This window comes from Orcinus orca, chromosome 13 (genome assembly GCF_937001465.1).
Source record: "Orcinus orca chromosome 13, mOrcOrc1.1, whole genome shotgun sequence".
Lineage (NCBI taxonomy): Eukaryota > Metazoa > Chordata > Mammalia > Artiodactyla > Delphinidae > Orcinus > Orcinus orca.
Window position 1 is genome coordinate 24,396,465 of NC_064571.1, and position 144,179 is coordinate 24,540,643.

Genomic DNA, 144,179 nt, shown 5'->3' on the forward strand with positions numbered 1-144,179 from the left:
GGCCAGGCCAAAGTCTGAGCTGCCTCCATAGGTCCCACAGCAGGTCCAGGTGCACAGCTACTGCAGTCCTGGGACCTGACCTCAGTGGATCTGCACTGGTAGCCTGGTGAAAACAATACCTGAGAGTCACCAGGGCCAATTGCCGGCATACCCACTGTTAAGATGGGACCAAGAGCAGTGCCAGCACAGTGTATTTTGTGAGCCTGTACAGCAAGCAGAGGGGACACAACACAGAATATTCAGAGGTGCACAGCTCCAGAGGAGGAATACTCAATAGCTTCTCTCCCAGTAGGAATGCTCCAATCCCACCTACCTCACACCACAGATCAGAATCACAGCAAAGAAACAGATCTGGTGGCCTCTACTCCAACAACTCGGGAGCAGACTCCACCCCTGAGAGGGCAGTGACAACCACAGAACAAATGGGAGGCCCCACTCTATATCTACGGCAGGATCTGGTCACCACAACACCAATCAAACCCCCTATCAAGGGGATAAAGACACAAGCCTCTGGACCAACCTTGCTCACCAGGGTTCAGACACCAGCAGTAGTAGGAAAGGAGACCAGAAACACAGTAAGTTTGACGAAATGAGAAGACAAAGAAATATGTTGCAGATAAAGGAGCAAGATAAAAAACCTACAAGAACAACTAAGTGAAGAGGAGGTAGGCAATCTACCCCAAAAATAATTCAAAGTAATGATAGTTAAGATGATCCAAGATCTTGGAAAAAGAATGGTGGCATGGATAGAGAAGATACAAGAAATATTTAACAAAGACCTAGAAGAACTAAACAAGAAACAGGTAAGAAATACAATAGCTGAAATAAAAAATACACTAGAAGAAATCAATAGCAGGATAACTGAGGCAGAAAAATGAATAAGACCTGAAGGACAGAATGGTGGAAATCTCTGCCATGAAACAGAATAAAGAAAAAGAATGAAATGAAATGAGGACAGCCTCAGAGACCTCTGGGACAACATTAAATGCACCAACATTCAAAATATAGGGGTCCCAAAGAAGAAAACGAGAAACCGTCTGAGAAAATATTTGAAGAGATTATAGTCAAAAACTTACCTAACATGGGAAAGAAAATAGTTAATAAAGTCCAGGAATACAAAGAAAAAATATTAAAATCAACAAGGGAAAAGCAACAAGTAACAAAAAAGGGAACTCCATAAGGTTATCAGCTGATTTTTCAGCAGAAACTCTGCAGGCCAGAAGGGAGTGGCATGATATATCTAAAGTGATGAAAGGGAAAAACCTACAATGAAGAATACTCTACCCAGCAAGGCTTTCATTCAGATTCAACAGAGAAAGCAAAAGCTTTACAGAAAAGCAAAGGCTAAGAGAAATCAGCACCACCAAACCAGCTTACAACAAATGCTAAAGGAACTTCTCTAGGTGAGACACACAAGAGAAGAGAACAAAAGATGAAGGGAAGGAAATAGACCTACAAAAACAAACCCAAAACAAGAAAATGGCAATAGGAATATACATGTCAATAATTACCTTAAATGTAAATGGATTAAATGCTCCAACCAAAAGACATGGACTGGCTGAATGGATACAAAAACAGGACCCATATATATGCTGTCTACAAGACAACTCACTACAAGATGGAAAGTGAGGGGATGGAAAAAGATACTCCATGCAAGTGGAAATCAAAAGAACCCTGAAGTAGCAATACACATGTCAGAAAAAATAGACTTTAACATAAAGACTGTTAACAAGACACAAGGAAGGGCATGACATAATGATCAAAGACTAAATCCAAGAAGAAGACATAATAGTTGTAAATATATATGCACCCAACATAGGAGTACTACAATATATAAGGCAAATGCTAACGGCCATGAAAGAGGAAATCAACAGTAACACAATAATAGTGGGGGACTTTAACACCACACTTACACCAAAGGACAGATCATCAAGACAGAAAACCAATAAAGAAACACAAGTCTTGGGCTTCCCTGGTGGCGCAGTGGTTGAGAGTCCACCTGCCAATGCAGGGGACACGGGTTCGTGCCTTGGTCCGGGAAGATCCCACATGCTGCGGAGCGGCTGGGTCTGTGAGCCATGGCCGCTGAGCCTGCGCGTCCAGAGCCTGTGCTCCGCAACGGGAGAGGCCACAACAGTGAGAGGCCCGCATACCGCAAAAAAACAAAAAAACAAAAAAACAACAACAAAAAAAAAGAAACACAAGTCTTAAATGACACGTTAGACCAGATAGACTCAATTGATGTTTATAGGACATTCCATCTGAAAGCAGCAGAATACACTCTTGTCAAGTGCACATGGAACATTCTCCAAGATAGATCACATCCTGAGTCACAAATTAAGCCTTGGTAAATTTAAGAAAATTGAAATCATATCAAGCATCTTTTCTGAACACAACTCTATGAGATTAGAAATCAATTATAGGAAAAAAAACCACAAGCACATGGAGACTAAACAATATGTTACTAAACAGCCAGTGGATCACTGAAGAAATCAAAGAGGAAATCAAAAAATACCTAGAGACAAATAACAATGAAAACATAATGATCCAAAACATATGGGATGCAGCAAAAGGAGCTATGAGGGAAGTTTATAGCAATACAATCTTACCTCAAGAAACAAGAAAAATCTCAAATAAACAACCTAACCTTACACCAAAGGAACTAGAGAAAGAAAAACAAACAAAACCCTAAGTTAGTAGAAAGAAAGAAATCATAAAGATTAGAGCAGAAATAAATGAAATAGAGACAAAGAAAATAATAGCAAAGATCAATGAATATAAAAGCTGGTTCACTGAGAACACAAAACTGATAAACCTTTAGCCAGAATCATCAAGAAAAAAAAGGCAGAGAGCTCAAATCAATAAAATTAGAAAAGAAAAAGGAGAAGTTACAATGGACACCACAGAAATACAAAGGATCATAAGCGACTACTACAAGCAACTATGCGTTAATAAAATGGACAACCTAGAAGAAATGGACAAATTCTTAGAAAGGCACAAGCTTCCAAGACTGAAGTAGGAAGAAATAGAAAATATGAACAGACCAATCATAAGTACTGAAATTGAAACTGTGATAAAAAACTCTTCCAACAAACAAAAGTCCATGACCAGATGGATTCACAGGTGAATTATATCAAACATTTAGAGAAGAGTTAACACCTACCTTTCTGAAACTCTGCTAGAAAACTGCAGAGGAAAGAAGACACCCAAGCTCATTCTACGAGGCCACCATCATCCTGATACCAAAACTAGAAAAAGATATCACAAAAAAAAAATTATAGGCCAATGTCACTGATGAGCATAGACACAAAAATCCTCAACAAAATACTAGCAAACTGAATCCAAAAACACACTAAAAGGATCATACAATGTGATCAGGTGGGATTTAACCCAGGGATGCAGGGATTTTTCAATATCTGCAAATCAATCAACGTGATACACTACAACAACAAATTGAAGAATAAAAACCATATGATCATCTCAATAGATGCAAAAAAAGCTTTTGACAAAATTCAACACTGATTTATGATAAAAACTCTCCAGAAAGTGGGGCATAGAGAGAACCTACCTCAACATAATAAAGGCCATATATGACAAACCCACAGCAAACATCATTCTCAATGGTGAAGAACTGAAAACATTTCCTCTAAGATCAGGAAAAAGACAAGGATGTCCACTTGTGCCACTCTTATTCAACATAGTTTTGGAGGTTTTAGCCACAGAAATCAGAGAACAAAAAGAAATAAAAGGAATCCAAATCAGAAAAGAAGTAAAACTGTCACTGTTTGCTGATGACAAGATACTATACATAGAGAATCCTAAAGATGCTACCAGAAAGCTACTAGAGCTAATCAATGAATTTCGTAAAGTTGCAGGATACAAAATTAATGCACAGAAATCTCCTGCATTCCTACACACTAATGATGAAAGTCCTGAAAGAGAAATTAAGGAAACACTCCCATTTACCACTGCAACAAAAAGAATAAAATACCTAGGTATAAACCTACCTAAGGAGACAAAAGACCTGTATGCAGAAAACTATAAGACACTGATGAAAGAAATTAAAGATGATACAAACAGATGGAGAGATATACCATGTTCTTGGATAAGAAGAATCAACATTCTGAAAATGCCTCTACTACCCAAAGCAATCTACAGATTCAATGCAATCCCTATCAAACTACCAATTGCATTTTTCACAGAACTAGTACAAAAATTTTCACAATTTATATGGAAACACACAAGATGCCAAATAGCCAAGTCAATCTTGAGAAAGAAAGATCAGGCTCCCTGACTTCAGACTATACTACAAAGCTACATTAATCAAAACAGTATGGTACTGCCACAAAAACAGAAATATAGATCAGTGGAACAGGATAGAAAGCCCAGAGATAAACCCACACACATATGGTCACATAATCTATGACAGTGGAGGCAAGAATATACAATGGAGAAATGACAGTCTCTTCAATAAGTGGTGCTGGGAAAACTGGACAGTTACATGTAAAAGAATGAAATTAAAACACTCCCTAACACCATATATAAAAGTAAACTTAAAATGGATTAAAGACTTAAATGTAAGCCAGACACTATAAAACTCTTAGAGGAAAACATAGGCAGAACATTCTATGACATAAATCACTATTGGACCCACTTCCTAGAAAAATGGAAATAAAAACAAAAATAAACAAATGAGACCTAATGAAGTTTAAGAGTTTTGCATAGCAAAGGAAACTATAAACAAGACAAAAAGAAAACACTCAGAATGGGAGAAAATATTTTCCAATGAAGCAACTGACAAAGGATTAATCTCCAAAATATACAAGCAGCTCATGCAGCTCAATATCCAAAAAACAAACAACCCAATCCAGAAATGGGCAGAAGACCTAAATAGACAGTACTCCAAAGAAGAAATACAGATTGCCAATGAACACATGAAAGGATGCTCAACATCACTAATCATTAGAGAAATGCTAATCAAATCTACAATGAGGTATCACCTCACACTGGTAAGAATGACCACTATCAAAAACTCTACAAACAATAAATGCTGGAGAGGGTGTGGAGAAAAGGAAACCCTCTTGCACTGTTGGTGGGAATGTAAATTGATACAGCCACTATAGAGAACAGTACGGAGTTTCCTTAAAAAACTAAAAATAGAACTACTGTATGACCCAGCAATCCCACTACTGGGCATATACCCTGAAAAAAACATAATTCAAAAAGAGACATGTATCACAATGTTCATTGCAGCACTATTTACAATAGCCAGGACATTGAAGCAACCTAAATGTCCATCAACAGAGGAATGGATAAAGAAGATGTGGTACATATATACAATGGAATATTAGTCATAAAAAAGAATGAAATAATGCCATTTGCAGCAACGTGGATAAACCTAGAGATTGTCATACTGAGTGAAGTAAGTCAGACAAAGACAAATATGATATGATATCGCTTATAAGTGGAATCTAAAAAAATGTACAAGTGGACTTATCTACGAAACAGAAATAGAGTTACAGATATAGAAAACAAACTTATGGTTACAGGATGTAAGAGGGGGAAGGATAAATTGGAAGATTGGGACTGACATATAGACAGTACTATATGTAAAATAGATAACTAATAAAGGCCTACTGTATAGCACAGGGAACTCTACTCAATACTCTGCAATAGTCTATATGGGAAAAGTATATTAAAAAGAGTGGATATATGTATATGTATAACTGATTCACTTTGCTGTACACCTGAAACTACGACAACATTGTAAATCCACTATAGTTCAATAAAAAAAATTTAAAGTATTACCAACTGTAAGTGTGATAATTTTATTGTGACTATTTTTTTAATAATGTAGTCTTTATGTTTTAGTCATACCTGAAATATTTTGGATGAAACACCATGTGTGTGACATATTTTCAAATAATGTGTAAAAAGACTAGATGGGAGTAGAGATGAAACAAGTTGCCCATGAGTTGAAAATTATCAAAGCTGAATAATAAGAGTTCATTAAATTCTTCTGTGTACTTATTATATATGTTTGGAAATTTTCCATTATATAATTTTTAATTAAATTAGGTCAATTGGATAGCCATATAAAAATTAATTTGACTGTCATCTCACTCCATACCCAAAAAATATCAACTCCAGGTACATTATAGATCTATATCCATAATATACTATCAGAGACTATATTTTTGACCTTGGGGTATATAGAAAGATTTCTAAAATAAGACACAAAAAGCACAAAAGATAAAGGAAATGATAAATAAATTGCTTTACATTGACATTAAAAATTTAAGAATTTCTCTTCACACACACAAAAAACCAAAAACCATTAAGAGAGTGAAAAAGCCAAACACAAGGTGGTAGAACATATTTGCAATATGTGTAACAGTCAAAGGGCTCATATACATAAAACATAACAAATAGCTATGTGCCGTTAAGAAAAAAACAAGCAATAGAAAATGGATGAGACTTGAATAGGAAAGTCACAAAAGAGGAACTTTAGGTAGGATGTATGTGTGTGTGTGTATGTGTAATACATACATATATATTATATATATTATTTATATGTATATATGAATAAGGGCTCTTATTCATTAGTAATCAAGGAAATTCTAATTAAAGCCATTAGGACCCAGAGGACTAAAAGTAAGACAATTGACAATACCAAGTGTTAGCAAGGATAAAGAATCATGAAAACTTTTATACATGTAAATTTATGGAAGTATAAATTTAGGTGGCTACTACCTTGGAAAGCTGGCATTTTCCACTGAAATTAAAGATATGCATAATCCATGATCCCAATATTTCACTCATAGGACAATACTCAACAGAACTGTGTGAACATTACCCCAAGACAGGTATAAGTTTTAATGACTATATTATTTGCAATATGGCTGTGAGATGATAGATATATATATATTTCTATTATAGGTCCCTATGGAGCCTTCCCAGGAACAGATCCCCATGTCCCCTGCCTCTTGTTTTTAGGAGAGCTTTAGCCTCCTAAAACCTTCCCTGAATGCCAATGAGCAAATTTAATCAAAGAAATGCAGAAACTAAGGAAAACAGTCAAGCAAGAAACAATAATAGTAGTTTAGCCATAAGACAAAGTCAAGCACTTCTAGTTCCTTCTTAAAGGTTATAGATAATATCCTGAGCCATATCCTTGAGTTATTTTTCAGATACTAAAACCTCCAACAGGTGAAAGAAGTTAACTGCTGACCACCAGCATGTAGACCCCAGACCAGCTGGAACTAGAAGGTTGATGATGTTGACTCTGAAACACCACTCAGTTACCTCATCACCAACAAATCAGAATATCCATGAGCTGATCAAGCACCCTGAAACCCTCTTCCTCACCTTGCATTTTAAAACCTTTCCCTGAAAACCAACAGGGATTTTGGGTCTTCTGTGTATGTGCCTCCCATTCTCCTTTCTTGGCCCTGCAGTAAATGCTGTACTTTCCTTCACTACAACCCAGTGTTGGTAAATAGGCTTTGCTGGGTGTTGGGCGAGTGGACTCAAGTTTGGTTCAGTAACAGTCTCTGCTCCTGGTTCCTGGCACAGAGCTCCTGAAATCCTTGTACTTTCCTAAGTGATAAGAGCATGAGGAGCATCTTTTGTTCTAATATTTGGTCTTTGACCCCAGTTCCTGACACAGGGCTCTTGAAAACCTTGTAATTTCCTGGGTTATAGGAGTGTCTTTTGTTCTAGTGAGGTGACTCTGGATGGGCTGCTGGATCAGGGTCAGTCACAGGGAAGACCAAGCCATGATTAGAGGTTTGAAATTTTTAGCCCTGCTCTCCTCATTCTCTTGAGAAAGGAGAATGGCTGAAAATGGAGTTAATAATCCATTGTACCTATGTGATGAAGCCTCCATAAAAATCCCAATTATATGGGGTTGAGAGAGTTTCCAGGTTAGTGAACACATCCAAGTACCAGGAGAGAGACACACCCCAACTCCAAGGGGACAGAAGTTCCTGTACTCAAAACACTGCCAGACATTTCCCTACGTATCTCTTCATCTGGCTGTTAATCTGTATCCTTTATCATATCCTTTAGCAAACTGGTAAGTTTTTCCCTGTAAGCTGTTCTAGCAAATAATTGAATCCAATAGGGAGAAATCCATGAGAACCTTAGATCTTAAGCCAGGTCATACAGAAGTTGTGGGTAACCTGGAGACCTACTACTTGAGATTGGCATCTGAAGTGGGGGATAGTCTCACGGGACTGGGCCCTTAACCAGTGGATCTGATGCTATCCCCAGGTAAACAGTGTCACCATTTGGTTTAATTGTAGAATATCCAACTGGTATCACAAAATTGTTTGGTGGGAGAAACTCCCAAACACTTAGTGTCAGAGCATTTTAAGTGTGGTAGTAATGTGAGAGTAAAGGGAAATACAGGAGGATAACTGTGTTCTTCCTTACACAGGAGGGAAGGACTGGGCTCTTTTCCTTAAAACAGTGGTGAAAACCTAAAAACTACCAAGCATCAACATTATAATAGATAAACTGTGGTATGCTCATACAATGAAGTACTGCACAGCAATAAAAACCATTTTGGGTTTACAGTTACACAGAGAAATGTGGAAATATAATACAAACACTATTAAGCAAAAAAGAGAAAAAGTCCAGGCCCAAAACAATAAACACATGGTGATTCCATTTATGTAAAGTTCAAAAACACAGACAAAACTACACCATAGTGTTTAAAGACGCATGCTTAGGTGGTAAAACGTCTTTTAAGCAAGAAAGTGATTACTATAAAATCATAATAATGATTACTTTGAGAAGCAGTGAGAGGGAAATGGGGACTGAAAGGGGGGCATAAAAGAGATTGCTAGAGTGCTAGCAATGTTTTGTCTCTTTAATTTGATGGTGGTTACAGAGGGATTTGCTCTGCAATAAGTCCATGACCTGTACATTTTTGTTTTGTGTATTTTTATGGACGTATTTCACAGTTCATAGTAGGGAATAAAAACTCAATTTAAAAAAACTCCAGTTGAGGCACTGAAAAGAAGCTTGGACTTAGAAAACTGATTGTTGGAATAGAAGCAAAGTTCTAGAATTTTTTGTCTAGAATTAAGGGGCAAAAGATTCAAAATGAAGAAAGTCACTCATGATCACCCTTGACACTGTTCTTTGTTATATCTTTTCATCTTACTAAATTGCCATGTATATTGATCTTAAATTGATTGCAATGCATGAACAGGCTGTGGTCACCACAGCATGAGCTATTTCACATTGCTACATTTCCTTGAGGAAAGTTGCCCTTGTGATGTGTCATGTAGTAGTTGAAACAAAAGGCTTCAGATTATGCTGCCTGGATTTAAATCACTGTCCCATGACTTTCTAGCTAGTACTTTAACTTGGGAACTTTTCTTTTTTAATGTAAGTCTTTTATTGAGGTAACACTGGTTTGTAACACTACATAAGTTTCATGTGTACAACATTATATTTCAACTTCTGTATACACTACAGCATGCTCACCAAAAAAAGTTTTTCCATTCATCAGAATACAGTTGACCCCTTTACCAATTTCTCCTTCCTCCTACCTCTCTTGCCCCCTTGTAACTACTATTCTGTTCTCTGTATCTATATGGGGGGGGTTGTTTGTTTGTTTTGGTTTGTTCATTGATTTTCTTTTCTTTTTTTACAGTCCATATATGAGTGAAATCATATGGTATTTGTCTTTCTCTGTCTGACCTATTTCACTTAACATAATACCTTCAAGGTCCACACATGTTGCTGTGAATGGCAAGATTTCATCTTTTTATGGCTGAGTAGTATTTCACTGTCCATCCTTATCCACTGTCCATGGATGGGCACTTAGGTTATTTCTAAATAGCTATATTATATATGTTATATATTATATAAATATATATGATATTAACTCCTTACTGGTTATGTGATTTGCAAAATTTTCTCCCTTTTGGTAAGTTGCTTTTCATTTTGTTAATGGTTTCCTTTTCTGGGCGGAAGTTTCTCAGTTTGATGTAATCCCATGTGTTTATTTTTGCTTTTGTTTCCCTTTCCTAAGGAGACATATCTAGAAAGACATTGCTAAGACCAGTGTCAAAGAGTATACTGACCATGTTTTCTTCTAGGAGTTTTGTGGTTTCAGGTCTTACATTCAAGCCTTTAATCCATTTTGAATTGATGTTTGTGTATGCTGTAAGATAGTGATCTAGTTTCATTCTTTTTCACTCTGTCCAGTTTTCCCAATACCATTTGAAGAGACTATCCTTTTTCCATCGTATGTTCTTTACTCCTTTGTGCTAAATTCACTGAAAATATATGTATGAATTTATTTCTGGGCTTTCAATTCTCCATTAATATATGTATCTGTTTTTCTGCCAATACCATGCTGTGTTGATTACTATAGCTTTGTAGTATAATTTGAAATCAGGGAGTATGATACCCCCAACTTTGTTCTTTTTCTTTCAGATTGATTTCACTATTTAGGGTCTTTTACGGTTCCACATAGATTTTAGGATTTTTTGTTCTATTTCTGTGAAAAATGTCATTGGGATTTTGACAGGAATTGTATTGAATCTGTAGTTTGCTTTAGATAGTTATAGGCATTTTAACAATGTTAATTCTTTCAATCCATGTGCATGGAATATCTTTTCATTTCTTAGTGTTTTTTTTTCAATTTCTTTCAACAATGTTTTATAATTTTCAGTGTATGGATCTTTCACCTCCTTGGTCAAATTTATTCCTAGGTATTTTATTTTTTTATGTAGTTGAAAATGGGATTGTTTTGATTTCTTTTACTTTCAGTTTGTTGTTAATGTATAGAAATACAACATATTTTGTATATTGATTTTGTACCCTGTAATTTTACAGTATTTCTTTATTATTTCTAATGGTGTTTTGGTGGAGTTTTTAGGGTTTTCTACATATAAAACCATGTCATCCACAAATAGTGATAGTTTTACTTCTTCCTTTCTGATGTAGATGCCTTTTATTGCTGTTTCTTGCCTAACTGCTCTGATGAGGACTTCCAATAGTATGTTGAATAAGAGTGGTGAGAGTGGGCATCCTTGACTTGTTCCTGATTGTAGAGGGATAGCTTTCAGTTTCACCATTGAGTATGATGTAAGCTGTGGGCTTAACATATATGGCCTTTATTATGTTGGGGTACATTCCTTCTATACCCATCTTATTGAGAGTTTTTATCATAAATGTGTGTTGAATTTTGTCAATGCTTTTTATGCAACTATTAAGATAATCACGTGGTTTTTACCTTTCATTTTGTTAATGTGGTATATCATGTTGATTGATTTGCAGATGTTGAAATATCCTTGCATCCCTGGAATAAATCCCGCTTGCTCACAGTGTATGATCCTTTTAATGCATTGTTGTATTTGGTTTGCTAATATTTTATTGAGGATTTTTGCACCCATGTTCATTAGAGACGTTGGCCTGTAATTTTCTTTCTGTGTGTTGTCCTTGGTAGTTGTGGTATCAGGGGAGTGTTGGATTCATAAAATGAGTTAGAAAGCATTCCCTGTTCTTCAATTTTTTGGAAGAATTTGAGAAGGATAGACATTAAATCTTTGAATGTTTGGCATAATTTACCTGTGAAGCTGCCTGATCCTGAACTTTTGTTTTGTGGGTGGTTTTCGATTACTGTTTCAATCTGCTTACTTACTTACTTACTCTTACTAGTGATTGGTATATTCAAATTTGCTATTTCTTCATGATTTAGTCTTGGAAGGTTGTATGAATTTAGCTATTTCTTCTAGGTTGTCCAATTTGTTGTTGTGTAGCTATTCATAGTATTCTCTTATAACCATTTGTATTTCTGTAGTATCCATTGTAATTTCTCCTCTTTTGTTTCTGATTTTATCTGAAACTTCTCTCCTTTTTTCTTAGTGAGTGTAGCTAAAGGTTTGTCAATTTTGTTTACCTTTTCAAAGAACTAGCTCTTAGTTATATTGATCTTTTCTATTGTTTTTGTAGTGTCTATTTCATTTATTTTCACTCTGATCTTTATTATTACTTTCCTTCTGCTGACTTTGGGCTTCATTTGTTCTTCTTTTTCTAGTTCCTTTAGGTGTAAAATTAGATTATTTATTTGAGATTTTTCTTATTTCTTGAGGTAGGCCTTTATCACTATGAACTTCCCTCTTAGAACTGTTTTTGCTGCCTCCCACAGATTTTGGTATGTTGTATTTTCATTTTCATTTGTCTTCAGGTATTTTTCAATTTCTCCTTTGATATCTTCATTGACCCAATAGGCTGTTGTTTAGTCTTCACATATTTGTGATTCTCCCAGCTTTCTTTTTGTAGTTGATACGTAGTTTCCTACCATTGTGATTGGAAAAGATGCTGATATTATTTCAGTCTTCTTAAATTTATTGAGACTTGTTTTATGTCCTAACATATGGTCTCACCTTGATTCTCAAGGTTCCATTGAGAAGAATTTGTATTTGCTGTATTTAGATGGAATGTTCTAGATTTAAGGCCATTGTTTTCTTGTTGACTCTCTGTCTGGATGGTCTATCCATTGATGGAAGTGGGGTTTTAAAATCCCCTACTATTATTGTGTTGCTGTCATTTTCACCCTTTAAGTCTGTTAATAATTGCTTTATATATTATGGTGCTCCTGTGTTAGATGCATATATATTAACAACTGTTATGTCTTCTTGATGAATTGTCCCCTTTATCATAATATAATGTTTACCTTTGTCTCTCGCTACATTTTTTGGCTTGCAGTTTATTTTATCTGATATGAGTATGGCTACACTCACTTTCTTTTGGCTGCCATTTGCTTCGAGTATCATGTTTCATCCTTCTACTATGCACTTATGTTTGCTTTTAGAGCTGAGTCTCCTGGAGGCAGCACATAGTTGTTTTTTAATCCATCTATCAGCTCTGTGTCTCTTGATTAATGAATTCAACTCATTAGTATTTAGGGTGATTATTGATAAATGGGGACTTAGTACTGCCATTTTATCTTTTGTCTTCTGGTTACTCTATATCTCTGTTGTTTCTTTTTCCTTGTGTTTTTGTCTGCCATTTTGGTTTGGTGATATTTCTGTTTCCTCTCTTTTTATATTGCATGTCACTGCTTCAGATTTATGTTTTGTGATTACCATGAGGTTTGTATAAAATTTCTCATAGATAAAATAGTCATTTTTCTGCTGCTGGCATCTTATCTTCATTTGCCTTTACTGGTTCTGTCCTTTTCTTCTGCCTCTTTTATGTTTTTGTTGTTTCAAATTATCTCTTTTTATGTTGTGAGTTCATTACCAAATTGAAGTAGCTATAGTTATTTTTTCCTGCTTTCTCCCTTTATCCTATAATTGTTTAACAACCTATTTGGATACAGAGTTGCAAGTTTCTGACTCTGTCTATTTATCACCCTACTCAAAGTTTTGTGTACTTTTTTGCCTTTTCATTTCAGGTAGAAGAGCTCCTTTCAACATGTCATGCAAGGCAGATCTAGTTGTGATGAACTCCCTCAGCTTTTATTTGTCTGGGAAAGCCTTTATTTCTCTTTCATATCTGAAGGATAACATTGCTGGATAGAGTATTCTTGGCTAACAGTTTTTATCTCTCAATATTTTGAGTATGTCATTCCATTCTCCTAGCCTGTGGAGTTTCTGTTGAGAAATCTGCTGATAGCCTAATGAGGGTTCCTTTGTAGATTACCCCCACCCCACCCAGCTGCCTTTAAACTTCTTTCTTTGTCATTGACTTCTGACAGTTTGAATATGTGTCTTGGAGAAGGTATTTTTGCATTAAGGCAATTAAGTGTTCTTTTAGTTTCATTGACTTATATACCCATTTCCTTCCCCAGGTTTGGGAATTTTTCAGCTATTACTTCTTTAAATCAACTCACTGCTCCCTTCTCACTCTAATCTCCTTCTGAGATACCTATTATCATTATGTTGTCCTTCCTAATGGAGTCAGATAGTTATTGAAGAATTTCTTCATTTTTTTGATCTTAGCTCTCTCTCCTTTTCTACCTGTATCATTTCTAGATATCTATCTTTGTTCTTGCAAATTCTGTCTTCCATATGGTCTGTTTGATTTTCAGTGCTGTCTAATGCATTCTTAATCTCATTTTTTGAGTTCTTCATCTCCAGAATTTCTGTTTGGTTCTTTTTCAGAGTTTCAGTCTCTTTGATAAAGTATTCCTTTGTTCATTAATTTTATTCTTGAGCTCATTGAACTGCCTTTCTGAGTTTTCTTAGAGCTCATTGAGTTTCTTCATGTTATCAATTAGATCAGAATTCTGGAGAATTGTCATTTTCTTTTGCAATACTCTGTTATTGTGTTTTTTCATGGTGCTTGATGAGTTGTTCCTCTGCCAGAGCATTTGAAGTAGTGAACACTTTCCTTCTTTAGGTAAAGTATTTTCTACTGGATTCTAACAACTCAACAAGTTAGTAATTAGAGGTCTTTATTTTCCTTTTCAGTAAGTGGCACTAGAGCACAAGCTTTTGATATCTCTTACCTGAGCTGCCTCCGGCTATATTTGAGAATCCACCTTCTTTCTACCTTCCATCTCCTCTTCCAGAGGTGTTGCCAATGGCCTCATTGTCACTGTTTGTGTCTCCAGGGTCACTGGTGTCTTGCTGCTGCCAGTGTTGCTGCTGTCAATGGTATCACCACCTAGGGCACCGGGATGGCAGATGCCTCCATCACATCCAAGTTTGCCTGGGTCACACAGAGGGAGATGAAGCGTGGCAGGTAGAGCCATGGTCACAGGCACCTCTGCCATATCCAGGGTTTTTAGGTTTGGGGGCGCCAATGCTGTGGGCAGGGAGCCAGAATTTTGGGCACCTCCACAGCTGGAAGGACAAGGTCACAGGCCCCACTGCTGCTTTTTCTTGGTTCCCTGTGGCCACAGATGTCACTGTGGTCAGGATGCTGGAGTCACATATGCTACCTCCCCTGCTGCTACCAGGCTCCCTGGGGCTCAGTCTCCATGGCCAGAGGGCCAGGATTACAAGCAACACCTCTACTTTTCCCTGGTTCTGTCTCTTCTATGTGTTCCAGTCCAACCACCTTTAGATGTACAGATGTGTGGAACTCTCCAGCATCTTGGTGTGTTGGGCAAAGAAACATTTGTTGAGTCAGGGATGTTTTATTGTTGTATATTAAAGGGGGAAGATTAAAAGAGCATCTCACACCACCATGATGCTGACATCTGTCCTAGGGAGCTTTTCTTAATTTTTCTCTTTGTTACTCTGTTTCCTCATCCAAGAAAGCAGGGATAATGCTCCAACTAGTAAGAATGCTATAAGTATAAAATGAAATAATATATGTTAAGTGCTTGTCATAATACCTGACACATAGTAGTTGCTCAATAAATTTTGGCTGCTATTATTATTTTATTGCCTACCAAAAATTAGTGCTTTTAAGATCTCACTCTTATAAGAAGTGAAACTAAAATAATTCCCTACTGAGATCAAATAGGCTTTCTGGTCCCTAAGTTAAACAATTCTGAAAGAATTATATTTTCCTGTTTTTCATGCTAAATAATACTGGGCTGAACAAAGATATTTGTTACCAGAAGCACCTGCTCCTGGAAGTTAAGACTGTAAGCCAACTAAAAACAGCTTACTTGTCAAGATTAACAGCTGGCTCAAGAAGATTGAAATCATATAAAGTATCTTTTCTGGCCACAGTGGTATGAAACTAGAAATCAACAAGAGGAAAGCTGGAAAATTTATAAGTGGAAACTAAACAATACACTCCTAAACAACCAATAGTTCAAATAAATAAAAATTTTAAAAAATCTCAAAACAAATGGAAATGGAAATACAACACACCAAAACCTACAGCATGCTGCAAAAGCAGTTAATAGAGGAAATTTTATTGTTATAAACGAATATATTAAGAAAATAGAGAGATCCCAAATAAACTACATATCAAGGAACTAAAAAAAAAGAACAAACTAAACCCCAAAATAAGCAGAAGGAAGGAAATAACAAAAATCAGAGTAAATGAAATAGAGACAGGAAAAAATAGAAAATACTAACAAAACTAAGAGTTGTTTTTTTGAAAAGATAAACAAAATTGACAAACTTTTAGCTAGACTAACCACAGGGTGGGGGAAAGAAGACTCAAATAAATAAAATCAGAAATGAAAGAGGAGACATTACAAAAGGTACCACAAAAATACATAAGATCATAAAAGACTACTATGAACAATTATACACCAGCAAATTGGATAACCTAGAATAAATGGATAAATTCCTAGAAACATATACCTTACCAAGACTGAATCATGAAGAAATAGAAAATATGAACAGACCAATAATAAGTGAGGAGATTGAATCAGTAATCAAAAACCTTCCAACACAGAAGTGTCCAGGATGAGATGGTTTCATTAATGAATTCTATCAAACACTTAGAGACGAATTAAAGCCAATCCTTCTCAAACTATTTCAAAAAAAATGAAGAAGAGGGAACCATCCCAAACTCATTTTAAGAGGCCCTAATACCAAATCCAGCTAAGGTCACTACAAGAAAACTATAGACCAATATCCCTGATGGATATAGATACAAAAATTCTCAACAAAATATTAGCAAACTGAATTCAACAACATATTAAAGAGATCATGCACCATGATCAAGTGGGATTTATCCCCAGGATGCAAGGATGAGTCAACATATGCAAATCAAAAATGTGATACAACACATTAAATAGAATAAAAGGTGAAAACAATATGATCCTCTCAGTAGATGCAGAAAAAGCATTTGACAAAATACAACATCCTTTCATGATAAAAAAAGTCCTCAACAAATTAGGTATAGAAGGAACATACTTCAACATAATAAAGACCATGTACAACAAACCCACAGCTAACATCATACTCAATGGTGAAAGAGTGAAAGCTTTTTCTCTAAGATCACAAAGAAGACAGGTGCCCACTCTCACCTCTTATTCAACACAGTAGTGAAATTCCTAGTTAGAGCAATTAGACAAGATAAAGAAATAAAAGGTATCCAAATCAGAAAGGAAGAAGTAAAATTGTCATTATTTGACCTTATATATAGGAAACCCTAAAAACTATACATGCACACACATACAAACACACACAAATTATTAGAAAGAATACGTAAACTCAACAAAATTGCAGAATACAAAATCAACACACAAAAATCAGTTGCATTTATACACGCTAACAATGAACGATCAAAAATGGAAATTTGGAGAACAATCCCATTTACAATAGCATCAAACAGGAAAAAATACTTTGGAATAAATTCAACCAAGGAGGTAAAGACTTCTGCACTGAAAACTACAAAACATTGATGAAAGAAATTAAAGAAAATACCATAAAGGGAAAGACATCTTGTGTTTATGAATTGGAAGACAATATTGTTACAACGTCCATACTACCTCCAAAGAGTCTACATATTCAAAGCAATCCCTATTAAAATCTCAATTTTTACAGAAATAGGAAAAAAATCCTAAAATTCATCTGGAAGCACAAAACACCCTGAATAGCCAAAACAACTCTATGAAAGAAAACAAAGTTGAAGGCATCACATCTCCTGATTTTTAAACCTATTGCAAAACTACAACGATCAAAAGACTATGGTACTGGACGAGGGGAAGATGGCGGAAGAGTAAGACGCGGAGATCACCTTCCTCCCCACAGATACACCAGAAATACATCTACACGTGGAACAACTCCTACAGAACACCTACTGAACACTGGCAGAAGACCTCAGACCTCCCAAAAGGCAAGAAACTCCCCACGTACCTGGGTAGGGCAAAAGAAAAAAAGAAAAAACAGAGACAAAAGGATGGGGATGGCACCTGCACCAGTGGGAGGGAGCTGTGAAGGAGGAAAGGTTTCCACCCACTGGGAAGCCCCTGCGCGGGCGGAGACTGCAGGTGGCGGAGGGGGGGAGCTTCGGAGCCGCAGAGGAGAGTGCAGCCACAGGGATGCGGAGGGCAAAGTGGGAGATTCCCGCACAGAGAATCGGTGTCGACTGGCACCCACCAGCGCAAGAGGCTTGTCTGCTCACCCGCTGGGGCAGGCGGGGCTGCGAGCTGAGGCTCGGGCTTTGGTCGGAGCGCAGGGAGAGGACTGAGGCTGGCAGCGTGAACACAGCCTGAAGGGGGTTAGTGCGCCACGGCTAGACGGGAGGGAGTCCGGGGAAAAGTCTGCACCTGCCGAAGAGGCAAGAGACTTTTTCTTCCCTCTTTGTTTCCTGGTGCGCGAGGAGAGAGGATTAAGAGCGCTGCTTGGAGGAGCTCCAGAGACGGGCATGAGCCGTGGCTAAAAGCGCGGACCCAAGAGACAGGCAGGAGATGATAAGGCTGCTGCTGCCGCCACCAAGAAGCCTGTGTGCAAGCACAGGTCACTATCCACACCTCCCTTCCGGGGAGCCTATGCAGCCCGCCACTGCCAGGTTCCCGGGATCCAGGGACAACTTCCCCGGGAGAATGCACGGTGAGCCTCAGGCTGGTGCAACGTCACGCCGGCTTCTGCCGCCGTAGGCTCATCCCGCAATCCATGCCCCTGGCTCCCCCCGGCCTGAGTGAGCCAGAGCCCCCGAATCAGCGGCTCCTTTAATCCCATCCTGTCTGAGTGAAAAACAGACGCCCTCTGGCGACCTACACTCAGAGGCGGGGCCAAATCCAAAGCTGAGCCCCTGGGAGCTGTGAGAACAAAGAAGAGAAAGGGAAATCTCTCCCAGCAGCCTAAGAAGCAGCGGATTAAAGTTCCACAATCAACTTGATGTACCCTGCCTCTGTGGAATACATGAATAGACAACGAATCATCCCAAATTGAGGAGGTGGACTTTGAGAGCAAGATTTATGATTTTTTCCCCTTTTCCTCTTTTTGTGAGTGTGTATGTGTATGCTTCTGTGTGAGATTTTGTCTGTATAGCTTTGTTTCCACCATTTGGCCTAAGGTTCTATCCATCCATTGTTTTTTTAATTAATTTTTTCTTAATAATTATTTTTTTAATTTAATACCTTTATTATATTTTACTTTATTTTATTTTACTTTATCTTCTTTCTTTCTTTCTTTTTTCCTTCCTTCCCTACTTCCTTCCTTCCTTCCTTCCTCCCTCCTTCCCTCCCTCCCTCTCTCCTTTCTTTCTTTCTTTCCTTCTTTTCTCCTTCCTTCCTTCCTTCCTTCCTTTCTTTCTTTCTTCCTAATTCTACTAATTCTTTCTCTCTACTTTTGCTCCCTTTTTTTCTGAGCCGTGTGGATGAAAGGCACTTGGAACTGCAGGCAGGAGTCAGTGCTGTGCCTCTGAGGTGGGGGAGCCAACTTCAGGACACTGGTCCACAAGAGACCTCCCAGCTCCACATAATACCAAACAGCAAAAATCTCCCAGAGATATCCATCTCAACGCAAGCACCCAGCTTCACTCAACAACCAGCAAGCTACAGTGCTGGACACCCTATGCCAAAGAACTAGCAAAACAGGAACACAACCCCACCCATTAGCAGAGAGGCTGCCTAAAATCATAATAAGTCCACAGACACCCCAAAACACACAACCAGACGTGGACCTGCCCACCAGAAAGACAAGATCCAGCCTCATCCACCAGAACACAGGCACTAATCCCCTCCACCATAAGCCTACACAACCCACTGAACCAACCTTAGACACTGGGGACAGACACCAAAAACAATGGGAACTATGAACTTGCAGCCTTCAAAAAGGAGACCCCAAACACAGTAAGATAAGCAAAATGAGAAGTCAGAAAAACACACAGCAGATGAAAGAGCAAGACAAAAACCCACCAGGCCTAACAAATTAAGAGGAAATAGGCAGTCTACCTGAAAAAGAATTCAGAATAATGATAGTAAAGATGATCCAAAATCTTGGAAATAGAATAGACAAAATGCAAGAAATGTTTAACAAGGACCTAGAAGAACTAAAGATGAAACAAACAACGATGAACAACACAATAAATGAAATTAAGAATACTCTAGATGGGATCAATAGCAGAATAACTGAGGCAGAAGAACGGATAAGTGACCTGGAAGATAAAATAGTGGAAATAACTACTGCAGAGCAGAATAAAGAAAAAACAATGAAAAGAACTGAGGACAGTCTCAGAGACCTCTGGGACAACATTTAACACACCAACATTAGAATTATAGGGGTTCCAGAAAAAGAAGAGAAAAAGAAAGGGACTGAGAAAATATTTGAAAAGATTATAGTTGAAAACTTCCCTAATATGGGAAAGGAAATAGTTATTCAAGTCCAGGAAGCACAGAGAGTCCCATACAGGATAAATCCAAGGAGAGATATGACAAGACACATATAAATCAAACTGTCAAAAATTAGATACAAAGAAAGCATATTAAAAGCAGCAAGGGAAAAACAACAAATAACACACAAGGAAATCCCCACAAGGTTAACAGCTGAACTTTCAGCAGAAACTCTGCAAGCCAGAAGGGAGTGGCAGGACATATTTAAAGTGATGAAGAAGAAAAACCTGCAACCAAGATTACTCTACCCAGCAAGGATCTCATTCAGATTTGATGGAGAAATTAAAATCTTTACAGACAAGCAAAAGCTGACAGAGTTCAGCACCACCAAACGAGCTTTACCACAAATGCTAAAGGAAATTCTCTAGGCAAGAAACACAAGAGAAGGAAAAGACCTACAATAGCGAACCCAAAACAATTTAGAAAATGGGAATAGGAACATACATATGGATAATTATCTTAAATGTAAATGGACTAAATGCTCCCACCAAAAGACACAGATTGGCTGAATGGATACAAAAACAAGACCCATATATATGCTGTCTACAAGAGACCCACTTCAGACCTAGAGACACATACAGACTGAAAGTAAGGGGATGGAAAAGATATTTCATGCAAATGAAAACCAAAAGAAAGCTGGGGTAGCAATTCTCATATCAGACAAAATAGACATTAAAATAAAGACTATTCAAAGGGACAAAGAAGGACACTACATAATGATCAAGCGATCGATCCAAGAAGAAGATATAACAATTGTAAATATTTATGCACCCAACATAGGAGCACCTCAATACATAAGGCAAATACTAACAGCCATAAAAGGGGAAATCGACAGTAACACATTCACAGTAGGGGATGTTAACACCCTTCTTTCACCAATGGACAAATCATCCAAAATGAAAATAAATAAGGAAACACAAGCTTTAAACGATACATTAAACAAGATGGACTTAATTGATATTTATAGGACACTCCACCCAAAAACAACAGAATACACATTTTTCTCAAGTGCTCATGGAACATTCTCCAGGATAGATTATATCTTGGGTCACAAATCAAGCCTTGGTAAATTTAAGAAAATTGAAATTGTATTAAGTATCTTTTCCGACCACAACGCCATGAGACTAGATATCAATTACAGGGAAATATCTGTAAAAAATACAAACACATCGAGGCTAAATAATACACTACTTAATAACAAAGTGATCACTGAAGAAATCAAAGAGGAAATTAAAAAATACCTTGAAACAAATGACAATGGAGACACGACGACCCAAAACCTATGGGATGCAGCAAAACAGTTCTAAGAGGGAAGTGTATAGCAATACAAGCCCACCTTAAGAAACAGGAAACATCTCGAATAAACAACCTAACCTTGCACCTAAAGCAATTAGAGAAAGAAGAACAAAAAAAACCCAAAGTTAGCAGAAGGAAAGAAATCATAAAAATCAGATCAGAAATAAATGAAAAAGAAATGAAGGAAACGATAGCAATGATCAATAAAACTAAAAGCTGGCTCTTTGAGAAGATAAACAAAATTGATAAACCATTAGCCAGACTCATCAATAAAATAAGGTAGAAGACTCAAATCAATAGAATTAGAAACGAAAAAGGAGAAGTAACAACTGACACTGCAGAAATACTAAAGATCATGGGAGATTACTACAAGCAACTCTATGCCAATAAAATGGACAACCTGGAAGAAATGGACAAATTCTTAGAAATACACACCCTGCCAAGACTGAATCAGGAAGAAATAGAAAATATGAAGAGAACAATCACAAGCATTGAAATTGAAACTGTGATTAAAAATCTTCCAACAAACAAAAGCCCGGGACCAGATGGCTTCACAGGCGAATTCTATCAAACATTTAGAGAAGAGCTAACACCTATCCTTCTCAAACTCTTCCAAAATATAGCAGAGGGAGGAACACTCCCAAATTCATTCTATGAGGCCAGCATCACCTTGATACCAAAGCCAGACAAGGATGTCACAAACAAAGAAAACTACAGGCCAATATCACTGATGAACATAGATGCAAAAATCCTCAACAAAATACTAGCAAACAGAATCCAACAGCACATTAAAAGGATCATACACCATGATCAACTGGGGTTTATTCCAGGAATGCAAGGATTCTTCAATATACGCAAATCAATCAATGTGTTACACCATATTAACAAATTGAAGGAGAAAAACCGTATGATCATCTCAATAGATGCAGAGAAAGCTTTTGACAAAATTCAACACCCATTTATGATAAAAACACTACAGAAAGTAGGCATAGAGGGAACTTTCCTCAACATAATAAAGGCCATCTATGAAAAACCCACAGCCAACATCATCCTCAATGTTGAAAAACTGAAAGCACTTCCACTAAGATCAGGAACAAGACAAGGTTGCCCACTCTCACCACTCTTATTTAACATAGTTTTCGAAGTTTTAGCCACAGGAATCAGAGAAGCAAAGGAAATAAAAGGAATCCAAATCGGAAAAGAAGAAGTAAAGCTGTCACTGTTTGCAGATGACATGATACTATACATAGAGAATTCTAAAGATGCTACCAGAAAACTACTAGAGCTAATCAATGAATTTGGTAAAGTAGCAGGATACAAAATTAACGCACAGAAATCTCTGTCATTCCTATACACTAATGTTGAAAAATCTGAAAGTGAAATCAAGGAAACACTCCCATTTACCATTGCAACAAAAAGAATAAAATATCTAGGAATAAATCTACCTAAGGAGACAAAAGACCTGTATGCAGAAAATTATAAGACACTGATGAAAGAAATTAAAGATGATACAAATAGATGGAGAGATATACCATGTTCTTGGATTGGAAGAATCAACATTGTGAAAATGACTCTACTACCCAAAGCAATCTACAGATTCAATGCAATCCCTATCAAACTACCACTGGCATTTTTCACAGAACTAGAACAAAAAATTTCACAATTTGTATGGAGACACAAAAGACTCCGAAGCCAAAGCAATCTTGAGAACGAAAAACGGAGATGGAGGAATCAGGCTCCCTGACTTCAGACTATACTACAGAAGCTACAGTAATCAAGACAGTATGGTACTGGCACAAAAACAGAAAGATAGATCAATAGAACAGGTAGAAAGCCCAGAGATAAACCCACGCACATATGGTCATCTTATCTTTGATAAAGGAGGCAGGAATGTACAGTGGAGAAAGGAGAGCCTCTTCAATAAATGGTGCTGGGAAAACTGGTCAGGTACATGTAAAAGTATGGGATTAGATCACTCCCTAACACCATACACCAAAATAAGCTCAAAATGGATTAAAGACCTAAATGTAAGGGCAGAAACTATCAAACTCTTAGAGGAAAACATAGGCAGGACACTCTATGACATAAATCACAGCAAGATCCTTTTTGACCCACCTCCTAGAGAAATGAAAATAAAAACAAAAATAAACAAATGGGACCTAATGAAACTTCACAGCTTTTGCACAGCAAAGGAAACCATAAACAAGACCGAAAGACAACCCTCAGAATGGGAGAAAATATTTGCAAATGAAACAACTGACAAAGCATTACTCTCCAAAAGTTATAAGCAGCTCATGCAGCTCAATAACAAAAAAACAAACAACCCAATCCAAAAATGGGCAGAAGACCTAAATAGACATTTCTCCAAAGAAGATATACAGACTGCCAACAAACACATGAAAGAATGCTCAACATCACTAATCATTAGAGAAATGCAAATCAAAAGTACAGTGAGATATCATCCCACACCAGTCAGAATGGCCGTCATCAAAAAATCTAGAAACAATAAATGCTGGAGAGGGTGTGGAGAAAAGGGAACCCTCTTGCACTGCTGGTGGGAATGTGAATTGGTACAGCCACTATGGAGAACAGTATGGAGGTTCCTTAAAAAACTACAAATAGAACTACTATATGACCCAGTAATCCCACTACTGGGCATATACCCTGAGAAAACCATAATTCAAAAAGAGTCAGGTACCGAAATGTTCATTGCAGCTCTATTTACAATAGCCCGGAGATGGAAACAACCTAAGTGTCCATCATCGGATGAATGCATAAAGATGATGTGGCACATATATACAATGGAATATTACTCAGCCATAAAAAGAAACGAAATTGAGCTATTTGTAATGAGGTGGATAGACCTAGAGTCTGTCATACAGAGTGAAGTACGTCAGAAAGAGAAAGACAAATACCGTTTGCTAACACATATATATGGAATTTAAGAAAAAAAATGTCATGAGGAACCTAGGGGTAAGACAGGAATAAAGACACAGACCTACTATCGAACGGACTTGAGGATATGGGGAGGGGGAAGGGTGAGCTGTGACAAAGCGAGAGAGAGGCATGGACATATATACACTACCAAACGTAAGGTAGATAGCTAGTGGGAAGCAGCCGCATAGCACAGGGAGATCAGCTCAGTGCTTTGTGACCACCTGGAGGGGTGGGATAGGGAGGGTGGGAGGGAGGGAGACGCAAGAGGGAAGAGATATGGGAACATATGTATATGTATAACTGATTCACTTTGTTATAAAGCAGAAACTAACACACCATGTAAAGCAATTATACCCCAATAAAGATGTTAAAAAAAAATAAAAGAACACACAGAAGTTTCAAGTAAGATAAAAAAAAAAAAAAAGAGTATGGTACTGCCATAAAGACAGACATGTAGAACAATGATACAGAATAGAGAACCCAGAAATAAACACACACATATACGGTCAACTAATCTTTGACAGAAATACCAAGAACACACAATGGGAAAGAATAGTCTCTTCAACAGATGGTGTTGGGGAAACTGGATATCCACATGCAAAAGAACAAAATTGTATGCTTATCTTACACCATATACAAAAATCATTTCAAAATATATTAAACACTTAAACATAAAATCTTAAACTGTAAAATTCTTAAAAGAAAATTTAAGGGAAAATCTTCATGACATTGGTCTTGGCAATGATTTATTGGATATGATGCCAAAAGCACTGGCAACAGAATCAAAAATAGACAAGTAGGATTACATCAAACTAAAAAGCTTCTGCCCAGCAAAGGAAATGATCAACAGACTGAAAAGGCAAACTATGGAAAGGGAGAAAAATATTGACAAACCATATATATGATAAGAGATTAATATCCAAAATATATAAGGTAGTACTACATTCAATGACAAAACAAAACCAACAACAACAACAAAACCAAATAACCCAATTTTAAAATGGGCAAAGGATTTGAATAGACTTTCTCCAAAGAAGCCAACAGCTATGTGAAAGATGCTGAACATCACTAATCAGGGAAATGCCTATCAAAACCACAATGAGATATCACTTCACATCTGCTAGGATGGCCGGTATCAATCAGTCAATCAATCAATAGTCAACAAGTGTTGGCAAGGTTGTGGAGAAACTGGAATGTTTGCACACAGTTGGTGGGAATGTGAAATGTGCAGTTGTTATGGAAAACAGTAGGGAAGTTCCTCAAAAAATTAAAAATAAAACTACCATATGATCCAGCCATCCCACTTCTGGGTATTTATCCACAAGAATTGAAATCAGGATCTTGAAGACATATTTGCATTCCCACGTTTATTGCAACATTCTTCACAATAGCCAAGGTATGGAAACCACCTAAATGTCTATTGTCCAATGAATGGATAAAGAAAATGTGGTATATGGAGACAATGGAATATCATTCATCATTAAAAAGGAAGGAAATCCCACTATATGTGACAAAATGGATGAGCTTTGAGGACATTATGCTAAGTCACAGAAGGGTAAATACTGCATGATTCCACTTACATGAGGTACCTAAAATAGCCAAACTCATAGAAGCAAAAAGGAGAATGGTGATTGCCAGGGGCAGGGAGGAGGAGGAATGGGGAGTTAAAGTACAACAGGTAAAAAGCTTTGGTTAAAAGGAAAAAGTTCTAGAGATCTGCTGTACAACATTGTGTTTATAATTAACAATACTGTACTGTACACTTAAAAATTTGTTGAGAGTGTAGATCTTACATTAAGTATTTTGAGCATCATTTTTTTTTAAGTAATTTCCAACAAGCCAAACTGTAGGGATAATTTGGCTAATAGCACCTGACCACCGGGAGCATGACCCCCATGTATATCATGACCCTTTGGGCCCAGGACAAGAGACCGTCATAGTAAGTGCTCAAAAATAGATACTGAAAAAATGAAAACAAAATTAGGTCCATACTTTTGTGGATCTATTTCCACAATAAGTGTTTTTAATTCCCGAAGGAGAGAGTGATAACTTATTAATAAGACTTCTCAATATTTGTTCTCTGAGAAAATCTGATGTAGGTTTGGCTTAAAAATGAAAATATATCTATTACTTATAACAACAGAGAATGAAAAGTAGCTCTATTATGAGAAAGGAGGTAATTTCCAAGATTGACACAATCCTTCTGTAAGTAGCACATTTCTCACTAGAAGGAGCTCAGAACCCACTGATCAATGGCTAGAGAAGCAGAATAAAATGTCACTTCACTAGGGGATAAACGATTTCCAAAAGCTGGAAATATTTCATATGCCAATTTTCTTTCAATTATTAACCTCTGCAATTTTAAATTATATAAAATATGAATAATGCAAAGTTTCCTAATAACCAGTTGATTAATTTAATAAGCTAGTATTGTAAATTAGTATAGTGGGGGCAAATAAGATATATGGCATTATTCATGTCATCTTGGGGGAAGAAATTCCTCGTATTCATGAGAAAGAGCAAATAATATAAAGTAGTGATGATTATGGGTACCTAAAAAGGCTTCTTGCTCTCTTGTTGCTCTTTACCTGTTTCTAAAGGTAATTCTGTGGGGCTGTCCTTGTTATCTCTGTGCATCTTTTTAAATAACATCCCCATTTTTCAAATACATTTTTTTTTCTTATGGACCAACGTATTTAACCAGGTTCTACTGAAGCCTTGATACTTGGAAGCAATCATTTGATTTTTGCTTATTTGTGCACCTATCATTTATGTGCAGATTTTACTGTGTAGATTTTACTGTTTAGCTTTCAGAGACAATCTCAAACACACACACACCTGCGGTTTTTTTGCTTGGTTTTTTTTTTTTTTTTTTTTTTTTTTCTGTTTTAATTCTTGGTTGGAGAGAACTTCACTCTCTCCGGAAAGTAGAAGAGCAGATCCAGTCCCAGTCCAGGATGTGGGCATAACGCCTGATTCCCAGATAGGGTTTGCACAAGAGCCTGTGAGTGCAGCTTTCCGTGGAACTCACCTCCGGAAGTCAGCGAGATTCTCTGCGACCATCTGCACAATCTGGTCGTGCAAAGTAAAAACGCTCTACATGCCTCAGCCCTGGGAACCGAACTCGGTCGAACAGATCGAAGGGAACAAAGCACGCATGCGCATGGCGAAGCTGGAGTCGAAGACGCGCCGGTAGGGCGCACGCATGCGGCGGAAAGGCGGGAGGCGGGAGCGCGCGCCTGGGTGACTGTTGTAGGCCTGGGTTAGCCAGAGCAGGAAGTGAACCTGCTATGGCTCACAGGCCGAAAAGGACTTTCCGGCAGCGCCGAGCGGACTCTAGTGACAGCGACAGCACCCAGGAGCCGTTTGCTGAACCCGGCGCGCCGGGGGAGCAGGCAGACCTGGGCCCTGCGGAGGAAGGACTGCAGTCTGGAGGAGGCCGCGCGGAAGCGGCGGAACTACCCCGCCGGGCCCGGGGTCGGGGCCGGGGCCGGGGCCGGGGCCGCGGCCGGGTCTGGGCCAGTTCCCGGCACGCCGCGAGAGCGGCTTCGCGTTTGGACGGAGGCTCGGACGTCCCAGGTGACGCGGGGCAGCAGGATGGGTGCCTGGGGCAGCAGGGTGGATGCCCGGGGCGGGGTGTGGGGAGGATGGGGAAAGAGGCCGCGGGATTCTCTAGAGGTTTCTACAACCCTTTGCCAACCACGAACAACGATGATACCTGCCTGCGATCACTGGCCTGCTGCCTGTATCTCCGTATTGGGCCCCTTGGGGGAGTAGAAAGAATACTGCAAGGTTTGGGCTTGTCCGTGTTTGCACTGTCAGATAAACCCTCACTAATTATATATAGCTTTAGTGCTGCACTTTATGCTTATGAAGAACCTAAATCGTCACAGAAGAGTTTAAAAATTCCTAATACTCCTAGGTAGGTGAAGGTACTTTCTGTCCCCAATTCTTTTCCTCGAAAACAAGCAAAACGATACACTAGAAAAATTCAGGTGACAGGCTTTGGGACATTTTCTTTTGCGTTTTGTTTTTTAAGCGGTTATTTAAAGAAAAGATAAAAATAGCAATATATGCCACTAACAACAGATTGGTGACCCTGTAGAGTACCAATAATGGTGTTAAATACAGTGTAGTAATTTTGAAGTACCTTTGCGTTCTTAAAAATAGAATTCAAGCAGCATAAACTTGTTTACATAAGATGTGTTCTAGTTTGAATTGGAGTTTAATAATAATATAGTTAAAAATAAAACTATATAGTTAGGAAAAGTTAGAAATAAAAACACAGGAACAAGGACTTGGAACTTGTATAAATAGGGTCTTGAAGTTTAAATACATTAACTTCTGACTCAGACACACATAAAAATATTTGAGATTATGTTTCATTCTAAAAGGAACTTCTAAAAAAATTCAGTAGTGAAGCTCGTAGTAAAGGCCCTAAAAGCAACTAGCTTCTCCAGATAAATGGCACTTTTTACCTACTTTTGTCTGCAAACCATGTTTCTCCAGGATACCTAACACTCAGGTTTAATGAACTGAGGTAATCCCTGGCCTGTTGACATGAGTAGAATCTCCAGTTTGTCACCTGTGGATGATGCCACCAATAGAGTGATGATTCAGCATTTCTGGCTTGTCACAGGATGAAATAACCATGTAGAAAACAAACCTATGTTGCTAATGATATGTTATGTAATTTATTGTTATTTTCAAGACAGTATACATGGTATAATTTCAATAAATAAAAAAGTATCTGTAAAAAAATATATAGTTTTTGGTTAGTCTTGAGGTAAAAAAATTTTCTCCCACTTTTAGTCCAAGTGATTTTGGTGATTTCTTAGTCATTGTTATAATCACCTGTTTATCTGAAGTTCTGATGACTTTTAAAATATTTTTTGCTTTATGTAAGAGTCATCTGGTTAAACTTTAATGGGAGGGGGGGTCCCAGGAGTTGCCTCTTCTCTTGCCTTCTAAAACAGTGAAACAGTGGTTCTCAAACTTTTTGGTCTTAAGAGTACCCTTTTGGTCTTAAAGGTATACATACCCATTATACTTTTAAGAATAATTAAGGATCCCAAAGAGCTTTTGTTTCTGTGGATTATATCTATAATAATTCTGTGGATTATATCTATAATATTTACCATCTTAGGAATTAAGATAAACTTTTATTAATTCTTTTTTAAAATTAACTCATTATATGTACAGATAAACCTTTTTAATGAAAAATAACTGTTTTCTGAAAAATAGAGTGACGTTTTCAATTTGCAAATCTCTTTAATGTCTGGCTTAATGGAAGACAGCTGAATTCTCACAGATATTTCTGCATTCAGTCTATTGAAATATGTTGTTTTGTTTGAATGTATGAAGAAAACCACAGATAGATGATTAGGAGTACTTAAGAGCCTTTTTAGTTCATTGAAGGTGTTCTGCTTTAATATTACAATGAAGCTCAAAAAGTAATAGGTTCTTAAAGGTTAGTTTGCAATGTGTGTCGACTGAAGAAAATGCACAATGTGAAAGTTTGTGAGTTAAGTTTTATTTGGGGCAAAATGAGAACTATAGCCCAGGAGACAGCGTTTCAGGTAGCTTTGAGAAACTGCTCCACAGAGGTAGGGGAGAGGTCAGTATTACATATGATATTAGTGAAGAGGGGTTTGTGCGGTCAAACACACATTTTGGCAGGCTTGCTGCTAGTCATGAGGAGCAGACATCACCATTAATGATTTTAGTGCTTTTCCAGATATGAGGAGATGTAAGGATTGAGCTCATAAAATCTTCTGAAAATATCTGTCTGAAGGCCTGTTCTGCCAGTTTTTCCCAAAGCACAGAGTACCTCATTCCTCATCTCTGCCCTGAACTCCTTTCAGGGTGTATTGAAAATCAGCAGCTACAGTAGTTTGTGACTTAATCCTTGTAGATGCAGAAGGCAAGTGCCAATTTTTAGTTGGCACGAGGAAGCTGAAACCATATCAGTCAATTTTTTTGTACTCCACTAGATTAAAATCTGTCGGTGTGTTTTGCACTTTGAATGGCTCTTTTACCCATGCATGACTGGTAACATCATGCATTGACTCTTTGGAAAGTAGTAGTTCACCGAGTTGCAGTTCTTGCAAGTGTTGGTACAATTTATTACAATGTCAAAAGAAAAACTCTCTTAATGCTACTACTGACATCATCAGTCTTTAAGTATCGGAAAGCTATCAAGTTCACAGTAGAGGAAAGCTATCAAGTTCACAGTAGTATAATTCCCAAAATTATAGACTTCACTTGAAACTTCTAATTCTTGAAGTGATAGGCACAACTTTGCTCGTTTTTAAGAAAATGTTTGTCAGATACCCATGTCTGAATAACTAGAGTTTGTCTGTCATTCTTTCAAGTAGAAAGGTTTTCCTCCTCAAAGACAGTGGTTAAGTTCAACTTGCAGCTCATCACACAAGTGCTTTTCCTTGAGGCAACCATTGCATTTCATTATGAGCCAGAAGTGCTTTATGCATGCTTCTATTTTGATCCACAGAATATTAAAAAGATGTGTACTCAGGGCCAAAATTTAATCAAATTATTTTTTTATTGTTTCATTAAGGACAATAAGTGAAACTATTTTTCTTGCTAGTACAAGGTGGAAAAGAATACAGTGGATGCTTCTGCAGATTGGTATCACTGTTATGATTCATACTAAAAGATTTGCAGTTTTACCCACCAACGGAGTAGAAAGGGCAAGTAACAAGTTAATGTTGTGATGAAAGTAGTTTGGCTTTTCCCTCAGACCCGCTGAAAGGGTCTGAGGGACCTCCAAGCGTTGATGGATCATGCTCTGAGAACCACTGCTCTGGTGTAACTTTACTTCACTTTAAGAAGATGTAGGAGTTGTTATAAATAGCAGTAGCTAAGAAAGATGTAAGCTACAGCTATATTCCTTGTCTTTTACACTTGATCTTAGCCAAATGGCCAAGAAGCGATATATTACTTTGTCTTTTAATTCTTGATTTTACTCCAGCTTTTTTGAAATTTATATAGGTTTTCTAATTAAGGAACGTTCTTAATATAAGAGTACTTATTTATGTAATCTTAAATCTTAAGGTTATTCACAACTATTACAAAATATTTGTGAACTAACAAGTCCTTTTTTGTCAATAATACCATAAATTCCTTTACACTTTGCTCATTCGATTCTCACAATACCTCTGTGGGTGTTCTCTCTTAATGCTGTCTTTGTTTAATAGATTAATTGACTATGTCCTTTCCAGAATCACACAATGGAAATAGATCCATGATTTGGTTTGAGGCTACAGTACTCATTATAGTACTTCTTACCACCAGCCATTGAAATGTAACTTAGTATTTATATTACAAGAGCCTAAATTCCAGAATTGGATGAAATTTGACTGAAAGCCCAGCTTCTTCATTTAGTAACTTTGTGACATTGGACATGTTATTTAGCCTTTCCAGTCCTTAATATTCTCATCAGTAATAGCATTTACTTTATAGCGTTGTGAATGTTAAATGAAATAAATCTCGTAAACCAGACTTCAGTATGTCTAGCATATAGGAAATGTACGTTAAGTATTCTTTTCTTTTTCTACTTATTCACTATCACTGTTTTTCTTTTTTCATTTAAATATCCTTTCACTTTTTGTCATTTTCTTTTTTCTCTTATGTTCCCTTTCCTCTTTTCGTTTCATTCTTTAATGAAGAGAGTATTTTACTAGTTAAGTAGATAACACAAATAGGATACGTCCTTGTACATTTATTAGACCATCCATTGATTTCAGAAAGAATGGAAATTAGGAAAGATCTGCATATCTACTTTAAATATGTGGAGTAAAATTAAAACACCATATTTTACATATGCCATGTGTTGTGCATAATTTCAATTATTGATTCCAACATCTTGACTCTTTCTTGTTATATTCAAAAAACGTCCTGTTAGAATCCAGAGCGGTTGATCTTTCAACAGACGAAGAGGATGGAACACATCGTTCTTCAGAAAGTAAAGATGATCAGAGTTCATCTTCCAATAGCTCTTGCTCTCTGGAAGAAGAGTTTACATCACTAGGTTGGTAACTTTTGAATTTTGTTTAAGAACTTTATTTCTAATATTAGTATTTTTCTATAGCAGTGATTTTTTTTAATATTTATTTTTTTTATACTGCAGGTTCTTATTAGTTATCTGTTTTATACATATTAGTGTATATATGTCAATCCCAATCTCCCAATTCATCCCACCCACCCCACTTTTCCCCCTTGCGTTTGTTCTCTACATCTGTGTCACTGTTTTCCTTGCAAACCGGTTCATCTGTACCATTTTTTTAGATTCCACATATATGCGTTAATATACGATATTTGTTTTTCTCTTTCTGACTTACGTCGTTCTGTATGACAGTCTCTAGGTCCATCCACGTCTCTACAAATGACACAGTTTCGTTCCTTTTTATAGCTAATGTTCCATTGTATATATGTACCACATCTTCTTTATCCATTCATCTGTCGATGGGCATTTAGGTTGCTTCCATGACCTGACTATTGTAAATAGTGCTGCAGTGAACACTGGGGTGCATGTGTCTTTTTGAATTATGGTTTTCTCTGGGTATATGCCCAGTGGTGGGATTGCTGGGTCATGTGGTAATTCTATATTTAGTTTTTGAAGGAACCTCCATATTGTTCTCCATAGTGGCTGTATCAGTTTACATTCCCACCAACAGTACAAGAGCGTTCCCTTTTCTCCACACCCTCTCCAGCATGTGTTGTTTGTAGATTTTCTGATGATGCCCATTGTAACTGGCATGAGGTGGTACCTCATTGTAGTTTTGATTTGCATTTCTCTAATAATTAGTGATGTTGAGCAGCTTTTCATGTGCCTCTTGGCCATCTGTATGTCTTCTTTGGAGGAATGTCTGTTTACGTCTTCTACCATTTTTTGATTGGGTTCTTTGTTTTTTTTTAATATTGAGCTGCATGAGCTGTTTATATATTTTGAAGATTAATCCTTTGTCCATTGATTCGTCTGCAAATATTTTCTCCCATTCTGAGGGCTGTCTTTTCATCTTGTTTACAGTTTCCTTTGCTATGCAAAAGCTTTTAAGTTTCATTGGGTCCCCTTTGTTTATTTTTGTTTTTATTTCCATTACTCTAGGAGGTGGATCAAAAAAGAACTTGCCGTGATTTATGTCAAAGAGTGTTCTTCCTATGTTTTCCTCTAAGAGTTTCCCGTCTTACATTAGGGCTTTAATCCGTTTTGAGTTTTTTTGTGTGTGTGATGTTAGGGAGTGTTCTAATTTCATTATTCTACATGTAGCTGTCCAGTTTTCCCAGCACCACTCATTAAAGAGACTGTCTTTTCTCCATTGCATATCCTTGCCTCCTTTGTCATAGATTAGTTGACCATAGGTGCGTGGGTTTATGTCTGGGCTTTCTATCCTGTTCCATTATTCTGTATTTCTGTTTTTGTGCCAGAACCATATTGTCTTAATTAGTGTAGCTTTGTAGTATAATATGAAGTCAGGGAGTCTGAGTCCTCCAGCTCCGTTTTTTTCCCTCAAGATTGCTTTGGCTATTTGGGGTCTTTTGTGTCTCCATACAAATTTTCAGATTTTTTGTTCTAGTTGTATAAAAAATGCTCTTGGTAATTTGATAGGGATTGCATTGAATCTGTAGATTGCTTTGGGTAGTATAGTCATTTTCACAATATTGGTTCTTCCAATTCAAGAACATGGTATATCTCTCCATCTGTTTGTGTCATCTTTGATTTCTTTCATCAGTGTCTTATGGTCTTCTGAGTACAGACCTTTTACCTCCTTAGGTAGGTTTATTCCTAGGTATTCTATTCTTTTTGTTGCAATGGTAAATGGGATTATTTCCTTAATTTCTCTTTCTGATCTTTTGTTGTTAGTTTATAGAATGCAAGCGATTTCTCTGCATTCATTTTGTATCCTGCAACTTTACCAAATTCATTGATTAGCGCTAGTAGTTTTCTGGTGGCATCTTTAGGATCCTTTATGTATAGTATCATGTCATCTGCAAACAGTGACAGTTTTACTACTTCTTTTCCAATTTGGATTCCTTTTATTTCTTTTTCTTTTCTGATTGCCGTGGCTAGGATTTACAAAACTATGTTGAATAATAGTGGTGAGAGTGGACATCCTTGTCTTGTTCCTGATCTTAGAGGAAATGCTTTCAGTTTTTCACCATTGAGAATGATGATTGCTGTGGGTTTTTCGTATATGGCCTTTATTATGTTGAGGTAGGTTCCCTCTATGCCCACTTTCTGGAGAGTTTTTATCATAAATGGGTGTTGAATTTTGTCAGAAGCTTTTTCTGCAGCTATTAAGATGATCATATGGTTTTCGTTCTTCAGTTTGTTAATGTGGTGTATCACATTGGTTGATTTGCATGTATTGAAGAATCCTTGCATCCCTGGGATAAATCCCACTTGGTCATGGTGTATGATCCTTTTAATGTGTTTTTGGATTCTGTTTGCTAGTATTTCGTTGAGGAGATTTGCATCTGTATTCATCAGTGATACTGGTCTGTAATTTTCTTTTTTTGTAGTAACTTTGTCTGGTTTTCGTATCAGGGTGATTGTGGCCTCGTAGAATGAGCTTGGGAGTATTCATTCCTCTACAATTTTTTGAAAGAGTTTGAGGAGGATGGGTGTCAGCTCTTGTCTAAATGTTTGATAGAATTCACCTGTAAAGCCTTCTGGTCCTGGACTTTTGTTTGTTGGAAGATTTTTAGTCACAGTTTCCATTTCATTACTTGTGATTGGTGTGTTCATATTTTCTATTTCTTCCTGGTTCAGTCTTGGAACGTTATACCTTTCTAAGAATTTGTCCATTTCTTTCAGGTTGTCCATTTTATTGGCATACTGTGTATTTCTGTGGTGTCCATTGTAACTTCTCCTTTTTCATTTCTATTTTTGATTTGAGTCCTCTCACTCTTTTTCTTGATGAGTCTAGCTAAAGGTTTATCAATTTTATCTTCTCAAAGAACCACCTTTTACTTTTATTGATCTTTGCTATTGTTTTTTTGTTTCTATTTAATTAATTTTGCTCTGATCTTTATGATTTCTTTCCTTCTGCTAACTTTGGGTTTTGTTTGTTCTTTTCTAGTTCTTTTAAGTGTAAAGTTAGATTGCTTGGGATTTTTTTTTTTCTTGAGGTAGGATTATATTGCTATAAACTTCCCTCCTAGAACTGCTTTTGCTGCATTCCAGAGGTTTTGGATCGTCATGTTTTCATTGTCATTCATCTCTAGGTATTTTTGATTTCCCTTTGATTCCTTCAGTGATCCCTTGGTTATTTAATAACGTATTGTTTAGCCTCCATGTGTTTGTGTTTTTTATGTTTTTTTTCCTGTAATTTATTTCTTATCTCATAGCGTTGAGGTCAGAAAAGATGCTTGATATGATTTGTTTTCTTAAATTTACCAAGGCTTGATTTGTGACGAAAGATGTGATCTATACTGGATAATGTTCAGTGTGCACTTGAGAAGAAAGTGTAATCTGCTGTTTTTGAATGGAATGTCCTATAAATATCAATTAAATCTATCTGGTCTATTGTGTCATTTAAAGCTTGTGTTTCCTCATTAATTTTCTGTCTGGATGATCTGTCCATTGGTGTACATGAGGTGTTAAAAGTCCCCCACTATTATTGTGTTGCTGTCGATTTCCTCTTTTATAGCTGTTAGCTTTTGCATTATGTATTGAGGTGCTCCCATGTGGGTGCATATATGTTTATAATTCTTATGTCTTCTTCTTGGATTGATCCCTTGATCATTATGTAGTGTCCTTCCTTGTGTCTCGTAACATTCTTTATTTTAAAGTCTATTTTATTTGAAATGAGTATTGCTACTCCAGCTTCTTTTGATTTCCATTCACATGGAATATCTTTTTCCATCCCTTCACTTTCAGTCTGTATGTGTCCCAAGGACTGAAGGAGGTCTCTTGTGGACAGCATATATTTGGATCTTGTTTTTGTATCCATGCAGCAAGCCTGTGTCTTTTGGTAGGAGCATTTAATCCATTCACATTTAAGGTAATTATCGATATGTATGTTACTATTACCATTTTCTTATTTGTTTTGGGTTTGTTTTCATAGGTCTTTTTCTTCTCTTGTGTTTCCCACTTAGAGAAGTTCCTTTAGCATTTGTTGTAGAGCTGGTTTGGTGGTGCTGAATTCTTTTAGCTTTTGCTTGTCTGTAAAGCTTTTGATTTCTCCGTTGAATCTGAATGAGATCTTTGCAGGTAGAGTAGTCTTGGTTGTAGGTTCTTCCCTTTCATCACTTTTAAATATATCGTGCCCCTCCCTTCTGGGAGGGTTGTCCATTTTATTGGCATACTTTGTATTTCAGGTTGTCCATTGTCACTGCTCCTTCCCCCTGGATGAGGCTATCTACAGTTTCTGCTGAGAAATCAGCTGTTAACCTTACGGGAGCTCCCTTGTATGTTATTTGTCATTTTTGCCTTGTTGCTTTTAATAATTTTTCTTTGTCTTTAATTTTTTTCAATTTGATTACTATGTGTCTCGGCATGTTTCTCCTTGGGTTTATGCTGCCTGGGACTCTGCACTTCCTGGACTTGGGTGGCTGTTTCCTTTCCCATGTTAGGGAAGTTTTCTACTATTATCTCTTCAAATATTTTCTCAGGTCCTTTCTCTCTCTCTTCTCCTTCTGGGACCTCTATAAGGCAAATGTTGGTGCGTTTAATGTTGTCCCAGAGATCTCTTAGGTTGTCTTCATTTCTTTTCATTCATTTTTCTTTAGTCTGTTCCATGGCAGTGAATTCCACCATTCTGTCTTCCAGGTAACTTACCCATTCTTCTGCCTCAGTTATTCTGCTATTGATTCCTTCTAGTGTATTTTTCATTTCAGTTAGTGTATTGTTCATGTCTGTTTTTTCTTTAATTCTTCTAGGTGTTTGTTCTTTCAGTTCTTCTAGGTCTTTGTTAAACATTTTTTGCATTTTCTTGATCTTTGTCTTCATTCTTTTTCCGAGGCCCTGGATCATCTTCACTATCATTATTCTGAATTCTTTTTCTGGAAGGTTGCCTATCTCCACTTCATTTAGTTGTTTTTCTGGGGTTTTATCTTGATCCTTCATCTGGTACATAGTCCTCTTCCTTTTCATTTTGTCTCTCTGTGAATGTGGTTTTCGTTCCACAGGCAGGATTGTAGTTCTTCTTGCTTCTGCTGTCTGTCCTCTGGTGGACGAGGCTATCTAAGAGGCTTGTGCAAGCTTCCTGATGGGAGGGACTGGTGGTGGGTAGAGCTGGGTGTTGCTCTGGTGGGCAGAGCTCAGTAAAACTTTAATCCGCTTGTCTGCTGATGGGTGGGGCTGAGTTCCCTCCCTGTTAGTTGTTTGACCTGAGGTGACCCAGCACTGGAGGCTACAGTCTCTTTGGTGGGGCTAATGGCAGACTCCGGAAGGGCTCATGCCAAGGAGTACTTCCTAGAACTTCTGCTGCCAGTGTCCTTGTCCCCATGGTGAGCCACAGCCACCCTCCACCTCTGCAGGAGACCCTCCAACACTAGCAGGTAGGTCTGGTTCAGTCTCCTATGGGGTCACTGCTCCTTCCACCTGGGTCCTGATGTGCCTACTACTTTGTGTGTGCCCTCCAAGAGTGGGGTCTCTGTTTCACCCAGTCCTGTTGAAGTCCTACAGTCAAATCCCGCTAGCCTTCAAAGTCTGATTCCCTGGGAATTCCTCCTCCCGTTGCCGGGCCCCCAGGTTGGGAAGCCTGACGTGGGGCTCAGAACCTTCACTCCAGTGGGTAGACTTCTGTGGTATAATTGTTCTCCAGTTTGTGAATCACCCACCCAGTGGTTATGGGATTTGATTTTATTGTGATTGCGCCCCACCTCCCCCGTCTCATTGTGGCTTTTCCTTTGTCTTTTGATGTAGTTTATCATTTTTGGTGAGTTCCAGTGTCTTCCTGCCAATGATTGTTCAGCAGTTAGTTGTGATTCCAGTGCTCTCATAAGAGGGAGTGAGCGCACGTCCTTGTACTCCACCATCTTGAACCAATCTCCTATACCAGTGATACTTATTATTAATAAACTCTAGCGAAGTGTGGGGCAAATAAGTCATTACTAATGATTGTCAGGGGACCAAAATTGGCTGCTCAGTTCCATTACATAACATGCCCACGGTCAGATGGCTTATAAGAGGCAGAGCTAGGATTCCAACCCAGGGAATCTGCTCCAGAGCCTAGGTTCTTAACCACTGTGCTATAATGGGTGATTCATGACAGTATCTAAACATGGTAAGAATTTGTCTGTGAGGATGTTTCAGGTATAGGATGTAGCATATATAAAACTCTAGGGAAGGGCTTCCCTGGTGGCGCAGTGGTTGAGGGTCCGCCTGCCGATGCAGGGGACACGGGTTCATGCCCCGGTCCGGGAGGACCCCACGTGCCACAGAGCAGCTGGGCCCGTGAGCCATGGCCGCTGAGCCTGCGCGTCCGGAGCCTGTGCATCCGGAGCCTGTGCTCTGAACAAGAGAGGCCACAGCAGTGAGAGGCCCGCGTACCGCAAAAAAAAAAAACTCTAGGAAAGATAACATGTGCAGAGAACTAAAAAGTAGTTGTTGGACTGAAAATACTTGGTTTAAGTTTAATAAAGAAGAACAAAAAGAAAGCAGAGGGACTGACTGGAGGCAAATAATACAGGGTTTTAAGGGAACTACTGAAAATTTTATGCAAATAGATGACATGACCATTTTTTTGTTTTAGAAAGATAAATCCAGTTCAGGGGTTGGCAGATTACCACCTGTGGGCCAAATGTGGCCCAGTATCTGCTTTTGTGAATGAAATTTTATTAAAGCCATGCTCATTCAATTATGTATTGTCTTTGGCTGCTTTTGCACTACAATGGCAGAGCTGAGAAGTTGTAACAGAGACTTTATGGCCCAGAAAGCCAGAAATATTTATTGGCCTTCTACCTAGCTCAAGGGTTCTTAACTTGTCTTGTGCTGTGGACTCTTTTCAGTCTCATGAAGCCTAAGACCCCTTCTGAAGAAAACAAAGTAAAATGTATAGCTTTATAAAGGAAACATTAATTTGAAATATAATTGTTAAAATATTTTTTTAAAGATTTGTAGTATAGTAGTAAGTGCTTTATTAACATGTGAAATAACAGGAACCAGAAGCTCTTCTAATTTTTTTTCTAAAACAAGTTCATAAGCTACAGAAGTAATTAGTGATGAAGCCAGTATTAAGAATTGAAGCCTAGTAGACAAGTGAAGCTTTGTCTAGACTCTAGGTACAGTGCTGTCCAATAAAACTTTCTGTGAAGGTTCTGTATCTTCACAGTCCAGTACATTAGCCACTAGCCACATGTGTCTATAGAGTTCTTGAAATGTGGCTAGTGTGACTAAGGAACTGGACTTTTAATTTACTTAAATTTAAATAGTCACATATGGCTGGTGGTTACAGTACTGAACAGTGATGCTGTAGAAGATGGCAGATTAGACAGTGTTGGTAGCATTGGGAACCTAAGGAGAAAATGCAGTGTTTGGAAATATGTAGGATAGTTTTAAATTATCATAGTGCCTGAGGTGTTGCTGGCATGTAGTGCCCTGAAGGCAAGAGATGATAAAGATAAAGAATGTGGGACAGTTTACCAAGGTGAAGAATTGTCCCTCCTCTGATGCCCCTTTGAGAAACACTGATTGAAAGATGAAAACTTTTCCTGTAAGGAACACTTCGTGTTTTGTTTTTGTTTTTTTTTCTTTTTTTCTGGAGAGGAAAAGAGGAAGAAGGAATGAGATAAGTGTAAGGACTGGTATGTAGAAGATGGAGTGCATTTATTTTTTTGTTCAGATGATAGAACTATTAGAATGATCCAGTACTGGAATATCGGCCTTGAGATGTGCACTGTTGCAGAGACTGCTTACCAATTGGGCATGATATTAACCTTTATTCTTTTTTTTAAATTGAAGTATAGTTGATTTACAATATTGTATTAGTTTCAGGTGTATAGCAAACTGATTCAGTTATATATATACTTTTCAGATTATTTTCCATTATAGGTTATTATAAGATATTGAATATAGTTCCCTGTGCTCTACAGTAGGTCCTTGTTGTTTATCTATTTTATGTATAGTAGTTTGTATCTATCAATCCCATACTCCTAATTTATCCCTCCCCCACACCCTTTCCCCTCTGGTAAACGTAAGTTTTTTCCTATGTCTGTGAGTCTTTTTTTGTTCTGTTCTTGCCTCCTTTGTCATAGATTAATTGACAGTAGTTGTGTGTATTTATTTCTAGGCCCTCTGTTGTTTTCCATTGATCTATATATCTTCTTTTGTGCCAGTACCATGCTGTTTTGATTACTGTAGCTCTATAGGACTGTCTGAAGTCTGGGAGAGTTATGCTTCCAGCTTTCTTCTTTCTCCTCAGGATTGCTTTGGCAATTCTGGGTATTTTGTGGTTCCTTATAAATTTTAGGATTATTTGTTCTAGTTCTGTGAAAAATGTCATGGGCAATTTGATAGGGATTGCATTAAATCTGTAGATTGCCTTGTATGGCCATTTTAACAATATTAATTATTCCAATCCAAGAGCAGGTGATATCTTTCCATTTCTTTGAATCATCATCAATTTCCTGTATCACTGTTTTATATACAGTTCTTACCATATAGGTCTTTCACCTCCTTAGGTTTCTTCCTAGGATATTTTTTTTTTTTGGAATTTTTTTTTTTGATGTGATTTTAAATGGGTTTGTTTTTTTACTTTCTCATTCTGATATTTCATTGTTAAAGAAGATTTCTGTATATTAATCTTGTATCCTAGCTATCTTGCTGAATTTATTTATTCTAATAGTTTTTATGTGGAAGCTTTATGGTTTTCTGTATAGAGTATCATGTCATCTATGTATAATGATAGTTTTATCTCTTATGTTCGAGTTTGGATACATTTTATTTCTTGTCCAATTGCTGTGGCTAGGACAGCCAAAACTATGTTGAATAGAAGTGATAAGATATTTGTCTTTCTCTGTGTGACTGACTTCACTTAGTATGACAATCTCCAGGTCCATCCATGTTGCTGCAAATGGCATTATTTCATTCTTTTCAATAAATGTCACAAATATCATATGATATCACTTATATGCAGAATCGAAAAAAATGATACAAATGAACTTATTTACAAAACAGAGTCACAGACTTAGAGAATGAACTTATGGTTACCAGGGGGGAAAGGTGAGAGGGAGGGATAGATTGGGAGTTTGGGATTGACATGTACACACTGCTATATTTAAAATAGATAACCAACAAAGACCTACTGAATAGCACAGGGAACTCTGCTCAATGCTCTGTAATAACCTAAATGGGAAAAAAATTTGAAAAAGAATAGATACATGTATATGTATAACTGAATTATTTTGTTGTATACCTGAAATTAACACAACATTGTTAATCAACTCTACTCCAGTATAAAATAATAAATAAACAGACACACAATTCTTATTTGCATTCCTTGTAGAAAAATCAAGTACACGTAGCACTGCTGCCTAGAATCATTACATTTCTTTAAAATGTAAGCAGAATTAAATCTTTCATGATTATTTTATGAGATGGTAATATATTTTTCTCCTTTGACCCATGTACTTGGTAATGTATTGGAATAAATTCTGGAATGTATACTGACTAAGAAAAAAAAATGGTAAGAGTGACATCCTTGTTCAGAATTTAGTGGGAAGGCATTCAGCTTTTCACCATTGAGTATTATATAGGCTGTGGGTTTGTCATAAATAGCTTTTATTATGTTGAGATATGTTCCCTCTATACCCACTTTGGTGAGAGTTTTTATAATGAATGGATGTTGAGGTTTGTCAGATGCTTTTTTATGCATCTATTGAGATAGTCATGTGATTTTGGGCTTTCCTTTTGTCAGTGTGGTGTATCACATTGATTGATTTGTGTATGTTGAACCATCCTTGTGACCCTGGGATGAATCCAGCCTGATCATGGTATATAATCTTTTTTATGTATTGTTGGATTTGATTTGCTAATATTTTGTTGAGGATTTTTGCATCGATGTTTATCAAAGATATTGGCCTATAATTTTCTCTTTTTTTTGTAGTGTCTTTCTCTGATTTTGGTAGCAGGGTGATGGTGGCTTCATAGAATGAATTTGGGAGTGTTCCCTCGTCTTCAGTCTTTTGGAAGAGTTTGAGAAGAATAAGAATAAGTTCCTCATTGCATGTTTGGTAGAATTCCTCAGTGAAGCCGTCAGGTTCTGGGCTTTTGTTTGTAGGGAGTTTTTTTATTACCAGTTCTATTTCACTTCTGGTGATCAGTCTGTTCAAAGTATCTGTATCTTCTTGATTCAGTTTCGGCAGACTGTATGTTTCTAGAAACTTGTTCATTCCTTCTTGGTTGTACAATTTGTTGGCATATAATTAATTGTTCATAATATTCTCTTATGATTTTTTGTATTTCTGTGGTATCAGTGTTATTTCTCCTCTTCCATTTCTTATTTTATTTATTTGGTTCCTCTCTCTTTTCTTCTTGGTGAGCCTGGCTAGAGGTTTGTCGATTTTGTTTATCTTTTCAAAAAACCGGCTCTTGGTTTTATTGATCTTTTCTATTGTTTTTTTGATCTCTATTTTATTTATGTCCTCTCCGATCTTTATTATTTCCTTCCTTCTGCTGACTTTGGGTTTTGTTTGTTCTTTTTCAGATTCTTTTAAGTGGTAGGTTAGGTTGTTTATTTGAGAAATTTCTTGTTTCTTGAGGAAGGACTGTATCACTATCAACTTCCCTCCTAGAACTGCTTTGCTGTATCCCATAGATTTTATATGGTTGTGTTTTCATTGTCATTTGTCTTGAGGTATTTTCTGACTTCTTTTATTTCATTGTAGATGCATTGGTTTTTTATTAGTGTGTTGTTTAGTCTCCACGTGTTTGTTCTTTTCCCATTTTTCTGTCTGTGGTTGATTTCTACTTTCATAGCAGTATGGTCAGAAATGCTTAAAATACTTTCTATACTCTTAAATTTTTTGAGGCTTGTTTTGTGCCCCAGTATGTGGTTAACCCTACTGAATATTCCATGTTCACTTGAAAAGAATGTGTATTCTGCTTTGTTTGGCTGTAGTATCCTGTAGAAATCAATTAAGTCCAACTGGTCTGTTGTGTCATTTAGGTCCTCTGTTGCCTTATTGATTTGCGGTCTGGAACGTCTGTCCATTGATGTCAGTGGGGTATTAAAGTCTCCCACTATTACTGTATTCCTGTCAATTTCTCCCTTTGTGCCTGTTAGTATTTGCTTTATATACTTAGGTGCTCCTATATTGGGTACATATATGTTAATGGGTGTAATACCCTCTTCTTGTATTGATCCCTTTATCATTATATAATGTCCTTCTTTGTCTTTATGGCCTTTGTTTTAAAGTCTGTTTTGTCTGATATGAGTATTGCTACTGCCACTTTCTCGTTGTTTCCATTTGCATGGAATATCTTTTTCCATCCCCTCATTTTCTATCTGTGTGTCTTCCACCCTGATGTGAGTCTCTGGTAGGCATCATATTATGGGTTCTTGTTTTCTTATGCAACCTGCCTCTCTGTGTCTTTTAATCAGAGCATTTAGTCCATTGACATTGAAAGTAATTATTGATAGGTATGTATTTGTTGCCATCTTAAACCTTGTTTCCCGGTTATTTTTGTAGTTCTTTTCTGGTTCTTCTTTTTGTTTTTCCTTTTGTAGTTTGATGGTTTTCTTTTATATTATGCTTGAGTTCCTTTCTTTTTGGTTTTTGTGAATCGACTGTATGTTTTAAATTTGTGATTACCATGGGGTTCAAGTATGTTAACCCATAACTATACTTGCTTTAAAGTGATAGTCATACAAGTTCAAACACATTGTAAAAAAAATCTATATCTTTAGAGTCCCCCTCTCTCACATTTTTTAATTTTGATGTCATATTTTACATCTTCATGCTTATTCTTTTGCTGTTCATTGTAGTTATAATTGCTTTTACAAAAATATTTGTAATTATTTTTTAATCTATGTACTAGCTTATTTAAGTGGTCTTCAATCCTTTTATATATTGGCTTTCCCATTGTGATTTTCCCTTACCTATAGATTCTTGTTTCTCTTTTATTTAGAGGAGACCTTTCAATATTTCTTCTAGGGTAGGTTTAATAATACTGAATTTTTTTAGTTTTTGCTTGTCTGAGAAATTCTCTCTCTCTCCTTCTATTCTAAATGATAATCTTGCTGGGTAGAATATTCTAGGTTGCAGGGTTTTCCCTTTCAGGACTTTGAATATATCATGCCACTCCCTTCTGGCCTGCAGAGTTTCTGCAGAGAAATCAATTGATAGCCTTATGGTGGTTCCCTTGTAATTAACTCTTTGTTTTTCTCTTGCTACCTTTAGAATCCTCTCTTTAACTTTTGCCATTTTAATTATGATGTATCTTGGTGTGGGTCACTTTGGGTTCATCTTGTTTGGGACCCTCTCTGCTTCCTGTGCCTGGATATCTGTTTCCTTCTTCAAGGTTTGGGATGTTTTCAGCCATAATTTCTTCAAATATATTTTAAATCCCCTTTTCTCTCTCTTCTCCTTATGGAACCTCTATTATGCATAGTTTGGCATGCTTTATATTATCGCATAGTTCTTACATGTTATCTTCATATTCTGTTCATTTGTCTTTCTGTCTGCTGTTCTGATTGAGTGATTTCCATTATTCTGTCTTCCAGATCACTTCCACGTTCTGTGTTATTTAGTCTGCTATTCATTGCTTCTAGATTGGTTTTTATTTCAGCAGTTGAGTTGTCTAATTTTGATTTGGTTCATCTTCATAGTTTCTAGTTCCTTGTTACAGTGCTCTGCATTTCTATTGATAATCTTTCTTAATTCCTTTAGCATTTTTATTACCTTCTTTTTGGACTCAAGGTCTAGTAGACTGGTGAGGTTTGTTTCAGAAATTATTTGTTCTTTCAGGGGATTTCTCTTGTTCTTTTAATTAAGAGTAGTTCCTCTGCTTTTTCATTTTACTTAACTTTCTCTCTCTCTATGAATTTAGGAGAAACATTTATCTACTGTGGTCTTGAAGGGGTGTTTTTATGTGGGAGCATCCCTGTGTAGACTCCGTGAGTCAAATATTTTTGGTGTGTGGGCTGGTTTTGGTGTGGGTGCCAGCCATGTCTTTCCTTAGCATTTGCTGGCCATTAACCCCTTGATAGGGGGTGTGATTGGTGTTGAAGCGTCTAGAACCTGGGCTCTGTGGTGGGCAGGACCTCCTCTTTGCTCTGTGGCTATCACAGCTCTGTTGGGAGTGGGGTCTGCTCCACAACTGTTGGAGTAGAAGCCCTGAAGTTTGTGTTTGATGAGATTTCATTGCCATTGAGTGCATGCCCTGCCCCAAAGGAGGCGACTGTTGGTGCAAGTGGGGCCTGTATGGTCACATTGAGCCCATGCACCGTCTAGGCAGGCATCTGCAGTTCCTCTCAGACTCAGTGCAATGTTGTGTCCCTTTCTCTGTTGTGTTTCACTCCAGACCTAGTGGTAGGCTCTTTTGTGGAGTCGCTGTGGCTGGAGGCTGGGGCGCTGTGGCTGCAGGATCAAGGTTGTTGTGCTGCTGCCTGGGACCTGGGCTGCCTCTGTGGCACACCTCTCCCAGGACCTGTCCACCCCAATTCCAGCTCCAGGCTGAGGTGTGGAGTGGGCAGGGCTGGAGCATTCTCACCGGGAAATGAACCACTGCATGCTGCTGCCCAGGGCCTTTCCACCGAACCTCAATGCCCAGCCACTGTGCATTTCTGTGATACCACCTGGTGTGCTCACTGACAAAGTGTGCCACAGCTGGACTCACCCTTCCCTGTGTACATTGACAGTGGGCTCCATGTTTCAGCCTGGACCACACCCCAGGCCATCAGGGCTGTCTCCACTGTCTCCACACAGGTAAATGGAGTCCTCTCCCACATCCTGTCTGCCCAAAATTCAGCACTTAACGTGTTTGTGGTCCCACTTGGCACATGGTTCGGATTGGTAAGTGAGGTGAGGCTCGGGAAGTGCAGCAAGGCATCAGCCACCAGCACTGATCCCTTTCCATCCTGATTGTTAGGAAGCCAGCATGCCTGCACTCCTCACAAGTATAGTCTAGGCTTCCGCAGCCCCTCTGTCTGTCCCAGCAGATTTCCCAGCTGGCAGGGGGCTCCCCAGGCAAGGGTCTGCCCGTGTGGACCTTCTCTCCTTTACAGATCTCTCCCAGGGGCACAGGTCCTGTCGCTTTTTTTTTTTTTTCCTGTCCTACCCAGTTACATGGAGATCTTTCTTGCGGCTTTGGTTATGTGGGAGATCTGCCTGTTTCCAGTTGGTTTTCTATGAGAATTGTTCCACATGTAGATGTATTTTTTATGTGTTCGTGGGGAGAGGTGAGCTCCTACTCTGCCATCTTGATCCCCCTCATAACCTCTACTCCTCAGATAGGATGATCTATGTGAAAATTATTTTTGAGTTATAAATCTACAAAAACATGATGTTTTTATTATTATAAAGCAATATGCTAACATTAATTCATCTCATGTCTGACCAACATCTGCTATGTGGGAACCCTTGAGCTAGGTGTTAGATATAGACAGGACAGGATAGAATACTCTTCTCTTCCTTGAACTTATATTTCTTTATTGTAGTTTGAGAGAGGATTAGCTTTATGTAACACTAGTATCTCACTAGTGAGCCCATTGCTTGTGATTTATTAATTAAACCCCACCAAATCACTTGCTGGTGAATTGCTTCAAGTATTTCTGTTTCTGTATTTATACACTTGAATATTTGAACCTAAGTGTATCATCTTAACTGGTGACCCATTAAAATCCCCTAGGGGGCTTCCCTGGTGGCGCAGTGGTTGAGAGTCCGCCTGCCGATGCAGGGGACACGGGTTCGTGCCCCGGTCCGGGAGGATCCCACATGTCGCGGAGCGGCTGGGCCCGTGAGCCATGGCCGCTGAGCCTGCGCGTCCGGAGCCTGTGCTCCGCAATGGGAGAGGCCACAGCAGTGAGAGTCCCGCGTACTGCAAAAAAAAAAAAAAAAAAAAAAAATCCCCTAGGGGGCTATAACAACATACTGCTGCTCAACTCCACCTCAGATCAACTGCATTTAGATCCTGTGTTTTGGATGGGAGACTAGTTATCAGATTATCAACCTTCCCAGGTGATTCTAATGCATATAGCCAGGGTCAAGAAATGCTGCCATTATCCTGAGTGTTTTGGGAGGATGAAGAGACACCTTACCTGCATCATTTTCCTGGTACTATTCTACAAGAAATTCTAGTCTATAAAAAGTAAATCACTTATTTAATATTCCTTGTTTTTAATGAGCTTATGTTGCTTTCTAGTGTTCATCACTTACTGCTTCATAATTAATTCAAGTACTACTTGTTTTCCTTAGTTCTGGTGTCAAGTATATTGATCTATAATTTCTGAAATCTCTCTCTATCTCTTTCAAAAATCAGAGTATTTGTGTATCTCCTGGCATATGGCACCTTTTCTATTTATTTCTCAAAGGATTTGGACCAATTTGTGGGAAAGGATAGAAAATTTTACTCAGTGACTTGGTATTCCTAATTAATATCTTGAAGTGCTTGAAACAATGATTTCTCTTGCTATTTTGTTTACCTTAGTATTTTGCTTAAGAAACCATTTGTTTCCAGAGTGTAAAGATAAATTTCAGCTTAGATCATGCATGAAGAAACTTGTTTTGAGTTAGAAGAGCGTATATTAATGAAGTTTGTACTGAATAAAATGAAGAAAAAATAAAACAATCCTCTATTAAAAGATGTTGTCCCTTAAGTATTTTAAACCTGGTAAATTACCTGATTATTTCTTTTATACTTTTTAACTTATGTTTATTCATGTGAGAATCGCCACAGGACCTTGGAGGCTGATTTGAACGTGTGCTGGGTTTTAGTCTGTTTCTCACTCCCTGTGCGCCTGGATGCCCAAAGGCGAGGGGCAGGTCATAGTAGAATGTCCCTGTTACTTTATAAGGCGGACTGCTCTACCACTTATCATTCTACCCTCCCTGCTCCAAGAGTAACTCCATGCTCAGCCCTCTCCACATCCCTACCCTGATAATTTCAGAGCTTCTGGAAATGAGAAGTAGCCCTCAACAAAAAGTCAGCAAAAACACCTGATGAAGAAGGTAGAAAAAAGATAAATTGGAGTCGTTTCAATATTTTCTGGTACTTCTAGATTTGTTTCATTTCTTTAATTTATATTTAATCTCTATCAAAATAATTATCTTCTATTGAAACAGATTTTGAGTCATTATATCAAAATAGTGAAAAAATTGGAAAAACGGTGCTCTTTTCCTTTAAATTTGAGGAATATTTCTCTCTGTTAGTATTTTGTTTTCAATGTCCTCCTCTTTGTTTCTTTCAGTAAATATCCCTGATGCAGCTTTTATTCAGGCAGCCTACCGAAAACGTGAATTGGCCAGGGCCCAAGAGGACTATATTTCTTTGGATGTAAAACATGCCTTCACCATCTCTGGTGTGAAGAAAAACACTGAATATCCTGAGAGTGAGCCTGATGATCATGAAAATATAATACCATTTACCCCAAAGCCTCAAACACTTAGACAAAAGATGGCTGAAACAACAGGTACATATTTAATTTATTTATAATAAATGAACATTAAGGCATTTTTCATTAGAATATAATTTATGATAAAAATATCCATAAAAACATAATGTAGTATCTCCTTTTCTAAAGGTTGTTTATTTTTTAAATACCAATTTACTGACATCATGTCTTCTAAAATACATGTCTGTATCAAAATGTTATCAAAGGGTACATGCAATAATAATGTTTACTGTTATCTGATCTCCACTTGATCTTTCTTGACAGGTTAAAAAATTTGTAGAGTTTCCTTTTTTTTTTTTTTTTTTTTTTTTTTTTTGCGTTATGTGGGCCTCTCACTGTTGTGGCCTCTCCCATTGCGGAGCACAGGCTCCGGACGCGCAGGCTCAGCGGCCATGGCTCACGGGCCCAGCCGCTACGCGGCATGTGGGATCTTCCCGGACCAGGGCACGAACCCATGTACCCTGCATCGGCAGGCGGACTCTCAACCACTGCGCCACCAGGGAAGCCCTCCTATTTTTGATATTGAAAACTTTTATTGTCACCTTTATAAGATTTTTTTTTAACATGGAAACATCGGTAGGATTTTGGTGTCATGTGTTAAAATCTTCCCTGCTCTAGTAAAAAGTTTTCCTCAACCAATAATCCTTAGGTATCAAAGAACTATTTTCACATTTCTCATTTATAAACAATAATGTTTTACCAAGTTTTTGTCATTTCAAATAATACTATTTCAGAATGAGACTTTTGGTTCCTATTAACCCAGAAATTATTTTTGCATGTTTAGATTCTCAGGTAGAATTGAGAATCTCTGATAAAACCAAATGTTGCATTCCAAGCTTTTTCATATGTGACACCATCATGTTTTGAGTGAGACAGTTTGGTGATAAATGCAGATTCTGAAGTCAGATTGCTAGATTCAGGTCCTAGGTTCAACACAGTCCTTAGATAGAGGACTGTGTTATGTAACATCCTGTTATCTTAGTTTCTTTATTTATAAAGAGAGAGTGAATTATGAATTGTGAAGAAAAGGTTAACACATATAAAGAGCTGCTAAGCCATTTATAAGCTCCCCAATTGCTAATTGCTGCTGCTATTAGAATGGAAAAATATGGAATATTTGTACATGAACTTTTTTTTCAAGCAACCAGAAATGAAGAAACAAGTGAAGATAGTGAAGAAGATAAAAAATATCAAGATATTTGGGAACAGCAGCAGATGAGAAGAGCAGTTAAAATCACAAAGGTAATAATCTTTTATGCCATATGTATTAGTTTCCTGTGGCTACTGTAACAAATTACCACAAACTTGATGGCTAAAACAACAGACATTTATTCTCTCACAGTTGTTGAGGCTAGAAGTCTCAATTCAAGGTGTTGACAGGGCTGTGCTCCTTTTGAAGGCCCTAGGAAAGAATTCTTTTTTTTTTTTCCTTTTTTTCCCCCCTTTTTCTTTTTTTAATTGAAGTAGAGTTGACATAACAGTATTATGTTAGTTTCAGGTATACAAGATAGTGATTGACTTTTAAATACATTATGAAATAAATCACCATGATAAGTCTAGTAACAGTCTTTCACCATGCAAAATTATTACAGTGTAATTGACTATGTTCTTTATGCTGTATATCATATCCCTGTGACTTATTTTATAACTGGAAGTTTGTACCTCTTAATCCCCTTCACTTACTTCACCCTACCCCCATCCGCCTCCCCTCAGGCAACCACCAGTTTCCTCTTTGTGTCGATATTGTCTGTTTCTGTTTTGTTTGTTTCATTTTTTAGATTCCACATATAAGTGAGATCAAAGAGATTGTCCTTCTCTGTCTTGTTAGACTTAGCATAATACCCTCTATGTCCATCCATGTTGTTGCAAATGGCATGATTTCATTCATTTTTATGGCTGAATAATATTCAGTTGTGTATATATACCACATATTCTTTATCTATTTGTATATCAATGGACACTTAAGTTGCTTCCATATCTTGGCAGTTGTGAATAATGCTGCAATGAGCATAGAGTTGCATATAACTTTTCAAATTAACATTTTTGTTTTCTTCAGGTAATTACCCAGAGTGGAATTGCAGGATCATATGGTAGTTCTATTTTTAATATTTTGAGGAATCTCCATGCTGTTTTCTGTGGTGGCTGCACCAATTTACATTCCCACCAACAATGCACAAGGGTTCCCTTTTCTCCACATCCTTGCCAACCCTTGTTGTTTGTTGTCTTTTTGATAATAACCATTCTAATAGGTATGAGGTATCTTATTTTGGTGTTGATTTGCATTTCCCTGATGTTTAGTGATGTTGAGCATCTTTCCATGTTTCTGTTGGCCATTTGTAAATCTTCTTTGAAGAAATGACTTTTCAGATCCTCTGTGTATTTTTTGATCAGATTGTTTTTTTGATATTGAGGTGTATGAGTTCTTTATATAATTTGAATATTAACAATTTATCAGATATATCATTTGCAGATACCTCCTCCCATTCAGCAGAGTGCCTTTTTGTTTTATTGATGGTTTCCTTTGCTTGTGCAGAAGGTTTTCAATTTGTAGTCTGATGTGATTATCTTTGCTTTTATTGCCCTTGTCTGAGAAGACATATCCAAAAAATATTGCTGAGACTCATGTTGAAGAGCGTACTACCTATGTTTTCTTCTAGTTTTATGGTTTCAAAAATGAGTTTTGTATATGGTATAAGAAAGTGGTCCAGTTTCATTCTTTTGCATGTAGCTGTCCAGTTTTCCCAGCACCATTTATTGAAGGGACTATCTTGTCCCGCATCGTATATCCTTGTCACCTTTGTTGTAGATTAATGGACCATATAAGTATGGGTTTATATCTGGGCTCTCTATTCTGTTCCATTGATCTATGTGTCTGTTTTTGTGACAGTAACATACTGTTTTGATTACAATACAGTTTGAAATATATAATGTGAAACCAGGGAGCTTGAAATCTCTAGCTTTGTTCTTTCTTAAGATTGCTTTGGCTGTTTCAGGGTCTTTTATAGTTGCATATAAATGTCAAAATTACTTGTTCTAGTTCCATGAAATATTTCATTGGTATTTTGGTAGGGATTGCATTGAATCTCCCAGCAGAGAATTCTTTCTTGCTTTTTGTAAGTTCTGGTAGCTCCAGGTATTTCTTGCTTTGTGACTACATAACTTCTGTCTCTACCTCCTTCTCCACATGGCCTTCTCTATGCCTCTAATTTGTGTGTCTCTTATGAGGATACTTGTCATTGGATTTAGGGTCTACTTGGATAATCCAGGATGATCTCATCTTGAGATTCTTCACTTAGTTATAACCACAAAGACCCTTTTTCCAAATGAGGTCATATTCAGAGGTTCCAGGGGTTAGGATATAGACCTATCTAGGGAGGCCATCATTCAACCCACTATACCATGTACATTATGTTCTTTTCCCACTAGATTATAAATACTTTCTACATATTGCAAGTCCCTTGAGGGAACCATCTTTTTTACTTTTAATTTTAGTTATATGGTAGATGCCTAAATGTGAAGTTCAAACAAATAAATAGTGAGGGTTAAAACAAAACTAACAAACAAAAAAAAGTATTATACTTGGGGTAGAAAGTCCTAGATTTGGGTTGTGGCTCTACCACTAAAATACACTCTCCCTGAAGTCAAGAATTATTAACTACGTTTTTCAGTGTTATATCCCATAGTGCCTAATATTGTGAGAGCTCAATAATTATTTGTATGGCTTTGAGAAAATAATTTCATTTTTCTAAATCTCAGTTTTCTCATCAATAAATAGGGAATAATAAAGTGGGAATGATAATGTTACCTACCTGAGTAGGTGGCTGTAAGGCTCAAAGTTATAATGGTCTAATATAAGTCAAAGTGCTTATAAATTGTATAACAAATGCAAGTTTTATTTTTAATCTTTTTAATAGGAGTGCTTTGAAAGATTTTTTGTTCTTTTAAGCAAGAAAGTATTGTACGATCTTCATGTTATTAAAACTAAAAAGCTAAGTAAAAGTAAGCCTTCAGTTACAATTTAGAAGTCTCTGAGCCATTTTTTTTTTTTAGTTATTTGCAATCTGAATTTTTTTGCTATTAGTAAGAACTGGTAAATATTTGCTTGGTTTTTTTCCTTCCTTTTTTTTTTCCTTTCTTTTGTTCCGATGTGTGTTTTTTGAACTTTTCTCTTAGGGTAATGGCCAAGCATGGTATTACTAATAAAGAAGATGAACGTTTTTATGGCACTTACTACATTTTTCTCTGTTGTCTTCTAGAGAAAATTTAGATCACTCTGTAATGCCACTGTTATTATGGGAATGTTTTACCATAATCTTGCCAGCTCTAGGTATAAGTTCACTTGGTGAAAATGGAATCTCAAGTTTATTTGATTTGCATTTTTATTACTGATGTGGGTGCATTTACTGATTTCTTTATTAAAGACTTACTGCATGGCACTGTACTCGTTTCCTGTGACTGCTCTAACAAATTACTACAAACTGAATGACTTGAAACAACCAAATTCTATTTTCTCACACTTTTGGAGGCCAGAAGTCCAAAATCAAGGTGTTGATATGGCTACACTCCTTCCAAAAAGCTCTAGAGGATAATCTGTTCCTTGACTATTTTAGCTTCTGTTGGCTGTTGGCGTTCCTTGGCATATAGCTGTATCTCTCTACTCCATCTTCACATCACCTCCTCTTTTTGCATCCCAAACTCTCTCTCCTTCTTTTCTATGAGGCTACATGTAATTACAGTTAGGACTCATTTAGATAATCCAGGATAAGCTCCTATTCTCCAGAACCTGAACTTAATCACATCTTTTGCCATATAAGGTAATATTCATTCACAGGTTTGGGATTTTAGAACCTGGGCATATCTTTTGGGGATCACCGTGTAGCCTCTATAACTACTTAACAGTGGTAGACAAAAGCATGTACAATCTTTGCAGGGGAGAGACAGCTAAACAAAATAATTATAGTAAAATCTTACAAGGTTCTGTGACAGAATTCTGTACAGGGTTCTGAAATAGCACAAAGGAACAAGTGAGTGGTCAGTTTTGTAGGCGAGAGGGTGGATGGGAAGGTTTGGAAAAGCCTGTAAGTAAATGGTCAAATTTGAATGAGTCTTTGAAAGATGTTTATGATGTAAGGGATTTGAAGCAAAAGAGGATATCAGGGGTGAAGACATGAAGTTTGAAAAGGTCTGGTTAATTTGGGAATTTGTAGGTATGATTCGAACTGGATAGGAGACTTGGTAAGAATTGATATGAGAAATGATGGAGTCTCGTGGAAAATATAAAAAGTATAGTTTAGCCATTGAGTTGACTAATTATCTGGTCCACTTCTTCACATATCCTTTTCTAAAACAGGTTCTTCAGAACCTTTTCAACATTCTAAGCATGATGGTGATGAGTGAGTTACGATGAGCCAGAGGACAGTAATATGAAATGTACTGAGTTACAACATGTATTAGCTAGGAATACATTCCTCTACAATTAACAGAAAACCCAAATAATGGTGGCTTAAAGAAAATTAAAAGCTTTACCTAGAAACCCACCAGCAGACTTCCATTTGCTTTCCTTTCATTAGACTGGAGTTAGGTGGCAACATCTATCATGAAAAACCAGTATTTGGTTTGTCGTTTTAATTTATTTTACTGAAGTATAATTTATTTACAATATTGTGTTAATTTCTACTGTACAGGAAAGTGATTCAGTTATACATATATATACATTCTTTTTCATATTCTTTTCCATTATGATTTATCACAGGATATTGAATAGAGTTCCCTGGGCTATAGAGTAGGACCTTGTTGATTATCCATTCTGTATATAATAGTTTCCATCTGCTAATCCCAAACTCCCAATGTACCTCTCCCCCACTCCCCCTTGGCAACCACAAGTCTGTTCTCTATGTCTGTGAGTGTGTTTCTGTTTTGTAGATACGTTCATTTCTGTCATATTTTAGACTCCACATATAAGTGATATCATATGGTATTTGTCTTTCTCTTTCTGACTTACTTCACTTAGTATGATAATATCTAGGGCCATCCATGTTGCTGCAAATGGCATTATTTCATTCCTTTTTATGGCTGAGCAGTATTCCATTGTATATATGTACCACATCATCTTTATCCATTCATCTTCAGTGGACATTTAGGTTGTTTCCATGTCTTGGCTACTGTAAATAGTGTTGCAATGAACATTGGGGTGCATGTATCTTTTTGAATTACAGTTTTCTCTGGATATATGCCCAGGAGTGGGATTGCAAGATCATATGGCAACTCCATTTTTAGTTTTTTGAGGAACCTCCATACTGTTTTCCACAGTGGCTGCACCAATTAGCCTTCCCAACAACAGTGTAGGAGGGTTCCCTTTTCTCCATACCCTCTCCAGCATTTGTTATTTGTATACTTTTTAATGATGGCCATTCTGACTGGTGTGAGGTGATACCTCATTGTAATTTTGTTTTGCATTTTTCTAATAATTATCAGTATTCAGCATCTTTTCATGTGCCTGTTGGACATCTGTATGTCTTTTTAGAGAAATTTCTGTTTAGGTCTTCTGCCCATTTTTCTATTGGGTTGGTTTTTTTTGTTACTGAGTTGTGTGAGCTGTTTGTAGATTTTGGAAATTAAGCCCCTGTCGGTTACATCATTTGCAGATATTTTCTTCCAGTCTGTAGGTTGTCTTTTCATTTTGTTTATGGTTTCCTTTGCTGTGCAAAAGCTTATACGTTTGATTAGGTCCAACTTGTTTATTTTTGCTTCTATTTCTGTTGCCTTGGGAGACTGACCTAAGAAAACATTGGTATGATTTATTTCAGAGAATGTTTTGTCTATGTTCTCTTCTAAGAGTTTTATGGTGTCATGTCTTATATTTAAGTCTGTAAGCCATTTTGAGTTTATTTTTTTGTGTATGGAGTAAGGGTATGTTCTAACTTCATTGATTTACATGTGGCTGTCCAACTTTCCCAACACCACTTCCTGAAGAGACTGTCTTTTCTCCATTGTATATTCTTGCCTCCTTTGTTGAAGATTAATTGACCATAGGTGTGTGGATTTATTTCTGGTCTCTCTTTTCTTTTCCATTGATCCATATGTCTGTTTTTGTGCCGGTACCATTTTGTTTTTATTACTGTGGCTTTCTAGGATTGTCTGAAGTTTGGGAGGGTTATACCTCCAGCTTTGTTCATTTTCTTCAGGATTGCTTTGGCAATTCTGGGTATTTTATGGTTCTATATAAATTTTATGATTATTTGTTGTAGTTCGGTGAAAAATGGTATGGGTAATTTGATAGGGATCAGATTAAATCTGTAGATTCCTTTGGGTAGCATGGCCTTTTTAACAATATTAATTATTCCAATCCAAGAGCATGGGATATCTCCCATTTCTTTAAATCATTTTCAGTTTCCTTTATTCATGTTTTATATTTCTCAGCATATATCTTTCACCTCCTTGGTGAGGTTTATTCCTAAGTATTTTCTTTTTTGATACAATTTTAAAAGGGATTTTTTTTTTCTTTCCCTTTCTGGTATTTCATTATTAGTGTAAAGAAATGCAACCAATTTCCGTGTGTTAATCTTGTATCCTGGCTACCTTGTGAATTCGTTTATCAGTTCTGATAGTTTTTCTGTAGGTCATTAGGGTTTTCTACATATGTCATATAATGACAATTTTACCTCTTCCCTTCCAATTTGGATCCCTTTTATTTCTTTTTCTTGTCTGATTGCTGTGGCTAGGACTTCCAGTACTAGGTTGAATAGAAGAGGTGAGAGTGAGCATCCTTGTGTTGATCTAGATTTTAGCGTGAAGGCTTTCAGTTTTTCACCACTGAGTATTATATTGGCTGTAGGTTTGTCATAGTTTTTATTATGTTGAAATATGTTCTCTCTATACCCAGTTTGGTATGAGTTTTTATCATAAATGAATGTTGAATTTTGTCTGTATCTGTTGAGATGATCATGTAGTTTTTGTCTTTTCTGTGTCAGTGTGGTGTATCACATTGATTGATTTGCACATTTTGAACCATCCTTGTGACCCTGGGATGAATCCAACTTGGTCATAGTGTATGATCTTTCTTATGTGTTGTTGGATTCAGTTTGCTAGTATTTTATTGAGAATTTTTGCATCTGTAATCATCAAAGATACTGGCCTGTAATTTTCTTCTTTTGTAGTGTCTTTGTCTGGTTTTGGTATCAGGGTGATGACGGCTTCATAGAATGTCTTTGGGAGTTTTCCCTCCTCTTCACTCTTTGGGAAGAATTTGAGTAGGATCAATAAATATGAGTCCTTTTTTGTGTGCTTGGTAGGATTCGCCTGTGAAGCCGTCAGGCCCTGGACTTTTGTTTGTACAGAGTTTTTTTATTACAGATTCTGTTTCACTTCCAGTGATTGGTCTGTCCAAAGTATCTATTTCTTCTTGATTCAATTTTGATGGGATGTTTCTAGAAACTTGTCCATTTCTTCTAGGTTGTTCAATTTGTTGGCATATGATTGTTCATAGTATTCGCTTATGGGTTTTTGTATTTCTGCAGTATCAGTTGTGATTTCTCCTCTTTCATTTCTCATTTTGTTTATTTGATTCCCCTCTTTTCTTCTTGGTGAGCCTGTCTAGAGGTTTGTCTTGTTTATCCTTTCAAAGAACCAGCTCTTGGTTTTATTGATTTCTTTCTATTGTTTTTTTAATCCCTATTTCATTTATTTCCTCTCTGGTCCTTATTATTTCCTTCCTTCTGCTTACTTTGGGTTTTGTTTGTTCTTTTTCTAATTCTTTTAGGTGTTAGGGTAGGTTTTTATTTGAGATTTTTCTTGTTCTTTGAGGGAGGCCTGTATCACAATGAACTGCCCTCTAAGAACTGCTCTGCTGTAGCCCATGGATTTTTGTATGATTGTATTTTCATTGTCATTTGTCTCAAGGTATTTTTTAATTTCCTCTTTGATTTCATCATTGACCCATTGGGTTTTTTGGTAGCATGTTGTTTAGTCTCCAGATAATCTTTTTTTTTCTCGTTTCTTTTTTTGTGGTTGATTTCAGTTTCATGCTGCTGTGGTTAGAAAACCTTCTTGAAAAAATTTCTATGCTCTTAAATTTGTTGAGGCTTGTTTTGTGCCTCAGTATGTGGTCAACCCTAGAGAATGTTCCATGTGTACTTGAAAAGACTGTGTATTGGGTTTTTTGGATATAATGTCCTGAAAATATCAATTAAGTCTAAATGCTCTAGTGTATCATTTAGGATCTCTGCTGCGTTATTGATTTTCTGTCTAGAAGATTTGTCCATTGATATGAGTAGGGTGTTTAAGTCTCCTACTATTATTGTACTCCCATCCCTTTTTCCCTTTATGTCTGTTAGTATTTGTTTTATGTTTTTGGGTGCTCCTATATTGGGTGCATATATGTTGACGAATGTAATATCCTTCTCTTGTATTGATCCTTTCATCATTATATAGTGTTCTTTTTCTTTATGGCCTTTGTTTTAAAGTCCATTTTGTCTGATATGAGTAGTGCTACCCCTGCTTTCTTGTCATTTCTGTTTGCATGGTTATCTTTTTCCATCCCCTCACTTTCAGTCTGTGTCCTTCACTCTTAAGTGGGTCTCTTGTAGACAGCATATGGTAGGCTCTTGTTTTTTAATCCAATCTGCCACTCTGTATTTTTTGATTGCAGCATTTAGTCCATTGACATTTAAGGTAATTATTGATAGATATGTATTTATTGCCATTTTTAACCTTGTTTTCCAGTTGATTTTGTATTTTTTCTTTGTTCCTTTCTTTTTCCTTTTGTGGTTTGGTGATTTTCTTTTGTATTATGCTTGTTCTCTTCTTTTTGGTTTTTATGAATCTGTTGTATGTTTTTTGATTTGTGGTAACCCATATGGTTTTCAAATATGTTAAACCATTACTATATCTACTTGCTTTAGACTGATAGTCATATAGGCTCGAACACATTCTAAAATTTAAAAATCTACATTTTTTTACTCTCCTACCTGGCATTTTATGATTTTGATACCCTCTTTTACATCTTCATGTTCATCCTTTTTCTGTTCATTTTGCTTATCATCCCTTTCACAAAAATGTTTGTTTTTTACTTTAATCTGTATACTGGCTTAAGTGATTTACTTTCCATTTTTGATTTTCTCTTTTATACAGATTACTTCTTCTTTTCTATTTAGAGAAGGCCTTTAATTATTTCTTTTAGTATAGGTTTAGTATTGCTGTTATTCTTTTAGTTTTTGCTCTTCTGAGAAATTCTGTCTCTCTTCTTCTATTCCAAATGATAATCTTGCTGAGTAGAGTATCCTAGGTTGCATATTTTTTTCTTTCAGAACTTTGACTATATCTTGCCACTCCCTTCTGTCCTGCAATGTTTTCTATAGGAAAATCAGGTAATAGCCTTATGGTGGTTCCCTTGTAATTAACTCTTTTTACTCCCTTCTGGCCTGCAATGTTTTCTATAGGGAAATCAGGTAATAGCCTTATGGTGGTTCCCTTGTAATTAACCCTTTTTCTCTTGGTGCCTTTAGAATCCTCTCTTTATCTTTAACTTTTGCCACTTTAATCATAATATGTCTTGGTGTAGGTCTGCTTGGGTTCATCTTGTTTGGGACCCTCTGTGCTTCCTGTGCCTAGATATCTGTTTCCTTCTTTAGGTTTGGGAAGTTTTCGGCCATAATTTCTTCAAATACATTTTCAATCCCCTTGTCTCTTTCTTCCCCTTCTGAAATTCCTATTATGCATAGATTGGCACGCTTTATATTTAAGAGTTTTAAAACTTTTATTGTGGACATATAATAATATAATGAATCCCCCTCTGTGGACCATGATTCAGCTTCAAAAATTGCCAACTATTGGCTAATTTTGTTTCATCAATGCCCTCATATACTCACCCTGCCTGTATTATTATTTTTTAGTTAATAGACTTTTTTTTTTAGAGAAGTTTTAGGTTCACAAAAAATTAAGCAGATAATATGCAGCATTCCCACCTCTCCCTCTTCACCCAGTTTCTCCCATTATTAACATCTTGCAATAGTGTGGTACATTTGTTGCAATTGATGAACCGATACTGAGACATTATTATTAACCAAAGTCTATAACTTTTATTACAGTTCACTCTTTGTGTTGTACAGTTCTATGAGCATAAGCTGTTTATTCCACAATTTATAGAGTCAATTATCCCTAAGACCATAAATGTCTGGACTAAATCTAAACTGCCTTCTAAATCTTTAGTCCAGGAACCAGTGAAGTGATAAAAAAAAGCCCTTGGAACTAATTGAAAATTGTAAAGTTGAGAAAACAGCAGACCATACTAAAAGTCACCACTCCTGGTACATAAAAGCAACTGTAGCGCAAGTCATCTTTGCCCAAAGTGTGGGTGGGGCTGTGGGCTGGGGAGGAGCCTGTATCCTGCCCTGGCCCTTGTGGGCCTGGAGGAGACAGAACCCACTCTTCAAGGGACAGTAACTTTAATTGAAGCAACATTGTTGAGGCAGCAGGAGCAGGAAGGAGAGCATAGAACTTTCCACAAGCATGACTGGAGTCAGAACATCCAGGGTCCTTGCGGCAGGGAAGAGAAGCCTTTGAGTCAAGTACCGCAGCTCAGTGCTATACATGTCACTTCTGCTCAGACTTCCTTAGCTGCAAGGAGGCATGTGGCTGTGCCCGGCTTCATGGGAGTGCGGAAGTATCCTACCTTAACGGCAGTGTCCATGTACTCCAGTTGCTGGGGCCTCCATGGACTGTGACCCATGGAGACTGCTACTGCCGTTAAGTCCCAGAGGTGGGGATGGGGGAGCGGTTCGGGGCTGCTTCAAGGCCTGGGCCCCACCAGTGGGTGGCCCTGGCGAGGGCTCTGGAGCTCTGCAGGACACAGCCCTCAGCCTGTTCCTGAGCCCCCAGCTCACCCTCCAGCCTGAGGCCAGAGGGCCTGGAGGGCCCCAGGGAGAAGGCTACGATCCTCTTCTCACTGCACTCTCTGCAGCGAGGACCACTGCCAGGCTGATTGTTGGCAGAGCGGGACCTCTAACCACTGGCAAGCTTTATATTATCCCATAGATCTTTTATATTGCTTCCATTTTTTTCATTTCTTTTATATTGGCTTTCTGTCTGCTGTTCTGATTGGGGGATTTACATTATTTTTTCTTTCAGAACACATTCATTCTGCATTATTCAGTCTGCTATTTATTGCCTTTAGCTCAGCTTTCATCTGGGCAACTGAGTTTTCTAATTTTTCTTGGCTCCTCTATATAGTTTCTAGTCCCTTTTTACAGTAATATGTATTTCAATTATAGCCTTTCTTAATTCCTTCAGTATTTTCACTATCTTCTTTTTGAAATAAATCAGTATCTATTAGATGAAGATGTCTATTTCACTGTTCTTTCAGGGCAATTCTCTTGATCTTTTAATTGGGAGTGGTTGTTCTGCTTCTTCATTTTACTTGTATTTCTCTTACTCTATGAGTTTAGGAGAAACAGTTAACTACTGTGGTCTTGGAGGGCTATTTTTATGTGGGAGTATCCATGTGTAGCCTGCACGGGTTTAATATATTTGGTGGGAGGGCTGTTTTAGTATGGCTGCCTCTTTCCTCAGTGCATGCTGGCCGTTATCACCTTTAAAAGGGGGTGTGACTGTGACTGGTGTCGTGGTGACCCGAGCCTGAACTGAATGTTGAGCGGAGCCTCCTCTTTGCTCTGTGGTTGTCACAGCCCTGTTGGCAGCAGCGTCTACCCCCTAGTTGTTGGAGTAGAAACCCTCAGATCTGTTTCTGATGTGCGGTGTGAGATAGGTGGAATTGGAGCATTCCCACTGAGAGAGGAGCCACTGAGTGTTCCTCTACCAGAGCTATCCACTGTGAAGTGCGCTCCATGGTGTCACCTGAAACCCACTGTGCATGCTCACAAAGTGTACTGTTGGTGGCATGCCCTTGGCCCCACCTCAACTTTGGGAATGCAGGCAGTAGTCCCTGGTGTCCCTCAGACCCTGTGTTAACAAAGCCACCAGCGCAAATCAACCAGTGCAGATCCACTGAAGTCAGGTACCGTGACTGCAGTAGTTGCACACCTGGACCCTCCATGGGAGCTATGGAAGCAACCCAGACCCTGTCCCAGCCTGCATGTGCATGCGCCCACAGAGCCCACAGATGCTAAGGCCAGACCCATCAGAGCTGCAGGAGCACCCGTTGTCCATTCAGATATCATGAAGTCGCTGAGTTTTTACAAAGCCAGTGGCCGTGGCATAAATCTGCAGATCACACAGTCGTGGGGAGATGGCTTAGATTTCAGCCCTGCTTCCTAAGTTGTGTGACCCCTGGTAATCAACTTGGATTTCAGCCCCGCCTCCACTTGTGGGCAACCCCATGGCACTTGCGTGCTCCCAGAGCTTGTAGAGGTGGTCCCAAGCCAGCTGAGAGTGTGCAGAGAAAGAGGCTGCTATGGTGGCCCCGCCCCTCCCTTCACTCACATGCACATTAACAGTGGGGTTTCAGCGGCAGCTCCACTCCCTCTGTGAGCATGCCAAGTGTGAGGCTGCTAATGGCAGGCACCGCCCCTCCCTTCTCACACCCCCTTAACAATGACACTTTGCTTCTATGGCGGGCCCAGGCTTCTTCCATGTATACCTACTGGTTGTCGCTGTACCACACTCCAGCCCCTTCCTGCTGTCTCCACACAGCCAACCCCAGTCCTCCCCTTGGGTCTGTCCTCTAAAGCTGGAGTATCAGCACCCAGCCCTCGTGTGCACCAGCCGATGTGCATCTCAGGCTGGGGAGTGCAGGGCAGTGGCCCAGACCATCTGTTCTGGCCTCTCTGTGCAAACTGGCTGCTGCTGTCTCCTCTGAGCCTCTGAAGCTCCCTTTCTGTCCCACCTGAGGGGCCTTCCAAGGTATGGGAACCTTTTCCTCTTTCATGACTCCCTCCCAGGGACACAGGTCCCGCTTCCCTTTTTTTTCTTTTTTTTCTTTCATCCTACCCGATTACATGGAGATCTTTCTTGCACTTTTAGGTTCTGAGATCTGCCAGGTTCAGTAGGTACTCTGTGAGATGTATTTTTCATGTATTTGTGGGTGGAGGTGACCTCCATGTCCTTCTATTCTGCCACCTTGATTGGAGCCTCCAGTATGTGGTTTTTTGAGAGTATATTAGATCATAAACAGAACTAGCTATATAAATACTGAGAACAAAACTTTCATGAAAAATAAGATTTTGTAATTTGCCTCTTGCACGTGAATTTAAAGTTCTAAATTTTAAAACTGTGTGCAAATTTTAAAAACATTTTATTACAACCATAAAAAATGTCAGAGGCATGGAATTTTGAGCTGGTGAGACCTTGGTGTATCCAATCTGCTTTCATGCTATTAATATTTGCAAGACTAATGAATGTTGAAAACAATATAAACTTTCATATTACTTTTAGGGACGAGACATAGATCTTTCTCATAGCAGTGAATCTCAAACAGTGAAGAAGTTTGATGCTTCCATTTCATTTCCACCAGTAAATTTAGAAATTATAAAGAAGCAACTAAATACTAGGTAAGTAATACTAATTTTAAAATTTACATTTGTGATAGACATTTAATAGTGAAAAAAATTAGCACTATAATCTTTTTAACTATTAAATATTAGTATTAAACAGATTTATAGGCAAAAATTAGCATCACCTGTATTAGCACATTAATATAACTGATTTCCTTTTTTATATGTCTTTTAGTGTTTATAATAAATATATATTGTATAGTTACAATCAATAAAACCAAGTTCTGCTTTTTTCACTTACTATTTTTGTTAGCATTTATCTGCATTGTTAAATAGCCTTTAATATTTAAAAATAATATGCCGGGAGTGATGGCAGCAAGATGCCAGAATAAGAAGCCCTAGACCTCGTTGCCTCACAGAGATACCAACTTAACAACAACATACTGTCCAAAAAGCCTTTGTGAGTACTCCAGAAATCAGGAAGTTGTAGTACCCCAGGCAAGCTCAAAGCCCAAAATAGCCACATTGTAATGGGTAAGAAAAACCATTTCATTCCAACTGCATCTAGCCCCTCTCACAAGCCAGCACTGCTTTTGATGGAGAGAAAAAACCCAAGTCATAGTTTTTCCATTGGGAAGGAGAAAGAAGAGTAGAACACTGTCTTTTGGAGGTACTGCCCAAGAGACTTGTTTCTGTCTTGTCTGTCTCACAGCACTGATGGGGAACCATCATACGTTAGATGCCTGAGGGCCACAGAGGACAAGGAAGAGCTAAGCAGCCTGTTGCAGAGCCGGAAAGTCTGTAGTACTACAAACACCAGAGGGAAAAAGAGAATCCTGAAAAAGAAACCCACAAATCTCTATAATTAGGAAATTTCGTATAGAAGCCCAGAGAAGGTGCATCCCCCAGGAAAGGTTTGAGAAGACACTCTTCCCCACACAACACCACTGGGAATCTCCAGTCAGGCTGATTGAAATGCACTTAAGGGAAACAGCTTCATATGGGGGAGAAACTCCCCTTAAGTGCATTTTCAAATACACAAAACACAACAAAAAGATAACCAGATACATGAATAAACAAGGAAACATGGCCCAATCAAAGGGCCCAAATTAATTCCAGAACTAAAAGAAACAGAGGTCTATGAATTAGACAGAGAATTCAGAATAATCTTCTTAAAGAAGCTTAATGTGCCATAAGAGATCACAGACAACTAAAGAAATCAGGGAAATGATACATGAACAAGGTTGGAATACCAACAGAGATGGAAACTAAGAAAGAACCAGAGGTTCTAGAGCTGAAAGTGTAATAACTGAACTAAAAAATCTAATGAAAGGGGCTTCCCTCGTGGCACAGTGGTGAGAGTCCACCTGCCGATGCAGGGGACACGAGATCATGCCCCGGTCCAGGAAGATCCCATGTGCCACGGAGCATCTGGGCCCGTGAGCCATGGCCACTGAGCCTGCACATCGGAGCCTGTGCTCCGCAACGGAAGAAGCCACAACAGTGAGAGGCCCACGTACCAAAAAAAAAAAGGAAATTTACTGAAGGTAGCAGACTATATCAAGCAGAAGAAACAAGCGAGACCTCAAAGAGTGATCATTTGAAATTACCAAGTCAGAGTAGCAAAAAGAAAAATGAAGAAAGCCTAAGGGATTTATATGATGCTATCAAGCAGAACAACATATACATTATGGGAATCCAAGAAGGAAAAGAGTAGCAGAATGGGACAGAGAGCTTATCTGCAGATATAATGGCCAAAGACTTACCAGTCTGAGGAAGGAAATGGGCATTCAACTTCAAAAAGTTAAAAGGACTCCAACAAGGATGAACACAAGGAGGCTTACAATGAGACGATTATAATCAAACTTTCTAGATACAAAGAATTTAAAAAGCCACAAGACAAAAGCACCTCATCATGTACAAGAGGGCCCCATAAGATTAACAGGAGACTTCTCAACAGAAACATTACAGGGGCCAGAAGGGAGTAGGATGAAACATTACAGGGGCCAGAAGGGAGTAGGATGAAGGAGAAATAAAAAACTCAGGTAAACAAAGCTGAGGGAGTTCGTCACACTAGACCTGCCTTAACAAAAATTGCTGAAAGATATCCTTCAAGTTGAAATGAAAGGACACTAGACAGTAGCACGAACCATACAAAAATACAAAGTTCTCTGGTAAAGGTAAATATATATATAAATATAGAATCCTGTAATACTGTAAGAGTGGTGTAAAAATCACTTTTAGTATAGAATTTTAAAGGTAAAAGCACAAAAATAACATGTTAGTGGATACAAAATTTTTAAGTGTAATTTGTGATATCAATAACAAGAGGTGGAGGGGGAGATATGAAGGAGTAGAGTTTTTATATGTGATTGAAGTTAAGATGTTGTCAGTTTAAAATAGATTACTAGAATTATGAGATGTTTTTTGGTAATCCCCATGGTAAACATAAAGAAAGTACCTATAGAAGATATGCAGAGGAAAATGAAAACGATCTAGAGCACATCACTACAAAAAAATCAACAAAACGCAAGGCAGCAACAAAGTGAGAGAGTGGTGTGGACATATATACACTACCAAACGTAAAATAGTTAGCTAGTGGGAAGCAGCCGCATAGCACAGGGAGATCAGCTCGGTGGTTTGTGACCACCTAGAGGGGTGGGATAGGGAGGGTGGAGGGGAGGGAGATGCAAGAGGGAAGAGATATGGGAACATATGTATATGTATAACTGATTCACTTTGTTATAGAGCAGAAACTAACACACCATTGCAAAGCAATTATACTCCAATAAAGATGTTAAAAAAAAAAAGGGAGAGGGACAAAATAACTACAAGACAGACAAAAAACAATTTAAAAATAACAGTCGTAAGTCCTTCCATATCAGTAATTACTTCAAATGTGAATGGATTATATTCTATAATCAAAAGACATATAGTGGCTGAATAGGTTGGGAAAAATAAAAGAAGCAAGATCTGGGAATTCCCTGGTGGTCCCGTGGTTAGGATTCTGTGCTTTCACTGCCTAGCACCTGGGTTTGATCCCTGGTCAGGGAACTAAGATCCCACAAGCTGCACAGCCAAAAAATTTTAAAAAGCAAGAGCCAACTATATACTATCTGCAAGAGGCTCACTTAGATTTAAGGATGCATATAGGATGAAAGTGATAGGATTGCAAAAAGATTCCATGAAAACAGTAAACAAAAGAGAGCAGGAGTGGCATTACTTAGAGAAAAGAATTTTAAGTTTAAAACTACAAGAGACAAGGGTATTATGTAATATAAAAGGGTCAATTTATTGGGGCAATATAGCAACTATTTATATATATATGTACCCAACAGTAGAGCACCTAACTGTATAAAGCAAATATTGACAGAGCTGAAGGGAGAAATAGCAATATAATAATAGTATGAGACCTCAATATCACACTTTCAAATAATTGATGAAATAGACAGAGAATCTTAAGGAAACAGTGATCTTGAACAAAGCTAAATGAACCTAACAAATATATGGAATGTTCTACCCAACAGCAGCAGAATATACTTTCTTTTCAACCACACAGACCATACTCTGCAGGATAGATCCCACATTAAGTCACAAACAAGTCTTAACAAATTTAAGGTTGAAATCATACCTTTTCCAAGCACAGTGCAGTGAGACTAGAAATCGGTAACAGAAAGGGAAAGGGAAAATTCACAAATGTGTGGAAACTAAACACGCTCTTGAACAGCCAATGTACCAAAGAAGAAATCAAAATGGAAACTATAAAGTATCTTGAGGCAAATGAAAACAAAAACACCAAAAGTTATGGGATGCAGCAAAAGCAGTACTAAGAGGGAAGTTTATAGCAATGAACATTATATGAAGTTATAGCAATGAACATTAAAGAAGAAGAAAGATATCGAATCAACAACCTAACTGTACCTCAAAAAACTGTACCTCAAAAAACTTCAAAAAGAACAAACTGAGCCCAGTTATCAGAGGAAGGAAATAGTAAAGATTAGAGCAGAAATAAACATAATAGAGCATAGAAAAACAACTGCAGAAAAATCAAAACTGAATTTTTTTTTTAAGATCAAAAAAATTTGACAAACCCTTAGCCAGTCTAAGTGAAAAAGAGAATAGGTTCAAATAACAAAAATAAGAAAGAGAAACGTTACAGCTAATGCCACAGAAACAAAAAAGATCATAAGATACTATAAACAATTATACACCAACAAACTAGATAACCAAAAAGAAATGGATCAATTTCAAGAAACATACAACCTACCAAGACTGATTTATAAAGAGATGAAAAATTTGAACAAATCTGTTACTAGTAAGGAGATGGAATTAGTAGTCAAAAACCTACCAACAAAGAAAAGCCCAGGACAGATAACCTCACTGGATAATTCTACCAAACATTTAAAGATGAATTAACACCATTCCTTCTCAAACCCTTCCAAAAAACTGAAGAGGTGATAACATTCCCAAACTCATTCTATGAGGTCAGCATTACCCTGATCCCAAAATCTGAGACAAAGATAGTACAAGAAAAGAAAGTTAATAAGCCAATATCCCTGATGAATATTGATGTAAAAACCCTCAATAAAATACTAGCAAATGTAATTAACAATACATTAAGAGGATTATACACATGACCAAGTGGGATTTATTCCTGGAATACAAGAATGAGTCATAAGAAAATCAGTGTGGTATACTACATTAACAGAATGAAGGGCAAAAACCACATGATCATCTCAATTGATACAGAAGACACCTTTGACAAAATTAAGCACACTTGCATGATAAAAACCCTCACCCAACTAGGAATAGGAAGAAATTACTTGAACATAATAAAGACCATATATGAGTAGCCCACAGCTAACATCATATTCAGTGGTGGAAAACCAAAAGCTTTCCCTGTAAGATCAGGAACAAGGTAAGGATGCCTATTCGTGTGCCTTCTATTCAAAGTATTGGGAGTCCTAGCCAGAGAATTCACGCAAGAAAAATAAATTGATAAATAAATAAATAAAAGACATCCAAATAGGAAAGGAAGAAGTAAAATTATCTCTGTTCACAGATGATATGATCTCTTATGTAGGAAAGCCTGAAGACTACACTTACATACACACATACACCCTGTAAGAGCTAATAAATCTGGCAAATTGCAGAATGAAATATCAACACATAAAAATCAGTTGTTTTTATGCACTAACAATGAAAAGTCCAAAAGTATATATTTAGAAAACACTCATTTACAATAGAATTAAAAAGAATAAAATTTAGGAATTAACTTAGTCAAGGAGGCAAAAGATTTGTACATCAAAAATTACAAAACATTGCTGAAAGAAATTGAAGACATAAGTAAATGGAAAGACATCCCATGTTCATGGATTAGAAAACAATACTATTAAAATGTCCATATTACCCAAAGCAATCTATAGATGCAGTGCATTCTCTATCAAAATCCCAATGGCATTTTTTGCAGAGATAGGAAGAAATCCTGAAATTCATATGGAATCTCAAAGGACCCAAGAAAGAAAAAGCACAGGCAACAAAAGCAAAAACAGACAAGTGGGACTACATCAAACTAAAATGTTTTCTGCCTAACAAAGGAAATAATCAACAGAGTGAAAAGGCAACCAACAGAATAGGAGAAAATACTTGTAAACCATATATATGATAAGTGGTTAATACCCAAAATATATAAGTAGCCCATGTAACTCAACAACACAGACTATCCAACTGAAAAATGGGTAAAGGACTGGAATAGACATTTCTCAAAGAAGACATACAAGTGGTGAACAAACCTGAAAACATGCTCAACATCACTAATCAGGGAATTAACAAATCATAACCACACTGAGCTATCACCTCATACCCATTAAGGTGGCCACTATGAAAAATACAGAAATTGACTAGTATTGTCAAAGATATAGAGAAAAGGGAACTCTTATACACTGTTGGTGGGAATGTATAATGGTCAGTTGCTATGGAGAACAATTTCTGAAAAAGTTAAAAATAGAATTACCATATGATCCAGCAATCCAACTTTTCGATATATAGCCAAAAGAATTCAAAAGAAAACAGTTCAAGAGATATTTGCACATTACAGCCTTATTTACAATAGCTTGGAGATAGAAGCAACTTAAATGTCCATCAGCAGATGAATGGGTAAAGAAAATGTGGTATTTACACACAGTGGAGTATTTATTATCAGTGGTAAAAAAAAAGAAATCCTGTCATGCCACAACATGGATGAACCTTGAGGACTAAGTGAAATAAACCAGTTACAAAAAGATAAATACTGCATGATTCTACTTATATGAGGTATCTAAAGTAGTCATACTCTTAGGAACTGAAAGTAGAATCGTGGTTGCCAAGGGTTGGGGGAGATGGGGAGTTGTTGATCGGTGGGTATAGAATTTCAGTTCTGCAAGATGAAAAAGTTCTAAAGATCTGTTATACAACAATGTGCATATTGTTAATACTACTGTAATATACTTTAATGGTTAAGTGTAAATTTTGTTATATGTTTTTGACTACAATAAAAAATAAGTATATTAGTAATATTTTGTTCATCGATACAGTTAGTATATCATGATTTATTTAAGTATTTCTGTGTTGGACATTGACATTTTGATTTCTAAATGTGTCTTATTATAAATAATGCTACAGATGTTCATTATGAACGTTTTGTTCCTATAAGTCACTTAAACTGTTATTTTTTTTTAATAAATTTATTTATTTATTTTTGTCTGTGTTGGGTTTTCATTGTGGTGCATGGGCTTCTCATTATGGTGGCTTCTCTTGTTGCGGAGCACAGACTCTAGGCACATAGGCTCAGTAGTTGTGGCTCACGGGCTCTAGAGTGCAGGCTCAATAGTTGTGGTGCACAGGCTCAGTTGCTCCGTGGTATGTGATCTTCCCGGACCAGGGCTCAAACCCATGTCCCCTGCATTGGCAGGCGATTCTTAACCACTGTGCCACCAGGGAAGTCCCAAAATGGTTATATTATTTCTTAAGATAAGTTTCCGGGGAAAGTTAACTGCAGCAAAAGTTAGACATATTTTGATGGTTCTTGATACAAATACATTTCTTAAGCACAGCTAACCATTCATTATCTATTGCTATTAATAGTTATCTCTTAAATAGTATTAATCTCACTTTATAAATGGTATTTTTTGTTAAAAATAAGGCAAACCCCGTAATAGGTTGTTTTGTTTTAAATATTTATATATTTTCTGTTTTACTACTTAGGATCTAGTGTGCATCTTTAGATATATGAAAGAACAAGTATGACAGTAAAAGTCTAATTAGTCCTTACAACATTTAATACAAGGAGAGAGCTTGGTTCTCCTGCCACCAAAACAAGTATTCTTAAAGAACATTTTCATTGCTTTTTTTTTTATACCTGGGAATTTTTTTCTAATACCTTCGAATAGGTTCAGAATTTTCTCCCCCTGTATCTTTTGTATAAATCAGGTTTGCAGTAGCTTCATTCCTTGATCACATTGCAACTAAAATATGTTGGTCATGGTTTATTTAAATAGTTTAATGCAGAAAAGGACCTTTTTAACATTTTATTGTGAAATATATGAAAATTTTAGATGTACCATTTTTTAGATTTCAAGTTATCTCTGTTTTCTAGGAGGTTGGCAAACTACCAGCCTACTGCCCATTTTTCTATATAAGGTTTTATTGAAACATAGCCATGCTGTGCAGTGTATTATCTATAGCTGCTTTTGTGCTACAACATAAAATTGAGGAGTTACAACAGCAACCATCGAGCTTCCAAAGCCTAAAATGTTTACTATCTGGCCCTTTACCAAAAAAGTTTGCCAGCCTCTGTTCTAGGTCATTGTTTTTCAGTAGTGATGTTAAATGATGAGTTTATCTTGATTAAAGATGATTTTTGTAATGTTTTCACTATCATTTACTCTCCTTCTGATACAGAGCTATAATTATAGATAGATTGCATCTAGAATCACATATAACTCAGAACCTTTTTTTTTGAGATTGTGTTTGAGAGAGTTGTCTTGAGTAATAGACAACTCTATTACTCAACATGAGTAATAGAACAGAAAAAAATAGCAGACCACTGATATAGATTAGCATTTCACTTTATCCAGATAAATGTTATTTTTAACTTTAGTGTACTTTATTTTTTTTTATTAACGGGGTTCTTTATTTTAAAAGAAAACATATTTTATGGTTTAAAGACAGAAAAGTCAAACAGTACAAAAGCTTATACAGAGAAAAGGAAGTCATCTTCCCCAGAGGAAACCATTTCTACCAGTTTATGTTTCCTTGCAGAAGTAATATGTATGTATGTCTGTATAAGCACATATGTACTTATATATTGCCCCATTTTTAATACAAAATTGAAGCACACTTACATACCCTGTTCCATACCTTGTTTTTCCATATATGTACTTACACATTTACTGCTGTAACTGGTAATACTACACTTAAAGCATTTTGTTAATAATGCTTGCTGTACATTATTATCTTGATTTATTTCTTAACTGCCTCTATTTTTTATATAAAGCAAGGAAAGACTTTCAGAGACAAATGCAGTAGTCATTGTTCAAGGGAAACTTGAAAAGAGGACATTTGGCCTAAGCAAGTGCTTACTAATAGTTTTCATTTTAGAGGAGGTTAGCAGAAGTTTAGTTTTTTTTAATTGTTTGATTCAAGTCCAAATACTATGAATTTGTTATTTCATTTAGTTAATTCTCTCATTCTAATGTGCTCACAGTGTCAAATATTAGTGTAAAACACATTCAGATTTTTTGTGTGTTTCTTATTCCTCCATTGGCATGTATATGTAAGGGGTAAGTGAATTTTAAAAGATAAACAGATGTTGAATTGTATTTGAGAGTTTTTTTATGTTATATCAGTTGATACATGTGATGTTCACAAGAGCTGAAAGAAACTGGGCTTCCTGAACATCAACAGAGCAGTATAGGGTTTACAGCAACAACAGAGGGAATGAAATGCACCCACCTCACGGAACATCAAATTCTAATGACAAAACAGAAACCATTGTGAGTCACGAAACAGATAAATTATTACCAAAATAATTTATAAATTTTAATATTAAAGTAATATTTAATGTTAATTTATTAATATTTATTGATTTAATATTAATTAATATTTAGATGTTATTGAAATTTTAAATATTAGATTTAATGTTAAATATTTGATGTTGATATTAAATATTTCAATTTTAATATTAAATATTTTAATTATAAATTATAATATTATAAATTACCAAATCATAACATGCTCAAATGGTTTTTTTTTTTAATGCTTGGCTTATTTATTTATTTATTTATTTTTAGCTGTGTTGGGTCTTTGTTTCTGTGCGAGGGCTTTCTCTAGTTGTGGCAAGCAGGGGCCACTCTTCATCGCAGTGAGCGGGCCTCTCACTATCTCAGCCTCTCTTGTTGCGGAGCACAGGCTCCAGAAGCGCAGGCTCAGTAGTTGTGGCTCACGGGCCTAGTTGCTCCGCGGCATGTGGGATCTTCCCAGACCAGGGCTCGAACCCGTGTCCCCTGCATTAGCAGGCAGATTCTCAACCACTGAGCCACCAGGGAAGCCCTCAAATGGTTTTAATACCAGCTCAGATACCCATATTGCAAGGAAGACCACAGACTGATTTAACAGTAACTCCACATGGACTCCTGTGTTTCAAATATAAAACCACTGATTATTGCAGGAACTCACCTTGTTTATAAAATCTGATCAATCCACACTTACTAACTTCTCCTCTAAGACTAACTTATGATTAGCTCCAGCACCTGAAAATCTTTAAGTGTCCTTTCCTACCTTTCCCTTTGAAACCTCTTTTATCCTGGTGTTTTCCTTTGCTCTACAGGTCTTATAAACCCAGGTTTATATGATTGTCAGTTTCCTTGGTGGTCTTTGTAAGGTAGATTTGAAAAATTTTTTCATTAGACCGCTACTTACTATATTAGAAATAAAAGTTTGTAATATAAAACGATTTTTATTTATTTTTATTTTATATTTATTTAGATTAACATTACTACAGGATACTCACCGCTCTCACCTGAGGGAATATGAAAAATACATACAAGATGTCAAGAGCTCAAAGAGTACCATCCAGAACCTAGAGAATTCATCAAATCAAGTTCTAAATTTTAAATTCTATAAAAGCATGAAAGTTTATGTGGAGAATTTAATTGACTGTCTTGATAAAAAGGTACATGTCTATAAATATGTAATCATTTCCTTTTTATGGAGAAATTCCCTTACAATGTGATTTTTTTTAAGTCTAAATCCCATAAATAAATATTTCATCTAGGACTCTTCCTACACATTTTTGACATACTGGAGTATTAAGTATTCCCTCAATGTTGGACAGTTAGGTGTAGTTTGTAATCATTTTGCAACTTATAAATAGCAGTATAAATTTTTTAAATTCCATTTGTTTAAGAAAAGTTCCTAGAAAGTAAATTATTAAGTGAAAGGGTCTAAATATTTTTAAGGCTTACAAAACATTGCTAAATTATCCTCCAGAAATGTTGTATCAGTTTCTAGTTTACTACATTAAAAAATGGTTTTTGTTTTTACATATTTATTTTGATCTCAAACAAACCCTTTGTTTTGTTAATGTAGTTTTTCTTCTTTTGAATTATTTGTGTCCTTTGCACTGCTATCTTCTTGGTTTATATGGAGGTTTTTTGTAGGGTTTTTTTCCTTTTTTCTTTTTCCAGTATATGGTGAACAGTTCTTTATTGCTTAAAAATTTTAGTGCTTTATCCTATTTGATGTAGGTAAACATTCCAATTTGCCTTGTCTTTTGATTTTGTTTGCAATGGTTTTTTCACATTAGATGTGTTTTTTTGTGTTTAATTTTTTTTATTGAAGTATAGTTGATTTACAACGTGTTAGTTTCTGGTATACGGCAAAGTGATTCGTTTATGTATATGTATGTTCTTTTTCATATTTTCCATTATGGTTTATTACAGGATATTGAATATAGTTCCCCATGATGTACAGTCGGACCTGGTTGTTTATTTTATATATAGTAGTTTGTATCCACTAATCCCAAACTCCTAATTTATCCCTCCCCCACCCCCTTTCTCCTTTGGTAACCATAAATTTGTTTTCTGTGTCTATGACACAGAAATATGTTTTCTGTGTCTGTTTCTGTTTTGTAAATAAGTTCATTTGTGTCATATTTTAGATTCTGCATATAAGTGATATCATTTGGTATTTGTCTTTCTCTTTCTGACTTATTTAGTGTGATAATCTCTAGGTCCATCCATGTTGCTGCAAATGGCATTATTTCATTCTTTTTATGGCTGAGTAGTATTCCATTGTGTGTGTGTGTGCATGTGTGTGTGCGCACATGCGTGTGTACACCACATCTTCCTTATTATCCATTCATCTGTCAGTGGACATTTAGGTTGTTTCCATGTCTTGGCTATTGTAAATAATGCTGCTGTGAACATTGGTATGCATGTATCTTTTCGAATTAGAGTTTTCTCCAGATGCATGCCCAGGAGTGGGATTGCAAGATCATACGGCAACTCTATTTTTAGTTTTTTAAGGAACCCCCATACTGTTTTCCATAATGGCTGCACCAGTTTACATTCCCACCAACAGTGTAGCAGGGTTCCCTTTTCTCCACACCCTCTCCAGCATTTGTTACATGTAGACTTTTTGATGTTGGCCATTGTGACCAGTGTGAGGTGATACCTCATCGTAGTTTTGATTTGCATTTCTCTAGTAATTAGCAATGACATCAGATGTTTTGAAATTTTTGTGTTAATCAGATTTATGAATCATTCTTTTCCATTATAATTTCTGATTTTGTTTATACATACTAAGTCCTTACACTGGGGTCTTAAGTTGTCCTTTTTTTAAAGTAGACTAATCATTTTAAAAATATACTCTACTTTCTGCATTACTTTTAATTTACTTTTAAAATATTACCAAGTAATTGTATTTTCTCCCCTATTGTTTTAAGTTGACTACCTTTAATATCACTTGGTAGTTACTTTTCTGAAGTATCTATTACAATGTAACTTTCTTCATTCATCCTTGAAGAATTACACTGTCAAAGGCTTGAATCCATAGCATTAGCTATGGAACATCATTGGAGTGGGGGGGATTGTTGCCCAAGAAATATAAAAATGCTGGTTTCAACTAATCACTCCATTCTGCTTGACAGCTTTCTTACTTGTCTGGTTAGGTCTCTTTCGTTCTCTATTTTTTAAAATTTGACCAGTTTCCTCAAGTGTTCCCTACAGTCTGCCCCCCGTCAGTCTGTGAAAAATAGCTGCAGTCATCATTTCCTCCTCCTCTTTTGCTCAAAAAAGAATCCTTCTTATCTATCCACTCTTACCATGTTCCTGACTCCAGCCCATTAGGTTTTATTATTTATGATATTTATAGCTGTTTTAATACAGTAAGTTGATTTTCTAGTTTTATTAGTATTAAAAGTATTGGAAGCTAGGTCTGTTCCTCACAGTGTTCTTTTAATTGAGATGAGATGGTATAAAAAATGTTTCTGTATATGAGAATTGAGCATGTAATATGCTTATATATAAATATTATTTTTTATAATTCATTAAGGATGACCCACAAAATGTTACTTATATATGTATTTCAGATTATCAACATCCAAGAAATAGAATCAGCCATGCATGCACTCCTTGTAAAACAAGCCATGATCTTTATGAAACGCAGGCAAGATGAATTAAAACATGAATCAGCGTATTTACAACAGTTATCACGTTAGTGTTTTTCATGTTCAATGTGATTTTTTATTCATTAAGCTAAATTATCAGCTAAAAGATAAAAATATTTTTATTCCTGTATAAAAAATGTTTTTTGAGTATTTTCCCACTAACCTTTCACCTACCCCCTTCCAAAACTCCCAAACCATTTAAGCTAGGGCTTCAAAATGTCTTAAATGCAGTCTAAAACTAAAAAATGAAAATTATAACTTCTAATCACTTAGTATTTGAAACAAAATATTTATAGGACCATTTAATGACTGTTTGGAGATGACTTGAAATAAATATATAGACTGTGTCAGAAATATAACTTTATACATTTTCCATAGCCCGTCCACAGATTGTTTGTGGAGGTTAAAGAAATTCTGGTGGGTTCAGCATAGAATCATCTGTAAGATCTCATTATATTAATAAAAGATTTGGATGCTTCCCTTTAGTTCTCACACTGGTTTTGTATTTTCAGAGATGTCTTCCATTGGTTAAGGTGCTGTCAGGGTATAGTGAAAGAAATGGGACCATAGCATCAAGTAGATGATAAAAGCAAAATCAGAATGACTCAAATACATGACATTCAGTTGGTCATAAATTACGGTACATGCTAAAATAGGAAATAATATGAATGACGTATTGGTAATGCAAATGTTTCTAGCATTTGACTATAGGGACAGAAAAAAAACTGGTGAAAACTGCTGAAAAAGAATACTAGGCAAAGAAACTTTATATTAAATTTTGTTACTGTTCTCAAGTGCTGAACTATATTCACCAGACAAGGTATATTTTCTTAGACTAGCAAACTCAATGACTGTTAATATTGTGATAGGGTAACATTGCAATTTCATTGCATGATGAAATATGCAATTTAAGCATATTCTATTTGTGTGTGTTTATATATACAGATATGTGTATATACCTAAGATATAACTTGTTTTCAAAGTGTTTCACTGTATTTCTTTTAAGAATTTGCAGTATGAAATCAATTTTATTCATTAACAGGCAAAGCTGAGACGTCAACAAATAGAAGCTTGGCTATAGATGAAAAAACTCAATGGATTTTAGAAGAGATTGAATCTCGAAGGTAACTATATAAAGACTTAAAGCATCATTGAGCAAGTATTTTTTACTGCTTAAATACAATTAACCATATAGTATAAATAACCATAACCTAGCATATTAATTTGTGAGAATGATATAAAACCAAAATTTATGGTTTAAAGATGCACAGGTATATTTGGATCAGTCAGAAGGAATGGGTAAAATGGCATCCATCAGGCTGGGAATGGCTTATACCTAAGAAGCCGGTCCTAATTACATTGTTACCTGCTCTTCCAAATCTGGGTAGTCTATGGGAATGTCTTACAGGAAAAAAGAGGGAGAACCAATTCAGATTAATGAAGCTAAAATGTCAAAAATATTAACATAAAATTGCATGCAAATGTGATGGTTTATTTCTGGGTATTTTAAGTAAATGATGACTTTTTGTTTTAAAGCATTTCTTTTCAACAGGAGCTATTTGTTTATTAATTTTTGGTTTATTGCAAAATATAGGGCACAAAGAAGACAAGCAAGGGTTCTTTCTGGGAATTGTACTCATCAGGAAGGAACATCTAGTGATGATGAACTATCTTCAGCAGACATGATGGACTTCCAAAAAAGCCAAGGTCAGTTATCAAGTTTCTAATGTGTCTTGAAGTATTGAAATGATGGAAAATGCTTTGCTGTGATTGCCCTTAATTATTTAAGCTATGTAAAATAGTTGGTAAAATTCAGGAAAAAAGGAATACATTTTTTTTTCCATATAAGACTTGTCCTTTCCTCTGAAAAAATGGATAAAATGGAGGAGCATGATGAGTATTCCTTTTCATCTCCTGTTATAAAGGAACCATGAACATTTTTGGCTTCATTTCTCTACTGCATACTTTCTATATTATAATTTTTATTTTAAAATAATTGAATTTAGTAAAGCCCAGTTTTAGCATTATAAGAAGGTAAAATATGTATAGTTGAGTGTGGGCTTTGCAGTCAACCAGATGAGTTCAAAGAGGGGATCTAGTCTGTGTGATCATTGGCAGATTCCTTGACTTCACTATATCTGATATTGTTGTTTGTTTGCTTGTTCTTTGTCTGTAAATAGGTAGGCTAGAAACACCTACCTTATAGGAAACATAGTTATGATGATGAAATGAGGTAATGTATTTATAATGTTTTGGCATATAGCAGGGGCTCAATAAATGGCAGACTTTATTAGTGTCAATTGTTACTAAAGTGTTTTTTTAATAAAACCTAATTTATATGTTAACGTCAAAGGATAGTTTTCAGCTCAGTTGATTACATAAGTTATACATAACTATGTTTATAGGAAACAAACTTCAAGATCACAAACTTAAAATGCATAATAATACAGAGACTCATTTTCTTCACAGGTGACATTTTACGGGATCATAAGAAGATTTTTGAAGATGTACACGATGATTTTTGTAATATCCAGAATATTTTATTGAAATTTCAACAATGGCGAGAAAAGTTTCCTGATTCTTATTATGAAGCTTTCATTAGTTTATGCATTCCGAAGCTTTTAAATCCTCTAATACGATTTCAGTTGATTGATTGGAATCCTCTTAAGGTACCTAAGCTTAACATGTGAAAAAAATAATCCTGATCACATTTAGTTACTTAAATCCTCTAGTTATCAGGTTAACTATAAAGTACCATTCCTTTAGAGTTGGAATTGATAATTTGTGCTTTGGAGTAATAGTCTGCACTCATCTTTTCTTGGTTCTCACTCTGTTTTTAAGGCTGAGTGACACTTAACATCAGTAAAGGAAACACTTTTTCTTTTAAATCTTCTTCTATGATAAGTTTAAGATCACTCAAAAAAGTAAAGGTAGTATTAGACCTTAAGAATTTTACAGTCTGTTTGAGTGAAATTCAAAATAGGTACCAAGAGTTCTGAAGTTGGAGATGACATAATGGGAATACTTGGCTAGGAAAGCTACAATGAAGATGAGGAATTTAAATGAGGATTTGAAGGATATATAGAATTTAAACAGGAAGACAGAGGAAAGAAAAGGTATTTTATGAAGGTACATAGGGAGAAATATTAGTTTAGTAGAGACTGCATAGATCCTAAGTTAAGAGATATGAACTTGTTTTGATAGATAATGGGAGGCGTGACATGATGAAGGTAATGTTTTAGGAAGCCGTGAGCAACAGGCTAACTTGGAGGCTAGGGAGAAAGAGTTGAAGGTATATACTGAAAGGCTATTGCTGTAGCCCAAGTGCAGGGTGAAGAATTCCTCATGTGGGGTGATAGTGACAAAGGGAAGAGAAAGAAAGTGTTGATTATAAGTGGCGTTATGAAGTAAGAATCAGTAAAATACTGAGAATAAACCTAACACAACATATCAGAAAGATGACCTCAAGATTTGGAGTCTGAGTTATTAGTACAATGGTAGTTCCATTCATAAAAATGGTGACTTTTCAGAGAGGAAAACGGTTTTGATGGAAGTTTTACTTTATAGACAATGAAATGATGATGGGACATCCATGTGGATATGCCTGTTAAGCAAACAGAAATGAGAAAATGAAACTCTAGGAAGAAAGGAGAGCTGAAAATAAAGATTTAACAAAGTAAAGGATGGATCCTTGTCGTTTTATCTTCCTCTGCTCTAGTCATGCATGCCTTTAGGCTCTGTGTTAGGGCCATGCAGTGTTCATAGTTTAGGAGCCAAGCTTATCCCTAAGAAAGTGGTAGATAGTTGGTCGGAAAGCAGCCTAGTTGTTAACCACTCCAGCTGAACTGAGTACTCTGTTACATCTAGCAAAGATCTGTTCATTCAGTTATTCAACAAATAATAATTGACCATCTGTTGTTTGTTTAATAATAAGCTAAACCACATGCAAAGTATATATTTGTGCCAGTGAGACTTGAGAGAGCCAGAAGTGAATTTTGCGTGAGCTAAGTGTATTTTTATAAATAAATTACGTGGCTATTTTAACTGCTGTTGTTATAAATGTATACTTTGCTCCTAACAGTACCTGCCATGTAGTAGGCTCTGAACACATAGTGGACATTTCTGGATATGAATGAATGCATGAAGCGCAGTGTTCTGTCCTACTGCCTAGACATCATGTCTTAGTCATGTCATCCTGCCTAGCCTTGGTGGTCTAGTACTGTATACATTGGGTTAAAATATGGAATTATTCTCCTTTGATCTTTAGAGAAGCTCTGGTAATTACTGAAAAAGTTAACTATTTAAAAATAAACTAATGTTTAAGAATTTATTTATAACTTAGATAATTTTATTTATAAGTTTGATTCCATAGGTTTAAAACAGATGCCATGGTTCACATCTATAGAAGAATTTATAGATAGCAGTATGGAAGATTCAAAGAAGGAAGATAGTTCTGATAAGCAAATCTTGTCTACTGTCATCAGCAAAACAATTATTCCTCGACTTACAGGTACTGTTTTGTAATCTTGATAAAATTAAATTGTTCTTTGGCAAAGTGTGAGATCATTAATTTCTGTTAACAGTCACAAATTTTTTTGGACGTTTTTGAACACAGCAACTGTAATATGCAGTAAAAAGCAATAGATGTTATAATTTAAGCTGATTAAAAAATGCTTGTTTGTGCAAGTGATTGGCTATCAAACTCCTGATACTTTTGGATCTTTAGTATTTGTGACATTAGCGTTACTTTTATTTTTATTTTTTTTAATTAATTAATTTTATTTTAGGCTGCGTTGGGTCTTCATTGCTGCGCGCAGGCTTTTCTCTAGTTGGCGGCGAGCGGGCTGTAGAGTGCAGACTCAGTAGTTGTGGCGCACGGGCTTAGTTGCTCTGCGGCATGTGGGATCTTCCCGGACCAGGGCTCAAACCCATGTCCCCTGCATTGGCAGGTGGATTCTTAACCACTGCACCACCAGGGAAGCCCTAGCATTACTTTCATTAGTTACTTTTTTATAAGTCATTTATTAGGGGAACACTTTCATCTCTACTACATGTATTTCTTTCTTTCCCTTAACTTCTCCCCTATGTTTCTTTTTTTTTTTAATTTTTATTGGAGTATGGTTGATGTACAATGTTGTGTTAGTTTCAGATGTACAGCAAAGTGAATCAGTTATACATATCCTCTCTCTTTTTGGATTCTTTTCCCATATAGGCCATCACAGAGTATTGAGTAGAGTTCCCTGTGCTATACAGTAGGTCCTTATTAGTTATCAATTTTATATATAGTAGTATGTACATGTCAATCCCAATCTCTTGATTTACCCCTCCCCCCCATCCCCTGGTAACCATAAGTGTGTTTTCCATATCCATGACTCTACTTCTATTTTATAAATAAATTCATTTGTACCCTTATTTTTAGATTCCACATATAAGCGATAACATGTGATATTTGTCTTTGTCTGACTTACTTCACCCAGTATGGCAATCTCTGGGTCCGTCCATGTTGCTGCAGATGGCATTATTTGTTCTTCTTTATGGCTGAGTAATATTCCATTGTATATATGTACCACATCTTCTTTATACATTCCTCTGTTGATGGACATTCAGGTTGCTTCCATGTCCTGGCTATTGTAAACAGTGCTGCAGTGAACATTGGGGTGCATGTATCATTTTGAATTATGGTTTTCTCCAGGTATTTGCCCAGGAGTGAGATTGCTGGGTCTTATGGTAGTTCTATTTTTAGTTTTTTAAGGGACCTCCCATACTGTTCTCCATAGTGGCTGTACCAATTCACATCCCCATCAACAGTGTAGGAGGGTTCCCTTTTCTCCACACCCCCTCCAGCACTTACTGTTGGTGGACTTTTTGATGATTGCCATTCTGACCGGTGTGAGGTTATACCTCATTGTAGTTTTGATTTGCATTTCTCTAATAATTAGTGATGTTGAGCAGCTTTTCATGTGCTTTTTGGCCATCTGTATGTCTTCTTCTTCGGAGAAATGCCTATGCAGATCTTCTGTCCATTTTTTGATTGGGTTATTTGTTTTTTTGATATTGAGCTGCATGAGCTGTTTGTATGTTTTGGAGATTAATCCCTTGTTGGTTCCTTCATTTGCAAATATTTTCTCCCATTCTGAGGCTTGTCTCTTTGTTTTGTTTATGGTTTCCTTTGCTGTACAAAAGATTTCAAGTTTAGGGAATTCCCTGGCAGTCCAGTGGTTAGGACTCCATGTTCTCACTTCTGATGTCCTGGGTTTGATCCCTGGTTGGGGAACTGAAATCCCACAAGCCATGTGGCGTGGCCCAAAAAAAGATTTTAAGTTTAATTAGATCCCATTTGTTTATTTTTGTTTTTATTTTCACTGGGAGGTGGATCAAAAAAGATCTTGCTGAAATTTATGTTAGAGACTGTTCTGCCTATGTTTTCCTCTAAGAGTTTTATAGTGGCTGGCCTTACATTTAGGTCTTTAATCCATTTTGAGTTTATTTTTGTGTAGTGTGTTTCTTCTTTCTTTAAAAAACATTACTACATTTCCCTCACATCTGCCACCAGCACTCAGAAGCCCTTGGGCATTGATGCTTGTGCTTCAGTCTGAAGACTTGTTTTATCTGAAATTGTACTTGATAAGGATCTGTTCCACCATGTCACTGAGAATGAATTCTGACAGCAAAGTCTGCAGAACTCTTAAAAGATGAAGCAACTTACTTTATAGTGCTTCTCAGCCAACTTGACTATACTTTAAAGATTTTTTTTCATATAACTTGTAGTGCAATCATGGGTATCTTAGAAAGATAGTACTTTTAACTATTTACTTTTAGCTATTAAGCACTATTAATGATAGCATAGAATATATGTGCCTCATTTAAGTACTCATCTGGAAACTCCAAATATTTCACTTACAATTAAACAGTTCCTCAAATAAGTAGCATTATGAGAAATTAATACTGTATATTTATTCTCAAGTCCTATCCTGGACCTTCTTCATGAGCTCCCTGGGTAATCCCTGGCATACTCTCCTCTAGTGCCATCTATATCTGTGTTGCTCAGTATGGTAACCACTAGCAATATGTAGCTATTAAAATATAAATTTCAAATTAGTAAAATTAAAATTCAGTTCTCAGTCACACTAGACACATTTTAAATCTTCAGTAGCCATATATCACTCATGGCTATCATATTAAATAGTGCAGATGTAAGATGTTTTTTTCCATCATCACAGAAAGTTCTTTTGGATGGTACTATTCTGCTTCATTTTAAATGAAAAAGAACTGGAAGAACAAGTCCAGATGTCTTTTTAGAGCACCAGATCTCTCTTATCAAAGTATCTTCTGAGTACATCTACTTGACAACTTAAACTCCACATGCAAAATCATACTTGCCATCTTTGCTGCAGACCTGCTCCTCTTATATTCCTTGTCTGGAAAATGGTACCTTCAGCTACCCACATATTCAAACCAGAACTTTCAAGTCATCCACTCCTCCCTTTTTCTTACCTCCTTATATAAGCAATTGCCAAGTCTGTTTTTTTTTTCCTTTTTCTAACCCATTTTCTATACAAAAACCATGATGATCTATCTAAAATATGTCTGATTCTGTCATACCTCACGTAAAACACTTTAATTATTCTTAACTGTCTTTAGGATGAAGTCTAAACTCTTTAACATGCTTTCTAGGCCTTTCAGGATTTTGTCTCTGTTTAGTAGTGCTTTAGCCCCATCTCCTGCCATGCTCGGTTCCTTCTTCCCCTCATTTCCACCTCTACTGGACTTAAGCTATATTCTCCTTGGCCTTTATACCTTTTGCCGTCCATCCACTTGACAAATCCCCTAACTCTACCTCTTTCATCTAGCTAATTTCTCCTCATCTTTCAGAACTCAGTATGGACATTACTTCTAGGAACTGGATTAGGCATACCTTTCGGGGTTCCTGTGGCACTCTGAACTCATACTTAGGGTGGCATCTATGCATTAAATTATAATTGCTTACCTAAATGTTTGTATTTGCCATTAGACAGAATTGTTCAGAGGCAGTTACCTAGTCTGACTTATTGCTTTGTTTCCTGTCGTTAATGTTAGGCGCATAGTAGGCTCTCAGTATTAGTTGACCAAATATTTCTAAGATTATTACAAGCCTAACCTTCTAGATGCCTGAGAAATCACTGTTTTATATTTGACCTGGGATGTTTCTTTTTAACCTATTTACATTTTTAAAAGTTATTTAGGGCTTCCTTGGTGGCGCAGTGGTTGAGAGTCCGCCTGCCGATGCAGGGGACATGGGTTCGTGCCCCGGTCTGGGAAAGATCCCACATGCCGCAGAGCAGCTGGGCCCGTGAGCCATGGCCGCTGAGCCTGCGCGTCCGGAGCCTGTGCTCCACAGCGGGAGAGGCCACAACAGTGAGAGGCCCACGTACCGCAAAGAAAAATTTAAAAAGTTATTTAACATGTATTTTACAAGGGTCAAGCACAGTTGTTACTTCAGTGTATACAACAATGAACAAAATAATAATCCCTGCTCTCATGGAGCTTACATTCCATGAAGAAGACAAAGGATAAACAAGATAAATAAATAAAATCTAGAGTATGTTGGTTAAAAGGGCCAAGGAGAAAAATAAAGTAAGGGAAAGAGATACAAATTATGAAAGAGTAGTGCAATTTAAAATAGGCTGGCCAGGGAAAGCTTTCCTGGGAAGGTCACAAATGAGCAGATTCCAAAAGGAAGTAAAGAAGTGGGCCATGTGAATATCTGAGGTAACAGCATCCAAGGCAGCAGAAACAGCAAGTACAAAGGCCCTGAGGCAGGACCTAGCCTGATTTGCTTGAAAAACAGCACATAAGCCAGGGTAACTTTAGTAGAATGAGCAAGGGGGAGACTAAGAAGAGGTGAGCAGGATGACTGGCTGTGTCATATGGGGCCTTATAATCATTTGTAAGGACTTTTACTTAAGTGAAAGAGTGAGAAGCAGTTGGAGAGTTTAGAGCAGAGAAGTGACGAGATCTGCCTTAACATTTTAACAGAATTACTCTGGTTTTTGTGTTGAGAATGAACTGTAGGCAGCCCAGTTAGGAAACTTTTGCAGTAATCCAAGCAACAGATGATAGTAGCTTAGGCTTGAGTGTTAAAAGTGGAGGTGGCTGGAAAGTGGTTGAATTCTGTATAAAGTATAAATATAAATAGGAAAGAGAAGGTAAGTGACCAGAGTCCTGAGGTACTCCAGCATTTAGAAAGTCAACAAGATGACAAACAGACAGTAAAGGAGACCAGAGAGGTAGGTGGGAAACGGGAGTAGTATCCTGGAAGCCAAGTAAAGAAAAGTGTTGCAATTGTTGCTGATCAATCAGATGGGGAGTAGAATCAACCATTAGATTTTACAAATGTGAAGGTTATCTGTGACTTGGTAAGAGTAGTTTAGGAGAATAGTGGGAGGTAAGGCCTAACTGAAGTGAATTCAGGAGTTTGAGGAGAGAAAATGGAGATAGGAAGTTTTTTAAGTAATTTTGTTATAAAATGAAGCAAAGAAGTAAAACAGCACTGGAGGGGAAAGTAGGGTCAAGAGAGGGATTATTTTTAATACAAGAGAAATAATTGTAGACTGATAGAAAAGATCCAGTGGAAGTGAGAGGGCAGAATTCCGGGAACAGAATCTTCAAGAAAGCCAAAGGGGTTGGGGTCTTTTGTACAAATAAAGGGTTGGCCTTGGCAAGGAGTGTAGTGCTTCGTCCATAGGAATGGGAGACAAGTTAGAGTTTATGAGCACAGGTGCTGGTAGTTGTGTACATGCTGTAGGAGGACCTTGTGGAGCTTCTCTTCGGATTGATTCTATTTTTCTCATCAAATGGGGAAGTGATCAGCTGAGAGTGAGAGCAAGTGTGGAGAAAAGAAAACGTAAGAAGTAGTCATCTGGAAGAGTAAAGTCCATTAACTGAGAGCAAGGAGGAGGGATAAGGGCAGGAAATAATTGTCTAGGCCAGAGGGAAGGAGAATGGGCCAGGGAAACGGAATGTGATTGCTGGGCAGCATTAAGGTCTCACTGGAGTTTCATGGTGATCAATTTAAAGTGTATTTTTTTCCAGCCATGTTTTAGCCGCATGGTTGCAGGCACAGATGCTGTGACAAGGTGATTTAACTAGGGTTGCAGTTGAGCCAGACTGCAACAACAGAGAGTGTATGCAAATACATAATGGTACTGATTGTCATGGATTTTAAACCACATAAGGAGGGAAGTAGTGTTTGCTAAAGGCCTCAATCGTTTATATGTGGCAAGCAAAGCTCAGTCTAGTAACTAAATTGTGCACCACCAAAAATTTTTGTTTCAGACTTTGTAGAATTCATTTGGGATCCCTTGTCAACCTCACAGACAACAAATTTAATAACACAGAGCAGAATGATTTTTGAAGAACATTCCACTTGTGAAAATGAAGTTATTAGTAAAGGCAAACAGGTAATAATTTCTAGAATTATGAATTTCTTGATATATTTGTAAATCAATAACATTTATTATAAATCTTTGTTTACGGAAGATGCAGAAGAAGTAATTATCAGAAAACTATTTAGGGAAAAATATTTAGGATTGACCATTTTTTGCTCTTTATAATTAATAAGATGAAAGAATACACCTTGATATTTCTGAACACTCTTACAGGAATGGTAATGCTTATAAAAGGATACACATACATTCAATAAGATCCAGATTATTACTTTCATTCTTATTAGCTTATTTCTCTCTGTTCAGTGGTCTGATTTGTGTTCTCATGGCCCAGCCAGCTGTCTTTCAGGTTTGTGAATATACATTGGCCCTGCAGAGACGAAAAGGCATAAATATATTAGTGCAAATTCATTCCTTCTAAAAGAAAAAAATACTAATTACCTTTGTTTTTTGGCAAAAGTGTAGTATTATTATGACCTTACTTTAACAATGATTTTAAAACTAGGCTAACATTCATTATACTAACTAGTTTTCTATAATCTGCCAAAGTTGAGAACAGTAATCTCTTTGAGGATTCAAGCTTCAATAGGATAGATTCTCATCTTAGCATAATTTAGACTTGAGTTTCACTGAACATAAGACATAAAGAGGAAGGAACTTTTTAGAGGCTCTTTTGAGAGTGTTGAATCTTACTCTTATTGTAGTACTCTTTTTTATAATTCTGTTTGTTGATAATATTGTATACTCATGCACTTAAATAAGTAAACCAATTTTACGTTGAGTTTTAAGAGAATTAAGAGAGAGATTGACAGACTGGAGGGTACCCAGAGTGGAATAACCAAGATGGTTGAAAAAGCAAGGAGACATGTCATATTCATATTCTGAACAGCAGTAAGTTTTAGCATTTGGAATTGCTGTCATGAAGGAGGGAAGCTGTAAGACATAAGAGGGAGAATAGGGATACCAGTATGATTCTGCCTTTAAGAAGCATGTTATCTTAGAGGAAACAAGATGTACATAAACTGTTATTTCAAATAGGAAGTAAGTGGGAGTGACAAGGAGCACTTGTTTATCTAACTCCTGCTATGTACTAGGCACTCTGTTAGGTCTTATTCCTGTATCATCCCACTTAGTCCCAGCAATCCTATTAACAACGGTGATAGCTTAATCTTACAGTTGAAGAATCTGAATCTTGAAAAGTTGTTCACAGTAAAGCCTTGAGTCAGAACTAGGATTTGTACCTTGGTTATTAGTCTTACTTTAAAGCCCAGGCTCATCTCACTGACCACATTGCCTCCCCATGAGTGGCCCAGATAAAGGGCTATGAACCTCAAAAGAGAGGCAGGAGAGAGAATTTACTTTCTGCAGTGAAAGAATTTTTGTTAGATGTGGCATTTGAGCAGGGACCTGAAGGAAGGAATAGGATTTGAACAGTAGCAACTGATGGAGAAAGGGCATTTTCCACTTACCCACAGCAGGATAAAAACATGTGAAAATCATGCAGGAATTAGAGAGATTCAACTAAAAAGAAGATGTGTATAGAGATAGTGTTTATATTTGAAGAAGGAATAGATTTATTCTGTGTTGTTACAAAGCATAGAACCAAGATTAGTAGGTTAGAGCTACAAGGAAGCAGCTATATAGTCCTGTATTTGCTCTCTATGTGGGATTATTTAACTATAGCCCAAATGTAAATAGTGCTTTGCCATTTTTTAAACACTTTCACATTTTCTCATTTGATCCTCGCAACCTTGTAAAATGTGTTGACTTTAATTGCATTTTACAGGTGAAGGAGCTGGGGCCCAGAGTTCCAAGTCACTTTTAAAAGATTAAAGTGGCAGGCCCAGCACTTTGTAACCACTAAAGTCTTTCAGTGGTGTTATGGATTCACTCATGAAGTCTTTATACTGGTAATTTTAATTCTGGAAGCCATCCCACTCTGAATGTTGAAAATGGGGTCTTTGCATTCGTAGGAGACTAGAACTACATCAGGACTTTCAACTTTGGCACTCTTTGCATTTGGAACAGATAATTCTTTGTGGGAGGCTGTCCTATGCATTAAGATCCCCTGGTCTCTACTCACTAGATGCCAGTAGCACTTCCCCGTCTTAACAACCAAAAATATCTCTAGACTTATAAAATATTCTGAGGCATGGCAAAATTATCCCTACTTGAGAATCAGTGTACTACGTAATATTCCAGGTTAGTAACACAGTTTGCCAGTGATTTTTTTCAGTGATATTTAAGAATTGAAGAGAATGAGAAAGGTTCCAGAAGAACAAGTCAGACAGCATAGTTCCTGATTTTGAAGTGAAAAACAAATGATTCTGTAAACTAATGTCTGGTGAGAATAGTTTTGATTCTGGTTAATGTTCTAAAATAGATTATTACAGAGATGGATTACGAGCACTTAAAATAAGAAAGCAGTGTTTACTGTAATCTTTCATTGATGGGGTTCCTAAATACAAACAACTGTTTATCAAAGCATATTCTTCCATATTATCTCAGTTACTTTCACTGATAAATAAGGTACTGTACAGGTACAGTAGATAATGTATTTAAATACGTTAAGATTTTCTTACGGATCAAATGGGAAAAGATATGGTACAGTCAGATATACAGAAAACTGGTAGAGTATACCTAAAGAATACTGACCCATAGGGCCAGAATCTTCTCAGCTTTGTCCTGTTCAGTATTTTTATTGAACTGGATGAAGATGTAAAATACATGCTAATAAAATTTCTCAATGGCAGAAAGCTAGGAATTCTGTCATAGATCTATGGATAAAAGAATTAGAATACAAAAGAATTTCAAAATACTGAGAAAATGGACTGACTCTCAAAACATAAAATGTAAAAGGAATATACATATGTCCTACCATTGTGTTCAAAAATTCAACTGCATAAATACAAGATGGGAGAGGCACAGCTTTGAAGCAACCATAGGTAACAGAGAGGGATTATAATCAACCGTAAACCCAATATGAGTCAACAGTGTCACTTGAGTAGCAGAAAGACTAATGGGAGTTCATCCTACTAGGTGTCTGCTCTTTTGAGTAAATATGTTGTATGTGCTTTCCTCACAAGTAAGACTTCCCTGGGTGTTTTGCATTTAATTTTAGGTTAAAGTATATTAAATGGAGAGTGTCTAAGATGGTATGGGAAAGAGAAAATGTAGAAAAGTGAGATATCAATCTTAAACCTGAAGAGTTTTCATAGGGAAGGATGATTAGATTTGCTCTGCATGATCCTGAGAAGTAACCGGGACCAACGTACGGAAGGTGTAGTAGGGGAGAGAAGTTTGTTTCTCATTAACTGAAATCTAATAGTCAAAAGATGCCCAAAGTTATGCACAGCCTCAGGGGATAGTGCATAGGTTGGTTGACCGGTTAGTGGAAATGTGAAAGTGACATCAGATGAATGCTTAGATAGATTGGTAGTTTTCAAATTTCTTTTTCTATCCACAGAAACTTTTCAAATAAAGTCTTACACACCCCTGTACACAGACACACACAAAAGTAATGCTGCTCTTGCTGTGGTGAGCACCTACTCTCATTCTCCCCTGAGGGCCTCAACATCTGCCCATGCCACCCAGGATTATCACTATGGATATGCAGAGCATCATAAAAACTACTAGCCAGAGCTTTTAAGTGCCTTTTCAGAGCTGTTTTAGAGTCTCTATACAGTGCTCACTTCGGCAACACACATACCAAAATTGGAATGATACACAGATTAGGATGGCCCCTGTGCAAGGGTGACACACAGATTCGTGAAGCATCCCATATTTTTATCATGTGTGTGAAACTTTTGAAAATTGTAAAGCATTGTAGAATTTAAAGAACCTTTCAATAAGAAAATAAAAATAATAAAATAAAAATAAAGTCTGTGTACAGAAGTGTCTGTAGTTGTTAAAACTTTACGCTTTAGAGAACTTTGTTTTTCCACCAAAGGTATTTTACTACTTGGAAAAGTTAATGAGCTCCGAGTTATAAAATATGTGAATTTAAGTTTTCTTTTGTTTTAAACAATTATTTGGAAATAATGGCAAACTTACAGAAAACTCTCATGAATAAAAATAGCATATTCATAGGCCTTTTACCCAGATTGACTTGTCGTTAATATTTTGCCCCATTTGCATTAGTGTTTGCTCTCCCATTAGATATACACACACACACACACACACGATTTTTTTTCTCCTGAACACTTTGAGAGTAAGTTGCATATTTGCTAAGGATAGTCTGTTACATAACCATAGTACAGTTAGCAATTTCAGTAAATTTAACAGTACTTAATCTACCATCCATATTCTACTTCTGTCATTTGACTCAATAAAGTCCTTTATAGCATTTTTTAGAGAACTATTTTTAAGAAACAAAAATTAATATGGAAATATTTATCAAGGCTGAGATTCAAAATCATTTACATTAAGTGGAAGAAAATCAAAGCATAATTGTATTTTAAAAGAATTCAAGAGGGCTTCCCTGGTGGCGCAGTGGTTGAGAGTCCGCCTGGCGATGCAGGGGACACAGGTTCGTGCCCCAGTCCGGGAAGATCCCACATTCCGCGGAGCGGCTGGGCCCGTGAGCCATGGCCGCTGAGCCTGCACGTCTGGAGCCTGTGCTCCACAACGGGAGAGGCCACAAAAGTGAGAGGCCCACGTACTGCAAAAAAAAAAAAAAAAAAAAGAATTCAAAATGTTTGAGAGAGTAAAAGAAAATTGAGTTTTTGTTTTTAATGTTAATATTGATATGCAGCCATTTGAGGAATATGTTACAGATACTTAAGTGAAAAGAGAAACAGGACTTCAGTTAGATACACCTTTTATGAAAAAATATATTTGGTTGAATTCTACATTTATGAGTAACTTGCTTAGTATAGGGTATATGACAGCTTAATTTGTGCTACACACATTGTCACTGACTTAAAAAAATAACTTTCCCTCTAGTATGTAGTATGCCGTTTCCATTTTTCAAGTATGTATTCCTTTTTTAAGTGTAAGACCAGTATCTTATTATAGAAATTTTTATCCTAGTACAAAGACTGATACCGTTGTAGGATATTTTCAGCCTACCTTTTATTTCAGAATTTTAATACTAATGGACATGTACACTTGTATCCTACTTCTTCCACTTAAATATTAAACATTTAAATTTGCATGTTACTACTTTCTTCATAAACTTTAGCTAAATATTTCATGCACTGGATGGACATAACATGATGTCCTTAAAAGTTCCCATGATTCAATATTTTGGTTATTTTCAATTTTTGATATACAAACAATAAAATGAATTTGCCAAAGTGAATATACTATGTCAAAGGATATTGACAAACCAGTGAAGAAACCATATTTATAAAGCATCTACAAATCAATAAGAGATAGAACCTAATTTAAATTTTAAAAAAAACATATGTAGACAAGCATCTTAATTGGATACTTTGCAAAGGGACATATCCAAATGGTAAATAAGAATATGAGAAGATGCTTAACATCAGATTACTCAATAGGAAAATAAAAATTAAAACATAATAAAATATGACTACATACTCACCAGAATTGCAAGTATTTAAAAACCCTAAAAATACCAGGATTTAGTAAGGGTGTAGAGAAACAGGATTTCTCATACATGGCTAGTGGGAATATAAATGGCATACCACTATTTCAGAAAACAATTTGGCATTCTGTACAAAGTTGAACATATAAACATGAACTGTATTCCAGCAGTTCTATCTCTACATATGCCCATTAGAATTGTATGCCCATGCATACTAACAGACATGTTCTACAAGAACTTTTATAGCAACATGATTCATAGTAACCCCTAAACTGAAGACCATCTAAATAAATGTTCCATCATGCAACAGAATATTGTGCTGCAGTGGAAAGGCACCAACTACTGCAACATGCAACAACATGGATGAATGAAGTTCTCTTGTACCTAGTTGATAGTTATTTTAACACCTAAGTCTGTGAGTGTGTACAAATTTGCACTATTCTGTTAAAATTGCTTCTTTTGGTAAACACATTTCTACCTATAACTATCAGTGATGCTTTTAAATTTTTTAAAAATAGGATTTACTTAAACCCATTGTTTCAAGAATGAAGAAGGCAATAGATGATGATGTTTTTATTCCTCTATATCCAGAGAGGTAAGAGTTGCTAATTTCTAGATTTTATGAAATAGTTACTCCTGTAATACAGATTCATTTAAGAGTGTAATGTAGAAGACACTAAATGTATTAAGTGTTTACAAAACACACATACCTATTAGGATGCAAATTGAGATTTCAACAAATATTTTTCAGTCACCTTTTATATTGCCGTGTATGACGTCTGGCACTTGGACATAGGTTTTAGGGGGGTTTTTTGGTTGGGGGTGGTGGTTAATGATATTCCTAAGAACATGACAGTTGGCATGGCAGAGTGCTTAGAACCACAGATTCTGGAGCCCAGATTCACCATTACTAGATATTTGACCTTGGGCCTTTCTGTGCATCAGTGTCCTTGTGTATAAAATTGGGCATTAAATTAATGCCTGCCTCACAGGACATTGTGAAGATGAAGAGAGTGCTCAGAACAATGCCTGACACGGAAAGCCCAGCATAAGGCCTGGAACATCACTGAGGGGCCAGAAACTGCATCTTTGAATTCTGTATTTACCTTTAAATGATCAAACAAGTAGTATTTGATGCATATTCTTACATTTGTTAAGAAGGCATCAGTTATAGTAATGGATCATGAACTGAAGCTGTAGAGTACTTACAGGATGGAAGAGCTGTATGGAAAGAAAAGAAAGGAACTTCTAAGCTTGCTAGTTAATGTGAATCCTGAAGAGATGCCTGCATGTAAAAATTCCCCCCCAGTAAGGTTTGTAATATTTTAGATTAGTAATATAGTCCCATGGTTAAAAAGTATGAATGTGTATTTTTAAACTTTGTTTATGTTTAAAATGAAAAGTCTTACTCCTTCCCATTCCTGACCTCCATCCACCCAGTTTTTGCCCTTCCTTCTCTGTACACATACATGCATGCAAGAATGCTCAATGTTGGTAATTTTTTTTACCTTTTCAGAATTTCTTTATGCAATTAGAATTAAATACTTATAGAATTTTAATACTTATAAGCAATTAGAATTAATCTTATTTTCCTCTCCTTTTTTATATATTTACTTATAAAGTAAGTATATTGTAGTCATAACCATTGTTTTGTACCTTACTTTTTTGACTTAGTACATCTTTGAGATCTTTTTATGACATCACATAAGTTTCCTCAGTCTTTTTTAAGCTGCACAATATGCCATTATATAGATGTACTGTAATTGACGAGCATGTAAGCAGTAAACCATTACTAACAATGTTGGGAATAATTTTACGGACATATTATTCTGTACCTGTGGAAATGTATCTACAGAAGGCATTCTCAGACATGGATTTATTGAGTCAAAGTGTGCATGCGTTTGTAATTTTAGTAGATATCACCAGAGCACCTCCTTTTATATTCTGTTAAGGCTTAGTTTGGTTGATTTTAAAAAAACAAAACCATTCAGGTTTTTAAACTCTGTTTCTGAAAGAAGAACAGTCATTTGCATTTTCTTCTTTCTCTTTCTTTTGCTTCAAATTAGTGCTGTAGAAAACAGAACGTCACCACATTCAAAGTTCCAAGAAAGACAGTTCTGGTCAGGTCTAAAGGTAAGCAGAAAACGGCAGAAATAAAAATAATTGTTTTTATTTTTTTTAAAGTTTACTATAGAGTGAAGATCAGCAAAATTCTGTAAAGGACCAGACAGTAAATATTTTAGGCTTTGTAGGTCATATGGTCTCTGTTGAACTGTTCAGCTCCACCACTGTAGTACAAACAGTCATAGACAATATGTAAACAAATGAGCGCATGTCTTTGGTTCAGTAAGCTTTACTATCATTTAAAATTATAAAAACCATTCTTGGGACTTCCCTGGCAGTCCAGTGGTTAAGACTCCATGCTCCCAATGCAGGGGCCTGGGGGTTTGATCCCTGTTCAGGGAACTAGATCTCCCATGCCGCAACTAAGAGTCCACATGCCACAACTAAAAGAGCCCACGTGCCACAGTCCCGCATGCTGCAATGAAGATCCCTCATGCCGCAACTAAGACCTGACGCAGCCAAATAAATAAATACTTTAATACATACATACATAAATAAATAAACATTCTTAGTTCACCAACTCTACGAAAACAGGCAATAAGCTGTATTTAACTCACAAGCCATAGTTGTCTCACCCCTGGTCTAAATGATACAGGATGAAGTTGGTGCTAAGTCAGTGGCAAAGGAAGGTAAGGAAAAGATGGATTCAAAAGATATTAATTACATATGAAGAATGTAGGGTGTTAGTCAAGTTTTTGACTTTGGCAACCTGGTAACTTATGATGACATTCTTTGAGGGCGTTGGAGGGGTTACAGGAAGAAGAAAAGGTTTGGGAGGAGAGATAAGATCTGTTTTGGACATAGTGAATTTAATATCTATGGGACAAATGGAGGCAATTGCATATATGATTCTGAATTGCAGGGGACAGATCTGAGCTGGAGATTTGGGAGTCAACCACATATAGGCAATATTTGGAGGCATGGTCATGAATGACAACCTCTTAGGAGATTGCGTGAAGCATGAGAAGAAGGCTAAGGATAGACCCTTAGGAGATACTGAGATAAGAGGTGGGCAGAGAAAGTGGAGTCTTCAGAGAGGCCTTAAGAATGAGTTGTGAAACTAAGAATGGTCTTAAGAGAGTGGCATCAGGGAAACTAAGTGAAGGGCCTTCAAGAACGAAGACAGAGTGTTAATGCCATTGAAGAGAATTAGAAAGAAGACAGATTTTTTTTTTACTGGATTTGATGATGATAAGGTAGTGGGTGACCTCAGCAAGAACAATTTTGATAGGGTGAATGAATACTTGTCATGTGGTTGAGTCAGGGAAAAGGCTTTTCAAGAAGAGGGAGCAACATCAAAAATGACATTGTGAAAAGGCATTGCATATTAGTACAATTGGATGTAGTTTAGCACCTAGCATGATACATATATTACTGGAAAGAAAGTGGAAGATACCATAAAATTCACAGAAAGATCTGCATTTAGAGGAGGGAAATGCAACCCATGTTACTTTTATTAGATTTTCTAAAAAGTATTTTACCCAAGGTATCTCCAAAGTCACAGGTTATTATTAATCTTATTTTCTATATTAGAGCAGTGAGGTTCTCAGGTTTGATTGATTTCTCAAGGTCACACATTGGTAACAGTAGCACTGGCTTTAACAGCAGTGCTTTTATGAATCCTGAGGTCCTGTGGTCTTGTATCTGATGGCCCGAGCCTCCAGGAGAGTATAGATTGAGAAGGAAGATTATTGATCAGGAAAGGCTCCAGCAAGGTAATTTGAAATAGATTTTGAGCGGTTGTCCTAAAAAAATGAAAATAGGATGAACAAATATATGGAGGTTGGAAAGAATCAAGTGTTTATTCAGAAATGTTTTCTGTTGATTCTAAAATTTACAGTTCCAACAGTGCCAATTGTAGTGAGAGTTTAAAAGAGTTTGACCAACTTTTTATGTTTGTTGGATACTATTACAGTTTTCCTTTGGAGAAAAGGTACGTAGTCACTTGACATTTTATTGTGTTTTAGCTCTTCCGCAATATTCTTCTTTGGAATGAACTCCTCCCAGAAGACACTTTGCAAGAGCTAGGACTAGGGAAGCTGCTGAATCGTTATCTTATTATAGCTCTTCTCAATGCCATACCTGGGCCAGATGTTGTTAAAAAGTGCAACCAGGTAAGTTGTGTAGAAACTGATTCTAATTTTATCATTTTTAAAATTTAGTTATTAAAATCAATTTTGTAGCAAAATAATTAAAATTATGGTACTCACATTAACAACAAATTAATTTAACAGACTAGAAACCCAGAAGAACCCAGTATTTTTAAAAAGTATACTGGTTAACTGTTTACAAAATGATTGTTAGATCCTCACCTCTCATTACATACCAATGTAAATTACAGGTGAAGTAAAGAATTAAGTGTAAAAAAATGAAACTATAAAATATTGTACTAAGAAGATAAATGACTATACCTGATGTTAAGGGAGTCCTTTCTGAACTTAAAAGCAAAAATGGTGAGAAAAAATAATGGATTTGACAAAAATATAAAACTTCAGTAAACCAAAAATGTATCAGGATTATTTGATTATTGTTAAAACTGGAAGATGGGTTCAATGGGCTCACTATACTTATTCTTTCTCCTGTTGTTTATGTTTGAAATTTTCTATAACGAAAAGTTAAAAAGAAAGTTGAAAAACAGAAAAATAAGTTACAATGCATAACGAGGATAAATACCCACATTTTTAAAAAGCAGTAAACAATTCAAATATTCTTATTGAAAATGACCAAAAGACATGCAACATGGTGAATTGCCTAATTCACCAAAACAAGAATATGCAAAGATAACTTCTAAACATGTGGAAAATATTAACAGTACTAATAATCAGAGAATTGCAAATAATACAGTAAGGATATTGTTTTTACCTGTTATGCTGGCAAATTTTTTGCTGTTATTTCCATTATAATTTCCAGTATTGTCATAAGCACAGGGAAACAACAGCCCCACATCATTCCAGGGATACCATTCATCTAGAACGTATGGAGTGGCAATTCTGGGAAATAGTTTCTGCACTATGGAAAGAGGAATACAATTCTGGAAACTATTTTGGCATGATTGATATAAAACCTTTAAAGTTTATACCCTTTTACTCAGCAGTTTTACTTCTAGGAAATTATCCTATGTTAAAAAATCAGATGTGCATAAAGGTTTCTACGTACAAAGAATATTATTGTAGCATTATTTATAATAGATGACAGTTGGAAAGAACCTAAATGTCTAAAAACATTAGTGTCTATCCATAAGATAAAAGTCATGAGGAAAACTTCTTAAGAATGTGGGAAAATATTTACATTCTTAAATAAAATTTTAAAAAATATTAATATATATGTAATATTAGATAGCAGTTCCTAGACAACTTCCATTTTTCTAGCTGTGGTTTTTATTTCATGTAGTTTTAAACTACATTATCTACCAGAAATTTCAATCATCATCCATCCTATGTGTGTTTCAGGTTTCAGTTTAGTTCTCTTTGACCATAGGCTCTACTATGCAGAAGTAAGGAAGAGGATATATGACATTCTCTCCACAGCTTGTGGCCAGAAAATCAGGCCAAGACAATGTGTTTATAAGTCCCAGGATCATTTACGGAAAAGCTAGATAGTTCCTTCAGAATTTTATTGAGACTTGTGGTACAAAACAAGGGGAAAGCAAGGGCAAATGACATTAAATTCCAAGTCAGTAAGGGCTGGTTTTTAAACTTTAAAAAGATACAGTTTGTATGATAAGACTTATAGGACGCAATCAGTGTGTCTGTATTTTTTCTGGATAATTGAAAAAGGTGATTAAAAAATAGGATAAATCATTTTCCTCAACTGTGTTTTCAGTGTTGACCAGTCAGATTTATTTTAGAAAGAGTGCATTCCAGAACTTTCATTTAACATATTTTATAATATATATATGGTGCAACTTTCTACTTTCTAGAAGTACATACTGATCTTGATCTTACCAACTATAGCAAAACCAAGAATTTCTTTAAATAGTATGATCTCAGATTTTTCCTTGCTCCCATTCTCTCTCCTTTTTTAAAAAAATTCTTCCTTCTGCTATGAGGACGTTTTTCTTTTCTTTTTTATTTTGTTAACATTTTTCTTTTTTTCCAAAACTTTTCCCCAAATCATGTATTACCTTTAACATGATGATGATAAGTGTTGTTTGGGGTTATTTTCCCCCCCAAAAGAAAAAAAATGAATGCACATACATTGGCTCTTTATGCTGCCATGGACATTTAAAGAAATGTATTAAATTACAAGAAAATCAAAACCATAATTAATTTTTTTCACTCAATGTATCTTAGAATGACCTTGATTTATTTCTTCATGTAGATTATACACAAACTCACCCAATTTCTTACTGTGAAATCATATTAAATGTACCTATTTTGGGCTTCCCTGGTGGCGCAGTGGTTGAGAGTCCGCCTGCCGATGCAGGGGACACGGGTTTGTGCCCCGGTCCGTGAAGATCCCACATGCCGCGGAGCGGCTGGGCCCGTGAGCCATGGCCGCTGAGCCTGCGGGTCCGGAGCCTGTGCTCCGCAACAGGAGAGGCCACAACAGTGAGAGGCCCGCGTACCGCAAAAAAAAAAAAAAATGTACCTATTTTATACAGTTGACCCTTGAACAACACAGGTTTGAACTGCATGGGTCCACTTCTACATGGATTGTTTCAATAAATACATACTAGAGTACTACACAATCCACAGTTGGTTGAATCCTTGGATGCCGAACCACAGATATGGAGGGCCGACTGTAAAGTTAATACACTGGTTTTCGACTGCGAATGGGTCACTGCCTGTAACCCCCTGCATTGTTTAAGGGTCAAATGTAGGTATGTTAACTAAAAGTGTTTTGTGTCTACACATTTCTGGTGTTTAGTTATACATGTTTTGTACAATTTAATCACTCAGGAATACAGAGTATTGAAAGTATTACAAGTACTAGGAAATATTTATAAAGAGTAGTCTATTTTAAGCTCTCGGTATCAAAATATGATTTTTTTTAAGTATAAAACCTTGACAGAAAAAGGGGAAATTCTCAAAAGTTATTTAACCATGAACTATAAAATGGAAAAATAATACTCAACCAACATGAGTACTATGAGGATTAAATGAAATTGTTAGCTAAAGTCCTTAGATAACAACTGTCATTATTAAAAATAATGTGTTTTGATTATCAGATAGCAGCATGTTTACCAGAAAAATGGTTCCAAAATTCTGCCATGAGAACATCTATTCCCCAGCTAGAAAACTTCATCCAGTTTTTACTGCAGTCTGCACGTAAATTATCTACAAGTGAAATCAGGTAATGCATATTTTATTTGTACCTCCATAAGCATAGTTTAGGGTTCCATTCTCAGCAATTTTTAGAAAGATTTGTACTTTACTTTTAAAAATCTAAGACTGGGCTTCCCTGGTGGCGCAGTGGTTGAGAGTCTGCCTGCCGATGCAGGGGACGTGGGTTCGTGCCCCGGTCCGGGAAGATCCCACATGCCGCGGAGCAGCTAGGCCCATAAGCCATGGCCGCTGAGCCAGCACGTCCGGAGCCTGTGCTCCGCAATGGGAGAGGCCCACATAACGCAAAAAAAAATAAAATAAAAAATAAATAAATAAATAAAAATCTAAGACTGTCACTGAAGAGTTAGGAGATATTTTCATGTATGATCTTTAGAATCACTTAATATTTTATATTCACACCTCATGCATATTAGTTCATATTTTTAAATGTAAATCTCTTCCAAAATAAGCACTTCCAGAAAACTGTATCACAGGGGAATTTAAAATTAAAACTATAAATCAAAAGCCTCTTGTCAAGCATGTTTTAAATGTCTTCTTAATTTTCCTAGCCATTTCAAAATCTCAACATTTGTTATGTACAGGTCTGCAACCTGGCATTTACCCAGCAGTAGCTAGATCTCTGTTTTGGATATCTCATTCACAGCACTAGATGTTTAAGGACTTAAATACAGTGGTATTCTGGTAAACCACCTCTCCAAAAAGAAAAAACGTTAAAACCTCAAATTGTAGCATTTGATGATATCTGTGGATAAATACTGCTGCCAGGATAGCCCATATAAGCTGCTGGTAGCAGCAAACCACAAGTCAGATTTCTGATAGATTTGATCTATGCTTTTCTCCTTTTTTATAGTCATTCACATTAAAATTTGCCAGAATACATCCACTAATAGTCTGTATTGGAACTTCATGATTATGTGGAGAAGGTAGCATCTAAATATTTTATGCTATCTTAGATATTGGCATAAGGTAAAGTTTTTGTTTCAGATTAACTACTTATGATTCACTGTGCCCTTTAACATTGCATTTCTAAAAGGGAAAATGCTTTTTTGTTTTTTTTTTCAGGGATGAAGTCAAAGAAATAATTCTTATTCTGGTGAAAATAAAAGCTTTGAATCAAGCAGAATCCTTCATAGAAGAATATCACCTAGACCATCTTAAATCAGTAATTGAAGAAGTTTGAGTGAACTTTATAGGAAAGTACTAAAATGAGGTTTTAATATAGTCACACTTGGCTCTTTTGCTTGGAGAAAGAAGGAAAAAAAGAAAAAATGTTGCCACTTCTTTATTCCCAGTAATGGAGGGGAGGATTTGCAACACCCAAAAAGCAGGACTCTGTCTTTCCATTCCTTCCACCTTCTACCTTCTGGTATCATGAAAGGCTGCCCCTTTTTTTTGCAGTGTTTGCAGGAATTAGACACACAGGAACAGTAAGAGTTTAACATATTTCCATTTCCATTTGATTTTCCATCGACTTTTCCAGCTTAAGAAAGGAGTTGAAGGAAGCTTGTTATAGCTGTTTTGGCCTTGGTTGGTCTTCTGTCCTGAACCATAAAAACCTCTTTTAGTTCTCTTCATTTTAACTATCTCTGTTTACAGATGAGTTTAAATGAAAATCTTAATCGGGATGAATTACTTGTTAAGTATTCTGATTAAGGCATTTTAGGGCTTTTGATAACTAATGCTTGTCAAATTGTTCTTCAGAAATGTGTACCAATGTATTGTACCAACAGAAGTCTAAGAAAGGTCAATGAATCTCTAACGGCAATAGGTATTATCTTTTTTTTTTAACTCATTTGCACTTAATAGGTGAAAAAAAATCTTATTTTAATGACTTGTTTTGGCTATTAGAGAGTGACTACTTGTCTTTTGGCCATTTGTAATTCTTTTTGAAATACCTATTCATCTTCTTCTTATGGATTTGTAAGAGCTTTATATTTTAAAGATACTGATGTTCTGGGAATTCCCTGGCATCCAGTGGTTAGGACTCTGCACTTTCACTGCCGAGGTCACAGGTTCGATCCCTGGTTGGGGAACTAAGATCCTGCAAGCCACACAGCACGGCCAAAAATAAAAACAAAGCAAAGATACCCATGTTTTGGCTGTGCTATGTTATAGTTTCCCTCATTTGCCATTTTCTTTAAATTTGTGTATGTTTTTGGTGTACTAAGTTATCGCTTGTTAGGTAGTTACTATTTTTTGTTGTGTTTTTTTTTTTGTCATTGGTGGTAGGCCTAGACAGGAAACAAATTTTTTTTTTTGACATCTTTATTGGGGTATAATTGCTTTACAATGGTGTGTTAGTTTCTGCTTTATAACAAAGTGAATCAGTTATACATATACATATGTTCCCATATCTCTTCCCTCTTGTGTCTCCCTCCCTCCCACCCTCCCTATCCCACCCCTCTAGGTGGTCACAAAGCACCGAGCTGATCTCCCTGTGCTATGCGGCTGCTTCCCACTAGCTATCTACCTTACGTTTGGTATTGTATATATGTCCATGCCTCTCTCTCGCTTTAGGAAACAAATATTTTAAATATTCAGCACAGGGACTTCCCTGGTGGCGCAGTGGTTAAGAATCCACCTGCCAATGCAGGGGACACGGGTTCAATCCCTGGTCTGGGAAGATCCCACATGCCACAGAGCAACTAAGCCTGTGTGCCACAACTACTTAAGCCTGCACACCTAGAGCCTGTGCTCCGCAACAAGAGAAGCCACCGCAATGAGAAGCCCCCACGCACCACAATGAAGAGTAGTCCCTGCTCACCGCAACTAGAGAAAGCCTGCGTGCAGCAACGAAGACCCAATGCAGCCAAAAATAAAAATAAAATTAATTTATTATAAATAAATATTCAGCAATGTGATTCATTTTCTAATAAAAAATTTGTGTGATTAAGAAAGTGAGGCAAGGTCATTGAATCAAAAAGAAATTGAGGGACTTCCCTGGTGGTCCAGTGGTTAAGAATCCACCATCCAATGCGGGGGACTCGGGTTCGATCCTGGCTGGGGAACTAAGATCCCACATGCTGTGGGGCAACTAGGCCTGCATGCGGCAACTAGTGAGAGCCCCTAAACAAAGAGCCCCGCGCACTGCAATGAAGACCCAGCGCAGCCAAAAAAAAAAAAAATTCTTTGTGGCACTCTCAATAACTATAAAACAAAAACTTTGAAACATGCTATGTGTATGAGAATTAATTTTAAAAAAAAGAACATTTTTCAAAGAGTTTACTAAAATAATTTTTGTTAAATCTATTTGTTTAAATAACTTGAGGGCCATCCTAAATGTATTATGCAAATTGTTGTCCAAAAGACAATCAGGAAAAAATTGATTATGTGTAGGATTTGAGCATGTGGCCTCTGACATTATCACCCCCAGTTCTGAAGCTGCATGTAATTTATTTTAGCAGATTATTTAGCAGTCTTCACTACAGTGAAGACTCATGATTCACTGGTATGAACAGTGTTTTAAAGTTTATTTTGGTTACACAAATTATGAAGAGTAGAATCTCATCTAGAAAATTCAAGCCATTGCTAAAAAGGATGTAGCATTCTTACACAATTATGTTCCCAGAGGTAACTGCTGTTTTCATTTTGTTATCCTTTCAGACCTTTTCTCTACTTAAAAAGTATGTATGTGTGTATACACACACAAAGACCTTTGTTTTTTATATAAATGGCAGATACTTTATTGTATATGAAATTTGTAACTTTAATTGTTAAAGTGTACATTTGAAATTTCCCTATAATTTTTGCATTTGTAACTGAAGGTGTGTTAGATGATCCCTTACATTTTTAACTTGGGCAGAGAGATTTCTCTTGCTTTTTGTAGAGTGGAAAATAATAGAACTGCTTTTAAAACTAAATTGATTTAAATTCCCAATAGTTTTCAACTAAATTTCATTACGCTTGGAGTTTGAATCTCAGTATTTTTATCCATCATATACTAAATTTGAGGATATTCAAAAACATTTGTGAAGCTTGCCTAATCCTCAGTGCAGAGTTCCCTTTTCCAACACCCCCCCCCCCACTTTTTTCCTGTTACTGTGAAATGGATGGAATGAAGGAGAGAAAACAACTAGCAAAAACAAATCTTTGAGTTAGCAGTTTATCTCACATCTCAATTCTCTCCCTGGATTTTTTCAGCTTTTCACTTAAAGGATGTAAATTTTTTACAGAATCAGACAGATGACCTTTTTGTTTTTACTTCTTTCATGTGGCTTTTAGGAACCTTTCAGTGGCCATGAAAACATACCTCAGAACAATTGAGTTTTGGATTTGTTAGGCTTGTGACGAAATATTTATATAGATGACTCCTAAGAAATACCGTATGTGGTACAAAACCTGAAAAAGGTATTACAAGAAAAGAAAATAGACCAATATTCCTCATGAATATAGAAATAAAAATCCTTAAAATATTAGCAAATTGAACCCGGCAATGTATAAAAAGGAAAATACTAATACATCATGACCAAATAGGGTTTATTCCAGGAAGGCAAGTTTGGGTCAACATTAAAAATTTAATCAGTATAATTCTCCTATGAACAGAATAAAAGAGGAAAACCATACAATCATCTTAATGATTACAGAAAAAGCACTGGACAAAATTCAGCACCCTCCCACAGTACAAAAACAGGAATATAAATTCTTTAATAAAGAGCATCTGCAAAAGAACATCCACACTTAACATCATACTTAATGGTAAAATATTAAAGCAAGGATGTCTGCTCTCACCATTTCTGTTCATCCTTGTTCTGTAGGTCCTAACCATGCAGTCAGTCAAGAAAAAGGCATAAAGATTAAAACAAAAGAGTCGACATTCACAAATGACAAGATTGTTTACGTAGAAAGCCTTATGCACTCTACAAAAAAAAAAAAATCAATCAGAACAAATAAGTGAATTTACCAAGATCTTACAAATATCAAAGTCCAGGGGCATGCTAGTGATTTAACTGGAAACAAATTTTTAAAACAACACTTCAGTAGCAGTGAAAAACATCAAATTCTAGGAACAAATCTATAGAAAGACTTGGCACTGAGGAGTACGAAAATTGCTGAGGAAAAAAAAAATGTTTAACCTAAATAAAGGCTTTCCTGGTGGCAGAGTGGTTAAGAATCCACCTGCCAATGCAGGGGACACGGATTCAAACCCTGGTCTGGGAAGATCCCACATGCCGTGGAACAATTAAGCCCGTGCACCACAACTACTAAGCCTGAGCTCTAGAGCCCGCAAGCCATGACTACTGAGCCCATGTGCCACAACTACTGAAGCCCGCACACCTAGAGCCCGTGCTCTGCAACAAGAAGCCACCGCAGTGAGAAGCCTGCACACTGCAATGAAGAGTAGCCCCCACTCACCACAACTAGAGAAAGCCCACGCACAGCAATGAAGACCCAACGCAGCCAAAAATAATTAAACCTAAATAAAAAGACGTATATTCATGAATTGGAAAACTCAGTTATTGTTTAAGGTATCTTCTCCCCATATTGAGTAATAGTTATGCAGTCCCTGCCAAAATTCTATCAGGCTTTAAAAAAAAAAGAACAAAGACTGGTTGATTAAAATATGTTAAAGTTTATGGGACTTGCCTCGTGGCTCAGTGGTTAAGAATCTGCCTGCCAATGCAGGGGACATGGGATCGATCCCTGGTCCGGGAAGATCCCACATGCCACAGAGCAACTAAGCCCGTGCACCACAACTACTGAGCCTACCCTCTAGAGCCGGCGAGCCACAACTACTGAAGCCCACGCGCTCTAGGGCCTGCATGCTGCAACTACTGAGCCCACATGCAGGGACTTCCCTGGTGGCACAGTGGTTAAGAATCCGCCTGACAATGCAGGGGACACGGGTTCGAACCCTGGTCCAGGAAGATCCCACATGCCACGGAGCAACTAAGCCCATGCACCACAACTACTGAGCCTTCACTCTAGAGCCTGCAAGCCACAACTACTGAGCACACGTGCCTATAGCCCATGCTCTGCAACAACAGAAGCGACCACAATTAGAAGCCCACGCATCGCAACGAAGAGTAGTCCCCACTTGCCGCAACTAGAGGAAGCCTGTGCACAGCAACCAAAAAATAAAAAAAAAATAAAGTTTATGTAGATGTACAGTGACCTTAAAATAGCCAAACCGATCTTGAAATGGAAGAACAAGTTGGAAGACTTGCTTGTTCTGGTTTCACGACTTACTATAAAGCTACAGTAATCAAGACTATGATGTTAGGATAAGAATAAATTAATACATCAACGGAACAGAATCAAGAGTCCAGAAATAGACCTAAACATATATAATCAATTTTTGACCACAGTGTCAAGTTAATACAGTGGGAAAAGGAGAGTATAACAGTTATTGGTGGAACAACTGAATAACTATTAAATAAGATGAGCCTCAACCCTTAACTGTCCACACACACACACACAGGTGAATCATAGATCTAAATGTAAAGCCCAGAAACAAAAGCTTGCAGGGAGAAACATAGACTGTGTTTGACCCTGGAGTAGGTAAAGATTTTTTGGGGGTAGGACACAGAAGGTACCAGCAAAGAAAGAAAAAAAGGATAAGTTGGATAAATTTTAAATTTATTCAAAAGTATTCTATATCTTAGGTCAGCTGGGAAGTACAAATTAAAAGCACAATGATACACCAGTTCACATCCACTAGAATAACTGAAAAAGACTAATATCAACAAATGCTGCTAAGAATATGAAACCATTGGAACACTCCTAGTTTGCTGATGGAAGTGTAAAATGGAACCACTTCGGAAAACTGTTCATCAGTTTCTTATTAACGTTAAACATTTAATAACCATACAACTCAGCAATACCACTCCTACATATTTACCTAAGAAAATAAAAATATGTTCACAAGAAAAGCTTGTACAAGAGTGTTGATAGGAGCCTTATTAAAAATAGCCCAAAACTATAACCAAAATTGATAAAGTGGTGGATTCATACAATGGATAACTACTCAACATTAGAAATAAACTAATGTATACAATAAGTAAACCTCAAAAGCATCATTAAATGAAAGCAGTTAGGTAAGAATACATTATGACTCAATGTATGTTAAATATAAGAACAGCCATAATTAAAATGACGGAAGAATGAAAAAAGACAAGGTAGCTTTCAGTAGTGATGGAAGTGCTCTATGTCTTGATTTGCATGATGGATACATGGGTATACTCAGTTGTTAAAAATTCAAAGAGAAAACCCAAGATCTGTGTATTTCATTGTACATTAATTATGCATCAATTTTTTAAATACCTTGTTAAGTCAGACAAGTGTCTAGAATAGTGAACTATCTCTGGTAGTGTTACAGATGGGCTGAGCACCATTGAAGACCTTACTTCATGAGACTGTTTTCAAAGGTCATCAGTGGAAGTTAATGGAGGAAAACTGATAGTGATATTCAGAGACATTTTTGCTTTTAACGTGACACAGTCCATTTGACCAGTGGTTCTTAACCTCTTTTCTGCCCAAACCTAAACCTAACAAGTTTCCATCAAAAATAGTGCTTTAGAATCACTGCCCTGGATATTTCAGTATGATCTGCTAACCAGAAGTGCCCCAGGAAGATTCTGTAAGATAGTCATAAACACAACATTTTTGATGATATTCTCTTAAACTTGAATAAGTTTCATGGAGTTAGTCCAGAGAAATGTGAATTAATGTTTGTTAACACAGGTTTTACAGGCTTCTTACAAAATATCAAAAGAGCATTAAGGTTGACTATTCATTTGAATATTTTCATGTAGTTGTTGCATGACAGAATTAAATATCTATGGACCCACAGTTCCCAAACTGTCATCTGAGATGCCCTGTGACACCACTGTGAACTCAAGAGGCATTGTGGGACATTTATTTTTAATTTTTATTTATTTATTTATTTTGGCTGTGTTGGGTCTTCGTTGCTGTGTGTGGGCTTTCTCTAGTTGTGGTGTGTGGGCTTCTCATTGCAGTGGCTTCTCTTGTGGAGCATGGGCTCTAGGCATGTGAACTTCAGTAGTTGCAACACGTGGGCTCAGTAGTTGTGGTGCACAGGCTTAGTTGCTCTGCAGCATGTGGGATCTTCCCAGACCAGGGATCAAACCCATGTCCCCTGCATTGCCAGGTGGATTCCTAACCACTGCACCACCAGGGAAGCCCCTGTGGGACATTTTAAATTTTCAAGGAAAACAGCAGTACCTGTCAGAACCACTGGAGATTATAGCTCAAGGTTGTTCAGTTTCAACATTAGATCATGTGACATTACTTTAGAAGGTGATATGTATTTATGAAGCTGGGTTTTCAGAAGTTGCTGTGATAAAAAGCAAATACCACCTGAAATTCTATGTGGAAATGAATTGGTAGTGTTCAATATGATTCCAAGATTTGGCAAGTTACATAGTGGCCAGCAGATGAACACAACCCCAATTAGTAATTATGATTTAAGGATGCAATAAAATTAATTTACATGTTTTAAAAAAAGAAAATATTTGGATCTAAATGGTTAAAAAGGGGCACAAAGTATCTTTTGGCAGGGGGTGTGGGGAGAGATAAGGGATGGGGCACCCTTTTAAAATTTCTGCAAAACTAAGGGCTCTGTGAAGTGAGAATGTGAGAACACTGATACCTTGTTCATTGGAAAGCAAATAATGGTCCTGGACATATTTGGGTTTCTTATGCAAAATCATAAAGGAATACATAGGAATACCACCTCCCTACTGTGCTTTAATTTTCAGGAACACATCTAGGATTTTTAAATTATAAAAGGCTATTACAGGGACTTCCCTGGCAGTCCAGTGGTTAAGACTCCATGCTTCCAGTGCAGGGGGCAAAGGTTTGAAACCTGGTCAGGAAACTGAGATCCTGCATGCTGCATGGAGCAGCCAAAAAAAAAAAAAAAAAAAGCTATTACAGATAATTAAATTCCATAAATATGTGGCTGGTAGGACGACCAGCCATCTTGGTTTGCTGGGACTAAGACGTTTCCCAAGATGCAGGACCTTCAATACTAAAATTGGGGAGTCCCCAGCAAACGAGGACAAGTTAGTCACTCTACTCCCTTCACTGAAAATAGTATGTGGACATTTTGGTTAGCTGCCTAATTTAGAACAAAATGACCTGCCTTGAATTTCACCTGCATTCTGCTGTTCCTTAGGAGCAAGACGTTAAGTGCAGTGGTTCTCAAAACTAGCTGTACATTAGAGTCACAATGAGAGATTTTTAAAAAATGAATATCCATCCCTCACCTTCCCCATCATAATCTAATATAGTCTGGAGATATTTTTTTTAACTGAGTTTAAAACAGTTTTGAAAACTCAGACATTTCTGTGTTTTAACATTAGCCTCATCACCTATCTCCTGAACCACTTTAGACAATCTACTTTCCTCTCCCAAGCTACCTCATTTGTAAAAATAGACACCTATCTCACCAGGTTTTTGTGAATGTCAGAGACAGGAAATGCCTTGCACAGTGTCTGAAACATAGGAACCCTTCTACTGGGACACAGACTAGCCTGTCCTTGAACACTGAATTTATAAATCATTTTTCTATGCATAATAGGAAAACCTAACTTTTTGAACTCCGAGTTATACAAAAGACTCAGGGGATTATTTCTTTTAAGATAATAATTGTCCTACCACAGTGCTAAAGGGAGGTTTAAAAATAGCACACAACTGAGAAAAATGATGGACTGGGCACATCCAAGATCTTGATGTCCCAGAGAAACATTGAAAAAATGAGGAACATTCACAACCAGCTTTTCCAGAACTCTGGAAAACAGTCAAAACTTTATAGCAGCCAAGTAAACACTGAATCCAAAAAAAAAAAAAAAGACAACTTTTAAATGGTAGGAAGTCTTCAAGATAGCAACATAGGACATGCCAGGCTTTGCTCCTGACTTCACTCCTCTTCACAAGTTAAACTAACAGCTATTCATAGACCAGACACCACTGAGAAAATCTTAGAACATGGAGGTGAGGCTGAAGCACTGAAGCTTCTATCTCTGAAGCACCACAGAGGCTGAGACAGACTGCGTATGAAGGGTAAGAGAAGCAACTGCATTCGGAGCACGTTGCCCCTCCCCCAGGCAAGGGCAACACCACACCAAGAGGGTTCCACTGAGCCTACAATTCCTCCAATGGGAACAAAGAGCGCAGGGTGGACATCCAGCTCCCCCAGCATTGTTTGCTGCTTCTTGGGAGTTCCACTCTGGCCTCACCTCACAGGGAAAGCATGGTTGGAACACCTGGAAAGCTGTGTAACCCAACAATGCTCGAGCAGAGATTACAGTAGGCAGAGCTGATCATCCACAGAGCAAAGCCAGGGACACCACTCAGCCAGGGAATTGCGAGTGAGGGTTAGCTTGATTCAAGACCACAAACAGAGCTTTTCCAGAGTTGGAGCTGGTTCCCTCTCTCTGCCCAGGCAGAGGAGCTAATTCATAGCCTCACCCACTGCTGAGTATAGCTCCCAGCCCCTCTGAACCACAAATCCTGGCTGGAACACCTGGAAAACTGTAGCCCAGCAATAGACTCTGACAGGCACAGATGATCATCTGCAAATCCAGTGGCCCCATTTGGCCAGGGAACTTGGCACATGGGTAGGCCTGAGTCAAGACCACAAATATCCTTGCCAACCTTGGATCTGATTATTCCACTCTGCCTGACAGGAAAATTAATTTGTAGCCTTGCCTACCCAACCAGGGAACTTGGGAAGCTGCATAGCTTATCCAACAGCTCTGCTTACAGTGGCACTTGAACACAGAGCCAGCCTGTGGTTTCCCTGTCTGCAGAACAAAAGGAGTGGCCCCATCTGGCCAGGGAATTCAGTTTACAGTCTTGCCTGATTCAGGTCCCCAAACAATAAACCATGCAGGACCTGGGACCTGTTCTATGGTCCTGCCAGATCAGGCAAGCTAACTGCTGAGTATAGTACCCAGTCCTGATCATCTAGTAACCCTAACCAGAGAACCTATACAGCCTTGCTTGGGCAGGGAACTAAGCCAGCAGTCCTTTCCAACTGTTCTCAGCCACCAGCACTCCCCCAACCTCAGATCTCAGGCTGTGACCTCACCACAAAATAGACCCTGATAGCAAGACCCACCTGCCCTAAGATGTTACCAGTTGACAGGTCCAAAAACCCAAACTGAGCTGACTGCCAAGGCAAACCTAAAAAGTCTGGAACAGGAGATTGCTAACTCAGATGCACAGATACCAATGTAAGGAGTCCAGGATCACAATCAGGTAAACAGGACAGCACCAAAGGAACTAATAAAGTTCTAATAACTGACCCTAAAGAAATGGAGATCTATAAACTGTCAGAAAAAAAAAATTTCAGAATAATGCTCTTAAAGAAATTTAGTGAACTACAAGAACTAAAGGAAATTAGGGGGGGAAATACATGAAAAAGAAGTACAAGAAAGAAATAGAAACCATCAAAAAACAAAGCCAAAGAAAATCCCCAGAAATCCTAGAGCTGAAAAATACAATGACTGAAGAAGTCAACAGAGAACTTCAAAAGCAAACTCAACCATGCAGAAGAATCAATGACTTATAAGACACTTGAAATTATCTAATCAGAGGAACAGAAAGAAAAAAAGAGTGAAAAAAGAACCTATGGGACTTATGTACACAATCAAAAGAAACAATATCTGCATTATAGGAACTCCAGAAGGAAAAGAGAAAGGGGAAAAGTATATTTAAAGCAACAATGGCTGAAGACTTTCATAACCTTGGGAGAGAAATGAGATTCATATCTATTCAGAGCCATCAGCCCCAAAGGAACAACACTGAGATAAATTATAATTAAATTGTCAAATCAAAGACAAAGAATTTTGAAAGTAGAAAAAAAAAAAGGTAACATACAAGGGGATGCCATAATAGTCTCGGTGGATTTCTCACAGAAACGTTATCAAGCCAGGAGAGAATGAGATATTTTTAAAATATCAAACAAAAAAACTGTCAACCAGGAATTCTATACCTGGAAAAGCTGTCCTTCAGAAATGAAGGAGAGAGAACTTTCTCAAACAAACAAAAGCTTAAGGACTTCATCAGCATTACCCTGGCTTACAAGAGAAGCTAAAGGGAGTACTTTGAATAGAACTAAAAGAACACAAAACAAGGTAGTGTAAAACTCACTGGTGATGATATATAGTTAGATTCTGTAATATGGTATGGCGGTATGTAATTCACTTACAGCTCTAGTTTAAATGTTAAAAAAATAAACATAGTGAAAATAACCATAACTACAATAACCTGTTGTTGGCTGTTCAATATAAAAAAATATATAGAAACTATAACATCAATAACCTAAAATATGAGGGGGAAAAGTCAAAGTGTAAATTGTAGGGATGCTATCAAAGTTGTTATCAGCTTAAAATAGGGTGTTATAAAAAAATAAAATAAAATAAAATAGGGTGTTATAATTTTAAGATTTTTATGTAGGCCTCATGATAACTACAAGGGGGAAAACCTTTAGTGATTACACAAAAGAACAAGATAAAGAAGTCAAAAACTCTGATACCAAAAGACATTAAACAAGAAAAACAAACAAACAAACAACACAAAACAAAAAAAAACAGGAAAAGAATCAAGGAACAATGTATCTACAAAACAGACAGCCAGCCAGAACACAAACAATGAAAAGTCCATTGTAATTCCCACCTATCAATAATTACTTTAAACAAAAATAGATTACTTCTTCTGTCAAAAGACAATGAATGGCTGGAAGGATAAACAAAAAGACCCATTTATATGCTGCCTACAAGATACACATAGATTGAGCATGATGGGATGTAAAAGGATATTTCAAGTAAATAATAATAAGAAAAAAAAGGCAGTAGCTGCTATACTTATTTCAGACCAAATAGATTTTAAACTAAAAATGGTAAAAGAGACAAAGAAGGTCATTTATATAATTATAAAGAGGTCAACCCATCAAGATATATAACAATTCTAAATATTTATGCACCCAACATCAGAGCAACTAAATATATAAAATAAAAACTAACAGAGCTAAAAGAAGTAAACAGCAATACAATAATAGTTGGGAATTTTAATACCTGACTCAATAATAGATAGATCATCCAAACAAAGAATCAAAGAGAAAAGAGTGAATTTGAACAACAGAGACCAAATGAACCTAACAGACATATATAGAACATTCTATCCAAAACAGCATATTCTTCTCAAGCACACAGGAACATTCTCTAGGATAGGCCATATATTAGGCCACAAAACAAGTCTAAGCAAATTCAAGAAGATGGAAGTCATACCAAGTACTTTCTCTGACCACGGTGGTATGAAACTAGAAATAAATAACAGGAGGAAACTGGAAAACTCACAAATACAGGGAAGTTAAACAACACTCTCCTGAACAACCAATGGATCAAAGAAATTAAAGGAGAAATAAAAAAATTATCTTCAGACAAAAGAAAATGGAAACACAATATGCCAAAAGTTACAGGATGCAACAAAAGAGGTTATAAGAGGGAAGTTCATAGAAAAAACACCTACATTGAGAAACAAGTAAGATCTCAAATAAACAACCTAAATCTACACCTCAAGGAACTAGACAAGGAAGAACAAACTGAGCCCAAAATTAGCAGAAGGAACGAAATAATAAAGATCAGAGCAGAAATAAATGAAATAGAGAACAGAAAAACAACAGAAAATATTAACAAAAGAGTTGGTTCTTTGAAAAGATAAACAAAATTGACAAAACTTTAGCTAGCCAACCAAGGAAAAAAGAGAGAGGACTCAAACAACAAAATTATAAATGAAAAAGGAGACATTTAAAACTGATATAACAGAAATACAAAGGATCATAAGAAGCTACTATGAACAATTATATGCCAACAAACTGAAAAACCTTGAAATGGAAAAATTCTTAGAAACATGCAGCCTAACAAGACTGAATCGGGAAGAAGTAGAAAATCTGAACAGACCAATTATTAGTAAGGAGATTGAATTAATAATCAAAAATCTCCCAAAGAAGAAAAGCCCAGAACCAGATGGCTTCCCTCATGAATTTTACCAGGCATTTAAACAGGAATTAATACTAATCCTTCTCAAGTTCTTCCCAAAATTGAAGAGAAGGCAATACTCTCAAGCTTATTTTATGAGGCCAAGATTACCCTGATACCAAAGCCAGGAAAGGACACTGCAAGTAAACTACAGGCCAATATCCCTGATGAATATGGATGCAAAAATTCTCAATAAAATACTAGCAAACTGAATTCAATAGCACATTATAAGGATCATTCACCATGATCAAGTGGGATTTATCCTTGTAAGGATGGCTCAACATCCACAAAGGGATAAATGTGATATATCACATTAATAGAATTAAAGAAAAAAATCACCTAAAGAGACACAGAAGAAGGATTTGAGAAAATTCAACATTTGTTGATGATAAAAACTTTTAGGAAATTAAGTACAGAAGAACCAAATAGCAACATAATATAGGCCATATAGGACAAGACCACAGCTAACATCATACTCAGTGGTGAAAGACTGAAAGCTTTTCCTCTAAGACCAGGAACATGGCAACGTTGCCCACTCTCATCATTCCTCTTCAATAAAGTACTGGAAGTCCTAGCCAGAGGAATCAGGCAAGAAAAAGAAATAAAAGGCATCAGAATTGGAAAGAAAGAAGTAAAATTGACTATATTTGCAGATGACGTGATTTTATAATCCTAAAGATGCTACCCCCCCCCAAAAAAAAAGTATTAGAACTAATCAATAAATTTAGTGAAGTTGCAGGATACAAAATTAACAAACAAAAATCTGTGGTGTTTTTGTACACTAACAACTATTATCTGAAAAAGAAATAAAGAAAACAATCCCGTTTACAATAGCATCAAAAACAATTAGAAAATCTTAAGAATAAACTTAAGGAGGTAAAAGATCTCTCACTTAAGATGCTGATGAAAGAAACTGGAGAACACGTAAGTAAATGGAAAGGTATCCCATGTTCATGGATTGGAAGAATGAATACTGTTAAAATGCCCATACTACCCAAAGCCATCTATCAATTCAGTGTAATACCTATTAAGCTTCCAATGGCATTTTTTACAGGAGGCAAAGCAATCCGGAGAAAGGAGAAGCAGGAAGCATCACACTTCCTGATTTCAAGCTATATTAAAAAGCTTAGTAACCAAAATGGTATGGTCCTGGCATAAAAACAAACACCAAGACTAATGCAACAGAACTGAGAACCCGGAAATATATCCATGCATATATGTCAACTAATATTTGAGAAGGCAGCCAAGAACACTCAACGGAGAAAAGACAGTCTCTTCAGTAAATAGTGCTGGGAAAATTGGATATTCACATGTAAAAGAATGAAATTAGACCCCTGTATTTCACCACTCACAAAAATTAACATGAAATGGATTAAAGACGTAAATGTAACACTGGAAACCTTAAAACAGAAAAAATGCTCCTTTACATGAGTTGTGGTGATGAATTTTTGGATATGACACCTAAAGCTCAAGCAACAAAATAAAAAATAAACAACTGAGACATCAAACTAAAAAACTTCTACAGAGCAAAAGAAATGATCAACATATGAAAAAAGTCTATGCAATGGGAAAGAATATTTGCAAACCACTAGTCTGATAAGGGGTTAATATCCAAAATATATAAAGAACTCATACAACGCAACAGCAAAACAAATAATCCAATTTAAAATGGGCAAAGCACCTGAACTGACATTTTTCCAAAGAAGATATATGCCAACAGGTGCATGAAAATGTGCTCAATATCACTAATCATTAGGGAAATGCAAATCAAAACCACAATGAGATATCACCTCACACTTACTAGAATGACTACCATCAAAAAGACATGTGGTAACAAATGCTGAGGAGGATGTGGAGAAAAGTGAACACTTGTGCAGTGTTTGTGGAAATATATATTGGTGCAGCCACTATGGAAAATAGTATGCAGATTTCTCAAAAAATTAAAAATATAACTGCCATATGATCCAGAACTTCTACTCCTGGGTATATAGCCAAAGAAACGAGAACACTATGTCAAAGAATTATCTACACCCTCAAGTTCATACTAGCATTATTTACAATAGCCAAGGCATGGAAACAACCTAAGTGTCCATTGCCAGATAAATAGATAAGTTATGGTATATTATTCTGCCATAAAAAAGAAGGAAATCCTGCCATTCGCAACAACAAGAATGGATTTGAAGAGCATTATGCTAAGTGAAATAAGTCAGAGAAAGTGTATGATCTCACTTATAGGTAAAACTGAAACAAACACTCAAAAAGAGATCAGATTCATGGTTGCTATAGGCAGGGGGCAGGAGGTGGAGGAACTGGATGAAGGTGACCAAAAAGTACAACCTTCCAGTTATGAGATAAATAAGTACTGGGGATGAAATATACAACTCGATGACTATAGTTAACACTGCTGTATAGCACACTATAAAGTTGTTAAGAGAGTAGATTCTAAGTTCTCATCACAAGGAAATAATTTTTTTTCTTTTTGTATAAATATGAGATGATTGATATTAACTAAATTTATTGTGATAATCATTTCATAATATATGAAAGTAAAACCATTAAGCTATATACCTTAAACTTACACAGTGCTCAATGATATCTCAATAAAACTAGAAAAAAAATTTAACAAAAACAAATGTTAGGAAAACTTTGTGACATTTTTACTTGCCCTTCCCCCACCACTCCTTGATGTGGCAGCTGTCTTGAAAATGACAGCTTCATTCTCAGTGTTGAACCTCAGTCCCTGTCTCTGGTGGTGCAGACCAGACCTCATTCACAAATTATTGTATATGTCTATATTCTAGCCTCTCTGGGGGTTCCTTAAGGACTGAAGCAAAGCACTCATTTCTGTTTTGCCTAACTCGAAACTCAGGCCAGAATGTAAGGCAAACCAACAATCCACAAATGCCTGGGTCAAAAGATTACAGTTGAAATACATGATAGACCACCTAAGGACTGGGAGAAAAAGCTGGGGGTGGGGAGTTACTTTGGGCAATTAGGATATTCAAAAACATATATAGGGAAATTTAGAAAGCCACAAATGTACAGGGCAAGAAGCATGCTTTAAAAAGACCCAAAAGACCCTAAGCCTTCAATTCAGGCTAACTGTTAGGCTTAGTGCAAGCCTGGTTTAGTGTTGAGGGAGTACCCTAGAAAAGTGACAACCTGCAAAAACTGGGAGTGGGGTGTTTGTTTTAGCTCCTGAATTTTAAGGAAACCTATCAAAACACTATCTAAAGACAAGGTAAGAAACAGATTTCAGTGATCACACACAAGGAGTATGTTCTTTGCAAAAATAATTTGAAAACATCATTAACCAAATGGACTACTACAGTCCAATAATCAAAATGAAGAAAACCCTAGGGAAAGAGGGCACATCTGATTTCCAGAATCACATTAGAATATTTAAATGTCCAATTTTCAACAAAAATAATCACAATACATTCAAAGACACAGAAATGCATGGCCATCCAAAGGAACGAATTAAATAGAAACAATTGCTGCAGAAGTAGAGACATCAGAATTAACAAAGACTTTAAATAACTGTCTTGAACATGCTCAAAGAGCTAAAGGAAAACATGGACAAAGAACAAAAGGAAATTTGAAAAGGAATATATGAACAAAATGAGAATATCAATAAAGACATAGAAATTATAAAAGGGAAACAAATTCTGAGGATGAAAAGTACAATAACTGACATTAAAAGAAAGCACTAGCGGAGTTCAACAACCTGTATAAGCAGGCAGAAAAAAGAATCAGCAAACTTAAAACCAAGACAATTATAATGATCATACCTGTGGAGCAAAAAGAAAAAAAGGATGAAGAAAAGTGAACACTGTCTACAAAACTGATGGGACACCATCCAAAAGACCAACATGTGCATTATGAATGTCCCAGAAGAAGAAAGAAAGGAGCAGAAAGAATATTTGAAGAAAGAATGGCCAAACACATCCAAAATTTGATGAAAGACACGAATCTGAAAATCCAAGAATCTCAATGTCCAAGCAGGATAAATTCAGAGGTGCACACCAAAACATATTATAATCAAACTGGCAAAAGACAAGGTCAGAGAGAATCCTGAAAGCAGCAAAGGAGGAGAAACCCCTAATGATCAAAAGATTATCAAAAAAAATTTAACAGACAATTCTCATCAGAAACCATGGAGGCCAGAAAGCAGCGGGATGAGATATTTAACTTGCTGAAAGAAAAGTAGTGTCAACCAAGAATTCCCTATTAGCAAAACTGGCCTTCAAAAATTAGGGAGAAATAAAGACATTCCCAGATAAACAAAACCTGAGGCAGTTCATTGCTATTAGACTGTCCTACAAGAAATGCTAAAGGGAGTCATTCAGGCAGAAGTGAAAGGACTCTAGGAAGTAACTTGAATCTACATCTATTTTGTGATGAAATAAAGACCTCCAGTAAAGGTAAATACATGGGAAAATATAGCTATTATTGTTGTAATTTTGTCTTGTAACTCTACTTTTTATCTCCTACAAGACTTAAAAGACAAATGCATACAAAACAATTATAAATCTATAATGCATACAAAATAATTATAAACCTATATTGTCAGGCACACAATATATGAAGATATAATTTGTGACATCAATAAAGGGAGAACAAAACTTTATAGGAGTAGCAATTTTGTATGCCATTGAATTCAAATTGGTATCAATTCAAATTAGACTGTATAATGTTGACTATAGTCCCCACAGTAACCACAAAGAGAACATTTAACAATTATGCATAAAAGGAAATGGAAAGGGAATCATAATCATTCACCACAAAAATTCAACACAGAAGGAAACAGTAATGGAGAAAATGAGAAACAAAAAAGGCATAAGACATAAAGACAACAAATAAAATGGCAGAAGTTCTTCCTTATACTAATTATTTTTTTTTAAGATTTTTTTTGACATGGACAATTTTTTTTTTAAGTCTTTATCGAATTGGTTACAATATTGCTTCTGTTTTATGTTTTGGTTTTTTGGCCACAAGGCATGTTGGATCCTAGCTCCCCAGCCAGGAATTGAACCTGCACCCTCTGCATTGGAAGGTGAATTATTAACCACTGGACTTCCAGGGAAGTCCCATACTAATTACTTTAAACGTAAATGGATTAAACTCTCCAAACAGAAGGCAAAGATTGGCAAAATGTTTAAAAGAGAAATAAAAATAAATGATCCAGCTATATGCTGTCTATAAAAGACTCACTTTAGCTCCAAACACACAGATATGTTGAAAGTGAAAGGATAGAAAAAGACATTCTGTGCAAATAGTAACCAAAAGAGAATTGGAGTGGGTATTAGATTAGTATTAGATAAAATAGACTATAAGCCAAAAATTGTTTTAAGAAACAAAAATGTATATTACATATTGATAAAAAAAGTCAATTCATCAAGAAGATATAATTTATGCACCAACAGAGCCCCCCCACAAAATATATGAAGCAAACACTGACAGAATTAAAAACTGGATAGATCTATAAGAATTGTTAGAAACTTCAATATTTCACTGTCAAAAAATGGATAAAACCTTTAGACAGAAGATCAATGAGGAAACAGAAGACTTGAATAACACTATAAACAAACTAGACCTAATGGACATATATAAAACACTCCACCCAACAATAAAATATACGTTTCTCAAGGGCACAAGGCACATTCTCCAGAATAGACCATATGTTAGGCCACAAAACAATTTTCAGTACATTTTAAAAGACTGAAATCATACTAAGTATCTTCTCTGACCACAATGGAATGAAGCTAGAAATCAATAACAAACGGAAAAGTGGAAAATTCACTTGTGGCATATTAAATGTGGCAATTAAACAACACACTCTTTAAAAACCAATAGGTCAAAGAAGAAAGTATAAGGAAAATTTCAAAATATATGATCCAGCAATTCTACTCCAAGGTATGTATATATCTGGAGTATATATTTTCAAAATATTAAAAAAGCAACTCAAAGAGAAACTTGTATATCAGTGCTTATTGCAGCATATTCATAATAACCAAAAGGTGGAAATAGCTCAAGTGTTCATCAACAGATGAATGGATAACAAAAATATGGCATACATATACAATAGAATATTATTTAGACATAAAAAGGAATGAAATTCTGATACATGCTATAACATGGATGAATCCTGAAAACATATTAAACAAAATAAGCCAGGCACAAAAGAACAAATATTGTATGATTCCACTTATAAGAAGCAGAATAGGTAAATTCATATCGAAATTGAGTAGACAAGAGCTTACCAGGAGCTGATGGGGAGAGAGGAATAGGGAGTTATTACTTACTGGTTAGAGTTCCTCTCTGGAGTGATGAAAAAGTTTTGAAGGTAATGGTGATGGCTGCACAACATGAATGTAATTAATGACACTGAAGCTGTACATTTAAAAATGGTTAAAATGATAAATTTTATGTTATATATATTATTTAAACATTTTAATAACAATTTTATTATGGTAAAATATACATATATATTATCACAATAAAAAATTTAATGTATTAAGATTTGTTTTTTCTGAGGGAAAATTCACAAGAATTTTAAAGAGAATCTTACAGAGTAAAAACATGACTTGCTTTGTTGTTATGAGCACATGTACTTATGAGCCAATCATACATTTGCACAGCTTTAGATCTCGAAATGTACCATTCATCTGCCCTTCTACCAAGAAGACTGCAGCGTGTTTATCAAGGTAAAAAAATGAACAAGCTTTAATGATTCTCTTCTGACAAGTTAAACAGAAGAAAAATATAGGATATAGGCTGTTAAAATTTTACTTTGAGAGGCTATCTCAGCAAGTAATCTAAATAAGTGTATGATGGTATATTCATTGCTTTTTGAAAATAGTTAGATGGCTGTGTAATTTTTAGTGAAAGAGCAAGGTAGCACTGAATGTTAAGAATCCCAAGCGTTAATATCTGAATATTTCTCTCAAAAGAAATCTATTACTGGGGAAAGTGGCTAAATAGGTTAATTTGTCAGATGAATTATTCAAATAACCACTAGAACATACCACAGGGAAAAAGACAAACCCTCAAGGAAGGAGAAAACAGGACAAGATGCAAGTAGTACAAAATGTTGAGAAACATATGGATGAGATATAAAACCACAACAGAGAACAGAACAAGAAACAAGCAGAACAAAATTTTGAAAGCTGAAAAAGCATATGCATGGACTGGCAGACTCAAGAAAGGCAAATCAAGCCAGCAGTGGAGAAAGATGAGAATCAACCCAATTCACCTCTCACAATTGCCAGTCGGCAGATGCAGTACCTCAGGGGGTACTGGACAGTGGCTAAAATAATGAGAACCTGATGAAAACTATTTGGAGGTTATATTCCTGATATCCCTTTCCCAACTCCCCACCACTGCTTGTCTGGCCCTCCCCGACACCAGCTAAAGTCCAGAGGTTTATTCTCTAGAGCAGTTAAAGCAGTTTTCTGGACTGCAGGCACTGGGTACTAAGCCAAAAGTGTATGTGTGGGAGGGGATGGACAGGATGGCCATGAAAATGTAGAGTGCCAGAAATCCTGTTCTTCTCCAATATGGCAACTGGAACACTAGTAGACAGACCCTTAGCCTCCAGGAAGGAAACTGGAAACCTCTACTTTGGAGAATCTGACCAAAGCAAGATATTCATGTGGAGGAGCCCACCCAAAAAAAGCCCACCCAGATAACCCTAAAGCAAACCCCTTCCACAAGTCCAAGGCTTCTAATCAGCTTTATAGTCCACTGTATGTCTACCATAAGTAGACAGCCAAGGATTGCCAGATGTCCTAGAAAAGCCTAAAACATAGAAAAAGAAATAAATACATGAGAAGAAATTTGGAGTTAACAGATTCTACAGAAAAACAATTTCAAAAGAAAGAACATAGGGACTTCCCTGGTGGTCCAGTGGTAAAGAATCCACCTTCCAATGCACGGGACGTGGGTTCAATCCCTGCTCAGGGAACTAAGATCCCACATGCCGTGGGGCAACTAAGCCCGTGCTCCACAACTACTGAGCTCGTGTGCCTTAATGAGAGAGTTCACGTGCCACAAACTACAGAGCCCACGCACCACAACTACGGAGTCCACAGGCCCTGGACCCTGTGCCACAACTAGAGAGAAGCCCGCACACTGCCAACGAAAGATCCGCATGTCTCAACGAAGATCCTGTGTGCTACAACTAAGACCCAACACAGCCAAAAAAAATAAAGATAAATAAATATTAAAAACAAACACAAACACTATCACGAACATCTTCAATGGTAACAGAACAAATCCATAGACAAGAATATAAAATAAGAACTGAGTACCATATAAGAAAAGGAACTTTCAGAAATCATAAAGAGATCTTGAGATCTAAAAATATAGCAAAGAGTTGGAAGGCTGAATCAAAGAGCTAAAGAAGAGATGGAGAGAGGGTAGGAAAACAGAGATCCAATCCAACATCAAAATATCGGTTCCAGAAAGAGAGAAGCAGAGGAGAGGAAATCAATGAACACTGAAAGTTTCCCAGAACTGAAAGATATGAGCTACCGCATGGGAAGAGTTCATCAAACACCTAAGATAATGAATAAAAATAGACCCACACCAAGGCACATCGCTGCGAAATTGCACTACCCTGAGAACCAAGGTATTCTACAAAGCTTTCAAGTCACATTCAAAGAGCAGAAATCAAAATGGTTTTGGATTTCTCAACACAACTGGAAATAAGACAATGAAGCAATACCTTCAAAATTCTGAAGGAAAATTATCTCCCACCCATAATTTTATAAAATATCAATCAAATATGATAGATATGCAAGGTCAAAAAATTTACCTATATATTGATACTTTCTCTAGAAGCTAACAAAGGGTGTGCTTCACCAAAATGGAAAACAATAAAGCCAATAAAATGGAAAACAAAAAATCCAGAAAACAGATCAGCACAGGAGAAGAGTAAATGCAAATCCCAAAAGCTTAGGCACAAGAACATAGATTTAAGCAGAATGATTCAAGAGACAGGTTAATGGTTACACTCATCAAGATCAGTGCTAGTACTGTACTCTTAAACTTGAGGAACAGCATGCCCAGGTGAAACTGGTCCTAATTATCTGTAGGTTGGTCTTTACCATGTATGATTACATGCCAGCTTTCCATTCCATCTCAGCTACAAGGATCAGCAAAGACACTCACATCACCCTATGGAAGTACTGTCTTGACCTACTCCTCTGAGCTAGAATTTAATTCCTCATGGACTGAGAACCAGTAAATACAAAGAAGTCTACTCCCTCTGACCACATTTTTGTCAGACCATCAATTAGGCAGTGCACACTATAGGCCCTTCCAGATACCCTCTGGTGAGCCTTCTATTTAGCAGGACTCACTCATGACCTTAGCCACGAACTTCCTCAAAAGTGACTTTTGTAAACTCTCATGGAAGCTGAAGCCAGACTATGACCCAAAGACTTCATTATGCTCTCCCCGAAGCTTTCATGTAATAATGACAATGTTGTCCTTTTATACCTGCCAAAAGATTTTTCAGAAGTAAATATATTGTTTAAGAGTGTATGTATATGTAATAAAATAAAAGAAATGCAAAGGAATGATTAACACAAAGTCAGGATAGTGCCTACATCTGTAAGAGGGGAGGGATGCAATTACAACACACAAGAGTCTTCTTAGATTCTAGTAAATGCTCTATTTCTTGACCTTCTTAGATATTACAAATGTTTCACTTCTTAACCTGATGGTGGGTATATGAATGCTCATTTTATTATTACTCTTTAAATCATACACTTTTTGAATTTACAATTTACTTCACAAATTTAAAAAATCATCCTATCCACTTCCTTGCTCAGATTCCAAGCTCAATGAAGACCATTCTGGTAACAGTTTGACTCTATTGTAGCTTTGCCTCCATTAAGAGAATGGACATCAGACCACCTGGCATGTACATTTTTCTTTTTAAAGTAATAAACTGGTGTGCTAATTTTTAAAATAATATTCATAAAATAATGAATGTTTGGTTGATTGAATGACTATGTCCTTATATATGAGATTAAATTGGTTTCTAAATAAATCCTCTGAGAGTCAGTATATCCTCTGCAAGTAACCAAACTCATTCTCAGATCAGGAATTTTTCGATGCTTCAATTTCATCCCATATTGCAGCTTCAATTTTTGAAGTGTCATATTCCCTCATCATATCAAACTCAAGCCATGGCTGACTCCACTTCTGGGCTTCCTTCATTTGTTCTTCAGTTAAACAAAGGTCAAATCTGATCCCCTTAATATTAAATTTTGGACGTTCCCAGCGTTTGGACCACGGCTTGGGCTTCATTTTTACTTTCAGCTAAGGAAGATATAAGGAAAGGAACAAATTAGGCTGACAGTTGCAAGCAAAAATTCTTCTAAAAGTTTTCTTTAAGATGATTCTTAGTTTATACTTGAACTTCCAGTTCCAAATGTACAACTTATACCTGATTAACAGGAACTTCTTGGCTAGGTTCTTGTGCTATTGGCTGCATATTCATATCAAAAGTGCTGTATTCAGGAAGGGCATCTCGCAAGTATAGCAAGCTATCATCCAGCCGTTTCTGTAATTTGACTACTTGGATCTCCTGGATTCGAGGATTATAAAGTTCAAAGCAAATCTCAACACCTAAAAGAGAAGAAAACATATTCTTATAATCTAAATTCAGATTCCTGCATACACCTCATACTATAAAAAAGCTATTTCATGAAGGAATTAGCTCAGGGTTTTGCATGTAGGAAATGTGATATAAATTTGTAATCTTTAAAATGAAGATTATTGAAAGAAATAGAAATGAACAAATCCATGTGGATTAAAAAATGAGAAAACCTGAATTAGAATGATAAGGTCTAAAGAAAACTGTCTTCTATAAATATATTGAGCCATTTATCTCCTTGATTTTGATAGTATTAAATTAGTTGGAAGTTTGAACAATTCTTCACTTTGCTATGTTCTTGTTTATTTCCCAATTACTTAAATAAAACTCTATCTTCGACATTTTGACTCTTATCTTCTACATTTTGAGCAACAGAATTAATGATGCAAAAAGAGTAAGTACATTTTTAAATTCTAACTTTGATTTAGAAGTCCTCTTAAGATGGCCTAGGTTTGTTAACACTCTGGAGCCCTCCACAGGAGAAACAGCTTTGAGTGTTTCCAAGATGCTGACATAAAAGGTTAATATATATCATCTGTATCATCAAACATTTAAAAGGAAGAGTGTATTCTGAGGTTTCCTGGAATAATTCCAAGAGAAATAGAAATAGTAAAACATATGATCAACGTTAACATCAAGTGTTTAATATCAGGATTTAATCCAGTATCCACTGTACATCTATTCTGTTATAGGCACTGATTTAGGAGCTGTGCCTACAGCAAAATCAAAATAGGTAAAATCCTTCTCTTCTCATAAAGCCTACATTCTAGTGGATGACAAATGATAAATAAACCAACAAGGTACTTTCATATAGTGAAGACAATATAGGGTGATGACACTGTGACTGGGGAGGGGGCAAATTTATGTATGTATGTATGTATGCATGCATGCCACACCGCATGGCTTGCGGGATCTTAGTTCCCTGACTAGGAATCGAACTTGGGCCCCTGGCAGTGAGAGCACTGGGTCCTAACCAGTGGACCACCAGGGAATTCCCAGGGGCAACTTTAAATAGTATAGTCAGGGAAAGCCTCTCAGAAAAGATAACATTTAGGTTGATACTATAAAGAGCCAAGAATGCTCCAGTCAGAAAGAACAGCAAATGCAGAGGCTCTGGGGTCTTAACAAACCTGCCATGTTGGAAAAACTAGAAAAAGGTCCATTTGGCTGGAGCAAAGTAACTTGGTGGGCCAGGAAAGTAAGCCAGAGATACTGCACAGCTGCAGGCAGGAGATGATGGTGGCATGGACAAGAGTGGTAGCAATGGAGGTGGAGAAACGGGCAAAATTGGGATAAAAGTTTTGGAAATTAAGCCATGAAAACTTGCTGATTGACTGGATGTGTGAAAGAGAATAACTAAAAATAGCTCCTAAGTTTTGGGTTTAAATAAATGGGTGTGGAGTGGTACAACTTATGGAAATAGAAAAAACTGTTAAAAGAACACATTGTGAAGGAAACAAAGAGTTCTGTTTTGAACTTGTTTTATGCTTATAAGGTGCCCAAATGCAGATGTCAAATAGGTAGTTGTATGTGCAAATTTGGAACAAGGAAAGGGTCAGTCCCTGACACATAAATCTGGGAAGTTAATACCACATGGATGGTATTTAAAGCCAATGGACTAGAAAGAATCATCAAAGTAGGAAGTATCAATGGGGAAGGTACAGGCAGGCCACAAACAGTCAAAATGTTAATGGTAGAAAATAGCAAGAGAGAACTAATACTTTTGAGTATTCTGTGTCCAGTACTTCATATAGAACATCACAATAAACTGACCACAACCCTGGGAGGTAGAAACTATTATCTCAATTTTAAAGAAAAAAAATCATCTCAGGTCTACCACACCTTTGCTCCTGCCTTTCTATTACAAGATTTCTCCAAGTACACAACCTGATTGTTGGCCCAAGTTTCTGTAATCAAGTTCTGCTGAGTTCCTACATGCACAGCACCACAGGTCATTATAGGATAAGGAAGACAGCAACGATTCTCACATGTTCAATTTCTTTCAATATACTACTTCACTGTTGGGGACCATGAAGCACACAACTTTAAGTATGAAAAATGTACTGTTCCTGCCAATTTTTTTGTCTTTATTTCTTAAAAAAAGTTTTTTTTAGTTTTATTCATGTTTATTTTATTTATTTTATTGAAGTATAGTTGCTATACAATATTATATGTTACAAGTATATAATATAGTGATTCACAATTTTTAAAAGTTATACTCCATTTATAGTTACTATAAAATATTGGCTATATTCCCCATGCTGTACAATATATTCTTGTAGCTTATTTTATACATAACAGTTTGTACCTCTTAATCCCCTATCCCTATATCATCACTCTCCTCTTCCCACTCCCCACTGGCAACCACTGGTTTGTTCTCTATACCTGTGAGTCTGCTTCTTTTTTGTTATATTCACTAGTTTGTTGTATTCTTAGGTTCCACATAGAAGTGATAACATACAGTACTGGTCTTTCTCCATCTGACTTATTTCACTTAGCATAATACCCTCCAAGTCCATCCATGTTCCTGCCATTTTGATTCATAATTTTTCTAGAATTTTACCACCCCTATCTTATTGACATAGCAAATGTAATTTTGCGTTTTAAAAAATTCCTCCAATTCTTATAAAACTAACAATTGTGGTGACTGTTGTAATATAAAGCAAAATGGGGGCCATTCATTTTAGGAGAAAGTTAACTTGCAAGGACATCATTATGCTTATCTTAATGTTTTCAAGGGTTATTTGCTCCTAAAATGAATGCCCCCATACTGCTTTATAGTCACTTGTCTCCTCCTTTGATGTTGCCATGATTTGGAAAGTCTACTTCTAATGATTGTTGTCCCTGTAACAAAAGAAGCCTTCAGGAGAAAGCAAAGCACCAACTGTATGTACTCAGCAACCTCAATTCTCATACCATTCTTAGGCCACAGGCTCCCTGTCATCCCTCCGAGCTCCCTTTCACTTTCAAGTTCCAGATGTCTTCACCCAGGATGCAGAAAATAAAAAAGACTCCTGAGAGAACATTTTCCAGAAAATCAAAATAATGAAATGAAGCCTACCTTGTCCTTCAATAGTATTCCTAAGGATAAAAGTAGCTCCAAGTCCTGTTCCTGATCTCTGGATGCAAATTCCCAGAAACTGGCTGGTTTTTCCATTGGCATATGGGTCAGCAGTAGTAACACGAAGAATGCTTCCTCCAAATTCAAAAGAAAAGTGAACTTTTACATGAGACGCAGAATCAAACAACAGCATTTCCAGGTAACTTCAAAGTTCCTAAATATTTTAATATAATATTAGGAATAAGTACCTCATATGGGCAAAACACAGATAGGTGAAAAACAATTTTCTCTTTGTCGAGAAAACTAACCCTCCAACCACTAATAATAAAAGCATCCAGCTCTTACTGACCAACATAGAACTCTGGAATGTGGAGTATTTTTCTCCTTTCTAACATATCTTTTCTTTCTATTTGAAATTTCAGAGGATTTGTTCTTCCCCTTGGAGGAATGAATTCAGGACTCAAGAACCTGTGAAAAATATAGAGTAAAATAAATTAAAAGCAAACTTAAAAGACCACTAAAAAAGAAACCATTGCTTTACCAAAAAAAGTGAAAGATTAGGATGCTGACATGTTTTATTCTTCCTTCTCTAAATAAGAAAAGTCCATCTTATTTCTAAAACTGTTGTCAATTCTCATGAAAATAGCTAACAATTTCTGAGTACTCACCCGGCATTGTGTTAAAAGCTTTATTAAACATCTATAGCATAACTTAATCCCTACAACAACAAGGTGAGTTTGGTGTCATCATCTCCTTATTACAGATGAAGAAAATGAAGCTTGGAGACAGTAAACAACGGATCTACTACTACATTAGCTATAAACTTATCAAGCCAAGATTAACAGACTTATTACTACATTAGCTATAAACTTATCATGTCTGTCAGATTCCAAAGCCTGTGACCCACAGGCCTCATGCTGAGTTGTACATGTTATAGTAAATTATGTTGGAAAAGATATAAACATATAAATCATCAATTGTAAACTAGCTTTAAAAATAATCTCCCTATTAGCCAACTGATTTTAAAGTCATTATGAAATATCTAATCTGTAGAAAAGTATAAATGATATTACAATGAAAATATATGTCCCTGTCACCCACCTCAAGGAATAAATTAACAATGTAGTTGAAGCCCCTGTGCACCCCTCCCTACCCCCATAGTTAATTACTGTGGGGTAATTAAATTTTGTGTGATGATTATTCCTATGAATTTCTTCCTTTTCCTCAATTTCCTACTTTAAAATGTTTCAAACCTACCAAAAAGATGAAATAGTAATACAATGAACACCCATATATACTTCACCTAATTTCACCTACTGCCAACATTTTGCCGTATTTTCTTTACATGTACATATAATTTTTTTCCAGAACCATTTGAAAATGTCAAACAGCAAGCCATTTCATCCCTCAAACTTTAGAAGGCTTCTGCTAAGAATAAGGACTTTCTCTTACATTTATCACAATACTTTTATGACACCTAAGAACTTCAGCATTAATTCAGTAGTATAATCTAATACAGTTCATATTTAAATGTACCTAATTCGTCCTGGAAAAGGTCTTTTATAGCTGTTTGTTGCTCAATCCAAGCTACAATCAAGCTTCACATATTATGTCTGGTTGTTAGTCTCTTAAACTAGTACTCTTCCCCATATTTGCATTTTTGTAACATTGACTTTTTTGAACATTGACTTTTCACCTACTGAAGGATATCTAGGCTGCTTCTAAACTTTTATTACAAACATTACTTTTGTGTTCATTTTTGTACATCTCTCCTTGTACATATTACTTTCCTTAAGTTGTATACTGTCTGGGTGGGAAGGTACAGACAACCTCAAACTTACAAAGTTTTGTCAAATTGTTTCCCAAAGTAGTTACTCCCATTTAACTGAATTATATTGTGTTGCCATTTAAGAGAAATATTCCTTTTCCACCTTAAAAAAAAAAGTTGTACTGAGAAATCTTTTCTGAATCTCTAGGTTCCATAAATTCAAGTTTATTTCAACTTAGAACCACAGGATATTTTAAACATTAAACACAAATACATATGCAGAGAAAATCGAATCGACAATATAGAGCCCTTTCATAAAGCCTAAGTCACACCAATTTTCCCCCCTAAAATTCGCTTTTTAATAAGGTTATACAATTCTACAGAAACAGTTTCTGCAAATTCTAGATCATCTAAATTTACACGTACCTACAAAGTTACCACTGCCTGCTTAAGTGAACCAGGCTTTTAAGCACACTGTTTTGAAGAGCAAATTTCAGAAACAAATTGGTAGAAATTTTTACCACCGTATCGCTTTTACAGGGACACTAAAACACAGTTAGTTAGGAAACTAAAACAGGGTGAGTTCTGGCCAATCCATTTCACCTAGGGAGAAAAGATCCGTTCCTTAACGTCAACAGGTAAAATACAATGTATTTCACAGAAAAATTCTGGATACGGGCCAAAGAGCCTCAAATCTGGGGAATCCCTACTTGAAATTCTAATATGACTGCAGAGAAAGTTCAATGCCGGCTTGGGAGAAGCGAGGAAGTCAAACCTGAGTTGGGTGCGCTTCACGCATACATGAATTCTGCACACAAGTTCTTATCTGGGAGACCCCAGGATAAGACCCGTTTCAGACCTCGGAAGCAACTACAGGTTCTAGAGCGCACAGACCCAAAAGGCAGGAATCGCGTCCAGGTCGGGGCTCTCACCTGCTTTCCCGGCGCTGGGGACGGCGCTTGTCCACGATAATCGGTTTCGGCGGTGGCTGGAACGCGCCGGGCTCAGAAGGTCCAGTGATCTGCCGCCGGCTCGGCCCCACGAGGGCCTCTGCGGAAGCGCACCACAGAGGTCAAGACTGCTCGCGCCAGCCCAGAGCTCCCGCGAAACCTTTAAATCGCCCCCAATGCGCGGTCCCACGAAAGGCCTCCTCCCATGTCGCCCCTGACTTCCAGAATCGCCTCCCCCTAGCCTGACCCTAAGCTCCTTCTGTCGCCGGCTAGCAAGCCCCGCTGCACTTACGGCAGGCGACAGAGACTGGCGCAGGGCGCAGAGCCCAGGCGCATCGAAAGGTCCAGCCCAGGGCCATTGCAGCCCGGCAGCCCCTGGCAATGGAGGCCGCCATGCTTGCTCCCTCAGTCGAGACTACAACTCCCAGTAATCAGTGCGACAAGGTCGCGGTCACCTGAGCCAGATGGCGCCTGCTAAGGGACAAAATAGCCAAGTCTTTCTCCACCCACCCCACCCCCACTCCCCACAAGGGCCCGGATATCTTAGGGAAAGTGCACTGTATTTCTCTAGTTCTCTTCATGTGCCAAGTTATATCACTCTACGGGAGTGTTCTCTCAGCCTAGAAAGATTTCCTCCCTCTTTGAATCAACTCTACCTTCAATTTCTCAGGCAAGACTTCAGTATGTCAAAATTCTCATTATAGGCTCTCATTCTGCCATTAGCAGCTCTGATGTCATTTGCAATTTTAATTTTTAGTTTAACTTAATTTTTAATTACTTGTGTAATTATTGGATTGGCGTCTAACTCCGCCATTATACTGTAAGCTCCTGAGGGCATGGAGTTTGTCTTTTGCTCACCATTTTCTCTCAGCATCTAGCTGGTCCTCACTCATTGTTGAATGCAAAATAAGGACAAGAAAATGGTTCCTGACAGAAGGGGTGGCAAAGTCCCTGAGACTACAGAGAGCATTACGCCCTTGAGGAGCTAAACTTGAGTTTGGGCTGAGCAACTGTAGGTAGGGATTATATTACCCTGAAAACTGGGTTCACCTTTTGTTCGGTGTTGAGACGAGACACAACCAAGCCAATATCAGAAGGAAGGATGTATTACTTACAGCAAGTAAGGGGAACACCTGGGATCTTTCCCAAAGCTGTGTCTCCCTGCACAGCAAATTTGAAGAAATCTTAAGCTAAGGGAACATGCATATTCATGAAGGGGTTGGGCCATATATGCATATTCATGAAGGGGCTTGAAAAGGAGAATCCAGCATAGAATGTTGCAGCTGAAAGCTAGCTAAAGCAGTTTTAGTCTCCATTATTTTATGCTCTACTCACTTTCTTTCACTTGCCTCCCACAAGTGATTTCTTTTCCTAGTTAATTGCTTTTACAAATGATTACTTATTAGTTAGTGTTATATTGTGCACCTGGTATTTTTCCTCCTTTGAAACACTCCCTAACACTCCCTTCCATTGTGAGCATTCTTCTGTTGTGGAAGGGGGACCCCTTCCAGGGCTCTTGTCTAACACTCAGAAATGAATTGTGGAGGAGACAGGTGCTGACAAAGCAAGAAACTTTATTGAGAAGGGGCACCTGGGCAGAGAGCAGCAGAGTAAGGGAACCCAGGAGAGTGCTTTGCCACGTCTTGCAGTCTCAGGTTTTGTGGTAATGGGGTTAATTTCTGGGTTGTCTCTGGCCAATCAGTGTAACTCAGGGTCCTTCTTGGTGGCACATGCATCATTCAGCCAAGATGGATTCAGTGAGAAGGATTCTGGGAGGTTGGCAGGACATATGGACTGGAGTCTCCTCTCTCCTTTTGACCTTTCCCAAATCCTTTCAGTTGGTGGTAGCTTGTTAGTTCCGCATTCCTTACCAGGACCTCCTGTTGTAAGATAACGTATGCAAGTGGTTACTATTGTGCCTGGCCAGGGTGGGTAGTTTTGGTCAGTGGTTCCCCTAACAACTCCCCACTGAGAGACTTCATACTCAAGATACTTCTTGGGAATTGGGGCAGTGGTTTCTTTCTTCTGTAACTACTTCCTGCTGAGAGTGGGCGTAGTCCTGCCTAGTAGAGTAGAAGTCTCTCTCTACCTGATCTAAATCAAGTTATCCCATGTCTGAAACCAGCTTCCACCCTTGTAGTAACAACAATTTATCCTGAAACTGTTGGACCCTGTAGGAGATAAACCTTGTAAGCAGTTGAAACACACAGGGGCCAAACAGGATTGTCATCACTGGGCCCAGAAAAGGAAGGCAAAATTTGGGGTGAGGGCTGCAGGGTGTGTGACTTTCTTCTGATTGGTTGGTGGTGAGGTAACAGGGTGATGCTCCAGGAATCTTGCACTCAGCCTGAAGTTACCATCCTCCACTTGGTTGGGGGCCCCAGTTCTGCAGAAGAACTCAAAGATATTGTTATGTATACTACTTGAGGAGGAACCAGGACCCTGCCCCAAGGCTGCATTTTTGTTTCTTGACTGCTCCTCCTTTCTGCATTCCCTCCCTTCCCTGTAGTAATGGTTTGAATCTGCCCTTTGGAACGCACGGAAGGTCAAGGAAGCTGAATGAAGCCTATTTCCTAAAAACAAGAAACAAGGGACACAGAAAGGTTTTTGTATCCAAGGGGGCCCCACAGGGTCCTGCTCAGTTTCAAGATCACAAAATGGCTTAAGCCCAAAATGTCTTCTCTTATGTCAAAAAGCTGTAACTGGTTCTTTTTCTCTGGGGACCCCCTACCCTATCTGCTTCCAATAGGTGGCAAAACTAAAAAGGTAAATTGTAAGTCTTGTTAAGAAATTTGAAATTTGTACTCTCAGCAATGGTGTGCCACTGGAAGGATTTCACACTCAGAGTTGTCATGGTCCGAATGCAGGTTGGAAAAGAATTTCTAGACACAAGGAAGAATGAAAAGAAGATAGAATTTATTAGAGGGAAGGGTCACTGCCAGAACAGCAGGCCAACTTCCTGATAGCCAGGGGGAGTTGACCCTGAGCAAGTGTTTCTGGTCTGTTTTTATAGCCAGGGAAAAAGAGAACCTGGGAATCATCTGCTGATTGGGCAGGTATGTATACTTACAATGTGCAGAGCGTGAGAAGAATGGGACAAATACCTTTCCTTATTTGGGATGGGAAAGGGACAGGGCATGCTGCTTGGGAGGGCTTTGGGACATTGTAATGGTCGCAATGTGACATAGTGATAAGAGTCCTGTAACTCTTTGTTCCAGCAATATTGGCCCTTTGACTTTATCTTGTTCTTTGTCCTTGGAGCATCACAAGAGTGAGATGATTACTTAGTTACTTATTGGTCATTCCAGTTGAATTAATGTCCCAAAGTACCTCAAACTCAATGTGTCCATATTGAATACACTATGTTCACCTCCAAACTTCCTCCCCAGTGTTAACTATCTCAAGGAATGGCTTCAAAATCCAATCTGTTGCTTAAAGCCAAAAATCTCATTGTCATTTCTGATTCCTTTATGTCTCTCCTAGGAAAAGTTCCTAAAACTACACCTGGCACCATCAACTATCTCAAATATCTTAAACTTTCTCATCCTCCCATCCATATTGCTAATCCAGGTTACCATCCTTTCTCCTCAGGATCACTGCAAACCACTGCAACTGTCTTCTCATTGGTCTTCCTGCCTCCAGTTCCCTTCAGTCGTTCTCCACATAAAAACCAAAAAGATGGCTCAGAAATGCATACCTAGTCCTTGTTTTTTCCCAGTTTAAAGCCATCCACAGTTTTCAGTTGACAGATAAAAAGTCAAATTCTCAAAGAAAGTGAGCCATGTTCTGAGGACAGAATTCAAAGTACTGCGAGGAGGGACAAAGTCTTCTTTTAACTCCAGCTTCCTTGATTAGAACAGAATTTAACTTATAATAGCAAGGAATTACACAATCAAAGTTTCAGATTAGCTAATTTTAGTCTCTCTCTGCCCACCCAAAAAGGATACTTCAAACTTTTAAGAGAAGTAAAAAGGGAGGAGAGACAAAGATAATTGTGACTGGTAGCCATGTTCAGAGATCAGGCTTGTCTTATTCACTTGCATTTTACCTCAGAAGATAAAGATGGAGAGATGGGCTAGGGCCACTGGTCCTAGAGAGATTAGCAGATTGAGCTGCTACAGAAGAACGGGAGGGTGGGAGTTGGAGGAATACATGATGTGTGAGCAGAATCCCATGCCTACTGTTAGGTATATGAGAAGATAAATAGGGAAATCACTGTAGCATACCAACTATGGAAAGAGATGGCTGCAGGGATCAGTCCTAGACTACCCAGTATTATTTTTTACTAGAAAACTGAATTTCACTAAGATTTGAGGAATACTAGCTTGAGAAGTATGTTTTATCTGAAAGAAAATATTCATAAAATGTAATGGCTTAGACTTCTACTTTCTTTTTAGGTATTTGTTTATAGACACATATCAATGCATTTTAATCAACATTACCTAGAGAATCATGGAAGGAAAATAACAATTTGCTAGAGACGAATTATTTCTAACTGTATAATAATGTTGATTGGTTTGTTATGACAGAAGTAACACATACTTGAAGGAACTGGGATTTGATTTCCCCCTGCCTAGAAGTGAATAAGTTGTTTTTGTCTCATAAACATTGGTAGAAGACATGAGACTCCTGAGACAAAGGACTTTATTACTGATGGCACAAAAAGTAAGCAGCATGAGCATCAGCATGTTTGCAAACATCTCCTTTGCCCTCAAACCCCACATGTTGACACCATGGGCACAGATGCAGTGGGTTTCCTTCACAGCTGAGGAACACTGAACTTAGTAAATCCTTTGCTTTTATAGCAAGCAGTAAACAAGCCTGTGCTTTGTCCTGGTGAGACATGGACATTAACCCCTCAAGGTTGCTCATTGTAAACTCAATCTTGAGAAATGGTCTGGATAGCATACCCACTAAGACACGTAGGAGCTCAAGAGACCCATGGAAAACTCTCTTCCAATAATACTTCATCTAGGAAATGTGAAAAAAAAATAACAAGGAAAATCTACCTCCTAAACTTTGAGAAGGGTTTATGGACGGCCACGGGAATCACACTTAAAGTTCAGGTGATAAAAGTTTTGAAACTGGGACACAAATACTCCTGTTAGGTACACCTAAAACCTCTCACACATTCTCGACCTCACGGTTTGGGATTGGGATTACTCTCTCAGGGGGGTCACTGAGGGGCCCCCATTTCCCAAATTCTCAAAGACAATCCTTCAGGTGTCCCAGAGATGGTGCTAATGTCCTCCATCTTTGAACATGGTGAGAGTTTCCTCACAGAGCCTGTCCACTTCTAAGCCCTAGCCTCTTCCCCGGTATGCTGTAAAACCTGAGCAAGTCACAGAAGAGGCTTGGAATGCAGAGCATGTAGACTATCAGTGTGCTGGATCCTCAAGGCCACAGGCAGCCTTGGCTGGAGAAGCATGTAACACAGCGGTCTGTATGGATTAGTGGGATGTTTCCCACAGAGGCTACTAATCCATATGGATATACGCCAGGAGTGGTTTCCAAACCTGGCTGTTCCCTCCCAGTCTCTTGTATTGGATTTTTATCTGTACCTGTTTCCTGGCTTGCTGGGTATTCCCATACAATCTCCCACAGGGATCTCAAATTCAATGTGTTCCTAATTGACTTAATCATTTCCTACCTATCCAGATCTGCTCCTGCTCCTGCATTTCTATCTTGATGGATGAAATACTAAGCCACCCCACTGCCCAAGGTACAACCTTGGGAATCTTGATTGACTCCTCCATCTTGCTTATCCTGGATCATCCATCTAAGACCAACTCTTGTTGATTTTACTACATAAATATTCCTTATACCTATTCTTTCCCCTGAATTATTTGCCACTTCTCTGGCTCAGCTCTCCATCATTTCTCCAGTAGATTTGCAATATCTTCCTTACTAATCTCTCTTCCAGGGATTCTCAAAGGAGATGCTATTGGCATTTTGAGAAAGACAGTTGTGCATTTGTGCAAGATGTTTCCAGCATCCAATGATTGCATGCATGAAATGTCAGTAGTGCCCCCTAGTTGTAAGAACCAACCTCTCCTCCCACAAGTGGTGCTAGAAAGGAGTTAATGCTGATCAGAGACCCAGGGATATCAAGGGGCAAAGTAGAGTCACAGGAACCATCAGGGCTAACCTGAGCCTAATCTGAAGGCAGGAACCTGTGTCCCTGATGGGGCTCCTAGGGTAGAAATGTGGTTCCCCGTGGGGTGTAGATCCAGCAGGCACTGAATCTCTACTCCATACCTCGTCCTTCTTTAATTGTCTTCTCTTTCAAATTTTCCTCTTCTTACTCTACACATTAACCTCAGGATTGTTTTCACTTGCAAGATCCAAATGTCATGTAAATGCCAATTTCTACCAAACTTGAATCTCTAGCCAAGGTATCTCTTTTGACCTTGAAATTTTGTATATATTGAAATTTAGTATATAAAAAGGGTGGCTATTCAAATCAGTTCAGAAAAGTAAATTATTCAAAAAGTTGTCTCCATACATACAGAGAAAAGTTTAGATCCTTAACCAATTATAGAAGTATGTTCCTGATGGTTAAAGAAATTGATAGAAAAATTATAAAGTCATAGAAGAAATATTAAAGGAATGTATGTTTGAAGATTCCTGTTTGATGGTGACATAGGAAGATCCTGAATTCACCTCTTCCCACATACGCACTGAGGCTATAGCTACATATGGAACAATTTCCTCTGGAAAAAACATAAAGGCTGGTTAAGCAACAACTACACACTGGTAAATCAGAAGAAAACCACATTGAAGTGGGTAGGAGAGGCTGGGATACAATCTCATTATAAACTTCATCCCCAGTTTATAACTCACAATCAAGAGGGAATTCAAAACCTGGAGCTTCTCTCTGAAGAGGGAAGGATTTGAACCCTATATTGGGCACCCCAAATTTTAAGACCTGCACCAGAGAGATGAGCCCCCAAAACATCTAGCTTTGAAAAACAGTAGGACTCGCTTCCACAAGACTGTAGTGATCTGAGAAACGAGTCTTCAAGAACTCACCTGCTCCAAGGGCCCAGGGCAGAAGCAGCCTATCCCACCGAAACTAAGAGTCTACTAGAACATTCTACCAGGATGCTGGGTTGGAGACTGGTGGGCACTATCTTCGCTGTCTCCCTCTATCTTGCTATAGCTGGGTGGGTGGTTGGGAGAAAGGGGTGACGTTGGTCAAAGATCACAAACTTTCAGTCACAAAATTAAAAGAAAAAAAAAACAGGCATGTAAAATTCACATAAAAGAAAAATGAAAAACTATGAGAGAGATCGATAAACCCAATCACAGGTGTACCTCATTTTACTGTGCTTTGCTTCACTGTGCTTCACAGATACTGCAGTTTTTACAGATTGAAGGGTTGTAGCAACCCTGCACTGAGCAAGTCTATCAATGCCATTTTTCTAACATCATTTGCGCACTTTGTGTCTCCGTGTCACATTTTGGTAATTCTCGCAATATTTCAAACCTTCCACCAGCAAAAGAATTATGACTTGCTGAAGGATCAGATGATGGTTAGCATTTTTTGTCTACAAAGTATTTCTTAATTAAGGCATGTACATTGTTTTCTTAGACATAATGCTATTGCACACTTAATAGACTACAGTATACTGTAAACATAACTTTTATATGCACTGGGAAACCAAAATATTCGTGTGACTCACTTTATTGCAATATTCACTATTCTGTGATGGTCTGGAGCCAAATTTGTAGTATCTATGAGGTACGCCTTTATATCAATACTGATACGAATAACAGAAGTAATCATAAACAAAAGTAAAGAATTAGTAGTTATAACCAAGGACTAATATCCAGAATATACAAAGAAATCATACATATAAAATAACACACATACCTCATTATTGAACTGTAGAGAATATATTAATAAGCATTCACAGAAGAAAATAATATAAATGACCATGAAATATGAAAACAATTTCCATCTAGTTTGTAATCAGGGGAATTAAAATTAGAGCAACAGTTAAGATTATTTCTTCAGAGAGAGAATATAAATGGAGACAGGTATTACTCCACACATTGTTTTTGTTTTGCGGTACGCGGGCCTCTCACTGCTGTGGCCTCTCCCTTTGCGGAGCACAGGCTCCGGATGCGCACGCTCAGCGGCCATGGCTCACGGGCCCAGCCGCTCCGCGGCATGTGGGATTCTCCCGGACGGGGGCACGAACCCCCATCCCCTGCATCGGCAGGCGGACTCTCAACCACTGCGCCACCAGGGAAGCCCTACACACATTGTTAACAGGGTTTAAGATTTCAGTACTGAGGTAACAGGAAATTTGGCAGTATCTTGGAACTTAAAGTATACATACTCTTTGACTCAATAATTCCACATCTTATCTACTCCTAAGGAAAACTCACACATATGCACAACACACACAAGAATGTTCATTGCAGAAATGCTTGTTATAACAAAGAATGGAAAGAAACTTGATGGTTAAGTATAGTGTGACAAATCAACAGCTAAATATACTGTGGTTTGTTCTATCCTAAGACATTACACAACAGATTTAAAAATCACTTACACTACTGGGCATATACCCTGAGAAAACCATAATTCAAAAAGAGTCATGTACCAAAATGTTCATTGCAGCTCAATTTACAATAGCCCGGAGATGGAAACAACCTAAGTGTCCATCATCGGATGAATGGATGAAGAAGATGTGGCACATATATACAATGGAATATTACTCAGCCATAAAAAGAAACGAAATTGAGCTATTTGTAATGAGGTGGATAGACCTAGAGTCTGTCATACAGAGTGAAGTAAGTTAGAAAGAGAAAGACAAATACTGTATGTTAACACATATATATGGAATCTAAGAAAAAAATAGTCATGAAGAACCTAGGGGTAAGACAGGAATAAAGACACAGACCTACTAGAGAATGGACTTGAGGATATGGGGAGGGGGAAGGGTAAGCTGTGACAAAGCGAGAGAGATGCATGGACATATATACACTACCAAACATAAGGTAGATAGCTAGTGGGAAGCAGCCGCATAGCACAGGGAGATCAGCTCGGTGCTTTGTGACCACCTGGAAGGGTGGGATAGGGAGGTGGGAGGGAGGGAGATGCAAGAGGGAAGAGATATGGGAACATATGTATATATATAACTGATTCCCTTTGTTATAAAGCAGAAACTAACACACCATTGTAAAGCAATTATACTCCAATAAAGATGTAAAAAAAAAAAAGTAAAGCAATATTGAGAACTCCCTGGTGGTCCAGTGGTTAGGACTCTGCCCTTTCACTGCTGAGCGCTGGGGTTCAATCCCTGGTCAGGGAACTAAGATCTCCCCCAAAAAAGAAAAAAAAGCAAAGTGGTATCATGCAGTTATATAAAAAATAAGCAGAGTGAAAAGAACTGCTTGCCTTATAACGGAAAGGAAATATTTGGTAACATTTAATAAAGGGTGAGTAGCCATGAAGGAGTTAAACTGTTAACCTTTTTTTTTTTTTTGAAAGCAAGGAGTCCTAACCACTGAACTGCCAGGGAATTCCCACCTTTAACGTTCTGAGAGTTTTCTTACAATACACACCCGTAATATTACCATAAGAAAATTAAAAGAATATACCCGATGTCACCCCTCCCCTTTCCTCTTCAGTAAAGGAAACAAACCGTGAGGATGAAGAACAAAACATAAGCAATTACATCAGAAATGAATCCTTCAGCTTGAGTTTTCTCCCTTTTATCCTTCCCAAAGGAAAAAAAGAACAATCAAGAGCAAGCAGTAGGCCCACCAGGTGGCACTACTGGCCAGCTTCACACTCAGAAAAAAGCACTACAGCTCATTAGGATTTTTGAAGCCTGACGCTATTTAGAAACACTTCTCTGGTAACATACAATAGAAATGGTCCCTGAAAGTGTAGTCTTAAGATTCTGCCATTTGCCTTTGTTGAGATTAGGAAGTTTATTCCTATTTTGTTGATGGACAGATTTCTCCCACTCCCCACCCAACAGTCGTTCAGAAGAATATATTTCTTATAATAATTACATTCCGCAAATTTAACAAAGCACTTTGAAATCCATTAAGTAATATTTCTCAAAGAAAGCATAATTCACAAAGTTCTTAATTAGCTAGTACCATACAACTACCCAATAAGAAGTGATTATCATCCAACGGATAATGGCCTCTAACCCTGTAACTATTCAACACACAAGAACCAGCTTCCCAGTTGGTGCGGGGCTCCTCTCTGTGATGAGGATACTAGAAAGTTGATGCTACCTATACTGGAATAAACCAGATATGGCTTAAGTGTAGATTTGAGGTTATTTTTAATCCTGCTTTGTGTCAGGGGTTCAGTGTCAATGGAGATTTTTAATGCTCAAAACAGCAATAATTATGTTGTATCATTGTGCTTCTTAGATATCTAAGTGGAAGTGGTGAGTTGGCAGTTTATATAAGTCCCAGGTACAATAAAATCATCTGAGCTAGAGGTAGGGTCCTTGTATGGCTATTAGCATAAATGATGCCATCTTGGGCCATAGAGTTCCTCCTGTCCTTCCACTGACCCTACCCAGGACTGTACTATGTGGCAAATCACTTCTCTGTTATTAAGGGCTTTGTAGTTAATACATATTATTTAATAATCATTAGGACTAGGTTGCCTCTATGCTCTGTTAGTCCCCAAACAATGATGAAGACCTTTGCTGATGTAATCCTGGCACCCATGAGACTAGTTACCCATTCATAAATGTTGACTTAGGAATTCATATCCTGTTTCCAAGCATGTACCCCCATACACTAGGTTAACTATAAAATTGTCCCAATGGCCCTTTGGTGGTGCAGAGTGCATTTGTTAAGGCTTTCAGATTGTCATCTGCCTGATCCCACCCGGTGAGTACGTTACCCTATAGTAAACTGATCCATTGATTATATGGAGCTGCCTGCCTCGTTTTTCAATCTCGAGATGCCTTCTCAGTTTTGTGGGCACTTTTTGTTCCCTCCCTCCACCAGCCCTCTTCTGAGGAAGTACAAATAAATACAAGCATTAGAGTAATATTAATTGAGATATTAATTGATGTTTTTCTCCTCTGTGTATTGTCCTTTATTTATTTTTTTTTCTGAACTTTCCCTCAACCATCTCCATCCCAGAAGTTGGTCCAGTTTAATTGTCTCAGGGAAGAAGAGCAATAGCAGAAAACACCCTGCTAGTCTCTGGCTAAAGCTCATATTCACTAAGGAGATTAAGTGAGATGTAAACACCACAATAGAGGGAGTGCCTTTAAACCTAAAACCATAATTAAGACTTCCTTTGGGTGGGGTGGGGCTGGGAGGAAGTTGGGAGTAGGAAGATTCCAGAAAGGAATGGTTATAGCCTCCCAGTGGTGGTTCCCAATTCTGAAGCCCAGAGCATTGGATGGGTCCTGAAGAGAGGGTCTATGCATGATGCTAACTGGGCAGAGTTCTTGGGTAAGTGGGGAGAGCAAAGGGCATTCAGACTCCAGAGAGATCTTAGAGGACCCAAGGCCAGTGAACAAGCAGTGATATCAGAGAGATGGAACAGAGCTGTGGGGTGTGGAGGGATGAACCAAAATATATTGGAATTAAATTTCTACTCTTCCTATGGAAAGTGGCATTCCTGGTGGTCGTGAGGCTCCAAATAGAAACTGAAGTAAATCTAGATGAAGTTATATTTCATTTATATGAGTCTGAGGACAGAGATTCCTCCCTGAAACACAGATTCATCTTGTTTTCTTATCAATACTACGCAGTAATGCAGAAATTAATACTAGACAGTAATACAGCAGAAATGAAGAGTAGGAGAAAGAATCTTGAGACAGTGATGAGAGAGAACAGATAGCCGTAATGACCAGTTTGATGTGGGGGCTAAAGGAGAAGGAGGCAGCATCTGCAATGAGCCCCAGGTTTCTTGCTTGAGGCCTTGGGGGTAGAAGTTGAGGCCATTTACTAGGACATGGAAGACATGAGCAAGGGAGTCGTTGTAAGCCTGGGAGACTTGGGGAAGTCACGTAATTCTCTCTCCTACTCTGTGGCCTCATCTCTAAAATGGGGGCAGTGCTGCATACCATAGGGCCCCACTCATTTCACAAAGACCTGTTAGAGTGCTGTGGGCTAGAGTTGATAACTGAGATGCTAACAGTTGAAAAATACAACAGTTGATGGGGAACATTAGACTGGAAGGAAATTTAAAGGACGAAATGTTCCCCATCTCTCTAAGTGAATAGATCAGAGCCAGAGACACCCCTTCTAGTTTGACACTGCTACTTAGTATCCACATCATGGCCCACCTTTACTGGGCCTCTGTCCCCTGTAAAATGAGGACCACATGTGGTCCCACCTCTAACTTAAGCAGGGGCAGGACGTGAGGAGGAAAGGAAGAGGGACTTCAGATGATGGTTACTACTGATTGATCTGTCTTCAGAAGCATCACAGCAGCATGCAGGATGAGTATGGAGCTAGGTCAGTGCCCAGAGAAGACTGGATGCTGAAGAAGGACAGAAGCAGGAGGGACATGAGATGTGGGGGAGGAGTTGGTGCCTTGTAGATGGCTGGGGAATTGTTGTGGGGGAAGGAGAGCAGAGAACATCTGTGACCTAGGAGAATCAGGGTGGTTCAGACCTGGGACTTCCACATCAGCCCCCTACCTGGGCCCTGGAGAGCATTACCAGGCTTAAGGTAGCCCCAGGATGGCAGTATCGTTTGAGAGCTGGGCAGAGGACTCATAAGGCAGGTCCTCACCACAGGGTCCTCAGTGTAGAGAGGAAAAGAGAAAGAGAGAAGATCATTGGCTTCAACGATCTCTGAACTCAACAACACCCATTCTCGTCCTGAACTACTTCCTCTTCTGGCTAAATGTCACAGTGGAGGCACTAGAATTTTCTCCCAAACAACTGGCAGGCCCTTGAGGGTAGGGACTCTAGTTTCTCCTCCTCCTCTGGCTTCCAAAGCCCCAGCAAAGCATGGCAAAGAGAGAGTACCATGTAAAGATTCAAGTCTCACTCAAATAGTTAGAAAGGCTAGTTTGTGTAATAATAAAAATTCAGGAGGGAGGGGCAGTCACAGAAAGTGGAAAAAAAAGTAGTGGTTTTCTCATATAATGCGCGTCCTTGAGGAAAAGGGCTGACCTCAATCCTGAGACACTGCTGCACCTTCGTAATGATTCATGGAAGGAAAACAGCTATCAAAAATGCTGTATAGAAGGAGGTCAAGATTGCGGAGGAGTAGGAAGAGGTGGAGTTTATCTCTCCCCACAAATGCATCAAGAATACATCTACGAAGTGAATGATTCTCACAGAGCACCAGCTGAACACTAGCAGGGGACCTCGAACACCTAAAATGACATGAAAGATCCCTGTATAACTGGGTGGGATGAAAGAAAGAAGAAGGGAAAAAGAAGAGAAGAGGAAGCAGGACAGGACCTGTTCCCAGGGGTGGGGGTAGCTGAAGGAGAGGAGAGGTCCCTCCAACCGTGGAAGTCCCCTCACTGGTGGCGAAATCAATTGGGACAGAAGGGGAGGTTTGGGGGCTATCAGAGGAGAGTGAAGCAACTGGGCTGTGGGTGCAGGCAGGACAGACTGAGACTTACACAGACAGTCCGTGCCACAGCCCTGCACCTCCCAGCCTGAAACGTGTGTCTGTCAGTGAAGATGGGGGCTGGGTGCTGGAACCTGGGGTTTGGAGAGCAAACCCGGGAAGAGGGCTGTTATTGGATGCAAGGAAAAGGCCTGAGGGGATGGGAGTGAAGAAGTCTGCAACCGGGAATGCTTGTGGAGGAAACCTGGACTGCCATAGAAACAAAGCACCATTGTTAAGTGACACACAAGGGGAGAGGCTGCCATTGCAGCCTCTCTCCCTATACTGGCCCTGTCTCCCTGGGCACTGGGAGGGACCCCCACTGGGGCTGGCTCTCGTGCGCCTGCAACCTCTGGCTCCCTTACACAACTTGTCGCCACCAGGGCGACATGCCTCTCTCATGCCTGTGGCCAGGAACAAGGAAGGGCCGCTGCTGGGGCCGACTCTCTTTTACCTGGGGCTCCCAGCTCTCATGTGCACCCATTGCTGCCTGGGATCCCATGACCCTGTCCACTATGCCACCTCCACATACCCTCTTCACCAGGGCACTCTTGTGTGTTCCAGAGCAGCTTGGGAGCAGA

The 144,179-nt window shown here is 37.4% G+C and overlaps 2 protein-coding genes and 2 non-coding genes across 7 annotated transcripts; 2 read left to right on the forward strand and 2 right to left on the reverse strand.

Moving 5' to 3' along the window:
- Window positions 1–27,574: 27,574 nt before the first annotated feature.
- GCFC2 (GC-rich sequence DNA-binding factor 2) lies at window positions 27,575–102,745 on the forward strand. 4 transcript variants are annotated; one of them, XM_004283232.3, is made up of 17 exons: window positions 27,589–28,036; window positions 32,382–32,507; window positions 48,832–49,053; window positions 50,177–50,277; window positions 63,421–63,536; window positions 73,503–73,689; window positions 76,108–76,231; window positions 77,228–77,309; window positions 77,780–77,892; window positions 78,655–78,854; window positions 80,545–80,695; window positions 86,500–86,624; window positions 92,679–92,755; window positions 94,227–94,293; window positions 96,252–96,398; window positions 99,455–99,579; window positions 100,635–102,745. In XM_004283232.3, the coding sequence occupies exons 1-17, from the start codon at window positions 27,748–27,750 to the stop codon at window positions 100,750–100,752; spliced, it is 2,370 nt and encodes a 789-aa protein (XP_004283280.1). In that variant the 5' UTR covers window positions 27,589–27,747; the 3' UTR covers window positions 100,753–102,745. The 4 variants fall into 4 exon arrangements, with proteins under 4 accessions (XP_033267621.1, XP_033267622.1, XP_033267620.1 ...); XM_033411729.2 differs by lacking the exons at window positions 86,500–86,624; window positions 92,679–92,755; window positions 94,227–94,293; ... (1 more) ...; window positions 99,455–99,579; window positions 100,635–102,745 and having other exon boundaries at window positions 27,581–28,036; window positions 80,558–80,695; XM_033411730.2 differs by lacking the exons at window positions 76,108–76,231; window positions 78,655–78,854; window positions 80,545–80,695; ... (4 more) ...; window positions 99,455–99,579; window positions 100,635–102,745 and having other exon boundaries at window positions 27,575–28,036.
- LOC117197920 (U6 spliceosomal RNA) lies at window positions 90,294–90,397 on the forward strand. Its single transcript, XR_004478821.1, has one exon. It is a non-coding gene; the product is annotated as a U6 spliceosomal RNA (small nuclear RNA).
- A 16,801-nt stretch (window positions 102,746–119,546) lies between the features above and the next one.
- On the reverse strand, window positions 119,547–130,439 carry MRPL19 (mitochondrial ribosomal protein L19). The gene is made up of 6 exons (XM_004283231.2): window positions 130,316–130,439; window positions 130,006–130,123; window positions 127,655–127,773; window positions 127,306–127,440; window positions 124,035–124,216; window positions 119,547–123,907 (listed from the first exon to the last, which is right to left on the reverse strand). Exons 1-6 carry the CDS (start codon window positions 130,416–130,418, stop codon window positions 123,686–123,688), a joined length of 879 nt encoding a protein of 292 aa, XP_004283279.1. The 5' UTR covers window positions 130,419–130,439; the 3' UTR covers window positions 119,547–123,685.
- A 9,284-nt stretch (window positions 130,440–139,723) lies between these two features.
- LOC117197919 (small nucleolar RNA U3) lies at window positions 139,724–139,934 on the reverse strand. Its single transcript, XR_004478820.1, has one exon. It is a non-coding gene; the product is annotated as a small nucleolar RNA U3 (small nucleolar RNA).
- Window positions 139,935–144,179: the final 4,245 nt, after the last annotated feature.

Bases quoted from the DNA above. Each gene is read 5' to 3' on its own strand.
- GCFC2 (XM_004283232.3), top strand. From the start codon at position 27,748: ATGGCTCACAGGCCGAAAAGGACTTTCCGGCAGCGCCGAGCGGACTCT. The intron at 32,508-48,831 runs GTTGGTAACTTT...TGTTTCTTTCAG, and splicing joins AGAAGAGTTTACATCACTAG to TAAATATCCCTGATGCAGCT. The intron at 76,232-77,227 runs GTTAGTGTTTTT...ATTCATTAACAG, and splicing joins GTATTTACAACAGTTATCAC to GCAAAGCTGAGACGTCAACA.
- MRPL19 (XM_004283231.2), bottom strand. From the start codon at position 130,418: ATGGCGGCCTCCATTGCCAGGGGCTGCCGGGCTGCAATGGCCCTGGGC. The intron at 127,774-130,005 runs GTGAGAGCCCCG...TATTTTTCACAG, and splicing joins CCCCAGCGCCGGGAAAGCAG to GTTCTTGAGTCCTGAATTCA. The intron at 127,441-127,654 runs GTCAGTAAGAGC...TTGAATTTGGAG, and splicing joins CATTCCAGAGTTCTATGTTG to GAAGCATTCTTCGTGTTACT.